The sequence below is a fragment of the Dryobates pubescens genome, chromosome 29 (genome assembly GCF_014839835.1).
Source record: "Dryobates pubescens isolate bDryPub1 chromosome 29, bDryPub1.pri, whole genome shotgun sequence".
Classification (NCBI taxonomy): domain Eukaryota; kingdom Metazoa; phylum Chordata; class Aves; order Piciformes; family Picidae; genus Dryobates; species Dryobates pubescens.
Window position 1 is genome coordinate 3,816,107 of NC_071640.1, and position 124,701 is coordinate 3,940,807.

Consider the following 124,701-nt stretch of genomic DNA (forward strand, 5'->3'; position numbering starts at 1 on the left):
GCCTGATGAGGCCCAGGGTGAGCTACTTTGTGATGAAAGTCCGATTCCTGCTACGACGCCGGGGAAGCAGCTGCCGCTGCCACCGACCGCAGGGTCGAGTTCCCGATGGTAGGGTGGGAGGCGCCGGCGGTTGCCCTCAGTCGACATGGCCGCCGCCGCTTGCCCTCATGGGGGGCGCCCGTCGTCGTCACCACGTGTGGCCGTTTGCCCACACTCAACATGGCCGCCGCAGCCTCAACTCCTGCCGCTCGGTGCGCCTGCGCCAGCGCCATGCAGCGTGCGGCGCGAGCGCTGGCCTGGGCTCTGCTCCGCGCCGCGCAGCCATGGCTGCCGCGCCGCTCCTCGCCCTTCCCGCAGCTTCGCCGCCCGGCCTGCAGCGCCGCCGCCGCGGGGCAGGTGAAAGCCACGCACTATGGCCTGGTGTACACCTGCAAGGTGGGCTGGGGCGGGCAGGGAGGGTGAGGCCGGGGCGGCGGGTGAGGGCCGGGCCGGCGCTGCGGGCTGTGGTAGACCAGGCCCCGGTCCCGGGGAGGTCTGCGCCGGATCCGCGCCGTGGAGCGCTTTGGTACAAAAGCCACAAGGAATCCTAACGCGATCATCCGCCTGTGAGAGAGGTGAGGGAGGGGCAAAGAAACATTTTAATCGGGTAGTTTTGGGGTTGTTTTTTTTCCCTCTGAAGAAGCTTCAGTCCCCGTAGTCGTAAACCCCGCTTTATTTGCCTTGTAGGTCTGCCAGACCCGATCAGCCAAAACAATCTCCAAGCTGGCCTATCATAACGGAGTGGTGATAGTGAAGTGTCCCGGCTGCGGGAATCACCACGTCATAGCCGATAACCTGGGCTGGTTCTCAGACCTGGAGGGCAAGAGGTGAGTGTGCCAGCAGCACTGGTGCTCAGGAAGGGAATTTGGGTCCTCCTGAGCTGGTAGCTTCTTTCTGTGATGCTTTTAAAATGCAGTTTGTATAATAGCGAAGTTTTTGCTGTGTACAGTTCAGTTTAGTTCAGTAAAGCACACAAAAAGGGCTTTACAATCTCCTCTAATCTGATCATCATTGCCTGATGTCTGAATAAATGGAGTGAAGGTGCTGTGATCAGACATCCCTGTTGGTGCCAGCAGGTGAATTACTGCCCCTGGGGGTTCTTCTGTCCCTCAGGTTTTACCAGATCAACCCTAGGCTCTCCTGACTAAGCATTTCAAACTTCTAGACCCATCTGCTGCTGAACATCGGTGATTTTTAGCTCCCTGACATACCTTTAAAAACCTCTTAGCCATAATTGCTAAATTACTGATCCTAATGGATGGAAGCAGCCCCAGAAGGTTGGGGTGGTTTTATCAGCTTCCTAACGTGGTGATGCTCAGTTGTGATTCACTGTGCAGAGTTAATCCTGGGAGCAAAGCATGAGGGTGAGCCTGTGCTTGACTGCACTCCAGCCTTTGCTCTGGTGTCACTGTTGGTTTCTGCATCGCTGTTAAGGAATATTGAGGAGATCCTGGCTGCCAAAGGGGAGAAGGTGAGACGTGTGGTTGGTGAGGAAGCTGTGGAACTGCTTCTGGAAAGCTCAGCAGATACCAGGTCTCAAGGTCAGTCCTCAGAGGGAGAAAGTGGGGAACTGCCCCCAGAGACTGGCAGCAAGGCACAGACCTGACGAGTGGGATTGGTGTCCTTCTGCCGGTGGCAGCAGAGACTTCTGACCTTTATTCCATGATTTCAACAGTCTGTGTTTAAAATAAACTGGGGTGTTGGTCTTTTCTCTGTTGTGTGTCTTGCTGATGTTTTGGGAGATGGAATGTGGATATTTTTTCTTCCGGTACTTGTTTTGCTGACTTTGAGTTGAGCCTCGGTGGCAGGAGCCTGCTGGTGTTCTCTGCTGAGGAAGGAGACAGTAATTCTTTGTCTGTGTGCCTGAGTCCATGGAGCTGTTGCTGGAGGCTTTAGTGATGTCTCTTGGCCTGGCCCAGGTGTGGCAGGTTCTAGAAGTGGTGGAGGTGGATCCTGTGGGGGAGCAGCTGAGCAGAAGAGGCAATTGATGCCACCTGAGATGTGCCTCAACCCTGCCTGAGTCTGCAAAGCCACGAGAGGGCCAGGCCATCAGCTCGAACTGCACTCACCTGCTGCTTTTTTGTGTTTCCTTGGCCACCTCCCAGAGTTTTGCTTCTGTGCCCCTTGTGCCAGGGCTGACAGTCCCTGTGAGAGCATCAGCCCCATGCCTGGCAATCCCACCCAGGGTGATGAGTGTGTGAGCTGCTCCCGGTGCTGGGGTTATGCAACTCCCTGTTGGTGAGGGGGAGGATGGGTGTGAAGGCAGAGTTAATGTTTGTGAAGCATGCTGGAGAGAAGTGGGGCACCTAGAAAGTTGTCTTTGAGCTGCTTGACAGATATTGAGGTGCTTATTAATGCTGCTGCTGCTGCACCTTAAGATCAGTTAAATGGAAAAACAATAATTTCAGAAATGAAATTATGCTGCAAGTAGCAGCTGGGTAGTGATGAATCAGGCAGTGAGGTGATGGAAGTGCACTTGGTTAGGGCTTGTGTGCTCTGCCTGCAAGGAAGGTTAACTCCTCTTGAGATCTGTTAGCCTGAAGTACAGGGAAGAATCTGCTTTCTTATGCTTTTAAACTTGAAATCAAAGAACCAGTCAGGCTGGAGGTTTCTAGTCCAACCCTGTTGTTCAGAGTCAGGATGCTCCCAGCCTTCAGGTTGGAGGTTCTTAGCCCAGCTTCAGTGTTCACAGTCAGGATGTTCACAGCCTTTAGGTTGGAGGTTTTTAGCCCAGCTTCAGTGTTCACAGTCAGGATGCTCACAGCCTTCAGGTTGGAGGTTTTCAGCCCAGCTTCAGTGTTCACAGTCAGGATGTTCACAGCCTTTAGGTTGGAGGTTTTTAGCCCAGCTTCAGTGTTCACAGTCAGGATGTTCACAGCCTTCAGGTTGGAGGTTTTTAGCCCAGCTTCAGTGTTCACAGTCAGGATGCTCACAGCCTTCAGGTTGGAGGTTTTCAGCCCAGCTTCAGTGTTCACAATCAGAATGCTCACAGTTGGAGGTTTCTAAGTCCATCCCCATTGGTCAGAGTCAGGATGCTCAGAGTCTTGTCTGGAGTATCTCAGGATGGAGATCCCAGCATGTCTTTGGAGTCCTGCTCTGCTATTTCACAATCCCCTGGTAAACAAACTCACCATCTAGCTGGAATTTCGTGTGTTCCAGCTTGCTCCATTCCCTTCTTCCCAAACACTGTGCACTGCTGAGGAGAGCCTGTCTCTTTTATCTACACCCTCTCATGAGGGAGCTGTAGAAAGCAGTGAAATCCCTCTTAGCCTTTGTGTCTCTGGGCTGACCCAAGGCAGTTCCTTCAGCAGAGCATGCAGTGAGAGCGTTGGATGTACTGAGTGCTAATGAGCCTCCTTGAGCTGCTCTGTCATTGTGTGGGTGTTGCATTGTCAGCATGGGTCAGGGTGAAGGGAAGGAGCCCTGTTTTCCTGTTGCTACCATAAGGTCAGGGTGATGAAACAGGGTTGAAGGGCAGGAGCTTCATCCCTCAGCCAGCCTGTGTGTGCTCAGATCCTGGTGGCACTGTGCTCCGAGGCGGAGGGATGCTGCAGCGATCCACGCGTTCATTAGGAACCGGGAATCTTGCCTCTTGCAGCCCTGCTGCACACTCACCCTGATGTGAGCTGCTGGCACACATTAGCACCCTGCTGAAGAGTGCTTACTTTGTTACCTTCCAGCCCAAACTGCTGGCACTGTGCTGCTGCCTGCGAGGGGCAGGAGCAGAGCAGCTGCCGCAGGATCCGCGCTGCCTCGGAAGCTCTTCCTGTACAACCTGACTGTTCTGCACTCTTTGCCTCACCTTTCCTACCCCTCACTCTGGCCCAGCTGCAGGAAGGTGATGCTTGGGTTTGCTGTGATTAAAAACCCTTCTGGTTGCAGATGTCCCTGCCCCGCTGCAGGGCAGTTTGCCTAAGTGACCTTTAAAGGTCCCTTCCAACCCAAAGCACTCAGTGAGGTGCTCTGGTTGGAGATGTCCCTGCTCGCTGCAGGGGGGTTGGACTAGGTGACCTTTAAAGGTCCCTTCCAACCCAGAGCATTCCATGGTTCTGTGAAAAGCTGTAGCAAAGTGTGTAATGTTGGCTGGCAGTAGATTGCAGTGTTCCTCAGCCCAGCATCCTCTGGCACTCAGGAGCAGTGCACCTGCCCTTGCAGCACCCACAGCCGAAGGTGGAGAGTGGCTTTTTGCTGCTGAAGGTTCAGGTCGACAGCAGGAACAGAACACAAAGTGACAGGGAGCAGGCAGATCTTCAGGGTGAGGCCCTGGTGTGGAGCACAGAGCTTGCTGCCCAACAGTGCCTGAGAAGGGTCTGCAGCAGGCAGGGGCTGTGGGGTGCAGCCCCCAGGGACTCATGAGCACCGAGTAGCCCAGCAGACCTTGCTTTAGCTGAAGATGAGGGAGCAGGGAGAAGCAGCCTTGCTCCTGAGCTGCAGGTGTGAGAGAGGGGGAAAAAAGGTGACCTAATGGCCTGGTGCAGCCAACCAGGGTGAGGTTTGTGGCACAGAGGAGGTGGCAAGATCAGGTGGCACAAAGCAGCATTCACAAGCTGGGCAGCAGACATAAATCCATGTGCATGTTCCTGTGGCTCTTAAGGAATGAATCCTGTTCTGAACCCTGTCCCACAGGAGCTTGTCTGCACCATGGCAAATACTTGGTCTCTGTTCTCTGCCTCTGGAGCAAATCCTCCCTTTTCAGGGCAGCCAAATGCCAGCATGAATCAGGCTGCTGAGTGCCTCTGGGTCCCCTCTGTTAGCTGCAGGGGTTCCTGCTGTTCTGCCCCATGCAGTGGTAGTTGCTTTGGGGGCTGGGAAGTGAGTGGTGATGTGGACTTGCTGAGGGAAGGCATTTCACAGACCCCAAGGAGTGAGGCTAGGGGGCAAAGGTTCATTTTTGGGGGCTATTTGCTCAGCCCCTGGCTGCTTTTTCTTACTGGTATGCATGAATGTGGGGGAGAGGTGCTGCATGGGGCTGTACCTCCCCTGCCTGACACAGAAAGGGCAGGTCTAGCCCTGCCAAGCTTGGCTATGCTGTGGAGGCCTCAGTTGGACCAAGGAGCCACCTGGGAGCCTCCCTGGAGTGGCAGCTGGAGGCTAGGTGATAAGTATGGCTCCTGCAGCATCAGTGGGGGCAGTGAGGAGGGGCACTGGGGGTGGGAAAGCAATCACTGCTTGTCTGTGCTGCTTGCAGGGGGCCTGATGGTGGTGGGTTCTGGGCCCCTAGGTCCTGCTGTAGTGTAGGCAGAGAGGCACAGCAGGGGTTTGAGCAGAGAACTCACCTTCCCCATTGTGCTTGTGCCCTGGGCTGGGCTGTTCAGGGCAGGGTTGGCCCTGCCTCACTGCAAAGCCATGCAGGAGTTAACTCAGCCAGTGACTGTGTCCTGGTCCAGCAGGGTCCCAGAGGATTGCTGTGGGGAGCTGCCAGAAGCTGTCCAACTCCAGCCTGAACCCCAGAGTTCCTGGGAGCTGTGGGCCAGCACAGCCCTTCCTGCAGGCTGAGCCTTTCCAGCCAGATGAAGCTCAGTGATGCAGGAGCAGCAGGAGGCTCCAGGGAGGGCTGAGGCAAGTGCAGAGACTCAGCCCTGACCTGACTTGGACAGGAGCCCCCCTGGGGCTGGCCATCAGCCCTGGCTCACAGGCACTTCTCAGCAGGTGTGCAGCTGGGGGGTGTGTGTGTGTGTGTGTTCAGTATCTTCTGTTTCTGTTGGGGTTTTAGTGTTCTGTGTCTTCAGACCTGCCCTGTGGGCAGCACCCTGTGCTGTAGCAGCTCCTACCTGGCAGTCCAGGAGCTGAACAGGCAGCTGGGCTGTGTTAGCTCTGTGTGGGCCTGGGCAGACTGTGGAGAGCCAGCAGCTATCCACAGGGGAGAGCTCTGCCCTGCCTGGCACTAAGCTCTGGGGGTGTGGGGGAGAGGGTTGGAGTTGGACACTGGAGCACCACTGTCTCTGCAGGGTAGAGTGAAGCAGCACCCAAGGCAAGCTGTGAGCTGCTCTGGAGATTCATTGCCTCCTGCTCACAGGGGCTCTGAAAGAGGTAACAGTTGCTGGGGAGCCTCTTCTCCCCTCCCCAGCTGCTCAGGACACAGCCAGCAGCTGAGACCTCATCACTCACAGGGATTTCTCTACTTTCTCAGCCTCTCTCCTTTGCAGAGCTGGGAGCATGGCCCTGTCCCCAGGTCACACAGAGTTCTGGTGTCCAGGCACTGAGAGGTGTGAGAATGCCTGGTGGGAATGAGCTGGTGGCTTTCATTAATCTTTGCTCAGGACTGGCAGGGGCCAGCACAGGTCAGCCAGGCATGAGAAGAGCAGCTGGGCCTTGGCTCTGTCTCCTCAGGGCTTAGGTTCCAAAATCTGCTGCTCTCTGAGCCACTCTCTAGCACAGTCTAATGGCCTGCTCATACCTGCTGTGTTGGAATGAGCCCCCACTGCTGCTTGCTGCTTCGTGACTGCCTCCACCCAGGGCTGGTGCCAGGGCTTTGTGCAGCCCTCACTGCCCTCTTCCTCTGGTAGGTGGCACCAGGGACATGATGCAGCTTCTGGGCCAGGCACTGAGAAGGCTCTGAGCCAGAGCCCCTGTCAGGGGAGGCAAAGCCATGCTCCTGCAGGAGGGCTGAAACTGGCCTTGGCTGTGCCACTGCAGGGCTGTGCCTGCCCTGGTGCCCTGATAAGTGCTGGGCTGCTGCCCTGGGCAGGGAATGCTTTGTGCTTTCTGTGTCCTCCCTGGTGCCAGCCCAGTGCTGTGCCTTTAAGGTGGGCAGAGCTGGGGGACTGCTGCCAAGAGACTGGGTGCTCCTCCTGGAAAGGGAGGGGTAGGAGGGTGCCTACCCCCTTCTGTTAAACCTAGATGATGTGCTGTCTGCCCCAGGAGACCACCCCCCCACCCCTGGCCCCATTCCCAAGGGCCAGTGTTGGCTTTGCTGCTGGCAGAGCTCCCAGGCTGGCCCAGAACTAATGGAAATGAATTGTGGCCACTGAAGCTTAGACACAAATATTTATTAAGCACAACCACCCCCCCCACCCCCCTACCCCCCCCTTCCCCTTGCTCTGTGTTCATCTCTAATATATTAATTCATTTGGCAGATTATTGTTTAGAAAACAAAAGTACCTGTGGGTGGGAAATGCCCCCAGAGAGGAACATGAGCAAATGCACATGTGAAAAATAAATAAGCTGGGCCCTTCAAGTATATGGCAAAGAATGAACACCCCCCATGCTCCCTGCTCACTCTTCCACTTCACCACCTGGCTGAGGGCTGCCCAGGCCCAAGCCTGCAGCTGCTCATCTTCATCTTCAGTGTTCTCCTCCTCTTCACAAACACAAGCTGGGTCAGCATGGAGGTGGCTGAGCAGGTCCTGTCGCTTCTCCAGAGCTCTGAGGAGGTGCAGGGCAGAGGCTGAGCCTTGGCCACGCAGTGCCAGTCCCTGCAGCAGTGTCAGAGGTGAGTGCTCCCTGGCAGCAGGTAGAACGTGGCTACCCCTCCCCACGGGCAGTGCAGGCAGGGTAAAGGCCTGATGAGCAGCATCACTGGTCTAAAAATCTTCCTGCTGGTTGGAAATGTTTCCATCAAATGCATTTCAAATAGAAAGTGCTGATTTGTTCTCTAGAGGAACACAGTCTGCTTTGGCAGAACTCAGGCTGCAGTTTCTGAAAGCCAAGATCTGGTCAAGCAAAGAAGAATTACTCCACCTCCCAAAGGCAGATTGCTGCTCTTCTCCTCCCTGGGCTTGTTCCTCCAACTGTCCCAAAGGGGGAAGGAATGGAAGTGACTGTAGGGTGGAGCTGAGTTCCCAGCCAGCACCCAGGCTGCAGGTGAGCCCCTTCTGGGGCTCCATTTATTTGAGACACATCAGGAAGAACCCAAGCACCTGGCCAAGAGCAGCAGGGGAGCAGGAGGAGCTCAGCCCAGGTTTGGGAAGGGAAGGGCTGGTACCCCTGGCTGCTGTAGACACAGGAGGGGATGTTTCTGCTTGTGCCCAAAAAACTTTGTGGGTCATTGCCAAGTGCAGGCTTCTGCCTTGGGCACACTCACCTGCACGAGGCTGCTGGCTCAGGGGCACCAGAATTGTAGCTTTGCCCACATCTGCTGAGCAGATGGGCAGAGACCTCCTCCCTCCTCTGCCAGGCTCAGGGCCCCCTCTCTTGGGCCTGCAGCTCAGGCTGTGCAGCTAGCAGCGGCCTTTCAGGCCTCATTGGAGGCTGAAGCTGTGCTGTGCTGTTCTCCTGCAGTGACAAAGCCCCCTGAAGCTCAGGGCTGTGCTGCACAGGAGGGCCTGGTACAGCTCTGGGGCTGGGGAAGCACAGGGGGTGTCACAGGGCTCCCTGCAGCCCCCAGCAAACCTAAAGTAAGCTTTAAGGTCTGTGGGACCATGACCAGAGCTGGGGGAGGTTTAAAAGCACAGGTGTAGCCTCAGAGTGGGGCTCATGTCCTCCTGGAGAAAGAGCAAAGCTGAGCAGGACATTGGAGGCAAGGAGCCAGAGCACTGTGGGTCACCTCAGGATACAGGAAAGACAGAAGGACTTCACCCTGGAAAAGGTGCTCTTCTCTTTCCCCAGTCCAATAGAAGTGTTGTAGAGATACAAGACAGCAGGGCTGGGGTTAAGTGTCCACGCTGGGCTCCTCCTCTGGCCGCCAGCAGGAGGCCCTGGCTAAGCAAAGGGCTGCCCAGCTCTGCCCTCCTGCTGTGCCCAGCGGCACCATGGCCACAGGTCCTGAAAAACCTCTCCTTTAGAAACTGTCCCCAGCCTTGAGCCTCCTTCTGCCACTGCCTCCAGCAGCCAGCTGCAGCACCAGGGAGCTGCAGCTCCTGGGCCGAGTCGGTGGCAGCGCAGGAGCTGGGGCTCGAAGCCACCCTGCCCTTGGGCTTACTCTTGAAAAAACAACAACAAAAGGAAACCAAAACCACCCCCCCGAGCCAAGCCCCAGTTCTTAGCTGGAACCAGGCCCCTGCTGCTCCTCTGCTGCTTCCTCCTGGGCTGAGGCCAAGTCTACCCTCTGCTCGTCCATGCGCTTGGCCTGGACGCGCTGGATGAGGCTGAAGAAGTCTTCGTCCGGCATGGTCGGGCCGCGGGGGATGGAGTCCGGCGGCGCGCAGCGCTGGTCATCTATCCTGGAGGACTGCAGGGGGGGAGAACAGGCTTCAGGGCTGAGAACTGACCACACAGTCCATGCTGAGGGCTGGGACCAGTAGCAGCTGCAGCACACGAGCACCCCTGGGCCCCAGCGCAGGGGCAGAACAGTGACCCAGCCCAGGGCTGCAGGCTCTGTGCAGGCAGTGGGCTCTGCAGCCACCCTCTTGCTTGTGGAGTGGTGGCAAAGCACAGCCCTCAGGACAAGGTAAAAAGGAGGACCTGGAGGCAAAAGAAGGACCTCTGGGTTCCCAGGGCTCTGTGTGGGCAGCTACTGGCCACAGCCCCTCCCAGCAGGGCAGGTGGGATGAGGGGCTGGCCCTCACTACATGAAAGAGATTGAGGTTCTGGAGTGGGTCCAGAGAAAGGCAACCAAGGCAGTGAAGGGGCCTGGAGAACAGGTCTGGGGAGGAGTGGTTGAGAGAGCTGGAGAAAGGGAGGCTGAAGGGAGAGCACCTGGCTCCCTACAGCTCCCTGAAAGGAGGTGGAGTGAGGTGGAGGTTGGTCTCGTTCCCCAGTGATGAGAGGAAATGGCCTCAAGTTGTACCAGGGGAGGCTTAAATTGGACAGCAGAAGAAACAACTTCACCGAAAGGGTTCTCGAACACTGGCAGAGGCTGCCTGGGGAGGTGGCTGAATCCCTGTCCCTGGAGGTGTTGAAAAGCCTCAGAGCTGTGGTGCTGAGTGCCATGGTTTGTCTCCAGCCCTGGCAGAGTTAGAGAATGGTTGGACCTGATGATCTTAAAGGCCTTCTCCATCCAAATCAAATCTCTAACTCCATGGCAGTAGCCTGTGGGAGAAGCAAGTGTGCCCCTGCTGCAGCTCAGAATCATAGAATCAATAAGGTTGGAAAAGCCCTCAAAGATCATCCAGTGCCACCTGTCACGCAGCACCTCATGACTAACTAAACCAAGTGTGTTGTTTAGTTAGGACTGAGCTGTTTGGGGGAGAGGAGCACACAGCAGGGTCACACAAGTGCCATGTCCAGTCCCTTTTTGAACACCTCCAGGGATGGTGACTCCACCACCTCCCTGGGCAGCACATCCCAATGGCCAATCTCTCTTGCTGGGAAGAACTTCCTCCTAACATCCAGCCTAAACCTCCCCTGGTGCAGTTTGGGACTGTGTCCTCTTGTTCTGGTGCTGGTTGCATGGGAGACCAACCCCCAGCTGGCTACAGCCTCCCTTCAGGGAGTTGTAGATGGCAAGGTGGTCTCCCCTGAGCCTCCTCTTCTGCAGGCTAAGCAACCCCAGCTCCCTCAGCCTCTGCTCCCAGGGCTGTGCTCCAGACCCCTCCCCAGCCTCCTTGCCCTTTCCTGGACACCTTCAAGTCTCTCAATGTCCTTCCTAAATCGAGGGGCCCAGAACTGGCCTCAGCAGCCGAGGTGCGGCCCGGGCAGCGCAGACGCGCCGGTGGCAGGCAGGTACCTGGCAGCGGTGCGGCCCGGCCAGCGCAGACGCGCCGGTGGCAGGCAGGTACCTGGCAGCGGCGCGGCCCGGGCAGCGCAGACGCGCCGGTGGCAGGCAGGTACCTGGCAGCGGTGCGGCCCGGGCAGCGCAGACGCGCCGGTGGCAGGCAGGTACCTGGCAGCGGCGCGGCCCGGGCAGCGCAGACGCGCCGGTGGCAGGCAGGTACCTGGCACGAGTGCGGCCCGGGCAGCGCAGACGCGCCGGTGGCAGGCAGGTACCTGGCACGAGTGCGGCCCGGGCAGCGCAGACGCGCCGGTGGCAGGCAGGTACCTGGCGCCGGCGCGGCCCGGGCAGCGCAGACGCGCCGGTGGCAGGCAGGTACCTGGCGCCGGTGCGGCCCGGGCAGCGCAGACGCGCCGGTGGCAGGCAGGTACCTGGCAGCGGCGCGGCCCGGGCAGCGCAGACGCGCCGGTGGCAGGCAGGTACCTGGCAGCGGTGCGGCCCGGGCAGCGCAGACGCGCCGGTGGCAGGCAGGTACCTGGCAGCGGCGCGGCCCGGGCAGCGCAGACGCGCCGGTGGCAGGCAGGTACCTGGCACGAGTGCGGCCCGGGCAGCGCAGACGCGCCGGTGGCAGGCAGGTACCTGGCACTTCATGAGCATGTTGAAGAAGTCGTCGCCGGGCTCCTGGGCGTCGCCCTCCACGCGCAGGTGCCCCAGGTTGTTGTGCGTGATGCGCAGGCCGGGCAGGCTGCCCACGCTGGCGCGCTGGTCGTCCAGCCGCCGGCTCTGCGAGCTGGCGATCAGGTCGAAGAACTCCTCGGTCTGCGGAGACGCCATCAGGGAGGACTGAGCTGCGCGGGGAGAGGAGCGCACGCCGCGGTCACGGCTCGGCCCTCGGCCGCAGGAGAGCCCCCGGCGGCCCAAATCCTCCTGGGCACACCGCTGGCCGCCCAGCCCGGCTGGCCTGAGCCGCTGGGGGGACTCTCGCCCTGCGGCCAGGGCGCTGCTGGCTGCTGCTGTGACCGTCCTCGCCTCCGCCCGCCCTGCAGGGGGCAGCGGAACGATCGCAGTGCTGGCAACGCGAGCGAGCAAACCCCTGCCGCCAGAGCAAGCGGTGCTCTGGGGAGCGAAGCCCCGTGCCCAAAGCAAGCCCACCCCCTCCCACAGCCCTCACTCCCTTTTCTGGAGGCTGCTGCCATGGCACAGCCCTGCTGCTGCCTCCCAAAACGCCCTCTGCACGCAGGGTGAGCAGGGCTGGCTGCAAGGAGCCTGTACGCAGCTCCTGGCCCAGCTCAGACCCTCTGCCCTGCCTTTCCCGTGGGAAGCAGAAAAGCTCTAGCTCAGGAGAGCTGCGGTTTCCATGTCCATCTGGAGCATGGCTCACCCAGGTGCTGTGCATGATGCCCCCAGCATGCTCCCTGCCAGCAAACTCCTGAAAGAAGCACACATGGGGCTGTGAAAACAGCACAGAACACTCAGTGTTCCTCCCACAAGCAGCCTGCCATGGGCACACAAACCCACCAGGGGGAAGGGGAAAGGAAGTGCCTTGAGAGGGTAAAAGCAGAACCTCACACACACCTCTGCTGCTGCTGAACCTCCCATGAAGGACTCCTGGCTATTCTCTGTGCTTTGGCCAGCTCTTGGAAGACACCAAAGATGCCACCTCAGTCCAGAAGAGCCTGTGCCCCAACATTAAGCACTGCTGGTAAGGGATCATTGTTCCTAGCACCACCAGAGACAACTTCCACCACTGCTTCCACCCAGGTTTCCACTTCAAGCTGTGTAAAGGTCAACTCAGAGCTTGCTCAGGGCCAAGCAGGCACTGGCAGTAACAGGTGAGTGCAGAGTTCCTGAGCACTCCTGCAGCTCAGTGCCAGGCACAGGGGCTTGGTGTAATTACAGGCAGGTAATTAGCAGGCCCGGCTAAACTGCTCATCTAGCAGTGGATCCTTCCCAAGCCCCCCCATAAGCCAGGCCTCTTTGGGCCAGCTCAAGCTGAGGCACAGCCCATGAGCCCTGCAGGCTGTCACAAGCTGCAGGAGCTGTCACAGCACATGTGAGGAAAACACTCATGGGGTCTGGTTCTTCTCATCGTGCAGAGCAGAACCAGCCTGGGCTCTGCCTGCTGGAAGGGGGCTGGCAGGAGCTAGTGGCAGGGGGTCCCAGTCCAAAGCCTTGGGAGGGGGTGTCCCATGCAGACACCAAACATGCCTGGTGTTTTCCAGCTGTGGTGGAGCTGTTGGGCCTAGGTGGTGCTCGTAGCCTTGGCACACCTGCTCTGGGCAGCATTGCCTTGGCACCTCCAAGGGGCTTGCACAGGGGGCAGAGCTACAATGAGACAAAGGAAGGATTTTCCAATACAGCACACAAGCAATTCCAGGATCTTGGTGAAGTGGACAAGTCAGCCCCCAGCCCTGGAAACACCTGGGCTGTGCTCTGTGGAAAGATTCTCTTAGCTCCTGGCAGCTGCTGGGCAGTAAAAGGCTCCCAAATGAGAGACACTGCACCTGGGACAGGGATAAGCAAAAGGAAACTGCAGGGAGCTCGGCCTGGCTGGTGCTACTGCCTCAGTGAGCAGCATGAGCAGAGCGAGCTCTGAGCCTCCCCACACGATCTGTTCTTTTTAGAGCCCCAGCTCGTGGAGCTGCAGGCAGGCACAAAATTCCCAGTGCTGACGCAAGGGAGAGTTCCTTCCCCTTCAGCTCACAAAGAAACCTTGAAAATAACACGTCTGAGAGGCTCAGAGACCGAAGGAGAGCTGAGCAGAACGTGTGCCTACTTGTACCTTCTTTAGAAAGCCTCATATTTTAAACTCAGTCTCCTAAATTACACAGCTGCTAGAGCCAAGCTCCCTCTCTATCAGAGCTGTGAGGCTTAACAAAGTGATCCTCATTTCCACCCTATTTTTGGAAGATAAAACTTCACCTTGCAGCCACCCTGCCTTCCTGCCACAGCCTGACCTTCCCTGCACTGCCCTGCTCTTGCTGCCACCCTTAAACCTTTCTCCTGGCACCTCCTTCTCCAAGCAGTTGCATGCTGCAGCTCTTGCTGTGCCCCAAGGTTCTCCTCCTCTCCTGTTTGCACTTCACACTCGTTTGGAATCCAGTAAACAAATCCACCGGTTCAAAGGAAGGGTTTTGATCCCTTTTTGTTGGTGGTTAAGTGTGCCACCGTGACCTGCACATTCGAGTGCTTCTCTCCAGCTTGCTCTAAACAAAGGCCTCCAACCTTGGGTCGTAAAGAGAGGCACAAAAGCCGAGTGCAAACACAGAGCCGAGCTGCCTTTGCTGTCCCATTTGTCTGGTGGCTTCCTCAATTTATCCCTGATCTTCCTCCAGCTGAGCGAGCTGTCTGCCTGCCGGGGCGCCCCGTTGTTTATCCATCCTTTGCCTTCCCTGCTCTCACACAGCTCCTATCACCACAGCATCCAAGAACTGTACAAACTCCAGAAGTTCTTCCTCCATGGCAACGCTGGGAGAAAAACCTGGCAATATTTACCCTGCCTGTGAAACCCCAGCCCGGCCCTCTGCCTGCCCCAGTCACAACCGTCGGCATCTTCACAGACCCACGGAAGAATGCCGGGTTGGAAGGGACCCCAAGGCTCCTCTGGCACAATATTCCTCCTGGAGATGCTGGCAGAGGCAGAAGCCCTTGTGCCATCGTCGCTGTTCAGACCTGCAGACCCACACTGAAAGAACCCAAGGCTGTTCTGCATTTCCCTTGCTGGTTTTCTCCCCAGAGTCTTAGTTCCCATTCCCAGGCCCTGCCCTCAGCAACCATTACCATAAGAATGTCTCTTTCTTCCTTCAGTAACGCCAGAGATTGCCAAGGAGCTGCTGGGCTCCGAGAGCTGAGGCTTGGGGTACCCATGGCAAACCCAGGGCAGAGGGGGGCACAGCCTGAGAGCAGCATCCCTCCCCCAGGCAGCCCGGGGCAGCTGGGTGCTTACGTATCTGCTCCTGCAGGGCTGGCAGCGGCGTGGCAGAGATTGCTAAGGAGCTGCTAGGCTCCAAGAGCTGAGGCTTGGGGTACCCAGGGCAGAGGGGGGCACAGCCTGAGAGCAGCATCCCTCCCCCAGGCAGCCCGGGGCAGCTGGGTGCTTACGTATCCGCTCCTCCAGGGCCGGCAGCGGCGTGGCAGCTGCCTCGGCAGCCTCGGCTGGGCACTCCTCCAGCGGGCAGCGCTGGTCGTCCATCCGGTTGCTCTGGAACTTGCTCAGCAGGTCAAAGAAGCATTCCTCATCCGAAGGGGTCCTGTTGATTTTCTGGGAAGACAGTAAAACAGAGTCAGAACACCCCAAACAACTCTGTGTCGCTCTGACTGCTGTGGCCATGCCCTCTCCCAGTGTGTTTGGAGGCTGGCTCCTGGCTCTGCCTGCAGTGTGCCAAGCCCCACAGCCTGGGGCCTGCTGGGGGTCACTCTCCCTCTGTCCTCCTGGCTTTCACATAACCCCTCCCTTTTTTTTCTTGCCCGCCTGTGGTGTGGACAATCTGACACCACCCTCCTAGAAGAGGCCACAAGAAGAGCATCATAAAGGTTCTCTCTCCCTCAAGGACCCCTGAGGGGGAGTGGGGTGAAGAGCTGCTCTGCCAGATGGGGCATCCATGGAGAGCTGTGTCCCTTTGACAGGTCACTCATGCTGTGGGTGACCCCAGAGGCTCTGTGGACTTCTGCAGCCCAAGCCAGAGCTGGGCTTTTACCCACAAGCAGATGAGCCTCACACCGAGCAGACTCCATTGCTGCAGTGTCTTGAGTGCTTGGAACAAACTGGAGGCTGACAGGGAAAGGGGAGGGAAGAGGACAGGATTCACCCTGGCACCGCTCCACAGGCAAGAGGAGCTTCAGGCTGGCAGAGGGGTGTGCCCAGAGAGGGACCATGGTCAGGAGAATTCAGACGAGGGGGGAACTGTGCAGACACCCCAGCTGAAGGGTGGTTTTGTGCCCAGCTGAAGCTGAGGCAGGCTCAGCCATCCTTTCTAAGCAGCTAAATTTACCCTCTCCAGGCCACTGCCCCTTGCACCCCCAGCGCTTCCTTCCTTCCCATGTCCTCAGCACACCACTTGCAGCGGTCACTGAGCTGCAAATGCCACCAAATTACAGCTCTTCAGGAAAACAGTTCCTGCACCAGAGCCCCAAATGAGCACCTTGCACCAGACAGGGAGGTAGTTCAGTTGTGCTGCAGGAGAGGTTACGTTCAAGGCAGCCTTTGAAAAGTGCTGTGCTGGGTCCAGTTCCAGCAGAGTGAGGCCATGTGCCCCATGCTGGGAGAGCAAACCCAGAGCCCTGCTCTGGAGCGGGCAGTGTAGGAGGAACAGCAGAGCTTCCAAAGGAGCCACTGGGAACAAGATGGCAATAAGAGACCACCTGCTAGGCTCAGGAAGGGTCCCTGGGCTGTTCCCACCAGATACTGAAGAAAGTACCACAGCAGAAAACAACCAAAACACTCCTACAGCTGGCTCTGCCTGGGCTGAGCGACTTTCCAGCATGGGGTTGGGGATGGACAGACTGGGAAGGGGCACTGGTCCCCCCTGGGAAGCAGCATTTCCTATCAGAGAGATGGAGAGCACACAGAGACACCCTTGAGTGCCAGACCTTTCAGCAGCAAGAGAGATCTCTGTGGAGCAGAGTCCCTCTCCCAGCTGGGCAGCCCAGCAGCCCTTCCTCCCCTCCCATTCGTGTTCCCATTCCCAGCAGAGTGCTTTTCACCAGGGCAGAGGCACAAGGAGCTCTTCAAGGGAGGTCTGCAATGGGGAGAGACTTGTGTTGACAGGGTTAAAGCCACAAGTTGGATTCAGTAAGTGAAGGAAAACAATTTTCCTGTATGCTAAGCAAAGCAGATGAGATGCTCTCAGCTTCTATTTAGGGCAGCGTCAAAATTAGCAGCGGGCCAGAGAGGAACGTTAGTAATGTGGGAGCTGCTCAGGGAGGGGAAAAACCCCTCTCACCCCTCTCCACTAATGAAGCAGTGGCTCAGACAGACCCTCTGAACCATCAGCAGTTGCACCTTGGAAATCAAAGCTTCCTTGGGCTGGAGCCAAGGATGAACTACATCCACCACAGCTCTGCTGTCTGGGTTTGTGTGACCCAAATTCCAGGCAAGAGGAGGAAGCCAACTCATTCACACCAACCCTCACCTAGCTTCCCCACAGCCACACTGAGTGCATCACAGCAATCAAAGGTCCACAGCAGAAGTCCTGCCTTGCAGTGAGCAGCTGGGCACAGTGCCTTGCTCAGAGCCCCCAGCTCATTGCTTCCCCCCAGCAGAGCCCAGATTCCCCCAGGGCACTCCTGCCTGGGTCCCCACAACTTTGTGCGTCAGGGTCTGTGCTCCAAACGTGCCAGGAGAGGAAGGGACGCTCCGAGGCAGCAGAAGAGCAGCTGGTGGTGCATGCAGTGTGTGGGGCAGGGCTGGATGCCTGCCTGGGCACCTCCTGGCATGGTACCGCTGGAGAAGCGGGAGGCCGGTGCCCGCGGGCCGGCACTAGCGCTGCCGGTGCTGTGCCAGCCTGGCACGGGGGGTGGCGCCAGGCTCCCCCCAGTGCTGCCCCAGTCAAACCCTGCCCCAGGCCTGCACCTCTCTAATTAAAATGCCCAAATATGACAAGGCACAGAGCGCTTGGCTCCCTCCGCTCACAGTCTGCTCCCAGCCCCGAGGAAGGAGCTGCGAGGGCAGATGGATGTGCAATCACACCCTGGGGCCCACCATCTGCTACCAAGCTGTGCTTGCCCAGGGTTTGGCACACCCAGGATACTCAGAAGGCTTCCCAAGAGCCAGGGCATCCCCTAACGTCCTGTGATAGCACAGACACACAGCAACTGCTCACCACAGACCCCACATCCCCAAAGGGTTCCTGGGCAGCAGCTTTGTTTTACATTTCATACCCCACAGCACCAGCCTGGCCTCCTCCCTTGTTCTCTGCCTCTACCACTGCAACTGCCCGAACTCTGCCATTATTTTCCCCTGGTCAGGCAGCCTCCATCATGGGCAAAGAGGCAAACCAACCCCATCAGCACTGGGCAGGGGAACCCAAGGCTTTGGCTGGCACTCGCTGGGCCTTGGCACAGGTGTGGAGACACACACACCTCTGCCCACACAGGGACGAGGACAAGCTGGAGCCTGTGCTCCTGCTCCCTGATCTCAGGCAGGACAGGACAACCACTGTCCTCTGGCCCAGGCAGACAGAGGTCCTGGGGGGGAGGCTCAAGAGTTTTGTTCCCATTTTCTGTGAGTGGTATTTGCACATGGGCACTGCTGGCTCATCAGAGAGCTGAGCAGCCTGGCTAAGGACAGCCTGGGAGCAGGACTCAGCAGCCTGGCTAAGGACAGCCTGGGAGCAGGACTCAGCAGCCTGGCTAAGGACAGCCTGGGAGCAGGACTTGCTCACCTGAAAGAGGCTGGCTTCCTTGGGAGGCATCCAGGTTCTTGTACACATGTATCTGCTGGTGGATGAGCAGCCTGCTTCACCTGCCAGGTTGGATCCAGGATGTGTACAACACAGCTGAGGTGTTGAAAAGGCAGCAGAGAACAGCAGTGATGGGGTGGCCTCTGCACTCAGCTGGGACCGATGGCTCTTCAGGAGGGGCTGGGGGAGCCTGATGCTGGGGCTGACCCAAACCTCTGCTCTGCAGAGCACAAATGCTCCAATTTCCTCTCAATAAACTCTCACCCAGGCTATATGAAACCTTTCCTAGTCTCCACCCAAGAAGGTCCTGGGCTGCCTGGCTCTACCCTTTGGGCACAAACCAGCATCTCATGAGGAAATCCTTCAGATTGGCTGCTCTGGATGGGTGAGGCTACAGCTGAAGCCACCCCAGACAAAGCAAAACAAAGTCAGAACAGAGTCCTGTGCCTAAACCCTCTTGGCCACTTCCACTTGGATTCAGGAAAGCCATTAAACAAGCATAAAAGGCCTAACTTCAAGAGCTAAAACACTCCCAATACCCAAAGCCACAGCCCACAAATGCCCTGTGGTGCTTCCACCCTTGGATGCCACTGCCCGTCAGTGCCTCTGTGGGGATGAACCCTTCCCTGGCACCCTCCCAAGCCCCATCCAGGGATCAGCAGAAGACATGTCCATCATTTTCATGCTTGGTTCACTTGGTGTTCCCATTCCCGAGGTCTCTGAGGGCCCTGCAGCACAGGACACTGCTACTGGCAGGCAGACGATGGCAGTCCTCAGTCCTGCACACACATCCCAGGACAGGACCAGTAAGTCCTTGGTCAGAACAGGGCAAAGACACTGGGACCATGGCTTGGACTTTCTGCTCCATGACACTGCTCCTGTGTAGCACCCTGTGCCCAGTACCACCTTAGTACCCAAGCAGCCCATACCCACTGCCTGCGCTGGCACCTCCTGTTAGAATACCCCCAACCAAAAGGCTCTGGTGATGGTGGCTTCTCCTACAGCCTTTCAAGTCAGCTCAGGCAGAGCTGGAGGGCTCCCTGGGAAGCAGAAGCAGCAGCTGGGGGGAGATGCAGCTCCCCTCACATTCACTACAGAGACCAAACAAAAGCCTGCCTGATGGCAGCCATGCAACAACACACTGCCAGGTTGCTCTGGGACGTGGCTCAAAGCCCCCAGGGACCACAGCAGATGATTTCTGCACTGGCAGAGCCATGGCACATCCCCCAGAGACTCCTGCCTCTGCCACATGCCAAAAGCACCCACTGTACCCCACTGTACCATGCATGGGCAAGGTGTCCCCTTTGAAGGGAGCTTCACCCACCGAATAGAACTGCAGATGCTCTCAGGAGCTACCCAAGGGGCCCAACCTTGCTCCTCAGCCAGATCAGCATCTCCTCTCACAGCTGATGTCCCTGTGGGGCACTGGCCAGCCTTTGGTTCCCCTCCTCTCCACCAGGCTCAACTTATAGATCTGCTTCGATGCAGCAAGTGGCCATCAAGGACTGCTCACTCCAGCTTCATCCAGCTCTCTGGGGAGGAAGCTGCTGCCCCACCTGTGGGCAGGACACACTGCCCTACAGCAGATGGACCCTGGTGGGTCTGGCACAGTGGATCCAGCACAGGAACTGGTCCTCCAAGGCTGTCTGGATCTGGTGTGCATGCCAAGTCAGGCATGGGGCGAGGACAGCAGCAGGTTCAGGGAGAACAGGGAGGTTTTCACTGTTACTCTCTCAGAGAGCACTGCTCTGGCATCTAAATGTGCCCACCATGCTGCTGCTTCCTCCTCACCTTATTTCAGGGAGAAGACAACCTGGAGATGAAGTGACTTGACCAAGTCCTGCAGTGACACAGTGGCAGAGCTGGGACCATCCCAGCCATCAATCCCCGGGGTCAAGCTGTCAACTGCAGACAGTCTGCCCCTTGCTCCAGCAGGTGCCTATCAGCCCAGGGCCCAGCAGATAATTCATTTCAACACATCTCCACCTGGGTGCCCTGTCTGTCTCTCCTTCCCTGAACCAGATACACCACAACTGCCCAATCCCTCTCTTTTCACAGCAGCTGACCTCAGAATCACCAGGCAGGAGCAGGGCTGGGGCAGTGCCGGTGGCTGCCAGAGCTGGGAGCACTTCATCCCGGGCTGCCCCACTGCCTGCCAGTCCCCTGCACAGGGTATGCTTTATCCCTGCATTGCCCCAACACCAGAGGAACCTGCCACGGGGGACAGCCCCTCTGGCATGGCCACAGCCCCACAGCTCCTCACTCACAGGCACACCAGGCACTGAACTAACTTCCCCACCTCACTGCTGCACTTGGGGTAAGGCAGCAGGGGGGAAGGTTTGCAGAAAGCCTCTGCAGGGGGGCTGGAAGAGAGGATTGGAAGCAAACCCCTGGCCAAAAGCCACAGCCTGTTCTACTGGCAGGTGAAATGTCTGGAACAGCATTCATGAGCTCAGGAGTGGGATTCTCCCAGTCCCCAGCCTCTGACACCTCATCCGGAATCTCCACTCCTTGATGAGATGCTCATCTTCAGAATCAGAGAAGCTGCTAAACTTGCCCAGTCTTTGCTGAGGACAGCATTTCCCTTTCAATGCCAGTCCTCAAGCGCTGCTGCCATGCTCCCAGTGAAAGGCAGGGCTGGCTGGCAGACACCCCGTCCTCCCCCAGGAACCACAGCCAGGCACAGGGAGCCACCAGCCGCACTCGGCACAGCGCTGGCAGACGCCCGAGCAGCCTGAGCCCTGCTTGCAGCTACTGCCCAGAAAGTTGCCAAACCCCCCCAAACGTTAATAATACAAAGTTCTAACTGCAGCTACCTGCAAACTTCAGAACGAGCAGCACACACAGGCACCGTCCCTGCCCTGGCTTGAGTAAATCTCTCTTCTGTATCTTCCTCTTTCTCCTCCTCCCGATCTACCCTCTCAATTCCGAGGACAGAAGGGAAACACACAACAGAACGAGTTTTACTCACTGACCTGAGCAGCCAGCTCTTCCCCAGGCTCTAGCTTTTACATATCCACAGGCAGGAAGGAGCTGACCTGGCAGGGCAGCGGCTGGCGCCGCGGAGCTGCCGCTCGGATGCCGCTCAGCCGCGGGCGGCAGGCAGCGCCGGCTCCCCCCGGCCCCGCTCCGCGCCGGGGCTGGGATCTATGCGGAGTGCGCAGCCATCAGCAGAACGTCGGCAGCACGGCTGCCCCGCTGGATGTGAGGAGCAGCTTAAAGCCACAGCCCTGCTCGCCACGCTCCTCCCGGAGTCACTCCTGTGCCCTTGCACCGGGGGGTGGGCTCCAGCCAAGCGCTCCTCACGCTCCTCTCTCCCTCACCTCGCTGCCACCATCCCAGCGTTATTAGATGATGCTCTTAAACACACAGTGGAGCTATGTGAATATTTAGCTTTCCTGCCACCTCCTCACCTCCTACCCACCACACACACTTTACCTTAAAAATAGATTGGGATCAATTCTCCCCTAAACTACATCTGCAAACACGGCTCAGCTCTACAGGCACAGGCACCACGGCAGTAAATGCACCCTGCTCACACAGACACAATATGAGTGCTGGGATTTAAAGCACCAAAATATTGAAGGGCCATTTTTAGCTTCTGATAGTCCTCCTGCTCCTTGTATTATTAGATACCTGGGGTTTTGGGGTGTGCTGTTGAAGATGCTGAGCCATAAGCATCTCTTCATTTAAATGTACCTCTGCTTAACAGAGGGAAATTCAGATTAGACATCAGGAAGAATTTCTTCCCCATGAGGGTGGTGAAGCACTGGAACAGGTTGCTCAGAGAAACTCCAAGCCTGGAAGTGTTCAAACCCAGGTTGGATGTGGCCTTGAGCAACCTGCTCTAGTGGAAGGTGTCCCTGCCCATGGCAGGGAGGTTGGAAGTTGATATCTTTAAGGTCCCTTCCAACCCAAACCAGGCTATACTTCTACGAAATTTCTAATTGCATCAAGGTTTTATAGAGGGAAAGGTGGAAAAGCTACACAACAGCCAAAATGCTCTTCTGAGCTCCTGTTGGTGAAATGTGAATTCCACTGGAGGAGGAGCAGCTAGCCAAAGGCCACCAGGCAGGGCAGTAGCAAAATGGGGAGAGGGTCCTCTGGGCACTCTCAGCTTTCTGTCCACACTCATGCTCCATTCTCAGTTTTCACTGCAGAAGTAGGAAATGTCTTTATCCTGAACAAAGGCAGCTTTGGGGACTGCCTGTGCCTTTCCATACCAGCCAACTGCATTCCAGGAGTCACACAGTGGTTAGTAACGAGGAAACTGTGGGGCTGACATCAGGGGCTCCTGGCTTGGTACCCAGCCTTGGCCCCTGCCCAGCTGCATGTGAGGCACAGTGGGTCTCAGCCCCCACACCCCTCCTAATCCCAAGAGGGGCTGTGAAGCCTCATTTGGCTTTTCAAAGTTCCTAGCCTCAAGGACAAAGCATCACAGATGCATAAAGCATCTCCAGAAGGAGAGCAGCAGGGCTGGGGCAGCTGTGGTCAGGGTCTGTGACCCCTCTGGTGCCCACAAGGCTGATGTAGCTGGGGAGGGGGGTCAGGCTGTGCTAAGGGACAAACACAGGCTCTGAAGCAACTAGAGATAAAACAGCCTGTGCTGATGAGACACAAGCAGATCCACCACGGTGGGGATGCTGCAGGCATGCAAGAGGGACCCCTCTGCCCCAGAGCACCAGTGATGCCAGCCAACATCTGTCCTGTGGGGCTGCCCCATCTGTTGCATGCCAGGAGAAGAGGCCAAGTCTCCATCATGCAGAACCCTGCTAAATCCCACTACCAGGACAGAGCAGGCAAAAGGCAATTAACTCTGCACCTACTTTGTTCTGGTCCCACAAGCTATGGAGACAGCTGGGAACTGGCCTCAAACTACAGTGTTGCCTGGGGAGCTCACTAGAATAAACTTCAATTTAGTCTGTGACTTCATTTTTAAGGATGCTGCAGCAACTAAGGAGGGGAAGAGAGGCCAAGGAAGGGCAAGGGGCAGGGGAGAACTGATGTCACACTTGGTGTGGGGGCACAGATACTGCCACAGCTTGGTGTGAGCTGAACATCCCTGCTGTGCCTGCTGCTGCACTGCTGGGGGCTGAGTTAAGGGATACTGCAGTGGGGAGGGGTAAGAGGGGAATGAATCAGAGCTGAAAATCTGTTCCTCATCTAAGGGCTGAGCTGGCTTGGGACAGCTGTGAAAAGGGCAGCTGAAGCTGGCATCAAGGGTGACAGACAAGGTACAGCACAGGAGGAGAGCCCCCACACAAGAGGTCAGTGCCTGGGACAGCCAGAGGAAACTACTTTTTGCATCTGGATTTAGGATGCAGCAAAGGAAAGAAGCGAGATGTCCATGAGCTGCAGAGACATCACCTGCACCTTCAGACTCCAGCCAGGAGCTGAGTGCATGCCCAAGTGTGCCCTGGGCATGCCTGTGCCCTCCAGCATGCTCTGCAAGCTGCACAGCCCCAGCCCCTAGTGCAACTCATGCACACACTGCTCAGACACAGGACATGAGCACTGCACTTCCCTTCCTTCCAGGATGAAATTATCACCCTGACTTGGACTGCTGTCAAAGATTCTTTTCCCCCTTTACACAACTCGCCCACTCATCCCTTTCAGCGCCGGTGCCGAAAGCTGGCTCTGCTGCTAAGATTCCAAATGACTTGGGGTTTATTGTTTCAAACAGAATCAAAATAACTCACCCACACCTCCTCTTTCCTTAACACAGAAACTGCTGACCTGTTAGGAGCAAGCCCTCCTGCCACACGTGCCTGGGGATCCATAGCAGGTGAGAGCATCGGTTCTGCTCTTGAGACGGAGTGTGGCACACTTAGGGCTGTGCCTGGCTGAAGTGTTACTGACACCTCTGCTACCTCTGCAGTGCCAGCCCAACTGCCTGACAGCCAGTGCCACTGTGCCCACATTTGGCCACTTTGAGCAACAATCCTTCTTAAATCTGGATTTACACTTTCCCCCCAGCTGCATCCCATCTGTCCTGGGCAGGCAGAAGCTGTCAGAGCTCAGACCAGCCCATCCACAGCATGGAAATGCCTTCTGGTTTCTCTTAGGAAGCAATGTATTGGTCAGTGCCTTCAAACAGCCCTCAAAGAGCAAAAGCAACACTCTGTAGTTAATGCAGCAACGATTCCACACAGGTTTTGGCAGCATTTACCATGCCAGGCTGGGGTTCCCCATCACCATCTAACAGAAACACACAAGCCCTGATTTAGCACCTAAAGCTCGAGCCAAGGAGACAAGGTAGAAGCATCATCATTCCAGCTCAGTCTCTCCACTTTATGGAAGAGGATGGGAAGCTCCAGAGGCAAATTTGGCCCATCAAAAAACCTGGAGCATTCCTTAAACCCCCAAACTGGGAGTCAACCTGAACTACTTGCTCTGGACAGCTCAGGCTTCAGGCAGATGCCAGCAAGCAGGGAATTGTTAGAGCACAAGCAGTGCCCACACAGAGAGCTGTGGTACCTGGCTCTGCATAAAGTTTTAGCTGCAACTAGTTGCAGTGATGTAGTTTGCAGCTAGAGGAGGGTGGAACTAGGACCACAGTCAGCTGCTGGGTCTCAGCTGAGCAGCAGTAATTTGCTAAAGTGAAATAACTGGGCTGCTTTAAAGGCTATAACCCATATTCTTCATTAATTAGCACAGAGCCAAGGTCAACTTACAGAGCTCAACTCCCAGTCACCTACTCTACCCACCAGACCACACCACCACCTCCCTGCTCCCAGCCTGACCAAGGTGATGGAAGAGACAGGTACCTATAAGCTTGCTCCAGTGAAGGCCATGCTCCTCTTCAGTGGTGGAAGGGATCCAGTGCTCCCCCAGCAAGCCTGCTCCCCACAAAATACTCTGCTCAGAGCATCTGGAACTGGACCCCCCTGACAACTTGCTTTGAGAACGCTTTACAAAGCAGCCTACTCGTCTCTGGATTGCCCAAATTGTGCTCCTTTCTTGAAACACACTTCTGTTTAGACACCTACTTGCTCTTAGCAGAAAGCAGCACCTTTACCAGGGGTGGGAAGTTGGTGGATCCACACACACCCATCTGCATTAGCACCAAGAACTCCCATCCAACCTGCACACAAACAGCCTCCGCTGCAGCAAACGCCCAGATCCTAATGATTATTTACTCATACCCCAGGAATGCCTCAAGGCCAAGCTGGAGATCAAGGTGGTGTTATGCAAGGCACCCCACAGAGCATGAAACCCTGGCCGTGCTGGGGGCAGGGAGGATCCTGGAGCTGGCTGCTGTGGGTTTGCCGCTCCAGCCACGGGCAGACACAGCCCTTCTCAGAAGAGCTTAAGCAGGGCAGGCAAAAGTCACACACAAACACAGGAACAGCTTCTCCTATCAGCCCAAAGCAGCTCTTGGTCTGGGGCAGGCTGTTTGAAAGGGCAAGAGGAGACCACACCCCGTTTGGGGAAGGTGAAGATGAGGAGGCTGATTTGCTCCATCTGACAGTGCCCAGAGATGACCAGGATGCAAAAGGCTTCAGAGATGGGCAAAAGCCCCCAAATCCTCCAGGGACTTTCCTGCACATCCCAGGGGAGTGGCACCTCCTGCACCCAAGCATATTCAGTGCTCTCCTCCTTTGCTGGCTCTCAAGAGAGGGCTGCACCCACCTGCAGAAGCTGGTTCCCCCTCTCCTCCAGCTGCAGGGAACTGCAGCTCTCTCTGTGGCACAGACACTGTGATCCAGGATGGAAAGGTTGGATCCACGAGATCATTTGGGGCCCTTCTCCAATTGTACATCTCCTCAAGAAGCTTCCCCAGCACTCCCTGCACATAAAGCACTCAACTGAGCTCTGCTCTCTGCCAGGTTCAGCTGCAGTCTTCTGGGGCCACACAAGGAGCAGAACAGAGCCAGGGGCTCTGAAAATAAAACATTATTTAGGCTTCTTTAGATTAATTTGTGTTAATTGTCTTGGGAGGCTCAAAAATAGCTGCTAATGGGAAATGGGGAGGCAGGCTGAAGGCGAGGGGTCAGCAGAGGCTCGTGCTTGCCACATTAACCCTGGACACAGGCTGTGCCCTGCCCAGTGGGCAGCCATCAGCTACTGCCACAAGCAGGGAGACCCTCTCCTGTCCCACTGGGATTTATCTCCCTGCACCTCCAACCCTGACATCCCCCCCAGCTGCTGCACTTACACTTGTGTAGGGTCAGATGGAGCCTTCCTGCTGCCACAACAGGTTTTCATCATGAGAGCTGCAAGAAAGGCACCTGAGCCTTCCTGACTTCAGGCTCCTTTGATTTATGGATTCACAACCTTCTCCTTACTGCTGCAAGCATGGAAGACCTCCAACCAGCTCCCAGAGAGCCTCAGTCTCCTGCACATAGCCCAAGCACAGACACAAGGACAGCCCAGAGAGAACACAGAATCTCTGCTCACCTCATGGCTACCCTAAACCCAGAGGAGAGGACTGGCATGGGATGGGACCACATAAGCAGTGGGTTGGAGGAGCTTGCTGCCCATCACCTGAGCTCTCCTGTCTCACCAGTAACAGGGCTCTGCTGGTGACCAACAAAGGCAACAGGGTGGCCTCTGGGCAAGCAGCCCAAGTGACCAGCAGGGCCAAGCTGCTCACAGCCTATGAATTTGCCTGCTGGAAGCTGGGCAATAACAGACAAAAGCCCAACCTGTCCCAAGGCTGTGTTGTCTCCTGGGAGAGCTTCCAGCACCATTGCCCTGTCCTGCAGTTGCTATCAAAGATGAGCTATGGAGAAAGCTGGTCTGAGTATCACAGAATGGCAGAGGTTAGAAGGGACCTCTGAAGATCATCAAGTCCAACACCCCTGCCAAAGCAGGACTGATCCAGGCATTATCCAGGCTCCTACACTGCTACAGGTCTGTCCTTCAGTGAAACCCAAACCCTGCATTATTGGGGTGCATGCAAATATAAACACAAGCTACTGGCACAGAAAATGTTAGCTGTGTAGACCCACCACCAAGCAATGGAAAAGCAGAGAGCACAGCTCCAGCAAGCACAGCCAGCCCATGCTCCCCTTCCTGCCTTCAATCCATGCACAGGGACCAGCTAGATCCATCAGATCCATCCACCCACCAACCATGCCTGGGAGCTCAGCCCCTGGCACAGACACAGATCACTGCTGGCACCCACACAGGCTCAGCCACTGCCTCCTGCGCTCGGCTTTGCCCGAGCAAGAAACAGTCATGCAAGAGACCCAAACAAAACCCCCAGCCACCAGAGGCCCCTGTGTCATCTGGTGTCATCCCAGCTCCAGTGGCTGAAGCAGAGTTATGCTGATTTACATCCCCAAAGAAGCTGGAGCAGGGCTTTTTCAAGCTCCTCTGGCATGTGCTGTTCATCACTGGAGAGAAGCCGGAACTGTGAAGGCACAAAGTGCCCCAGGCCCAACAGAAAGCCTCAATGCAAATGAAGAGTTCCAGGTTTTGAGAGAAGTCAAACATTTAGGGTTTTATTGCTCTGGGTCTGGCTTGGTTTCATCCCTCTTTTTAGCCTTGTTCTCTTTAAAGTGACAGCTTCTAGGAAATGGGGAGTGTTAACATCTCTTTTACTGCCTCATACCACTTAATGCCTGACAATTTGCTGGGAGAAAGGCTGTGCAAGGAGGAAAGCAGACCTCAATTATGGCTTCAAAGTGCCAATAACTGAAAACTCAGCTACAATGAGTCAGGGGAAGGAGAATGTATTTTGGGAGCTTGGTTAGTCAGCTCCAGCCTGGATCACCGGACTAGGTGGTCTGTAGATCTTCAGTAGCAACCTCCAACACAAGGCCCTGCTGGGGAGCCTTGGACAATCAGTTCAGCTTTTCCCCCCTTCCTAACATTATGGAATCATTGAGGTTGGAAAAGACCTCTAAGATCATCTAGTCCAGCCATCAGCTCAACACCACCATGCCCACCAAACCATGTCCCACAGTGGAGGTTCCTCTGCCAGAGGCTGTTTCTCAGTTTTCCAGCTCCATAGGTGGCCTCCACACTTAGCCAGGTGTGGATGGAACATGGCCTTCTCAGATGTGCTCCCAGAAGCTCCCCCTGATCCTCAGCCCTTGGAGCCCTTGGAGGTCCTTGGTGTAACTTCAGACAGCTGAGGGCTTGCACATGGGGCAGCCAGTGCCTTCCTTTTTGCCTCCTGTGGTTGATGTACAAGCACAGGCTTGTGTTAAATCCTGTCTCCTACCTCCTCTCCTCTCCACAGCTTTGATTCACAACCTAACCTCAGTCTGGGAGGAGAAGAAACAAGGGGGGCACACAGTGGGAAGAAGCAGGAAGGGGGTGTACCAGCAACAGGAACACCCCAAAGACTGGAAGATAAGGAATTCATCTTTATCTCTGGGACCTTCAGCACTGAAATATCTCACTAAGGACAAGGCCTGAGGGTGACCCAAGGCACAGAGGCAGTGATACCTCTGCCTTGCTTCTGTTTAGAGCAAAACATGGGCAGGGCATTGCAAGGGCAGCTCTGGGACCAGCCCTGAGCAAGCAGTCCTCAAGCCATCACGCCCCAGATAAAGGACACTGGTCACACTGTGACCCACACACAGATCCCACCTGCCCTGCCAACATCTCTCCTGTCCCACAGAGCACGTGGGAGATAGCTGCCTCTCAATGGTGACCAGCTCTCCTTCCTGCTTAGCTTTTGTCCTCCTTATCTTCTGCAGGACAAGGGGGAGAGAGCAGTTAACACTTGTCCTGTGCTGCACAGCACACCTCCTAGGGGTCACTTCTCCTGCTTCAGCACCCAAAAGGGTCAAATATGGACAAGGGACCCAGAGACCACAGTCTGGACCTTTTCTGGCTTAAATTCAGAAATGTCAAAACCACTCCCAGCATCAGCTGAGAGTCTCCTCAGTGCTGAAGGGACTCCCATGTAGGGCTCTGCAGGGGTGATTTTAAGGCAGCCTCCTCTGGCCACCCAGATAAGCAGAGCAAAGGGCACAAAGGAAAAGGCTTGGACTGGTGCTGTGCAGAGCACAGGAAGCCATGCACAGCTCCTTGGCAGCTGGTCTCTCACAAGCCCAAATCTCAAGTCACAGAGTTTTCAGCCATACAGCTACCATCCCCAGGGAGGAGGTGGGGTGCCCAGAGAGAGGTAAGTGCATCCTTCTGCCCAGCATCCTGAAGGATCAGGAGATCTCCTGCCTCACCTCTCCTTGCTGGAGCCCTCCCTAGGCACCTTCCCAACCACACCTCCCCAGGACCAGCTTCTCCTCCCTGGGATGCCAAGGAGCCTGGCAGGTAATTCAGGCTTTTACTCCTAGTGTGCATCTAGCCTACCTCCCAAATCCACCCCTCTGCATGAGGGGGGAAAAAAGTAACTTAATGAAGGATGAGAAACCCCAAAGCCTCACAGAGCTGCCAGTGCAGCCCCAGCCCCACAGAGCAGAGCTGCCCTGGGGAAGGGTCAGGCCTGGATTTGGTCCCTCAGGCACGACACTCACTGCAGCACAGCCTGCAAGACCCAGCTCTGCCTGCCTGCCTGCCTCTCACTCACACACCCTCATTGGATAATTACAGAGAAAGCCAAGGCAAATCCCAATTTTAGTGCCATTATAAAACAGAGAGGGGGAATTCATTACCTGGCAGCTGTTAATATTTAAGGAAGAAACTGCTAATTTACCTCTGAGGCAATGAATGCAGCAGAGGCAGTGCAAGAAAATGCTGCTGCCACCCCCCACCACCTCTGTGCAGTCACTTTGCAGAGCTTTTTTCCTCTCTACCCATTACATTCCCTGCCTCCCATGCTCACACCAAAGTCCCAGTGAGAAGCAGGGCTCTGCTCTGCACAGCTCAGAGTCTTGGCTCTGTGGTCTGTGCTGCACCCCAAGACTTGGAAGAGTATTTCTAAAGCTCTCCTGGCCCACACAGCATCTGTGCAAGCAGCCCACCTTCGCCAGAGACCAGGAGCTGAAGACAAGAAAGGCCCCAGAGCTTCACACAAAGACTCACACAGACATATGGAAAGAAAGGTCAGACGGTTGCAGGTGGCTCTAGGGAGGCAGCCAGGTCACTGCCTGCTTCTCCAAGCAGTCCAAACCCCTGGAAGGGCCTCCCAATACCTGCCAGACTCCAGCCCTCAGGAAAGTTTGCCAGCACTTCCTGCCTCCAGCTAGGAAATCTCTCAGTGCAGCCTCTCTCCCTAGTCTGCATCTGCCCAAAGCCCTACTGAAGGTCCCACAAAAGAGGAAGATACAGGATGAGCCATGGCTCAGTGTTTACCTGCTCCCTTCCAGGGCTGAGAGCAGCACAGCAGCCTCCAGGTGTCATAGGAACAGTCTTAAATTTAGCAGCAGGCTCCTTCCCTCTCCCTGCCTCTGCCTTCTCTCTTCCTCTCCATCCCCCTCTGAGATTCTTGGAGCATGTTTACTCCAGAAAGTCTGACCAATGATAATGGCATAACTACAGCCATGCAGTCAAACAAAACATCAAGGCTGTGGCATGAGGGAGGGTGTGAGTTTGCACTGCCCTTGCCTTGCAGGAGTTTACACAGCAGTGAGACAGAGAGGCTACCTCAGCTTAAAACAGAGGGGAAGTGCACAAACAGAGCAGCAGAGGCTGCTTGGTGCAGTCCCTCGTGTTTAAGCTCCTGAGAGGCTGCAAGGAAGCATCAGTTTCATCTTCTCTCAAACAATAGAAGACAACCAGAGGAAAGATGCTTTGGGGCCACAGCTCAACTGTCTGGGGGAAGCCTCCCAGGCTGTGTTTAATCCCTGTGCCCCAGCATCCCCCTGGGCAATTCCACACTCCACAGGGAATCCACAGGGGCACCTGACTGACATCTTAGCACTGCCTGGACAACACCTGATTCAGCAAAGGCATGCAGGACCTCCCTGCCCAGCTCTGCCATGGATGCCACAATGCCCTCCAGCTCTGCTCCCTGCCCAGTGACACCAGGAGCTGAGCTCTCCCCACACAGGGTCAGCCAGGAGCATCTGCTCTGTGCATGGCCCCTGCAACCTGGCAATCCCCCAGTAAATTAGGGGAGAGAAAACCATCAGAAGAGCTCTGGCAGCCTGCCTCTGGGTTTGTGGTTGCTTCACAGTGTAATCATCAAAAGGTCTCACACAAACATTTGTCCTAGGGAGTATCTGGATGCGGCGCTTGCGAATCCTTCAGTGTCTAAACGCATCAGCAGCTCAGCTCTGCAAGCCATCACTGCCACCAAACACAGCTCCCCTCTCTCTTAACTATAAATGGTCTTTGCTGAGGACAGGTCTGAAGAGGGAGGAAGTTCTCCCTCAAGCTGATGGACTCCCCTGGGAAGAGGAGAGTCCAGATGAACAGGACCATTTCCAGAGCAGGGATCACCGAATGCCAGGCTGGATCCCCAGGTCCAACCTTCCTAGGCAGCAGTGCAGTTGAAATGAGCTGGCCCAGCACTCTGGCAAGCTGAGTCTTAAAACTGCCCCATGCAGGAGGATCCCTTGGGAGAGGATTCCAATGTCCAGCTGTTCTCATGAGGAAAAGTTACTTCTGGATTCCAGTGGGAATCTCCCCAGCAGTAACTTGTCCCCATCACCCCTTGTCTTCTCCATGGGACTCCTTGTAAAAAGGGAGTCTGCCTCCTCCTGGTAGCCACCCTTTATGTCCTGGTACATGGGAATAAGGTCTCCCCTAAGCCTTATCTTCTCAAGGTTCCTCAGCCTGGTTTGCTCTTACCTCTTCCCATAGTTTTTGCTCTAGCTGTTGGACCTTGACCCAATAAAGAGCTTTGGTACTTCGGCACATGAACAGTCCCCTTGACCTCAGAGACTGCTGGACTTAAATGCAGGGCCCAGAACTGGGGCAGGACTCCAGCCCCTCCTGAGGCAGTTTCTACAGGAACATTCAGCCCCTTTCTTCCATGGAACCTCTGCTTTTTTCCCCACAGTGGTTGTGATCTCAGAGAGGGGAGTGAGGGACACACAACCTCTGCTATTTGTGAAGGGTTAGAAAAATTCCACCCCCCCAGTAACCCTCTAAAATACAGCCATCCCCAAGTCCATCAAGAGCTGAAGCATTATGACCTGCTCCACAGCAGAGGGCTTTAATTTATGAGCAAGCCTTTGATGTCTTCCAAGCTTCATGTGGTACAAACCCTTCTGCTTTGATGTTACTTTTGAGAGATAGGAAGCTCAGAGGTGTGTGGTGCCTGAGTCCCAGGAAGCACTCAGCTCTGACCACCCACAACTGCAGGCACAGGGAATGAACACTAACGTGGATACTTCTGCTCAGGGCTCTGCTACAACAGAGAGAAGATATGCCCAAACACAACTCACCCTCATCAGCTTCTCCAGACTGAGCCCACCCTTGCTCTCACAGCCCTGAGTATTCCCATGGGAGCTCCAGACCTGACCTCAGAGGTGAAGAGCACCCTGTCCTCACCCATTCCCCAGACCCAGGCAACGTTGGTCCTTCTCCTCCCAGCAACCAGCAGCCATGACTGGGAAACTCCCCCCCTTCACAGGGCCATGGGAGGGGTAAAGCAGCCCAGCTCTTTGCCCTGCCAGGACCAGGACCCTCAGGCATGAGCCCTCCATCATGTGCAACACCAGCACCTTGCACAGTGGCGGCAGGAAGGTCTAAGCCACACAGAGGGACCTGCCGTGGGCCCTGGCACGTTCTCCTACCTTATGCAGCACCTGGGCCATGGCTTCTATCCATCCCAGCATCCCCATGGCTTTGCCAACAGGCTGAGCCCTTCTCCCAGGTCCTGCCAGAGCTGCCAGCAGGGACAGGCTCCTCTCCATCCCCAAGCTCTCCATCCCCTGGCTTTTCCCTGCCTCCCCTCCCCTCTCCGCCTCCTCCCATGGGGAGTTTCCCAGCAGCTCAGTAATTAGCATCATCATCACCAAAGCTAATAACACCACCACAGCTCCTGCCATCCAAAGCTCAAACAACTTTACAGCCATCATCACGCCTCTGTAACCTCCCCAGGGTAGGCAGGGAACAGCATTACCCCATCACAGGGGTGGGGAAGAGGGAGGTAAACCAGAGGCAGGCGCTGGCAGAGATGGGCAGCAGCAAACCCAGGGGAGGTGACTCAGGCACCTCACCCCGCAGGACCTCCCTGTCCTGGGGACCTGCAGTGAGGCCCCTTTGGAAGGAGGTCAGGAGCTGTGTCGACAGCAGGACTTAGCCAGAGATGACACCACTCAGCTGGGGCCCTGGGAGTCCTGGGATGAAGTTTTTTCCCTGGGCATCCCTGCTCACAGCCTTGAGTTCCCCTCTGTGAAATGACCACAGCAGGGCAGCACATGGGACACATGGCAGTGAGTGTGCAGTCTGAGTTCCCAGCTTCTGATGGGACACAGCAGGCATTGTGGCATCCCATAAAAGCACCTTAAATCAACCAGCAGAGCTCACCTCTAATTAAGGGTTTGCTGTTTACTGATGGATTAAAGAGATTTTTTGCTCTGAGCACTCACAAAATGAGGAAGCTGGGGGGATTCTTGTCTGAACAGCCTGACCAGGGAAAGCTTCTCTTCCACCTTGGGTGGAGCTTGCTACATTTGATTGAAGAGGTCCCATATGGATGGGAGCTACAGCTTGTCGAATGTGCCCATCCACACACCAACGTGGCCCTGGTAGTGCCCTGACAGATGGGGACACAGAGCACAAGGCAAGAGGCTGCTTTGCTCCTGGCAAGCACCTGCAAGGTGACTTTGACTTTAAATGTTCTGAGGTCTGACCTGTGCTACCAAGTCAGGCTGGCCTGATGGCAGCTGGGAGCACCAACACAAACCAGAATTCACCCACAGGGACCCAGCCTTGTCCTCCAGCACACGCTGCAGAAATGTTCTGCTGGCAAAAGTGTCCTTTCTGGAGGCCATTTCCTGTGGCATGGTCTGAAGATGCCCAGCTGGTAGAAGCCACTTGCTGGCGAGGCTCTGCTGCCTGCAAGAGGGGTGATGAACCATTCATTGCTATGCCTGGACAAGCAGCATGCATGCAGCACTGCCAGGCACTGCAGGGATCAGGGCAGAATGGCAGATGTCTCCTGAGCTTCTCCAGCTTTTGGGGACCTCCTGGATTTCTGGGGGTGTTTCAGAATGTCTTAGAAGAGGAGATACAAATACAGCTACCCTCACTTTCTGGGTGCATTGGCCAGGGCACAACCTAGTTGAGAGCTGTGGCCTCCTTGGCAGAGAAGGATGGCAGGATGCAGTGCTGGGAGGCTTCGGTGTTTGCCAAGTGAACTGCCCTCTGCCATTCAGGGAGCATCTGCCTACAAAGACACCATCATGCTACAGAACTCTGTAGCTGCTGGCCTGAATAAAACCTAATAAACCACTTGTCACTGTCATTTTTATGGGCTATGGGCCATTAGACACCAAATAAGGGACATTCTTTAAACCTAAGACAGGCAGTTGCCATCCTCCTCAAGCCACAGGCACTGCTGAGTGCATCGATCCATTCTCTCTTGGGATAAACCAGGATGCGTTCAGCGTCTCCAGGGAGGAAGAGATCATTTCTTTCCCCAGACACTGCTCTGCTGAACTCACCCTCCACTGCTTCACTACCACATGCACCACTTGTGCCTGGGAACTGAACTAAACATGGATTTGGGGGGCTCAGAAATCCAGAGCAAGCAGGGAGCTAAGACACACACACGCGGAGCAAAGTGAGAGCACAGAGGGAAGAAGCCTTGGGAGAAGAGTTGGTGAAGGACTCAGACTCAGGCACCCCCCCTGCAAGGGCAAACCCTGGGCTTTGTGTCACAGAATCACAGAATGCACTGGGGTGAAAAGGACCCTTGAAGGTCATCTTGGCCAACACCTCTGGGATGTCTCCAGGAGCAGGAACATCTCCAAACAGATCAGGTTGCTCAGGGCCTCATCAAGTTTGACCTTGAAAGTCATGTCCCTGCTGCTGGGTCCCCTGTAGGGTAGGAGCAGCAGTGTGTCTTTCACCTGCTCACAAGCTTCCATCAGTCAGGAAGAGCAGGAAGCTCATGTCTGACAGCACCTCCTGTGACTGGAGAATCCATGCCCATGTCTTCACTTGTTCTTCATGGACATTAACCAAATCCCCATGTGTACTGTCACGAGGCTGCTGGTGGCTGCCAATGTCCCAGGGGGGCCCTTTCTCAGACACAGGCTGTGTGCTCAGAGCTGTGCTCCTGAGGAATGCTTTTTGCCTTGCTCTTGGTGGAGCATGACTTTGGTTTGGTTTCTGGCTGAACGTCCAAGCTAAAAATACAAAGCTATTTTTGGCAGAATTGTGCCTTTTTTCCCTCCTCCCTTTCTGGTTTTGTATTGCCTTGGATGCCCCTGTGCTGCTGTCTCTTTTCTGGCTCAGATGAGCTTTGTTTTCCTTCTCAATGATCATGCTTGCACCGGTGAGCAGTAGGAAATGCTTTTCCTGTTAGAGCATTTCCATCAGCACTGTTGGGAGTGAAGAATGAGCTCACAGAAGTCAGAAAATAACCCAGCTGGTGTAGAGATCCTGTCTCCAGTGGTCAGAGAACTGAGAATGAGGAATGTCTGGGGTCCAAAAGCGATGTGTGTGTGCACACATGCACACAGGTACAGTGGGATATGTTCCCCTCTGTGATCCACAGACCGGGAGCAAAGGACTCGGTGCTAGAAACCCTTTCAAGCAGCACTCTACAGACAGGCTTCATCACAAGCTCTGCAGCTCAAACCCTTTCTTACCCAGCATGAAAAATGTTTCATATCCCTTTTCTGGAATGACAAGTGAGAGTGGTGAAGCCCTGGAATGGGTTGTCCAGGGAGGTGGCTGAGGCCCCATCCCTGGAGGTGTTTAAGCCCAGGCTGGATGAGGCTCTGGCCAGCCTGATCTAGTGTGAGGTGTCCCTGCCCATGGCAGGGGGGCTGGAACTGGATGATCCTTGTGGTCCCTTCCAACCCTGACTGATTCTATGAAAAGCCAGGCCTATCTAGCCTGGCTTGGATTTATCCCACCTGGAATCACTGCCTGAGCACAGGACTGTGACTCTGTGCTACAGCCTCACACTTTCAAACACCCGTGTGATCATTTAGCCTTGGCTGCAGCGCTCCTCATCTCCTGGCAACAATGAGCTGAGGACTTGGGGCTTTCTCACTTGAGAGCCCTGAGTTCAAGCATCTCCAAGCCCCTTCCCATGATCCAGAAACATGCCATCCTTTGTGGGTGTGATCCCTGTCTCTCTGGGACCGAGAACAAAACCACCACAGCTGCAGGAAGCCTCCCCAGTACATTGTGCTCGCCGCGTGTCACAACAAACACGAACGCAGCCTAATAAACAGCTCAATTGTTCAGGCTAAAGACATCAAAAAGGCACCTGGAGAGCTTTCCAGGACATGGAGCTCCACCACCTTCTGGGAAGCCAAGCACAGACTGAGTCAGAGCTCTTCAACACCCAGTGTTACTTGCTGCATGCCAGTAAGCCATAAATCACTGACATCCGAGACAGCTTCTCTTGCCAGCTTCTGCTCTTTAGGAAGCCAGCTCCTGAAGACTTCCCTCCAAACAGAAGCTCCCAGACAATTATTTTCTATCATCTTTGCCTAATGACTGAACAATTCAGACACCACTCTGGAGCCTTATCAATGATCAGGAGGTGAGGAAACAGGACCAAAGGTCTCATCAGATTTGGCAAAAGCAACCAGTGTTTCTGGATGCTCACCGAGAGCCTGAGGAGGGCTCTGTTTCTTGAGGGCAAGGAGCCCACTGCTCATGAAACTGGGAGGCTGATCAATCCAGGCTCCACACAGCAAGGCCTCCAAACTGCTGTGCTCTTATGGAATTCAGGGCATCACATCCTGACAGTCCCAGCACCAGGAAAGTTCAAGTCTAGACTCCTGCCCCTCTAAGGAAGGTTCCAATTACCACCAGTAAACACCAAGCTCTCACAAGCCAGTTCACGATGGAGCTTGGTACCACAGCTCTGTTAAAGGGATGGTGATGCTGAGGCTCAGAGAGGCAAAACGATTTGCCTGCAGTTGCCTAAACACTCGACAGCAGAGCTAAGTGCAGGCTCTGTTTTCCACTGCCACCTCCACACCAGGTTAGAGATGAGGCAAGATGCAAGTTTCCTACACGCTATAAGAAACTCCCAGAACAGCACTGGAGGAACAAACAAACAAAAAATCATCTTCCTACCGACTGTGACACCTGGACTCGGACCTCACTGGTGTCCAGTGGCGATGTGCTGCACCCCTGGGACCTCCTCTCTGAACTGGATTGGTGCTCCTGGTATTTCTTCGCCCTCGCAGGCAACGACAAGAACTCCTTCCCTGAGATCTTCAGGTCTCCCACATGGTGGCTGTCCCCGTTCTGGTCCTTGGGAAAGCAGGAAAGAGTCACTGCACAAACTGCCTGCCTCGGGTTTACACAGAGATCTGTTGGCAAGCCTCCACCAAACAGGAGACACACAGGAGGAGGAAGTTAACGTGCAGTTTGGATGGTGTGAGCTGCTACTTATCATGTGTAGGGTTGAACGAGGACATCTTGTCTAACTCCACAGCGTGTGAATTTTGTCAGTGAAGAAGCAGCATCCCCCCAGCAGCACACAGCAGTTAACTTCTCCACAGTCAGGGAGAAGCAGCATCCTCACAGGAAAGCCAGGTATGGAGGTAGTGGCATGGTTGGTGTATTTCTGAGCACAGGGTATGGTGGATGAAAGGGCCAGAGGCAGGCACTGCTGCCAGTGCTTCCTGACAACTGCGCTCATACAGACCTCTTCCAATCACCATGGCGAGCTCATCTTGCCCAGGATACCAAACTCTTGGCACAAATCCTTCCACTTGCTCTATCTCCACTTCTTCCTAGTGCCTGGCTGTGGAGCAGCCCACACCAAGATCAGGGAGAGCCCAACCATGCCCCAGGGAACACAGCTATAAACCCCACAGAATTACAGAATCATTTTGGTTGGAAAAGACCTTTAAGATCATCAGGTCCAACCATTATCTAATTCTACCAACTCTGGTGCTAGATCACATCCACTAGCTCTGCATCTCTGTGCCTTTTAAACACCTCCAGGGATGTCAGATGCTCCACAGCATTTTCCACCTCTAGGATTTGAGTCCCAGCACAGATGGAGCACTGCCTCCCTCAGTGTCTCCAACCTAACAGCTTCCTACAAGCCACATCAACATAGAAGCATAGAAACATGAATGGTTGGAGCTCCATTCAGCTCCCTGGCCAGCCCTCAAGCTGCCCCAAGCACATGGGGACTGCAGGGTAAAGGGACTACAACAGATGATTATGAGGAGTCTTCTGCTCTCTCACTGCTTTCCTCTTCTGCTCCCTGAAATGCCTGTGCTCAGTGCTCCCATGGCTACACAAAACACAGGACTATCACCCCTGTGTAACACATGGGGAAGCTGAGTGACAGTGATCACACATCTCCTGAACCCTAGGCATTGTCCCTTCTCTCTGCAGCTCCTCACTTGGCTTTTCCAGAGCCTGCCCCATGCCTGGCCCCTGCATTCTCACCCCTTCCCACGAGATGCACATAACTCTAACACTTCTCCATCCAGAGAAGCATTTCTGAGCTGCAAATCATCCTTTTATCAAACATAAAGCACTGAGGAGACTCCCCAGGGTGTCCTCACTGCAGCAACTGCATGCAGGTGAAAAGATGCTTGAGCACAGCTCAGGAGGTGACCTAAGGGCCCACAAGGTTGGGATTTTAGAGCACATGCAGCAGAAAGCCAAGGACAAGGTCTGAATTCATAGCACAATTGTGTGCTGTAGCCTAAAGGACTTCTCCTTTCCTTGCAATACGAACAGGAACAGTCAGAAGAAGTAAGAAGAGATTAATTTCCCTAGGTGCTATTGATGAGACCAATCACAGCCAGGCCAGTGTCAGCTTTTGGAAAGATGTCACAAAAGTGGATTTCACAACCAGAAAGACACTGCCTTGGTTAGAGGCTTCAAACTGTTCAGGTCATGACAAAAAGAACAGATGACTCAATTATGGCATGTCAGCAGCTTCAGGCTAACAACCAGCACACCATAAAGAGATTTGCAGCTTGGTAGGGAGAGGGAAAAACAAGACCCAGTGGCTGGGAGCTACAATGAGAGATGCTCAAAACAAGGAGTAAGGAGCAGGCTCATCAGGGAAACAGCATTCCTGCTGTCTGCTGGGGTGCCCAGAGCCAACACAAGTGTGTCCTGGCAGTTCTGCTCTGCCCAGACACACAACTTGGTGCAGACAAGAGCCCCTGTCTGTGTGCTAACAGAGGTCCCCGTTGGCTTTGAAGGCTGTCTCTGGCAGAGAAGATGGGCAGAGAGGATGAAAAGATAATGAGAGGGTGCTAGAGAGATCACAGCTTGCTCCACTGATTTATTCTCTACAATCTTATCACCCTCACCATAGGAAGCTTGAAGCAAACAACCCTCTCCCTGGGCTGTAATTACCTCTCCCTAGGAGCTGCAGCAGGCAAGAGGAAGGGGAATTGCATCCAAAACACACTCTCAAGGAGAGCTGAACTCACACACCCCCCACAGGACCACGGCAGGGGGAACAGGACCCCTCATGTCTAACTCCATGGTTACAGACTACCCAGAGCTCCTGCTTACTCCAGAGCTCCCTGTGAAATCCCTGAACCCTGCCTGAACTGCTGAATGAGACTCAGCTGTTACAGCCAAGAGTAGGAACCCAACAGCATTAACCACATTAAATGGCAGTAGTAGAAAACAACCCATCAGCAAAACTCTCCCTGCCAGCGTGCTCTGGGCCATGCTGCTCCAAGGAGGACACACATGGAATGTCTCCCTGACACTGGGCACTGCCAGCAGCACCCCAGAGGTGGAGCTGCACAGGTTAGAGTGGGCAGGAGACAAAATGCCCAGTGAACAGCTGGGAGAATGAATGCAAACACAGAAGTGTGGTTAGCATGTCACTCCCAAAGGTTAATCCAGGGAAGAGCTTTTGTCTGGCCCTCCCAGTGCTTACTGGGATGTTTAGGCTCCCAGATGGTTTTGCAAGGCTGAGGTTGCTTTCCACTGACTGTCTGCACCAACCTGAAACTTGGGCAAGTTTCTTCCCTCTGTGTCTTCCCTAAGAGGGGAAATTCCCAGAGGTGCTCAGCAGAGCTGTGCCTGGAAAGCCTTGACTGAATGTCAACTGAATGTGAATTATTTGTGCCAAAGTCATTCCAAGAAAGCAGAGCACAGCTGCCTGCCTGGCCTGCTCCTCTGGGAATGGCCCTGACTGACACCCACAGCAGCACCAGTGCCTGCTGCTGGGCAGACCCAGCCATCCTGCACTGGCTTTTCAGAGCAGCTGGAATGCTCCCTGTGTGTGGACAGGCTCAGTGCCCCCCAGCTGTCTGCAGCTCTCTGCCCTGGGGAGACAGAAAACGCTGATCTGCTTGGCTCTGACATTTCCAGCAGCAAACCAGAGCAGAGGCAATTCTCAGAGCCTCCTGCAATTCACCAGCTCCTGTCCCTGACCTCCCTGCTCCTCCTCCTGCTGAATGCCACACTCCAAGTCACCAAGATCTGCCACCAGGCACTGGAGTGAGTAAACCCACTAACGATTATCCTCTCAACACAGGGCTGCGTTTCCTCAAAAGCACAGGAGTGGCTTTTTCAGCTCGGAGTGAAGTGCCTTTTGCAGCCAGACCAGCTGTTCCTCTCCTCCAGGCTCACTAGAAGCCCTCTTTGGTTAATCCCATCGACCCCGAGGATATCTGCTAATTGCACACTTCCCTGCAAATGAAGCCAGTCAAGAAGCCATTACAGATTCCTACTGATACTTAATCTTCCAGGCCAGACATCTTTGCTTACCTTTTCAGAAGGGAACTTCATGAGGTCTAAGCTGTCCATGCTGTTCCTTTGGAGTCTCTTTGGCCTGGCTCCTGCAAAAAGAACCCACTCTGGCATCAGGAGGGTGTCACTCACTGGCAGCGCTAATGTCACACAGACAAAACTCAAACCATGGCAGACCTTCCCCTCCTGTTAACTGCAAAGTCAGAAGGATGAGATGCTGCAGCTGGGCTGTCCTTGAGATCCAGGCCTGGGTTTGTCCTCTATTGTTTTGGGTCTTTTTCAAAACACTATCACAGCAGAGTCAGCAGCAGCTTGGGCTGTGTTAAGAGTTTGCTATCAAGGCAGTGTCTGGGTCACAGGGTGACCCTGATCCCAGCTTAGGTCTCTGGAATTCAGGAGTTACAAACCTCCCTCTAAACCACAGAAGTCACAGGACTGGCATTGAGAAAAATCATAACAAAAAATACAGTTGAATGCAGCTGGGGGTTTATTGCTTCGACTTCATGTTTTCAAGCTAAAGAATGCATCTGGGATGCAGCTTTGAGCTTTTCTCTACGGTCACAAGGGGCTGGAAAACTAAGAGAAGGAGCAAATACTTTTTAACTTTGCTCTAGGAGAGCAAAACCTCACCCTGAACCTGACAGAGGAATCAAAATCTGGCAGCATTCTCCATATTTATTTGAGATTGCATAAATCCACTTCAATGCAGTGTTCCAGCAATAACAGAATGGGTGAAACACAGCTCAAATGGTCCCGAGATGCCTTCAGCACTACTGGGAAAAATTCTGCCCTTTCACCCTCCTGCTCTCCTCCCCTGCTCTCTCCTGCAGGTTCAGTTTGCCTGAGCACCACATGACAATCCCACACCAGCAACAGGGGCAGAAACTAAAGCTTTGGACTCAAGGTCCCATGACAACTTCCAAGCTTCAGGGGAAATCCTGGGGGAGGGTGAATAAATGCATGTGAAATGAAACCCATCCCCATGCTGAGCCCTGAGAATGGAAACCACTGAGCTTTGTGTGGTTCCTGCAACAACAAACTCACCAAACCTAGAGATTCCTGTTTTCCACCACCTCCTAAGGACACCATTGCTTGTGTTCCAGCAGCCCCCCCAAACCCTCTTTGAACCCAGGGTGCCACTGAGATGCTCCCTGGACAAACTTAATGAGAGAGAAGGCACAAAACTCATAAACCAACTGGAGACTGAGTGTATCAGACAGGGTGATTCAATGGCAAGAGCCACCAGGTAGCAGAGATCCCTGCACTAACACACATCCAGCTCAGTCAGGGCTTTGGATGTGACCACAACTGTATCTGAACTGCCACCAACTCCACAGCCACCACTGCTTTGAAAAGTTCAATCTCACTGAGCTTCATGAGGTGCAAAGAGAAGCTCAGCCTGGCTGGGACTTCACTAAAGCCACAAAGACCTCAATCAGCAAAATATTTCTGCATGTTTCTGTCTACCTGCTCCAAAAAGCACCTTAGACCAGCTTCATTTTGAGGTGACTTCACCTGTAGGCTTTGAGTTCAGAAGGGACTGACATCAAAGTTGGTGAACAGGCACAGAGCAAACCTTGATGTGAATTCACTGAGGGCAAGGAAAAACCTGGGATGATAAGCACTTGTCGTTTCTAACCAGCTCCAACCCCTCTGCTCTACAGAGCCAGATGCTCACTTGGCAGCAGCTCAGCCACAGCAGGATTTGATCCCGGAGGTTGATGACTGCTGCTGCCACTGGCCAGGGTTCAGACACAGGGCTGTTGTCCCTTTGGAGCAGGCAGGGGAAAGGGGCTCTGCTGCCCTCAGCAAAGCAGACACAGCTCCTGGTTTTTTCCAGCTTTATCCCAGACTTTGCTTATCTTCACCGAGGTAACTTATCTTGGTATCATGTTTGCTAACATATCTCCTGTGAGCAGGATGGGAAAGGCTCCTGCTGTTGCACACCAGTGAGGTTATTTGGTAGCTGAACACATCACAGGCTGGATGTGCACTCAGCCATCAAGACTGAAGCCACCAAGCCTGAGCCCTCTCCCACCATACAATGGAGAGAGCTGCACCACTCTTGGTGGACAGCCACAACCTACCACTCTGCCAGAGAGATTATTTCTCTCCATGCTGGACCCCCCTGCTTCTGTGTCCTAACCACCCACACTCCCCCAGGACATCAGTGATGTCAGTTTTCACCTGGGGGGCCCAGAGCTCTTAAGCTGAGGTCTTGTATCAACTCAGTGGGAGATGCAAATGTCCCACACTCGGCTCCCATCTCTCCACCACACTCCCACCAGCAACCCCTGGACACTGGCAGGGAGGAGGTGGCTGAGCACTGGTAGGGTGGTCCCGAGCCTCTCCCACGCTGCCAAATGAGCCAAAGGCTTTTGGCTGCTGCCAGATTGGTCAGGCAGAAGCTCAGGGAGGGGAAGGCAGCGGTGGGTGGTGCCTGGTGGCTCCCAGTTACACACGATGACATTCTGGACATTGCTATAGCTGCTCACAACTCTCAGGTTCCCTCACAACAACCTCTAGTATTACTTGTGGAGCAGTGAGGTAGGTCTGGGATAAAAAGCACCTCCAAACACTTAATGTGATGGCAGGTTTGGGTTTCAAAGCGATGCCCAAGAGGTGAGGCCAGCAGCTGGAAGCGAGCGTGCGTCACAGCGGCTTTTAACAGCCACTTCCAGGAAAGCAAGAAAGAAGCCAAGTGTGCCTGATTAGATAAACACACAGCACTTCCAACAGCCCAAGGAGTCCTTAATTACACACCTCCATCCTCAGGTGCTGCTGTACTTTTACAATAACATTAAAACCGCTGGCCAGAAACCATTAATCCCTGCTCTGAGGAAAGCTGCCTTCCCCTCTCTTAATTTAATAGCTGCAGTCAGCTGAGACCACCCCAGCAATTAGGGCAGGTAGAACAATTTGTCTTCTTCAGTTGTTTTGCTGCTGCTCCTCTGGTACCATGTTGAGTAGGGATGATAGGATTGTTTGGGGTGGAAGAGCCCTCTAAGATCACTGAGTCCAACCATCAGCCTGGCACCACCGTTCCCGTTAAACCATGTCCCCAAGTGCCACGGTCACAGGTTGCTCGAACATCTCCAGGGATGGTGACTCCACCACCTCCCTGGGTAGTCTATTCCAATACCTGACTGCTCTTTCAGTGAATAAATTGCTCCTAACATCCAGCCTAAACCTCCACTGGCACAATTTGAGGTAATTTCTTCTCCTTCTGTTACTAGGGAGAAGAGCCCAACAGCCACCTCACTGTGACCTCCTTCCAGAGAGCTGTAGAGATGGAGGAGGTCTCCCCCAGAGCCTTCTTTTCTCCAGACTAAACCCCCCCAGTTCCCTCAGCCACTCCTCCTCAGACTTGTTCTCCAGCTGAGAAAGTTAGGAGGTACTAACTCAACTTCAGAGCCTTCCAACTCAGTTATTTTCACAGGCTCACAAATTGCATCAGGTTGGAAGGGACCCTCAAAGGTCACCTTGTCCAACCCCCTGCAGTAAGCAGGGACACCTTCAACTAGATCAGGCTGCCCAGGACCACGTTTTCTTCCAGAAGGAAACACAATCAGCACAGGTCCAAAAGCTGGTCTTGCAAAAGCTCAAAGTTCTACCATCACTACTCACTGAGAGCATGCAGAACCATTCAAACCAGCAGCTAGAAGAATTAAGAGGCTACCTGTCAGCCAGGGCTACTGGAAACTGGGCCAACACAGGCAGCAATCCCCACCACACCACGGGAGCATCTCCCTTTCACTCCACAGCAGACTCAGCAGCCAGGAGAGCAGAGGCATTTCCATACTCACAAGCACCCATGACACAAGGAGACCCATTAACTTTCTGTCTTCAATCAGGACATTCCCTTAGGTGGCTCCAAACATAACTTGCAGGCTGCTCCAAGATCTCTCCCCCAGGAACCCCTGAAGCATCACCCGACAGCGACAACAAAATTCAGCTCTGCCTCTTTCCTCCCCGCTGCCGACTGGCAGCAGCGGCAGCCAGGGATGGCAGAGCCTGACCAGCTGAAAACCTGGGTCTGTTCCCCTGGAAGGTTTTCCTCCTCTCTCTCTCTCTCTCTCCCCAGTATTTATTGGCATGTTTACCAAGCCTGCTGCAGAGCAACGGAAACCTCAGGGGCATTTCTAAATGCTCTCTCTGTCTTGAAGGTTTACTGAGGTCTCCACCAGAGCAAGCTGAAACCTTCTTGTGAACATCAGCTGAGCAGCGCTCCTGACTGCCTGTATTCATGCCCTGTTTTCCTGGAGCTCCTCAGATGTTGTTCTCTTCACTGCCCAGCTTCAGGCTTGCTGTTGATTTTTTTAAAAATATATTTTTTTCAAAATCTCTTCCTCCCCCCCTCCCCCTCCCCCCCGACCTCAACCCCCCCAAGGACCAAGGGGAGTGTTTTTCACTTTCTGCTGCTGCAGCTTGGCTCCTGAGGGGAGTTTAACGGCTTTCACGTTCTTGTGCTTGAAAACTTCCAGGAGGCAGTCAGCTCCCTCCCTGGAAGAGCGCAATGGGCTTCAGGGAGGGGGAAGTTCACTGCAACAGAGCACAGGCTGCTGCCTGTGTGCTTGCCTGCAGGCACATGAGACATCCTTGCTGCCCCCCAGCTCTCACATTCCTCAGTCTGACAAATGCTGCCTATTCTGTGTCTATGGGACACTAACTCAACACATCCACCTCATCTACCCACCCAAACCCAGAATCACAGAATCAACAAGGTTGGAAGAGATCTCAAAGGTCATCAAGTCCAACCTGTCACCACAGACCTCATGACTAAACCATGGCACCAAGTGCCATGTCCAATCCCCTCTTGAACACCTCCAGGGATGGGGACTCCACCACCTCCCTGGGTAGCACATTCCAATGGCTAACAACTCTCTCTGTGAAGAACTTTCTCCTCACCTCCAGCCTAAACTTCCCCTGGTGCAGCTTGAGACTGTGTCCTCTTGTTCTGGTGCTGGTTGCTTGAGAGAAGAGACCAACTCCCTCCTGGCTACAACCATCCTTCAGGTAGTTAGTTGTAGAGAGCAATAAGGTCTCCCCTGAGCCTCCTCTTCTCCAGGCTAAGCAACCCCAGCCCTCCTCACAGGGCTGTGCTCAAGGCCTCTCCCCAGCCTCATTGCCCTTCTCTGGACACGTTCAAGTGTCTCAATGTCCTTCTTAAACTGAGGGACCCAGAACTGGACACAGGACTCAAGGTGTGGCCTCACCAGTGCTGAGTACAGGGGCACAATGACTTCTGCAGAGATGGGGATGGCTCCTCTGCATGTCCTTGCAGGTGACAAGGTACAAGAACCTTTATCTACCATCTCCTTGGGCTTTTTAAGCTGATCAGTGCAGAATGACACTGGGCTCTGCATGTCTGATGGAGAGACTAAACGAGAGAGCTGACATGGCACACACAATGGGCACAGCACCTTCTGCCCCATTCTTCTCCTGTCCCCTTGGTATCCATCACCAGCTCCTGCCTGGAAGGGTAAGATCAGTATGGTCTCCAGAGTGAAGAACTCTGTTTCTGTGCCTCAGAGTCTTTGGTTTTCAGAGTGCAATTAGAGAGGAAATGCTCATGAAGCAAACATTCTCTAGCAGTGCCTTGCTACAGTGTGATGTCTGCACAGCAAGCACAAGGAAGTGTGCATGGTAGGATGGAAATCACCCCATGGAAATCTGCAGTAGGTCAAAGCTGGGTAGACAGTGTGGGCAGACTTCTCGCTCTAAGGGCTGCCTCCAATATCCAACTGGTGTTCCTGAGACATCAGAGTTGACAAGATGGAGCAGAGCACATGTAGCAGCGACTCAGGGAGCCCTGCCAGGAGCTCTCATCAAGTTGACATGTGCTTTGATAACTCCTAGGCTCTCCCCCCTCTCCAGCAGCTTGGAGAGCTGCCTACTCCATCCTCTTTTGAGACGAAGCAACCCCCTCCCAGCACCAGTTCTGTCTGCAGCCCAGGAGCACTCTCTGTCCCTCTGGGGTGGCTGCACCAGAGGGAGCAGAATTAAACCTGACAGTGGACTCCACAGAAGACCAACAGGGAAAGGTCATGCAGCCAGCATCAGCCCTGCTGTGCCTGCAGTGCCCAGGCAGCACACAGCTCAGCAGCAGCGCTCACCCCATGGAGTAGGAGCTCTGCACCCCAAAGAACACAACAAATCCTGACATAAGCACTGGCTGTGTTTTCATGGAAAGGTCATTTCTCTCTGTACCTCTACCAGCTGAGATCCTGACTTGTCTTCTCACAGAATCACAGAGTGGTGGGGCATGGAGGGGACTTCCAGAGATCATCCATTCCAACCCACCTGCCAGGGCATGATCACTTAGGGCAGGCCACACAGGAAAACATCCAGGTGGGTTTTGCAAGACTCCAGAGATGGAGACTCCACAACCTCTCTGGGCAGCCTGCTCCAGTGCTTCATCACCCTCACAGTAAAGAAGTTTTTCCTCATGTTGCAGTGGAACTTCCTAGATTCCAGTCTGTATCCACTATCTTTAGGGTGAATTCTTCCAGCCCAGAACAGTGCATCCCCAACATCTGTATAGACCCCAGCATCCCAGGAGCTTGATTTGGGCAGATAACTCCAAATATTGTTCAAAAAGATGAAATTAGACCAGTCAGCAAGCTGTTTGGAGTGGGAGAGGGGCCTGGGTAAACCCTACCAAGCCGAGAAGTGGCAGTGGAGATATGGTCCAACAATTCAAATGCTCGTGGAGCATCTCAAATCATGCTCTGCTGACATCTAATCAGGAAAGCTCTGTCAAGCTTCTGCTCCATTATTACTGCAAGATTGTTAAAGAGGAAAGGGGGAGGGGGAAGTGGAAAAAGGCAAGCACAGCAGCAAGAAAAGAAAGGAGAGGGAAAAAAGCAGCAGCAGCCTCTAGTAGGACAAGCATCTCATTTAAGGTTTTAATTAGTCTTCAAATACATAATGGGTTCTGGCACTATAAATCCACTTGACCTCTATTATTGCCAGCACTTGCATGATAAATGCTGGCATTTGTTTTCCCAGTTGTTACTGGGATGGAACAATTCTTTTCTCCAAATGCACTAAATAGTTTCAGTATTTATGATGACTGCTCCCTGCAAGGCTGGCACCAAGCTGTTGTGTGTTGATCCATGGGAAAGACCATCTGCCTACCCCCCAAGCCTTGAGACAGGAAAGGACCAGGGGAATCCTAGCAAACAGCTCTGGCCCCTTCTGTGTCTGAAGGTAGGGCTGGATGGGCAAAACAACAGAACAGAATAGACCAGGTTGGAAAAGACCTTCAAGATCATTGAGTCCAGCCTATCACCCAACACCATCTAATCAACTAAACCATGGCACCAAGGGCCTCATCCAGTCTCTTCTTAAAAGTTCTTGTCCCTCTCATCTATTTGAGGGCTTTGAGTCTAGAGAAAAGCCAAGAGCAGGAATGGCTTACAGCAGGCAGGGTAGTACACGTGAAGGTAACAAAGGCAGCCCACAGCTAAGGGGCAGGGAAAGCTGTGGGGAGGTTGTTTTCAGCTGGTGCCACATCAGGCTTCCTCAGGAGCACTCTGGTCCCACACAAGGCCTTCCATCCTCTGATCTCCAGTGTCAGAGCTGGAAGCCAAAAGCACAGGACTGCAACCTCTTCTGCTGGCAAGGTTGGGCTGCAGGCTGCTTCGTCTGAGTGCTGTATTCATTGGCACACAGACAGCACACAGCTGAGCAAATATCAACCTTCCAGACTGATTCTGAACGCTACAAAAACCTTCTCCAGAATAACAATTTTGCAGATTTCCCCCCACCACCACTCCATGGCAAAACTATTCCTTTAAAAAAAAAGAAAGGCCTGTACAACATGCAGGAACAGAGAGAAATTACTTCTGAATCGAGATGCTCATCTGCCTGATTTGGCAGGAGATGCTGTACGTATGTGTCATCCAAGTTTCACAGCCTCCAGAATCCAGTCTGACAGCTGAACAACTGGCTGAAAATAACAGCAGCCCTGCACATCTACCTGGCACCCAGGAGCCCCTCAGCTGCACTCAGGGCGAGCAGCTAGCACAGATGGGGAGAGGGAAGAAGGAGACGCTCTGCACCACATGCCAGGAGAGCTTGAGCGTTCGTGTGGGACAGGTAAGGCTTGAAGCAGAAGTTCTCCATGGAGATGGAGGTGGCACAAGGGAATTACTTCCCCCCAGTGGGAGCAAACCCAATGTAGCTCAGAAAAGCTGCAATCTTTGATTAACAAGCTGATCTTACAGCTTTACAAGCTGTAACTATTAGCATGGTTCCAGTTTCCCCCCTCGTGCACAACAAGCACCAGGTTTTAACTAAGCAAGGCTGGAAGAAGGCTTTTTGCAACAAGGTGTTGGGCACTCAGGGCACAGGGCACAGCATTTTCACTGAGCGGTTTGGAAGGCACCTCCAAGATCATCTAGTTCCAAGCCCCTGGACCAGGTTGCTGAAAGCCTCATCCAATCTGGTTTTGAACACTTCCAGGGATGGGGCATCCACAGACCCTCTGGGCAACCTGTCCCAGTGTCTCCCCACCCTCACTGTAAAGAATTTCTTCCTAATCTCCAGTCTCAATCTCCCCTCCTCCAGCTCAAAGCCGTTGCCCCTCATCCTATCACTACCAGCCCTTGTAAAAGGTCCCTCTCCAGCCCTCCTGTAGCTCCCTTCAAGAAGGCTGCTCTAATGTCTCCCCAGAACTTTCTTTACTCCAGGCTGAAAAAACCCCAACTCTCTCAGCCTGTCCTCACAGCAGAGGCCTCTCAGCCCTCAGACCGTTTTTGTGGCCTCCTGTGGACCTGCTCCAACAAGTTCTTATCTGTCTTATGCTGAGGACTCCAAAGCTGGACACAGCACTGCAGGCAAGGTCTCACCAGAGCAGAGCAGAGGAGGAGAATCACCTCCCTCGACCAGCTGGCAAGGATTCTTCTGATGCAACCCAGGACACGGATGTGTGTTTTGGTGTGCAGAGCACCCAATCATGCAACACCTAACAGACAATCAAACACAAGCCTTGGAGCTTGTGGGAAGCTTGGAGCCCTGTCAGAGGAGGCTTCCTTTAACCATGAAGTCCCTCAGGCAATGGTCTGCTTAACAGATTAAGAGTTGTGGGGACAGGAGGGTTTTCAGGGAGATAAACTGAAGCGGGTGGAGGCACATAACCTCAGGGCTAACTTGAGAACTGCCACAAAGGGCTTGGCAGCAATACTTGGCTTGCTTCTAAGAGCAGGATTTTCTCTGCCAGGATACAGCAGAGCCTCATGACCTCCCATCTTCCATTATCAGCTTGTGTTGAACAAGCAGAGATCAAAAAGAAACTCAATTTGAGATAGAAAGTGACACACAGTGATTAAGAAAGGCAACATCTCCAGCAGCTAGACAAGCCCAATTACAGCAGCTGTCCCCTAAACACTGACTCAGAGAGGAGAAGGGAAAGAGCAACACACGTCAGAGCCGTGCAGTGATCAAACACTGACAGTGAAACCCTCTAAAACGAGGGGCAGTGTCCTTGACCCCTCCTCCTGGATGCAGCTGTAAGTCAGACAGCAGCTTGCAGAAGTCAGGCACTTCCCAGCTACTGGGACATGGCCATAATGGACTTTGAATTGATGAGTTCTGGGTCTACCAGGTGCCAGGTCTCTTTCCTAAGCAAAGGTCTCTTGTCTGAGTGCTTGTCCCTGCCAGGCTAGGGACCAGCCTTGCTGCTGCGTGAAGGAGAAAGGTTCCTGAGGTCAGTCAAGAGATAAAGGTGACTCATGCTGAGGGTCTGGCCTTGCCTTGCTCAGTGAAGTGCCAAAGCAGACCATGGTCATCCAGCCAAAAACCTTCACAGAAGTAACTGGGAGACAGAACTCTCTCTGCTCAGTCCCTTTGCTGCTTTGTGCTGCAAGAGAGAGTAAAGCAGAGGCACCTTGTTCCTAACAGCAATACTGTCTTGCTACCCAGATCATCATGACCACAGGCATTTCCTACACCTTGGCTACCAAAGGAATCCATTGGTGGGAAGTGCTTTCAGGAGCCAGACAGCACACACCAGAGCTGGGATGGCTGCAGGAGCCTGGAACAGCAGCCAAAGGGAACTTCAGGCTTCCCAGCTCCGCTTGTGTAAGGAACTGATAGCTTCCAAAGACTTTGCCCTCCCCACAACAAGAGAGCTCTTGATTTATTGGAGGCCTTTGCCAAAAGCCACGCTGTACCTTCTCTGCCACAGGCTTCATGAACTGGCCTCTTCCTCACCCTCCTTTCCAGCACTTGCAGTCTCCTCTGGCGTGAAGACAAAACAAGCACCTGAGTTTATTAGCACAGTATCTTATCCTCCAGTCCTGGAGCATTTCTCTGCTGTGAGCCAAGAACCCTTGCAGTACTTCACACTGACACTGGGAAGGAGGCTCGTGTGCAGAGCAAGATGAAAGAACATGAAACACTTCTTAGTGCTTTGAGAGGAGTATTTTAAAACCTCATAAAGCCAACACAAGGGCAGTCTGAAGTGAGTGCTAAATGACTCGATTTAAATCCAAATGACTCAGAGGTTCCATCCCCCCATCAGTGCTGCTGAAGTGATTTAACAGCTGAGGTTACTCAGAACTAGAAAAAAAAACCCCTCATTATAAAGATAATGAGGAAGCATCCTTTAGAAGTCCTCACCCAAGAAGCATCCCCATGCAAGCAACACTCCCTCCTGCCCTGCTCCCTTACACATCACAACAAGACCCACCAAACACTCAGGTCTCCTTGGACACCTTCCCACAGGTCCCTTACTGGGAGGCACGTGGGGACATGTTTTGCTAGCAGCACTCTGAGCTCAGAAGCTAAGGCCCCACTGAGCATCTGTAAGAGCACAATAAAGCAATCAGACCACCTCTCACTCTGCCTTCCACTTGACCAAAAGCTACTCTGCTCCAGTTAACAACCTCATCCATCAAACCCCTGCATAAGCAGGTATGATTAACCAGCACAGCCCTGGGCTTTCATTTTCAGAATGCAAAAAGGCTGAGCTGCAGCCCAGCAGCTCTTGGGGAAAATCAAATCTCATTGAGAATACTTAATAGCAAGTAATTCCAATTATGTGCTTGCTCAGTCTGACTGGTAGGAAAAGGGCAGGCTCCATGCTGAAGCTGTTTGTGATGCGACTCCTGCACTCATCTGCCACGTGGAAGGCAAACGCTATCTAGGCACCAAAATGACAGCCTTGGTGAGCAGGGCTGGCCCGTTGTCACAAAGGCACTGGTCTCAGAGGGCCACATCTCTTCATCTGTAACCCTGCCCAGGCCTTCACATGAGGGTTGAGAAACCATGAAGAAGGTGCATGCCTGTCCCCGAGCAGCACCCCAGGCCAAGGCACAGGCTGGCAGCACTGCTGCCTCCCTGCTTGGAGTCAGTCAAGGGCTGGTCAATCTGGCATATTCCAGCAGCCCTAAACACTTCTTAGAGACTTCAAAGATGTTTAAAGCAAACAAACAAACAAACCAACCCAAACAGGCTAGGAAACATAAAAGCAGGGTGTTTTTTTTTCCATCTCTGCCTAATTGATCCAAAGGTTCAAAGATTCCTGTGAAGAAAGCAAGCTCAAAGCTGCACTGGGGATGCAGAGATCCACATTCAAACCCACCCAGAGCAGATCAGGAAGGAATGGGGTTTCATGCCCAGCCAGCCTCAGCTGCCCACTTCACCACTTGAGAACACAACCTGAAGCACAGCTGTCTCTGGCAGGGGGATGAGCAGTACCCAGCACGGAGGCTCTTGACACCAAACAAGCAGAGCAGCCTTGTGCCTACCCTTTCTCAGCAGAAGATGTGCAGAAAGAGAAGTCAGGCTCACAGCTGAGTCCTTTCCTGCCCTCACAGCTTGCTGAGCAGGGCTGGGCAGCAGGGTCTGTGTACTGCAAACAGCACAGAAACCATACCAGGACCCAGCTTACAACGCTCTGAAAGCTTCTACATGCCAACGCTTTCTGGAACACCTGCAGCCCTCCCCCACCTACACCCAGCTGTCAGGAGAGGTGTTGCTCAGTGTCTCCTAACACTGCCACTGCCATGAGATGATGACTGAGGCTGACGTGCTGCTGAGAACAAAAGCTGAGCAGCCCAGAGTCAGTTTTCACTTTGGAGGGCACTGGGATGGCTCAGGCTGCTCTCTGCTTTCTGTGGTGGGTGAGCAGCAGCTTGTTGGTGCCAGCCTCCAGAGAGAAGTGGCAAGGAGCAACTGAAGAGGTGAACACTGCAAGGCAGCACTTTGTTCAACATACAACAGAGACCTGAGTTACCCACCCAGGAATTGTTCAGGCTCCCCATAGAAGGGGCTCAGCTCAATGCTCTCAGTTCACTGCTGCCTGCAGAGCGCTGGGCACAGCCAGCTCCATGTTGAGCAGATGCTGACACCTCAGCCCAAACCAACCCATCTAGAAAAGGGTAGCCAGCAAGAGTGGCAGAGGCTGCCAGCGCTCCCATGCCATGTCCAGCAGTGGAGCTGAGGGCACAGCTGGCTGTCTGCACCCTGGGGCATCTCCCAGCAGAAGGCAGCTGGGACAGCTGCTTCTGTATCATCAAATTCCAACCCCCCTGCTATGGGGGCAGGGACACCTCCCACTAGCCCAGGTTGCTCAAAGCCTCATCCAGCCTGGTCAAACACTTCCAGGGATGAGGCATCCCCAACTCTGGACAACCTGTTCCAGAGTCTCACCACCCTCAAAGGCAAGAGCTTCTTCCTACTGTCTAATCTAGCCCTTGGTTGCCTTCACCCCTACAAAACAATCCCCTCACAGTCACCCCCTCACCGCTCTGCAAAGGCAAAGCCTAGCAGCACTCGGTGCACAGCCTGCAGGCTGGGGACGGGAACAAGAGCATTCTTCAGGGCCACATTTTTGGTTGTTTGGAGAAACAGACACGACCTCTGTTTGTTTGCTTTCATGTTTTAGCTACTCTGTATCTCCTCTCAGTTTGTTGCTTTAAGCTCTCTGTGTTTGCCTTTCTTGACCAGGTCGCTGCTTTCACAAGACATTTGCAGCTGCCCCACCGCCACAGCTTCATCTTCTGACTTCCAACTGCTCTGAGAATACTAATTAAAAACACAAAGAGCTCAGCAAGAGGAGCTGAAGCGGCAGAGGAAAGCATCAGACACTCCTTCCACCCCCAGGTCCCCAGTGAAGGGCAATGCCCATGACAAAGTAACCTGTGAAGGACATCTTGGTCTGATGGTTTGGCTCAGGGTTTCTCAGCCGTCACTATAGATTTCCCCAGACCTCGAGTTGGCTCTGAAACTTCACTCTCCCTCCTTGCTGAAATCCCTGTGTTTCCTACCATGCCTGCCTCTCTCAGATGATTCCAGCACCCTTACCAATGTGCAGCTATTTTATAACCATAAGCAGGGAAAAAATAACCTGAAAGGAAAAAAAAACCACCATGGAAAGCTCTCCTCACCATCAGATTTGTTGACATCAACAGGCAGGGCTGGCTCAGAAGCTAACCTGAATCTCAACTCTCTCACCTGCTCCCTGTTACCCCAACAGGTGTTCCTCTTGCTGCAAATTGCTGCTATTAATAATAGTAATAATTATGATTTTTTTCTAACCATTTAATAGGAGGGTATCAGAATTCCTGGCAGCCATTAAACACATCTCCTTTCTCCTCAAGTACTGAGGGATATGTTGGTGGCCTCTCTTACCCTCCACCTGAAGTTCAGGATAAGAGAGCTGAAGCCAGAATAAAAGCTAAGGAGGGAGCAGCAGAGCCAGGCTCCTCTCCACTGGCTGTCCTGCACACCCATCCTCTCTCCAAAGCTCTTTCACACCTGAGTTGCATGTGTCAAAGCATGAACACGTCTAAGCACTGCAACACTCCCACTCCCTTCCTCCAGCAAGATGCTGCTGCACAGCCTCAGCCTGTGAAACACAGGGGCTGCTGATTTTTACCACTCCAGCAGGTTCCCAGGACCCTGTAAGGAGCAATATCCTCCGTGTCCCACTGACTGGAGATGTCCTACTCTGCAAGGCAAGCTGTAGCAGGCCCCTCTCCTGTACTGCAAGCCCCACTGGCTGTTTTTCCTCCAGAGAACAATTTATCCTTCTGTTGATAACATCCTCAGCTTGGGAATGCGAGCAATGGCCCCACAGATTAACCAGGTCACTGCAGCCTCCAGTGAAGAGTGAACATGTCTCTGACTGCAGCTGCTTTTCCCTCCCTCCAGCAGTCACACACAGACTGGCATGGCTCTGGCTCTGTCAGATGAGAGAAAAATCACTGCTGGCTCCAGAGGTTAACACAGCATAGCCACATCTGGATCACTGGAGGGCACCAAGCAGCCCATGGGCCACACTACCTCTGCCTTGCTCTGCCTCACCTGCAGAGCTCAGCCCAGTGAGTGACCAGGCTCTGCCACATGCCTGAAGCTGAAATCCCAACCCTCCAGTGCTGCCAGCTCTCCAAGTCTGTGAGATGGGGCCAGGGGGCTGTGTCACCACCCAAGTAAGGGACACTGCTGCAACACTAGGCTCAGCTCTCCCCAGGAAGAACTCTGCTTGGACCAAGAACCTCCCTGACCCTCAAACTACACTGTCCTGCCTGCAGTGGGACATAGACCTGGCTGCATTTGAGCCCAGGTTCGATGGGAAGTGTGTGTTGTGTGAGCAGAAACCCCCTTGCTCTACTTTTGCAGTTATTTCCAGCTAAGAAAAGGCTGTGCCCTCCTGGTTATGCAATGCAGCCACTGCTGCACAGCCCTTCTCCCAGATAAATCTCTCCTGACCCCTTCCACAGAACATGCTCACACACCCAGGCAGCTGTGTCTCAGCATGCAGTGATCTCACACCCATGTGGTCCTTGCCACTGCCCTCCCCTTGTGCCACTCCATTCCAAGGGACTCCAGCTCCTTTTCCCCACACTTCTCTCTATCCCAGGAGCAGCATCATCAAGGCTGATTTCCTGTTCCCCTTTCACAACAAAGCAATGTGCTCAAGGAAGCCCATAACAAGATGCCAGGAACGAATGGAAGGCCCCAGCTGATGTTTCCCAGCAGATATAAAGGTGGAGCTGACGTGCAAAAGGAGGCTGGGGCAAGCCACTTTGGCCACACTGCCTTTGAGGAACAGCTCAGCCCCAGTGCATCTCCTGGCAGGGCACAGCAGGGCACGCTGGGTCCCTCACCCACAGCTCCACTGCTCAGGACAAGCTCAGCACTGACGTAGAGGCTACGCCTGCAAGATCAATAGAGAGAGCAAACACGCACAGCCAGCCTTTCTCCTCCCAGAACGCTGTGCCTCAACCCCACCAGCATCTTCTCTACGTCAGCTCTACCAACAGGAACGAGGACATGCAGCCTGAGAGACTCTCTCTGCACTAACAAGGTCATATTTAATCAGTTGGCACCTCCCGGGGTGCAGTTTCGCCTGTGTGAACTAAGGAGGCTGTCCACAGCCACAGAGCAGCCAGCTGGAAGTGCCCCATGCCAGGCACCCACAAGTGTCTGCAGTGGGCAGTTCCAGGACAGGCAGACGGTGCCCAGGCTGGGGACACACCAGGCTGGCAGCACGCTGCGGTGAGGACTTGGCTGTGCTCTGCTGCTCCCTGGGGAAGGGAGGCAGAACAACGCAGGGGGGTGAGCAAAGCCACTGTGCCTGCTGTGACCACATCTTGCCACATCTTTGTTTCCAAGCTGGGCATCACTGCAGGCGGTCCAGGACTGAGACAGCACCCATGCGTGCTGATGCTCACAGCCTGCCTTCAGCCCGTGCTGTGGGCTTGTTCCTTGGGTGCTAATCAGAACAAGAGCAGCCCAAATTCCCTGCCAGTCCCCTCCTGAGAGCTTGCTTTATCAGTCAAATCAGTTACAGGGCCCTGCAGAGCTTTAAAAGAGACAAAAGCTGATTTGCTGCTCGGCAAATTGGAATTTCACTCCCCATGCAGATTAATTCCATTAACTTATTCAGTGTCCTTTTGGGGGCAGATCCTTCCTTGCCCTTGCAGCTTATGGCAAGCACAGAGCAAGTACAGTGCAATCTCCTCCCTGGTAAAGGCACTCGGTAGCCTGATCTTGCTCTGTGCCTGATCTTGCTCTGGCATTCGTATCTCCTCCCACGCTGCCCAGCTGCAAACACCTTCCCCTCCCCACACACCACACCACACCTTTCACCAGGCCTCTCAGTACCAGGAACTCACCTTGTGCTTCATAGCCAGAGTAGTGATGAGCTGTGCCCATGTCCTCATCGCCAGGGCCCAAGCCAAGGGCTGACCTGAGCTGGGCCATGTTGACCTGCGCTGTCAGCTCACCGTTCCGGTCCCCGATCTACAGGGTGAGAACCAACAGTGCAGCCGGTTAAAAGGCAACAGGCTATGAGCAAACAGCCCCTAGCAAAGGGTTTGCCAGTCTCATAACACAACAAACACACACCCAGCTAAGAGAGCTCAGAGACACCCTGAGAGACCATCCAGCCCAGCTTTCAACACCAGAGCAACTCTCCAAAGCTACTCCTCGGTGGTCATTTGGGAGAGGGTCCTTGCATGGGACCTTGAACAACCTGGTCTAGGAGGAGGTGTCCCTGCCCATGGCAGGGGGCTGGAACTAGGTAATGATCTCTAAGGTCACTTCCAACCTAAACCATTCTATCATTTTATGCTGTGCTGCTGGACTTCAAATTGCCTTTCTGTGGAGTTCAGTACAAGGAACTGAGGGGGCACAGCTCCCCCACTGCTACAGAAGTGGGACAGAGGTGAATGAGCACATCTGGCTCATGCTGTAGCCATGTCTGGCTTGGCAGAGAGCCCTGAAACTCTCAGCCCCCTTCCCCAAACATCTCCATAGTTACTGAGCACCAGCCAGCCACACTACTATCAGCCATGTGGGCAGTGCCTCACAAAGCCCTTCTCTCCTGGCTCAGATCCATACAGCTTTGAGTTGTTCCTAGTGAACTACCCACAACAGACTCCAAAAAAATCTTTCAGAGTCCTAATGTTCCCAGACTCCCATCTCTCACTGAAGCTGATACTACATGTTCAGGAAGAGCTCTCTCCAGCAGCTCTTGCTACTTGAAAAGGGGAGCTGTAGGACATGCTGCTGTGCCCTCCTCAATGCTTAACCACATAAGAAAATTATTGTGCAGCACAACACCAGCAAACACAGCGAGGTCACCGAGAACAGCCTCTAATCTTCAGAGGAACAGCAGCCTCCATGGCAGAAGGAGACCTTGGCTGTTCCTTTGCAGAAGTCTGAGTCCCAATTAAATGCCTTGCAACAGCTCTTTTGTGGTCCTGTGAGATAGGCTGCAGCGTGAGCCATCCTACAGCAAAACCATAAATCCTCACAATACTGATGACAGAGCCTCAAGCACTAGCAAAGGAGGCAGATCAAACAGCTTATCATCAGGCATAAATCCCCTGCCAATTACAAGTTTTGCTGTTGACATCATCCCTAGAGAAATTGCTAGACCTGGTAAGGTCTTGCAGTCCCTGATGCTCTTTTAAATGCTTCCATGACTTCCACTCTTTAGATTATCTACAAGGGCCTGTCAACATCAGGGGAAGGTAGGACCTTCATCAGGTTCTGCCTTAACATCAGGTAGGCAGGACCTACCAGACACACCCCAGCAGAGCCCTATTTTCTGCTCTCAGCTCACCTATCTGTTTCCCAGGAGCCCCTCTGCCACATGCAGAGATGGAACAGGCATCACAGAGCAGCATCTGAGAACTGGGGCAGCTTCCAAGGATTTTAGGTACATATCTTTTATTCCAGCCATTTTCTGTAACCTCCAATCACCCTCCAGCAACTTCCTGTGTGGTCACCCTGAGCAGATTTCATTTGGATTCCAAAGTCACCATCAGATTTGTGTTGGGGGAGAAGGAAGAAAGGCTGCTGGGAAGCGAGCTGCAAACATCGGTGTGCAAAGGTTGAACTCCTCTGGGTTTCTCCTGGACAAAACACTGTTGCTTGCCCCAAGCTGCCAAGCACAAGCCACACTTGGGTCCCAAGGCTGCAATAAACCAGCAGCTTCAGAAGGGAATCACTAGCTGCTGGAAGCTAATGCAGCTCTCCTCACAAATGCACAGGCTCTGCACTGCTCCATAGTTAATGATGTGCAGGAGTTTATTAGCCATCTGCCACGAGTAACCCACTCCTAGCAGCCATCACCCCAGAATCAGAACACTGTGAATCCCCACCCCACTGGGTTTCTCCTCCAGTCCTAGAAGTCACCAGGACCACTCCTGCTCTTGTCCTCCCACCACCCTCTTCTGCACTGCACATCAGTGAGCTGCTCTAAGCAATCAGCTCCATGCTGCAACCATCCTGGCAGAATAAAGCTGGAAAGAGTTAATTCATCCTAAAATGCACATGGCCAAAGAACAGTATTTCTTCTGCTTGTCTAATAAGTATAATTAAATACATAATTGGGCTGGTATGTCAGCCCTGCCCCAAGATTTAGCCATCTTTAATAGGCAGGAGAACATACAAAACACTTACATATGGTGATTTCAATTAGTGCTTCAACAGGACAATTTCTTCATCTGGGGAAGACTAAAGAGGCCACAGCTGATTTCCTCATAACACACTGGAAAAGGCAAACAATCCAAGTCCTGCTTTCTCCCTAAAGTACTTTAAGCCACTTTAAAAATGTTCTCACACCAGGAAAGCTGCAGCTTTGCAAGCCCATTTGTGAGAAGCAGAGCAGCTGCACACATTAACCCTCAGAGAGCGAGACAGCAGTTCTGGGGGAGCTGCAGGCTGTCCAAGTCCAGTGACAGCCACTGATGGCATTAGGGCAAGGCCACAGTTGACCACCTCACATCTGGGACCTCCTGTCAGCTCACTGAGAGGCAAGAACTTGTCAAACACACCCTCTGTTGCAGTGCAAAATGCAGCTGGCTGCCCTAAACCTGCTGAACTGGCTGGTTTAGAGCACCTGGCCACTGGGTAGAAGTTTTCTCCTCATTTTCTCCAGGTACTTAACTTGCCAGCAAATTTGGTCAGACCACAGCTAGGATGGACCACAAGGTCCATCTCAATCAGGATCTCACAGCCTTGTGCTCAGGTAAAGGGGCCCTTATCAACAAACTGCACACCAAGAGGTATCTGAGGTCCCTCACACCAGCTGGGTGCACAACGGGCTGGCCGGCAGACCAGACAGCAAGTCCCCAGGTCCCTTTTCACCCCATTAAGAGCAATGTACAGCAAATGCATGAGCTGTAATTAAGAGGAAGGCTGGGAGCCTCCCATAAAAGGAGTACTTTTCAGCCAAGCTCTGCAGTTCCTACAGACACCATTGAAAGAGTGGCTGGATAAGAACTCTCCAGAGTAGGCAGAGCAAGAGGAGAGCTACATTGACTTATTGGCATAAAACAGAGTCTTCCTCTCACCAGGGAGGACTGATTCCTTCTGATCTGAACCATCTTCTCTTACCTCTTGGGAGATTTCAAGATGTTTCCTTGCAAAGTGCAAAGCTTGCTCATGGCTCCCCAGAGAGTCATAGGCATTTCCGAGACTCCAGCAGGCTCTTCCTTCTCCCACCCTGCAAAACAGGAAGCTGTCAACCACAGAAATGCTGGGCAAAACCCAGCAGCACAGCAACCCTTTCAGGGGCCTCCTTCTCCAGAGCAGCCAGACCCTCCTGGTTCTGCTTTCACCTACAGAAAGGTTCTGTGAAGGAAATGCACTGTGCTTCTTGAACCCTGCTTATGCTGATGTCAGTGAGACCAGGGGATGAGCAAGAGCCTCAGGAGCAGGTCTGCACTCTCAGTGGCAAAAAGCTAAGCAGTGTAGCAAGGGCCCAGAATGGTTTGGCATCATTGGTGATCACCAGGCTGAGAGCAGAAGGCAGAGCTCCTGTCCAGCTTCTCACACAGCAAGGATTCCTCTCCAGAGGTGCACAATGCATCCATAGGGCACCCAACATCCAGCCCTTCGTGTTTAACTCAGAGCTGCTCTAGCAAGAATGTGGCAAGGAGAGAACACTGCAGGTATGCAACCTTCTCCTATTAGATACCAGCACCAAGATGCATGCACAAACTGACATTGCATGCAATAGCCAAGCACACATTGACCTATTGCCACAAGGTCTCCAGGGATTTCCTTGTTTCTAGAAGCCAGGGAAAGGAAACCTGCCCTTGGCCCCCAGCAGCCCTGACCCCCAAGCCCGAGTGCAGCCAGCCCAGGTGTCTCTGGAGCAGGTTTCAGCACCTGTTTGCACAAGCAGGCAGAGCCCTACTGCTGATCAGAGCCTGCTCAGCTCTGTAAACGAGCAGCTGTGGGGGGTGATGGGATAAAAAAAGCACCTGGGGGTGCGGGGAGAGAATCAGCATGACTGCAACTCCCTTTTCAGAGGGTTGGGCGGGTTGATCAGCCGTTAAACATTTGTCATGTCATCCTGTTCAATACCTACTGCTCATAGGGTGTGCTCCCAGAAATGCAGGAGCCCACAGGCCTGCAACCCCCACAGCATGATTCACCCTTGGGTGGGATTATCTCTTCTCTGAGCAGATACTGCCCGGAGAGTGCCACAGAGCTCCCATTCTAGTGTCTCTGCTCCATCTAGTGGAAGACACTCGGCTCCCCGAGAGCTGTCAGCAGTTACACTGATCAAAGCGGCTGCAAAGTCACTTCAGCTGCAAGAAGGCTCCAGGACCACAGAGAGAGTATCCAGGAGAAAAGCACAAACCTCTCCTTAAAAATGTTTTTAAAATAAACAAATAACCCCGAGGCCAAGCTTCCTGAAGCAGGAGAAATGAGGCTCAGAGGAAGCAAAATGGATCATGCCCACATACTCTGTGCAACATCATTTGCTCCTGCATGGAAGTTCCCAGCATCACCTGGAGGCAACAGGACAGTGACATGGATTTGTGCCCTAACCACACAGTTTCTAAGGAAGACACAATTTCTGTGAAGTTGAGGGAGCTTCAGGGGAGCCCTTCTGAGAGAAAGCAGCAGCTTCAGGGGAGCCCTTCTGAGAGAAAGCAGCAGCTTCAGGGGAGCCCTTCTGAGAGAAAGCAGCAGCTTCAAGGGAGCCCTTCTGAGAGAAAGCAGCAGCAGCAGTGTGGCAAAGTGCTGAACTGAACACAATGAATTTTCCTGACCCACCTCCTCTTAGAAATCTCCCTCAGCCCATGCAGACACAGCATTAAGGACACAATCTCCAGGTTTAAGTGATGTGATAAAGGTGTCAATCATGTTATGTTTTTGACAGACAGCTGGACTAAGGCCTGAGTTCTGAGAGACTTTCAAGAACACATGTCACTGCTGTTTAGCCCCAGCCATAGAGAACAGTCAACAAGGAAGGGCCAGTGCTCTGAACCCACCAGAATAGAGACACCATCTCCTGAGGCAAGTCCCTTACCTGTCTCCCAGCTCCTGTGCTATCACCAGGTGTTTCAGGTGGTACTCAATGGCCCTTTCATAGTCTTGAAGCAGTGTGTATGTGTTTCCAAGACTGTAGCAAGCCTGGGCTTCTACTGCTTGGTCTTTGAGTTGTCTGGAGAGCTGGAGTGTTTTCCTGCATGGAACAGATGGGAATGAGAAGACCTTGTAACTGCAAGGCACCAGGAAAGTCACCACTTTAGCATGCACTGTGTTGAAGTGGATGCCTGTAACACCGCAGGCTGCCAGGGGCTGCTACTTGCCGCCGCCGAGCACCACACATGCAACTGGCCTCCAGCTCCCTCATCACATCCCCCTGAGCCTCTGAATTCACTGCAATCAGTCAGGATTTCCAGGGAACCTGTGCCCTGGGTCTGCCTTAGCCCCTGGCACTTACTTGTAGTACTCAGCAGAGATGTCAAACCTCCCGAGGAAGATGTGTGCATTGCCCAGGTTGCTGTACGCTCGCCGCTCGGCCGCCTTGTCCCCAAACTCCTTAGCAATAGCAAGGCGCTGCAGCAGACACAGAGCAGTGAGTAGGGGCTGGCCACTGCCAGCTTCCTGTCACACAGCAGCTTTCCTGGGAGATCAGCTTGGTTTGCAAAGCTCACACCCAGCAAGGCTGCACATGCCTATCGGTGCTGGATGCCGCGGGAAATCTCTCCCTCTCACAGTGAGGATCAGGAAGGGCCTTTGGAGAAGTGGGAGTGAAGTCACATCCTCCTCTAACTCCTGCTCCAGCCTGCTCAGTACACATCTCTCTAGCTACAGTGCAGAGGGAGTCTCACACACATGCTTCAGCAGCTGAACCAAGAGGCAAATGGAGAGCTGTAGGTGAGGCTGTGGCGGGATGTGGTTGATGAGCAGGCTGATGGTGCAGGAGCAGGGCTGTCACTCTGAGTGGTGCTGTGGCACAGAATGCACATGCATGTGTGTGCCCTCCAGCTCCAGCTGCAGATGCTCTCCAGAACCTCTGCCCCTGCCCACACTTCTCACATCCCCCTGCTCCTCCTGCTTCTCCATCTGCTTAGCCTGGAGAAGAGAAAGCTCAGGGGAGACCTTATTGCTGTCTACAACTACCTGAAGGGAGGTTGTAGCTAGGTGGGGGTTGGTCTCTTCTCCCGGGCAACCAGCACCAGAACAAGAGGACACAGTCTCAAGCTGTGCCAGGGAAGGTTTAGGCTGAATGTCAGAAATAAGTTCTTCATAGAAAGAGAGATTGACCACTGGAATGTGCTGCCCAGAGTGGTGGAGGAGTCACCATCACTGGAGGTGTTTAGGAAGAGACTGGATGGGGTGCTTGGTGCCATGGTTTAGTTGATCAGATGGTGTTGGGTGATAGGTTGGACTCGATGATCTCAAAGGTCTTTTCCAACCTGCTTAATTCTATTCTGTTCTCACCCTCCACTTTGCAGCACCTGCTCCTGCTCCCAAATACTGCACAGATTTTTCCAGCCCTTTCTCCCAAAGCTCTGCTGGCTGCTGTCTCCCAGCATGTAAGGATCAGAAGGGCTGTAACAGGATTGGCTTTCCAAGGTGCTGAGCACCTTCAACTGCAAGGAAACTGACACGTGCTCTGATAGAGAAGCTAAAGTGTGTTTGAATTAGGGCAGGGACTGTGTCACCTTGCCCCTCTGTAAAGCTTTACAGAAAGTTATTATGCTCTACAAGCACTATTTATTCCTGATCAACAGCTCCTTCAGCAACTTAATTAAATTCATGGCTTGCATTTATTAAAATCTAGAACGATACAAATTAAGAGCTGCAGGTTTGCCCTCAGATAGCTCCTTTGGTTTCCAAGCCAACAGCACCATTCACTCCAGCTGCTCATTAGGTGCTGGTGGGGATTGGAGCATGAGTTGGTGTAACAGGGCCAGATCTCCTGAAGTACACACAGGAGGGAGAAAAACAGCTGGAGGAAAACATCTCGCTGTACTTCCCGGGCTGCAGGGAGAAGAAAGGCTGCTTCCCAAGAGCCAGCCTCAGCCCCTGACCCCAGGAAGAGGGTGCAGTGGTTTCCTACCTCCTTGTGGAAGGCTATAGCTTCACTGAAGTTGCCAAGTAAGTACTGAGTGTTGCCGAGGTTGCCATAAGCACGGCCCTGTGCAGCTCGGTCCCCCAGCTCCTTCACCAGGGACAGATTCCTCCTGAAAGAAACCAGAGCAGTGCATCTGGTGAGACACAGCCACCACTCTCTGCAGGAGACAGCACCATAAAGAAATAAGAGGCAGCTCTGGAGAAGGCATTTCCCATCCCAACTGCCTGTCCTGTGCATACACAGGGCGACAGGCTGGTGGTGTGTGCTAGCTGCAGCTCTGGGAGCTCCTGCAGATCCAGTGGTGCAAGTCCCTGCTGCTCTCTCAAGCTCAGGCAATCTGCAGCTGTGTACAGGAGCTGCTCACACACTGACAACCTGAGAGGATCCCACATTAAATATGAAATGGCCACCTCACTGTACAGGGGAGAAGCATGAGCACAGGAGAAAGGAGATTACCTGCAGCAGGAGGGCCACAAACCTGGGGAGAAGGGCAAGATCCACAGTCCCATGCAAAGGGTCAGCTCACATGGAGCTTCCCAACATTATTTTACCTTGGTTTTTTTTCCCCTATTTAGACACACAGCAAACACAGGGAAGAGTAGAGCTGCCAGCTGGCACTGATTTACCCACTGGCTATTCTCTGGAACAAGGATGGTGAGCTATATATAGGCACTATCACATCCTCAGACATGAGAAGATAGAAGATCTTGTCACTCCCTTCATTTAAAACAAAGCCATTTAAAACTCTGAAGTATGAGGAGAAAAACAGCCCCAAAGTCTGGTGACAGCCTTCCTGTGTGGGACATCAGAGTGATCTCAGAAACTATTTAGGAAAGGGAAGGATGTTACAAGCAAGATAAAATACAGATCCTTTAGAAGGACAACCAGGACTTCAAATGAAAGGATGGAAGAGGATCTCTGCTCCTGCTCCCAGCAACGGAGACACAGGGTTCTGTTCACATCGAAGCCAGCAGAGAGCAGCAGGGGCTGCAGCAGCTAATAGTTTAGCTTCCAAATACAGCTCTGAGAAGGAGCAGTGAACTTAATTGCACCAGCATACTTCAAACCACAGCAAGTTCTACCAAGGCAATGCCAGGATGAATTTTAGCTCCAGTTTTATAAAAGCTTCCAGGCCCTCTATCAACTTCCTTGAGATTAATTTGCCACTGTAACTTGGCACCTCAGGGGACTGCTCCTAATTCATTACACCATGCAAAAATCTCATTCAGTGGCCTGATTTTCAGCAGCACTGAGCCCACAGTCTCAGTCTTTGCAACAGACATCTTTCAGAGCTCCCACATCCTCGGTGGCCCAGGAAACAAGCCCCTCTATGAGAAATGCTTCCAATGGGACTCAGCAGAAATGGTCACCTTGCACCCCAACTGGCTATCCTTAACTTAACAGTTACCAGAGCTCATTGAAGCAGCTGCCAGCAGAACAGGAACACCACAAAGGCAGATTATGATCTGAGCAGGAAAAGCTCCACAAAGGTGTACCTGTGTACACTTGAGCAACCACTGATGCCTGAGAGCAGCCCTGCTCCCTGCAGGAGGAAGGGTTGGCCAAGCTTTAAGTACTTACTCATAATACTCTGAAGCTTTCTGTAGCGTCTCCTTGACCTCTTGAGGCAGGTAGCCTGGGTCTTGGGCCATGTTCCAAGACAAGTGCTTTCCCTTTGCATGGTAAACATTTCCTATATTGTAAAGGGCTCTGGCTTCACCAATCTAAAGGGAGACAGAAGAGGGAGCAGCAAAGTATTACACTGCACATCCCAGTATGGACCTCGCCAGTGCTGGGCAGAGATTCATAACAGTTTAGGTTGGAAGGGACCTTAGGAGGTCCACATTTGCCTTTCCCATCCTCATTGTCTTGGCAGCTGTTACTCTCAGCAGCATGAGACCTGTGATGGCAGCCAGACAGGAGAGCTTGACACTCCTCCTCCTCCCAATGCCCACCTTCACCACATCACATTTACTGACTTGCAGACAGATGATTTTTAAAGCTGCAAAATGTTTCCTGCTGGATGCCATGGAACCAATTACCTTGTCTCCCTGCTCCTGAGAAATGTCCAAGTGCCTCTGGCAACAAACAACAGCTTCATCAAACTGCCCAAGGATTTTCAGTGTATTCCCAAGGTTGCCACTTGCCTTGGCTTCTCCAATGCGGTCCCCAATGGTTCTATAAGATGACCACAGGAAGGAAGTGAAGTGTTAAAGAGCTCACAGGCTTGTGTTCACCAACTGTTGGAGGCAGAATTCAAGCTGCATGATAGGTACACTGCATCCAGCAGTTCACAGCACACACAGCTGGCTGGAGTGCTTCCTACATGCCCTCTCAGTTTTGAAGGCAGATCCTTGTTGCCTGGTTTGCTGTCAGGTGAACTACCTGAAAGGAGGTCATAGACAGGTAGGGGTTGGTCTTTTCTCCCAGGCAACCAGTACAAGAACAAGAGGACACAGTCTCAAGCTGTGTCAGGGGAAATTTAAGCTCAAGGTGAGGAGAAAGTTCTTCACAGAAAGAGTAATTGGCCATTGGAATGTGCTGCCCAGGGAGGTGGTGGAGTCACTGTCCCTGGAGGTGCTCAGAAAAGGACTGGATGTGGCACTTGGAGCCGTGGTTTAGTCGTCAGGAGGTGTTAGGTAGTAGGTTGGACTTGATGATCTCTGAGGTCTTTTCCAACCTGGTTGATTCTGCTTTAATGAGTTCAAGTGTACTTAAAATGAGTACCTGGGGATTGGAGAACTGGACACTGCCCTGCTCTTGCTCCAAGCACTCTCCTCACATCCATATTCCTTTCCCCACCTCCCTGCTCTGAAGGTGGCTGGCCCATTCTTGTTGCCCCCCAAGTTCTCCACAGGACAGCCACCCCGTGCCTCAGGGCTAGTTTTGGATGCTTATTCCTGGGGCAGATTCCCTCAGGCTGTTAAGTTCAGAGCCCACAGAACTTGCCTTTGCTCAAGCCCTGACAGGCTGAGTCTGATTAGGATGACACACAGCTGCCATGCTTACCTGGCCAGAGTAAGGTCATGTTTATGGTACTCCAGGGCCTTGGAGTACTCCTTTAGGTAGAAATAGGCATTGCCCAACTGACTGTAGATGGCACTGAGAGTCTTCAGGTCCTCTGTCCCCACCTGCACAGCTGCTTCGAAGAAGGCTGCCCCAGCTTTGAAGTCCCCAGCCTTGCACAGGCGCTCTCCTTCCAGGGCCAGTTCCAGGCAGGATGCCTCCATTCTGCCAAAGGCAAGACATCATTTCCAGAGGAGTTAGGCTGCAGTGCACCCACCCTGCTATGCAAGGCTCCAAAAGTTTACTTTGTTGTACCCCTTTAATTGCTCACTGCACCAGAAACAAACCCTGGAGGGAACCACCCTCTCTGCAGTCAGCCCCAAGGCACCAAATCCAGGTGAAACACCCTGGGGACGGGCAGCCAGCTCACCCCAGAGATGGGGAGACCAGCTTTCAGTGGGCATGGTGGGTGCTCAGCCCCTCCAAAGCATGAGACACAGGAGTATCCAGACTTAGAGAGAGCATCTGCTAATGGCCAAAGGCAGCCTCTGGGTTCCCAGGAGGAATCTAGACAAGAAACTTGGGGCTCCTGGCTCTCAAGACACAGACTCACACCCCAGGAGCCCCATGGCATCTGTTGTTTCCTTGGGTGGTGCACAGCACAGAAGCCACGTACCCAGGCTGTTCGTGCCTGCAGCACTTTCCCTGGGGTGACAGAGAGGGTAGCCAAACTACAACACATTTTTATTGGATACCAGAGAAAACCCTGGACTGTGCAGGAGTTCTTGGCTGGGCAGCTTCCAGCGCTCAGCGTCTGCTTTTCATTAACCCTTCTGCTGTCACTCTTTCCACAGGCACCCTGCACACTGCCTCCAGGCTTGCTTTGCTCCCTTGCAGGTCTCCACACCTCTGGCAAGGGCACATGCCATGCTGTCAGTGTGAGCACCTCAGGAGCCAGCAGAGAGGAAGGAGACCAGCAACACTGCTTCATGAGAAAGGAGATGGACTCCTCTGAGTGCTCCACCAAGCCCTAAGTTACAGCTGTCTCTGTTAGCCCACATTTCCAAAGGTCTCAGAAGGGACAGAGCATGTGTTTGAACACTTACAGCTGGGAGTGTCCTGGCTGCTGCAGCCAGCCCCTTCACGAGGTGTCTGGACACAGCATGTTTCTCATCCTCTATTCAGATGCTTCTCTTTGCTCTTTTGGGCTTTTTCATTTCTGCTCAATGTATTTTTAAAAGTCAAAACTAGCTGGGTCAAAGGTGGACATCTGCTCTGAAACTCTTAGCTCACTTGGCCTGAGTCAGAAGAAGATAATGAATGTCTTAAGGTGGTTTCCATTCTGTTCTCAGGCAAAGAGCACTTGCAGGAAGTCTGACTGTGGTATCCTCACCAAGAGAACAACTTGCTCTGTGACAGCAGCAGCCCAGGTGACATCTCTTGTAGCACTTTCCTGATGGGCCCTAGAAGATGCTTCCCTCTAAGGCACCCTTACCCTGCAACCAGGGTCTCTGCAGACCAAGGCTGAGGTGTGGGGGCCAAGCCAGGGCACTCTGTGCGCTGCTTTGGCTTCTCTCCCTGAGGGCACAACCTGCCCCACACCACCACACCTCCTTGTGCAGAGCTTCTCCTACCCCAGATCTGTGCTCCAGCATCTTCTGCCCAAGTCCACACCCAGCACCTCCTGCAGCAAAGGAGCATGGCGAGATGCACGTACAAAACACCAATCCTGATGCGTTTTTCCTATAAAGAGCCAAACTGTTGTTTTCTCAGCTGCCAGGAAACAAAACCACTTCCTCTGAGCAGTGCATAAACCATCTAATATCCAGCCCTATTTGCCTGGCAATCTCCCTGCTGGGTTGGCTTCATACAGCTCCAAATACCCAACACTTGGCAGCCCAAAGCAGGAGAACCCATGAGGGCTGTTCAAACAACAAAACCCACCAAACAGGTCAAAGAGCTGGTTTCAGTCTCTTCTTCTAGACATACTTGGGACTTCTGCTGTCTCATTGGTCAATTATCCCCCAAACCACTGAGTAGCAAGGAGAACAGGATTGTGAAGCAGCTCATCTGAGCTCCCACCTCAAACTCCCACACAGATATTGGATTCCAAGCTCACTGCAGAGCCCACATTTGAGTGGCTATTTCACTCATGCACAAATCTGCTTGCAGTGCCAGTGCAGCATCAGTCCCTGTCCCAGCTTCTGTTTGGTAGGGGAAATAAAAGTAAGACCATTAATAAAAGGGGAAATAAAAGTAAGACCATTAATACTAGACATGTTGAACTTCTGTCCACTGATCCTCTAGCTACACCACATGAAAACGATTAAGACTGTCTTCTGCTAGAGCATGCTGAACTAGAGGGACCATCTTTGGGATCACACCAAACTGCCATCAGTTCCAAGGCACATTTATGGCTTGTAGATCGCTAGAGCACTTCTCTGGCATCATTGTCAGGTGTTGACAGGTCTCTGCTGAGACATCCCCAAGAGCTGAAAGAGGGCTTGGGACTGAAGGCAGACAAGGAGCAAAATTAACCAGCCTGAGCTTAACAGAGATGAATGCTGAGAGGACTTGAAATGCAGAGATGAGCCATGACAACAGGAACTGAGTTCCAGTTAGAACATGGCTGAGAGAGAAGCCAATTTCAACACAATTTCAGTTCAACATGAACAAAACTTCCCAATATCCAGGTTCTCTTTAAGAGCCTGAGTTCCACTGCCAGCAGTCTAAAAGCTGAGCTGGAGAGTGGCTTCCCTGCTTCGTGACATTGCAGTCTAGCACGGCTCAAATCTGTTGTGTGATTTGAAGAGCCTGAGGCGAGGGATCCCATCCATGCAGCACAGCAAACCCTGCAGCACCAGAGCCCAGCTACAAGCTCAAGGCTGGCTTTTCACTCAGGTCATATCTGCCAGTGGACACCTAACCAGTGGAATTTGTGCCTCAGGGCCTGCATTCCAGTACACACACACTCACACTCTCTGGGTGTTCCCATAGTAACTGTTCATGCCCTGCCAGTGACATGACCTCCAGTGCACACAGCCTTTTATTCCAATCTGTTTGTCCTTGAACATGCTGCTTGGCAGGGTATCTGACTTATCTAATTAACATCACTGCTCAGTTTGGGACCAAAGCAAACAAGGAGAAAGGAGAGGAGCCTTCTCCTCACAGCACTCTGCCGAGGCTTTGCTGCCATGCCAAGGGACAAGTGTCAAGGATGGCAATTATTAGCAGAAATCAAACCCACCTGCTCTTTCCACATCCTCCCACAGCCCCCACGTCCCACAGCCAGGGCTAGTTCTGGGAAGCAACTTTGCATGCAGTTCAGGCACTGTGGCTTAGGGGCACTCAGAAACACAATGCCAAGGGCAGAGAAACTGACTAGAAGTCTATGAAAAAACTCAAGCACATGAAAACACTCCAAGTCCAGCACCTTCCAAAGGCCACAGGTCAACTGGCCATAAGAAAAGACTGGAAGGGAGATTTAGGCAGAAGACAGAAACTGCTGTTCCAGTGAACCAACCTGAGCCACCCTGACAGACTGGCAAAGGGATAACTCAAGTTACAGCCCCAGTTTCCCCCACAACACACACCTGACCCTTCCTCTACCTCTTCTTCTGCAGGTAGCAGCTTTTCTGAGCATGAACACAGAGCTCCAAGCCCACTGGCAGAAAGAAGCAGCAGATCAGAAACAACCACTCCTTTTGGTGCATCTGCTCCAAGAGCAGAAGGGCTTCTGCTGCTGCAAACCTCTCCTTGCCAGGCAAGGAGCTCAGGGTTCCACCAAAAGAAGGTCATCTTCACAGGCTCCAAAGAGGCCTCATCCATCTGCCACCCAAGAAGCTTTGCAAGTTCCAGAAATGATCTGAGCAGTTCTCAGACCAGAAGAGAGCAAAAGGTCCCCCAGAGTGTGCCCCTGCCCACTTAAATGGGCTCCAAACCATTCCCAGCTGACAGGGCACAGCCTTCTACACCCCAGTTCCCAGGTGTGAAGTTTCTCTCCTGCTGACACATGGGCAACATGCCTGGGCCTGTACCTCCTCAGCAAGCACCTACTATTCATGTCTTAATACCAGAACAGAAGATTCAGTCCCTCCTGAGGCAGCAAATCACTGCTAATGAGCTGAAGGCACTGGGCTTGGTCATATGGTGTGGTTCAGAAGACGGACACCACAGACCATGAGCTGCTTTGCCACAGCTAAGATGCTTGGGCTGGTTAATGCAATTCTCCCACCACACTCAGCCTGTTAGCTCACAGCATGGTATGTCCCTGGCTGGGGGTTTGAACAAAGACTTGAGCAAAGGGGGAAGCTCTCTTGGAGTGGCCCCTGTTCATAAGCCTTGCACTAAATCAGTGCAAACCATGACCACTCCAGATAGACAGGACTTCCAAGTGTCCACACAAGTCACATACCAGTCTCCAGACCCACTCCAAGCAGCCCAGAAGGTCTGACAACTTTCCCAGATCAAGTCCCAAACCAAAACAAGACTGCAGCATGCACAAGAAAAGGTTTTCTTCTAAATGCATGGAGATGACAGACCACGTGAAGTCTGGGCAGAGAAGAACATTTGAAGGCAGCAGTTGTAATCTGGAAATCAGAACAGTGTGAACCTGCTCCAGGCACAGAGTTGGACTAGATGGTCCCCAGAGATCCCTTCCAACCTCACCATGCTGGGATTGTGTGAAGAACAGAGCATTTACTGCCTTTAGTAACAAGACATCCCAGGGTCATCCATCACTGTCAGGTAGCAGCTAATGACGGTCTGGATCACAGGTTGCCTCTTGGCTGCCTCGCAAGCTAGCTGAAAGGATTAAAGAGCAAAAGCGTTCCTCTACAAAAGGTGCCCTGGCAAAACACAAGGATTATTAGACATCAAATGTTTGCAAGCAACACAGCACCAGGGAGAAGGCAGCGAGGGTCCCAGGGGGGCTGGGGATGCCGAGAACACTGCAAGTAAGAAATGAGGCAAACAGCACAAGGTGTTATCAGTGCCATGTACAATGATCATCATGACTGCTGTCAAAACAGCACTATAATTAGGGCTTGGGTGATGATACAGGTCCCCAGAGAGGGAACACTGCTCACTGTGTGTTCAGGAGCTTGGAACAGGCAGATCTCCCAACACCCCACTCTCCCCCAGATCTTGTGTCTCCTTTGGCAAATACTCCAAGAAAATAACACCGCACGGCCAGCGGCGCCCCGCACGGGCAGCGGCACACTCGTCCTTCCCCTGCTCAGCTGCAAAACAGGACAGGCTGCTTCTAGCCAAGAGCTGTTCTGCAGGATCTTGGGCTACACACTGACCTGACACAGCTCAGAGCTGCTGCAGCTCCTGCATCCCAGACAATAATGGCCACAGAAGCCAGAGCAGGAGACAGCAACATCCCACCTCTCCCAGGAGATGTGGTCACAGAAGCCAGAACTGGACACTGCAACCCCCACATCTCCTAAGAGATATGGTCACAGAAGCCTCAGCAGGACACAGTGACATTCCACCTCTCATATCTGCAACTCACTCCTGTGTCTGCTCCAGACACACAGAAGAAGAGGAAAGTGTGCATTGTCCAGCAGTTACAACTTGCCTTACTCCAACCCTCCCTTTCACACGTTCAGGGCTGCCTTGCTTGCAGCACTCACCCTGCTGACAACACATCCATCAAGCTATGCAGAAAATAATCACATCGCTAGAAGAGAACCAGGAGACACTTGTCTGCTGCCTTCAATATGGTAAAGCTCACAAAGCAAGACAATCTCTTCCTGCCTGCAAGATGAAACAGCCTTTAAAACAAGGTATTTATATTAGTGAGGGCAATTGCCACACTCATTCCCAACCAGAGCTGCTGTAGTTGTAAGGTCAGGAACAAAATCCAAGATTTTAGATGGGGAGTAAAGCAGAAAAAAAACCCCAACATCAGAACCACCCTATGAGGGGAGGCTGAGGGAGCTGGGGTTGGTCAGCCTGGAGAAGAGGAGGCTCAGAGGAGACCTTCTTGTTCTCTACAGCTACCTGGAGGGAGGTTGTAGCCAGGTGGGGGTTGGTCTCTTGTCCCAGGCAACCAGCACAAGAGGACACAGTTTCAAGCTGCACCAGGGGAGGTTTAGGCTGGAGGTGAGGAAGAAGCTCTTCATAGAAAGAGAGATTGGCCATTGGAATGTGCTGCCCAGGGAGGTGGTGGAGTCACCATCACTGAAGGTGTTTAGGAAGAGACTTGATGAGGTGCTTGGAGCCATGGTTCAGTTGATTAGATGGTGTTGGGTGATAGGTTGGACTGGATGATCTCAAAGGTCTCTTCCAACCTGGTTAATTCTATTCTATGCTATTCTAGTAGTAAAAAAACTCCCCACCTTATTACATCTAGTGACATGAATTAATGAAGCAAGAGATTTTAGCATCTTACTTGCAATATGATTGAATTTTATACAAAAATAAATGTAATTTCAGAGCACTGATGATTGGGGTAATTAACTTTTTTTTTCCCCCCAGTCAAAAAGGGATTCAGTTTTCCAGGTGTTCAGTGTAAATGTACATTCACTGCCTTAACTAACTAAATATGCATTTAAATAACCAACTGGCAGCACATCCTTGAAGAAATAATCAGGCTGGGAATTATTCCCCCTTCCCAGCTCTCACACAGCCCCTGTAGCTGAAAAGCAGCTGATGACTGAACAAGCAGGTAACAGCCAGGCAGGGGCTGCCCCAGCTCCCCAGAGGCAGCTCCCCTTTACTGAAGTGGGAGATGCAGAGAGCTCACATCCCAAATGACCCAGCTCATGCTCCTCCTGTGCCAAAACCCATGACTGATGAAGGGTCTGCTTATCCTCATGCCTTTCCCTGCATGAGGAAAACAATCTCAGATTCTCCCAATGCACAACTCAGATGTGTTAATGGTGAGTTTATAGCTGTTTAGCCCTGTGCCAGCACTGCAAGCCAGACCAGATTGCCCCAGGCAGAGAAGAACACTTTCACAACACATTTTGGGCAGTTTCTCTCTGGCTACTCTGCCCCAAGCAGGGTCCTCACTCTCCATCAAGCAACACTTCCCTCAGACAGGCTGGGGGATCACATCCATATCACCAGCACACACACACAGCTGCTGTTCCCTCTCCCTTGCTCCCAAAAGATGAACCCCCATCTCTAAGAAGAAAATCTTACTATCAGCTCCTGAGTACACGTGCTGGCAATTTCACACTGTTAAATACCATCTCACTGCCATGACACCAGCCCTAGCAATCACTCAGCTCTTCCTGTTCAGTACTCATCCTCCCCTGCACTGCTCACCCCTCTGCATCACCAACACACCCATCAGCAACCTGCTCAGTTTAGCAGGTAGGGACTGATGAAAATCCTTAATTAACTTGCTCCCAAGACCAGTTCTTGTCTGAAGCTGCCAGTGATGCCTCTCCACCCTGCTGACAGCTCTCCTTGCATGGCTCCTCACCTCCCACCCACAGCACAGCCCAAGCACTAATCCCCCTCCTGACAAGCAGCTTCCCCACAAGACACCATATCAAACACTGGCTGGCAAGGAAGGGTGACAAACAAATCAAGAAACAGTTGACATTAGCCTGACTCAGACTACTTTTGGTGGTTTGAAATCAGCACATGGAAGTTGGTTTCCCTCCAGCCAGTGGAGGATCGACCCCCTGAGGCACTTTGACCTACAGTCCACCTTCGTAGTGAGGAAGAAAACAAACCCTCTTGTTGTTTGGAGAGGAAAGGACAAAGGTGGAGCCATGAACAGTGCACCCAGCCTTTCCCAGCTCCTGAATTAGTTCCAAGAGTCTGGGCCAGGTGCCTTCCCATCTCCTGAAGCACCTGAGGTGCTGCACCAGCTCACCAGCACATCTGGAGGGCAGAAGGTTTCCACTCCACAGACTTTCACTGGTAGTTGCATTGCAGTCAGTTCTTTCAGTGCTCCCCCAAATTGAAAACCATAATAATGATATGTGTGTATATATACATTAAAAAAAAAGTATACACACTTAACTGCTGCTTGAGAAGTGTTTGATCAAGCCAGAGCTCCAGGCAGTGCCAGCACGGAGCAGTTTGCTCTGCAGTCCTCGGTTAAGGGTATGAAACAGGGACCCCAGAGGGGAAAAAAGACTACAGGGAGTTCTGGAAGCTGCTGGGTCTGCATGCTGGCTCCAGATTTCTTCTTCTCCTCGCTGACAGTAGCATCAGCACTCAACAGTAGTCATTTCAGTTAATTGCTATCTACCATTAGCTGCAGAGTACTTACAAGGGATTCAATTCCACTGCATATTTGCTAATAAATACCAAATGACAGCGAGGAAGACAGCTGTATTTAGTTGCATTTACTCTCTTATTAACAGAGCTGAATAAGACCCCATTTCAGCTCATAATGGCTCCAACAAGCTGCATCACTGTCAGAAATTCCAAGTCAAAGTCCCCAGTGCCTGCCTGAAAGCAGAAATCATTCAGCACTCCCTGGCTCACACAGCTCCCCTGTGGCTGCACACAACTCTCCTTGTGCCCAAGGGCCACACAGGACCATGATCTCTGTGGCTCTGAATCACAGAATGGTTTGAGTTGCAAGGGACCATAAAGACCACCTATTTCCAACCCATCTCCCACTAGATCAGGTTGCTTAAGGCCTTATCCAACCTGGCATCCATAACCTCCCCAAGCAACTGGTTTCAGTGTCTGTTCAAGTGAACCACGTGAGGGCTTTCAGTCAGGACTTTCACCATGCCACCAGCTCACGATGCCAAACAAGTCACTGAAGATCTAACCCAATGAGATGCCCTCAACTCCAGGAGCTTCAGACACTCATGACCTCCAGAAACTTGCTCTACACCTGGAAGCATTTGGCTCAGGATAAATTATCCAGTGGTAATAATTATCTTAAATCCTTCTCCCAAACAGAGCTTAACTGACAGCAAGAACAGAGAAGGCAATGCAATTTTCCTGTGTCATCTGAGGAGTGCAACCTCTAACAGGCAATGAACACAACTTTAAGCCTTTGTGCTCCAAAATTGCTCAAATATCAAAGGATCACAATGGGATGTAATTAACTTGCAGCAGTTGAGAAAGCTCAGAGGGGATTAAGGTGCAGATGTGAATTTCATCTCATCCTGCCTAACAGTTTCACTTGCTGCCCAGTTTCAAAGCAATTAACGTTATAAGATACAAATACTTTCCAGGGTCTAAGGAAATGATGGTGAAGGAGATGTCAGTTTGAAAATCAATTCATTAAGACATGCTCTGAGTTCCAAATGAAATTAACATTAAACACAGGAAAAAAATTGACCAAACGTGAACTGATCAAGAGGGCTCTGAAGAGGGCCTGTGCAGAGCACCCTTTCCAGGGGGGTGAGAATGAAACCTTCTGGATCTTAATCTCTGTGAGTGGCTCAGCAGCAGGGTATTAACCCAACCACCACCTGCCACTTGAGCTACAGGAAAAGAAAGGCTAGAAGCCAGCAGCACCAGCTCACCAAATGCTAGTGGAGTAACCATGCTCTCTCCTTCCCAGGAGGCACAAGGGAGGATGCTCAATCTGTGCTGTCAGCAGTTTGTCTCCCCCCTGTCCCTGCAGACCACAGGTCACAGCTCCAACATCCAAAACCTGCCATGCAGAGCACGGAGGCAGCCAGCTCCTACAACAGGGTTGGGGTTTAGGTATTTGACTCTGAGAGGGCTTAAAATGAACTCAGCACAGTGAAGGGAAACTTCTGGAGGCTTCCAAGAGCATTTTACTATCTTGTACAGTGGTAGTGCCTCCAATGCAATCAGTCTGTGGCACTGCAATAGAACAACCCTCCTGGGATGATTTCAGCAGGAGTGAAGTGCTATTTCCTTCAGTCACTTCCAGAAACCAGGGGGCAGGGGAGGACATGCAGTCTGAAAGGCTTTTCATTACAACATTACACTGGCAATTAGATCAACACATCCTCTTACTAAAATATATGCCTCTGCTCTACAACCAACCTACACCTGCCTCCCACAGGCACATGGTGGCAGCTCAGCTTCCATAGGGCCAGCCTGGACTCCAACCCAGCTGCTCTCCTGCAATGGGTGAGGGAACTGCCTGGCCCCTCCTGTTCTCTTCATCAGAGCCAGGGATGAGTCCTCATGGAGCATAGTGGGGCTACAACAAACTCAGCTTAGATGAACTGAATGTGTACTCAAGCTATGGGACAGCTCTGACTGCAGGACATCACAGCCTCCCCCTAATTTCAGCCTCAGGATCCTGCCACCCCCCCACCAGCTGCCAGCAAGGTCAAGTTCAGCTCCACAAATGCCACAATTGTTCCAGTTGTGCTGTGCAATTGCACAGGCTGAGGGGCCCTCTGAGAGTCCCTTTCCTGCACACCCAGATTGCTTCTCTGAAAGCAAGTCTTGTCTTCCCAGAAATGCAGAGGCCACAGGCCCAAGACTTTTCTCAGTTCAAGTTGCCTGGAAACCCCTCCAACTGCAGCCCCCCTTCTCCTTCCTCTCTCAACCTGCCAATTGATCCTACCTTGTAGCACAGACTTGCAGCAGGAAAACAACTGCAGATTGAAGAGATGCTGCCAAGTCCCAGCATCACTAAGGCCTGTCAGACAGTTAAGCCTGGCCAAAAGAAGCAAGCTCTGCCTGTCCCAACCACCCAGCCCCTTACCCATGGCCCCTCATCCCACATTTCCCCTGCATCTGCAGGGCCCCAGCAATCACACACACCCTGCACAGTGCCCCTGCCCTACCCCTACAAATCCCTGCTCTGTGCTCACAGCACAGCACACAGACTGCCACGGGATGCAGGGCAGAAGGCAACGATGACAAAGTTCACACCACAGATTTTCCACTGATTACACAGCAACCAACAGCCAATTTGGTTCTGTTCCCTTCCTGCCTCATCCACTTCCCTTCAGCCCCAGGCCAAGTATTCAAAGGCAGAGAGAGGCTTTGGGGATCTGTCTGAAAACACACCCACCCCCCCAGATCTCATGCTCCTGGGCTACCCAGGCTCTGAGCCAAGGAGATGATGAGCAATCAGAGCTCACCAAGAAACTGCTCAGGATGCTCTCCACCAGCACTCACACTTGAAAGGGATTTGGATGTGATCCTAGTGACAGAAACTTTACTTCCTGCAGACCTCATTGAAAAATAATTACCAGGAATCAAGTGATAGAGTCCAGCAAATACCAAACAAGCAGCAGCAACTTGTCTAAACCTCTACTTGGTGAAGCCAGAGAAGAGGCTGACATGAAGCCAGAGCACAGCAGCAAGAGCCCATGATAGATCCCCAACTCAGTGATCCCTGTCCTGTGCCTGAAGCAGAGAAAGCCACAAAGGAAAACAGACGTGGTGCTTCTCCCAGGGCACAGGGAACAGAGCTTGAGTCCAGACTGGCAGCAATGCCAGATGTGAGGGCAGCCTTTGGTTGGCAAAGCTATAGCAGAGCAGATTGTACCAGTTCCACACTGTTTTTCTGCAGCTGTCTCGTGCTCTGAGGGTTGTTAAAAGCATTGTTCTGTCCTCTCTGGAAATTCCAGGGGTGCTAAACATCAGAAATTAGCCCAGAAACAACTCATGCATTTCAAAGGCTGCTTTGGCAAGCAGCTCAGGTGCAGGGCACCGCTGTCCTCCCTGGCTCTTGCACAGCCACAGGGCACCTCCTTGGCCTTTGTAAAGACAACATTCCACAGGAAACAGAGGCTGTCCCAAGAGCTCAGCTATCAGCCAGGGCTCCTCTGAAGCCCGAGCCAGCATCTCTAGACACAGCCTCTACGGTTCCTCTGTGCAAAGCCAGACTTAAAACAGCAGCAAAAGCGTTTTTGGGTTCTTCATGGCATTATGGAGAAAAAAAAAAACAAGAATCTATGTGTGCCATCAGATTAATCTGCAAGCCTATGAATCAGAGCATGGCAGGATTCCCAGAAGGCCAGGCCACTGCCTCTCAGCAAGGCAGCCTGCATGCAGGGCGAGAACTGCACTTTGCTGATCCAAGGAGAGCAGAGCCCCTGTCTAGCCCCGCGTGGCACAGTCTGGGGTGAGCGTCTGCTGCCTCTGTGGGGACCTCCGGAGCTCCAGCAGCCTGCAAGTCGGTCTCACTCCTTCCAGAGAATGGTTGAGGCTTAGCACATCACCACATTTTCCCCAATTTTTAGCACTTGTGTCCTAGTATAGCTCCACAGACAACATCCAGCCTGGGAACGCTTGGCACCGCTGCCTGGAGCGTCGGTAGGAATCACAGGCACCGAGGCAAGTCCCTGCTCCTCCCCACGCTGCACCAGGCTGGGTTCGCTCCAGCACTCTGGTCTCAGTGTAATTCGATTCCACACATGAAGAGAGAGAAGTAGACATCACTGCATGAATCTGCTGCCCAGATGAAGGCATGGTGCATCTTTGCAGCTGTGAAATAGACTCTGGTCCTGGTTTTGCATAGAAGAAAGCTGTATAAACCATCAGGTTTCTCGGGAAGTGTTCCTGGGTACAGCAAAACTGCTAACACTCACCTTATTGACCTTCTCATTGTTGTTACAATGATTTGCTTTTGGAGTGAATTTCAAAACTTATTATAAAACAAAACAAACCAAACAACAAAATCAAATTCTTTTATCTGTTTCTTGGAATTGAGCCTTTGCTGAGGGGACTCAAAGAATGAGGCACCCGATTTCCGAGCTTTTCTATGCCCCAAAGCCTCCTCTTCTCCCCACAAAGTAGGGTAAAGGCCTGCAAAATACCCAGCTTCAGCAAAACAGCCCAGATTCCTGCCAAACCTCATCCCTGCTCTCCACAGCCTGACACAACAGCAGACACTCTCCCATCCCCAGGGCACCAGTCCAGCAGGGAGCAGGAGCAGATCCCCAGCTGACCAGGATGTTCTGCCTGCACTGCACGCTGCCAGAATTCACTGCTGCCCTCCTCCCTCTTACAGTGGTGGAAGAAGGGAGGAGACAGCGTCAGGGCTACACACGTGCCCAAATCAAGGCCGTTCATTTATCATGACTCCTGAATAATGCATGTTTTCAGAGGAAAAAAAACCCCTCTGCTCCTGCATAGAGTTATCATCCCCTAGCAGTGAAAGAAAGGCATGGCACAACAGGCTGCAGAGGTACGAGCTTCATGGAGAGCAAGCAGCAGCCACAAGGACAAGACAGGTGAGAAGACAGCTCCTTACCTTAAGCTGTAAGGGTGGGGGGCTCTGGAAGCTGCTGACATGCAGGAATGACACTGCTTCCACATGGATTTCATGTGCTGGAGAAACCTCCCTGTTTTTATCCAGGGCATCACGGAGTGGCTGCATTCGTGCTGTACAAACAGCCTGTACAAGCCTTTCAGGAGCACTTTCATCCTCCAACACACATGGCTTTAATTGGGAATTCTTTATTTGAATTCCAGTCACATGTTTGGAGCTGCTACTTTTCTCTGCTCTCTGTGTGTATATAGATAGATATATTTTTATGTCTCCTGTCTGGGTGCCATGCTAGCCTCAGGCAACCAGCTCTGAGAGAGAACCGCCAGCCCTAACAAGTGACTCAGTTCTCTTGTGGAGCCAGATCTGTGAAGCATCTCCTTCCTCAGGCTGCTGTTAGCACAGCCACCCTGAGCAGGTGAGCTCAGAGCACTGAACACAGCTGGATTCTGCCCCTGCTTCGGCAAAGCCAAAAGGACCCCCTGAAATCACACTGATCAAACCCTCACTCAAGGTCCTTCAGAAAAAGACATTTCCTCCACAGGACAACATCATTTGTTCAGTGTGAGGGAGCCCAGGGAGAAAGTCACAGCACAGCTTTCTCTGTTCACAACTCATCTTTGTGTCACTCTGTGTTTGGCTTTAAAATGGGACCAGGGAGAGTCCTGGATACTGTGGCCAGAACTGGTCCCATCTCAGAATCACAGACCACATAATGGAGGACATCATCCCACTGGTGCTCATCAGTCACACAGCAGGACAGAGCTGCAGCTCACAGCCCTGGCACTCCTTGGCCATGGTGGTGTTGGGCTGATGGTTGGACTTGATGATCTTAGAGGTCTTTTCCAACCTTAATCACTCTAAGATTCTACAATTCCCTCCTGCAGATGTATGGCACAGCAGGACACCGCTGCTGGAGGGCAGTGTCTGACACCCAGGCAGCTTCCACAGGCTGCCTTCTTCCACTCCTGATCTCCCACAACTCTGTAAAATGCTTGCTCAATGGCATGACCAGTGACAACTTTCTGCCCAAGAATGGCTTCATTGAAGGAAGTGCAGTTTGCAGATGAAGTTTTCATTTGCTTCCAGAACAGCACAGGGAAACTGTGAATATTTTTAGCCATTTCACTGTTGACTCCTTAGACACCTGAACATGTCAAAGCTCCCTGTTGAACAGGATCTCCTCCCACAGCCTGTGGTATTTGCCAGTACACATTTGCTGTTTGCATTCCCAAAGGTGCATGGCAAAGGGATGAACACAGGCAACGTGACAACCTCCCTTTCTCCAGTGCCTTTACCCAGGAAAGCACCAAACCACAGACTCCAATCACCCACCCAGTTCATGCTTGCAGTGTCCTGGATTACAGCCCTGAGGGAAGCAATAGCTACAAGAGCTGGCCAAGGGCTGTGACCTTAAAATTCTGGGCACATCACAGTGAACTCATATGTTTTATTAGTTAGACCAGAGCAGGAGTACAGACACCTGGCTGAACTCAGAGGCCAGGAAATGCCTTGAGAGGCACACGTGGAGATCATGATTCCAGGCCATCCATCTGCCTTTGTGTATATACCTCCCTGTGCACTCACCATGAGATGTTGGCCCCTGGGTGTCCCAAGCAAGCCATTCCTTACTGAAACCAGAAGGGTGTATTTGTGAGAAAGCAAAGAGCAACACACATGGCTTATGATGCTACTCTCACTGGTGGTTCATATCCTGCCTTCATGCTGCAGAAAGCTTGGCAGTAAAGTCAGCTCTGACAGCCTCTCTGCTTTGCAGCAAGGCACAACCCCCAAAGCCACCTCCTTGGTACAAGCAGTTGCTGCATGAGGGACTGTTTTCTGATGTGGTGTCAGCTGGGATCTGGTAACAAGAGCATCGCTGGGGTACAGCAACAACAGGACCCTCCACAAAGCACTGGCATTTGCTGCCCATCCCAGAATCTTCCTGTCCAGCTGTAAGAATTGAGATCTGTGTTCTCATCTCTTCATCTTACACCAAACTCCAAAGACAGGCATCCCTGCAGGCAGGGCCCCCAGGAACTCTGCTCACTTCTTACATGCATTAACTTGCAAGCAATTTTCTGACCAGGGAACGTTTTTTACTTTGTCCCTCTCCCCCTTTTAAATTAACTGCTCTCTTCTCAAAGCCCTCATGAGAGACACAAAACTCTGCAGAGTCACAAGTGCCTGAGCACTCTAACAACCCAGGGCTGTTCTTTCTTCAAGGCAATTACCTGGATTTGGGTTCTGTGGTGACCAGACCCCATGGCCACCCAGGCTGCTCCTTCTCCTCTCTGCAACCTGTGGTTTGCAGTGTTCCCACCACACAAGGCACACCTTGCAAATGGGCAGAGCCTGGTATTTAACTCACCAGCTGCTAACTTCCTTCTAAACAGCCTTCTGCTCCCTCCCATATTAAGCTGAACACCAGAACCATTGTGCAGTGCAAAAGCTGCACTGCCCTGCACGGTTCAGTAAGAGACAAAGCCAAGGTCTCCAATTCACAATTAACTTCCCTGTGACGTGGGTGAGGAAGTGCTGAAGGGAAGGAGTGGGAGTCAGGACATTTAGCTCCCAGCTCTGCCACCTATATTCTATTTCACCCTGAAGATTACACAATTTCATACCCTTAAAAGCAGCAACAATATTTCCCAGAAAGGCTGCAATCAAATACTGGTGTTTACCAAGCACTCTGAAATCCTGGAATGGATATAACCCACCTGGGATCCACTCAGCCTGGCACAGCAGCTCAGGACACCGTAATACAAACCATGCACATCAGTAATTAACAAATGGCCCCAGAGAGATTAATATTAATCAGCACTTTCCAGCTCTTCTCAGGCATAAATGGATACTCCAGAGATGAAGTGCACAAAGAACAACCTCAGCTCTGCACTAGGGGGTCACAGGAGAAATTTGCCCCACAGCCAGTTTGCTTTCAAGTTGCTCCAAGCCAGAGCACAGGAAATTGGAGCAGTTTGCACCAAAGCACAGAGGGAGGCCCCACCAGCCAGCCCTGTGTGCTGTGCTGGGGGAATGTTTAGGAAAGACACCTGCTGGGATAGCCACCGAAGAGCAAACACAGCCCAGAGGTCTGGGGGGAAAAAGTCATGGAAAACATGTAACCTGGCAAAGCCATCTGGAACAGCAGCCTCCTTCATTCTGCCTGTAAACACCAAGGCATGGAGAAACTCCACCACTTACACACAGACACTTGCCTGTCCCAGCATCATACTGCAGCCTTCCCTTGGGAACTCAACACAACTGCTCATTATTTACAACCATAGAAGCTTTTTGGTTGGAAAAGACCTTTCAGATCATCAAGTCCAACCATTATCTAACTCCACCAAGGCTGGTGCTAAACCATATCCCTCATCATCACATCTCTGTCTCTTTTAAACATCTCCAGAGATGAGGATTCTCTGGGGAGCCTGTTTGTGCTGCCACAACACTTGCAAGCCCCATAGCAAAGTGGGTCTCACAGTGCTGAGCCTGCTGCAATCCCATTGCAGAATTTACTTCCCCAGAGGCTAGGGAGGGCAGGCAAGCACCTGAGAGGCTGAAAATCAAACAACCTGCCTCAGGCCTCACCTGGAGCAGCAGATGGACCCATGTCCAGAGCAAGCTCTGCACACCCCCAGCAGAGGGGCTCAGAGGGGGGATGCTTCACTTTCCCAGCAGCCACAGCAGTCTGCTCCCTGGCAGCCAGAGCATGGGAGGGAAACTGAGCTGGATCCCCAGGGCAGGCAGGGAGCCCTGTGGCAGGTTGCACGCTCAAAGCTGCTTCCCAGGAGCATCACACAGCTCAGAGAGCAAACTGCAGACACCAACTGACAGCACCAAGTTCTATCCATGCATTTTTTAGGAGTGGCTTCCAAGACAAACATCTGCTCTCAGGTGAAGCCAGAGCTCGATGTGAAATGGCTTCTACACAGTTATACTAACAACATAAGGGGTAATAGGGTGGTTTGCCCATTTTAAATCCATTCTCTTAGTCTTTCTCCTGCAGCATCTGGAGGAAAGATGCATTAATCCCAAAACTCCCAGAGAAAAGCCCTGCTGTCTGCTCCAGAGGGTGTAATTGAAAAGGGTGACAGAAAAGCATGAGGGGAGACGAGACAATCCAATATTCTTCATTCAAAATTCCTTCAGGTTTAGTAGCTGCACAGAGTTAATGACTCACAGCAGAAGAGAAGCTTCTTTAGAGAGATCATTTCTAATCTCAGTGTCAGAAAGGAAAGGGCTGTGGTTCCACTGCCTGTCATCCTTGGGCAAAATCCTCTTGCTGAAAGAAGACTTGGAACAGAAGATTTTCAAGCTATTTATTTCTACCCTGAAGGTAGTGATCAGATAGTGGCACTGCCTACCAAGTAGTTCATTCAGGGTTTGTGTTGCAGCTCCAAGGTCTAAGGCTTTGCACGGGGATATTTATATTGCTCTCACTGAAGCAAGGAAGAGCAACTAGATATCCATGAGATCCTTCAGCACGTGCTTGCTCTCCCTTTCCCACATTTCCATGGGGCAGGGACTTGCAGGATGAGGCCATTACACCACTCTGGGATTTGGCTGCCCTCTTCATTGAAAAGTCTCAGGCCAATGCCTCAGAGTCAGCTCTAAAAAGGGCCTGCATTTGCTCCGCTCCTGGTGGGAGCAGAGGCCAAAGCTGCTGCCCTTACCAGCCCTGTCATTTCATCCCAGCAGAAGTTAGCAAAGCCAGTTAAGTACAGGGCTGTGCTGCTGCAAATTGCTCATTCAATATTGCCCTTGAAAGTGCACTGCAATGATAAATTTTCACTTCCTTCCCTAAGTAGTTGCATAACATTGCTGGGCATTGTCTAGAGAGCTGCTGCTGCTGCTCTCCAAGCCAGTGGCAGCTGGTGTCCCTTTCCCCTTCTCCTCACCAAGCACTGGCAGGGCTGTTACCTTGCTGGTTTGGTGGGGGTTTTTTGATGCTCTACCAACTTGCTACCCTAAACAACAGCTAGACATGACTCTAAATGCAAGCAGCCTTCCAACAAGGTTATTCCTACTTGTCTCAGCTTTCAGTGAAGGAAAAAATAATGTATGCTATTCATACCAGTCCCATCTAAGCCAGTTAGAAAGTCCAATCTGTCAAAGTGACATTTAATTAGAAGTAATTAAATGGCTGCCCCTGGCCTGAGGCAGAACGTGGCCTATTTGCCTCATCCTCTCCTTACTCAAAGGCCAGGAGCATGAACCCTGCTGGGACCCATGAGGGTGCCATGCCATGTTGAGGCCCCTCTGCCCCCTCAAGGTGCAATAGCTGGGCAACAGCCACTGCCCACCATGCTAGGTAAGCTCCCCAGCCTAGAGCCCTTGCAGACCAGGGGTTTAGCAGACCCCACAGGCGGTGGCACCCTTTGTGGGGCTGTTATCAAACCTCACTGCTGCCTCAGGATGTCCTCCTGCTCCTTCATGAGAATGACAGTGGGAGGTGGCAGCCTGCAGGTCTGCACAGAGGAGGCCAGATAAGGCTGATCCTCCAGCAGAGTTCACTGTGCTAAGGCAGGCTAGGGTCCAGGCAGGGCATGGCCACAGGTCCTTAAGCCCTAAGGGAGTCAAGCAAGAGTTTTGCCCTTACAGAGAGATCCATCTGCTTCATACCTATTACTTCACTGTAAGCCTTACAGAGAACTGGAATAGGCTGCCCAGAGAGGTTGTGGAGTCTCCTTCTCTGGATGTGTTCCTGTGTGACTTGTCCTAGGTGATCCTGCTTTAGCAGGGAGGCTGGACTCAATCTCCAGAGGTCCCTTCCAACCCCTACCATCATTCTATGATCTTCAGGGAGGGAGCAGCTCAGTCAATAGAAAGCTTTCCCACTGACAGTATAAATAGCCCAGGCCCAGAATTTGACAGCACCACTTTGTGGTTGGGTTGTGCTGCCTGCATGCCCAGATGTAGGAGGAGTTTTACTTTCATGGCTTTGGTTGGCATGTTTGGGGTTTTGGGTTTGTTTTTTTTTTTATAACAGGGAAGTGGCTTTGAATTCTGGAAGCTGGGCTGACTGATCAAAGCAATACACAGAGCAGGACTGGAAGAGGAGAGAGACAAGGTAATACCTGAGCAGCAGCTTGGAGAGAAAATTGATCTTAAAGTGGAACAGCATCAAGAGTTATATCAGATGCAGCTCCCCAAGAAACCTGCAGCTGATGGCTTCTTGCAGCATAAGATCTGACAGAGTTCAAGCCTGTTCTTCAAGGAAGGCTGAATGCAAAGGTGGTGTTTATGGACGTTAGGTGATGTCCAAGACAGGGGGGAAAGCATTGAAACAAATACAGTTTATAATCTCTGGTGACAGAAGGTCTGATCTGTTGGAGAGGAGGCAAGACAGTAAAGGGTAGAAAGTAGGGCTGGATCATGGCTGTATGGGGAGATGAAGCTGGAGGCTCTCCAGCATTTGCTCTGGAGAAGAGCACAAACTGCACGTGGTTATGCTGCTGTAACAAAGTTGTGCCCTGGGGACACATTACAATAGTGTGGATGCAGGAAGCCATAGGACAAGCTGGGAGTCCAATTAGCTGTGCAGGGGAGCCAGGACACAAGCCAGGGACATCCCAAATCCACATCAGGGCATGATGAGAACTGTGCAGGTGGCAGCACAGGGGTCCTGCAGAGTTGCTAGGGCAGGTCTGCCCTGCCCCAGGACTGCAGCTCCCCACTGCCTTTTGTCTGTTCTCACTCAAGCTCCAAGCACACCTCCAGCTGACAGCACCAGCAACACCCCAAGCAGAGCAGCCAGTTCAGTGCAGGGAGCCAAGAGTGGGACTGTCACTCCTCAGGGCAGTCCAGCCTTCAGGGCTGGAGCCCCCTTGCTCTAACAGGCACATGCTCACACTCTACTGGTTTGACTCCAGCCAGGATTTTCCACCCCAATGAGCCTTGTTTAAAAAGCAAAGTCATTCTATTAGCCCCAGTCCATCAAAAAAAATCCCTTCCTATCCGTGCAGCTACTGCAGATGTTTCCCTTCATGCCTGCAGGCCACAGTCTGTGGGGAAAGAAACTGAGTCCCCATCCTGTTATCAACACATCCAATCTGAAGCCTTCCCTCTGCTTCCATGATTTTGCTTGTCCTCAAGGCACACACCAAGGCAGGGCTTTCCCTTGTGGTTACGTAAGGTATCAGGAATAAACCCAATGTCTGGAACACTCTCATCACTGAGCTGGAGGAGATGAAAGCCAGCTGAGCTGCACAGCCCATTCCTGTCTGCTTCACCCAGGTGTTTCTAGTCTCCCATCACCCCCCAAGTCTCTGCTGTCATCACCAGAGTGGCCATGGTTCAGCTGCACTGGGCTGAAGAGAGGAAGGGCCACAAAGGAATTTTGAAATCACTCTTCTCTGACAAATCAATTTCTCAGCCTTCATAAAGTGTTTGCAGCCCTTGGTGTAAAAGGCTCTGTTCCCTTAACTTACTCTGAGAATAAAAGGCAGCAGATCCCTAATTAGTTACATCCACCAGGAAAACAGAAATGAACTCCACACAAGATTTTCACGTGGTGTAAGCAAGTCAGGCTGCAGCCAAAGCACAAAACCTGGAGCCAGGAAGAGATCCACCACCCATGGAGGCAACTAAATTGCAACACCTGGCTACCACAATCCAACTGTGACCTTGTGGTAAGAGCTCCTTGTTACTACCACAAACCCCAGGGACTTTCTCTGACCTTCAGACTGTCCCAGCCAGCCCCCCACCAATCTCCTGGTTACAGCAACCCTTGCCAGGCACTGTCCTTTCTCACTAGCCTTGAGCTCTTGCAAATACTTTCCAAAAGGGATGCAGCTGATGACCAATGGAACAGCCAGCAAAAGGCACCTCAGCAGCTACTCAGGCAGCACAGCTCACTCCTGCTTCACAGACAACATCTCAGCTGGGAAGGGTCAAAGGCTGCCTCACTTGCAGACTCAGTTCTCCACTTGGTTAGACACTGAGGTGACCAAACAGAGCATTAACATCCATCTCATAGGGAACTGGATTCCAGGGCTGCCTTCAAGCCACACACAGGAGTCACAGAACCTTATTTGACCTTCAGCTGACCCATATCAACTCACAAGCACATGGCCAACACACAAAGTTCTCTTTTGAGTCTGCTTGGCACAAATACTTTGTACAACATGAAGTATTTTGGGATAAAGAATCCATAGGGAAGGTCTCATGCCAGGAGCACAAGGCAGAACAAGCAGGAGGTCTGGAATCACTCGAGGCAGTGAAATGCGAGTGAGCACAGGGACAAAGCAAGGTATCTTCTCAACCTGACAAGTCAAATTAACGCCATGAAGACAATTGTCTGGATTGCAGCAGCACCTAGAGGTCAGAAGGAAGATGAAGGCACTGTGCAGGTACGAGGCACATCCCCTGACATTTAACACCAGAGACCACAGGGAGAAGGGCAAGTGAGCTTCTCTCCCCCCATCCCACAAAGTGAAGTACAGAAGAATCAAAAAGAAAGCCCAAGGTCCTGGGGAAACCTACAGCAAAGCCAGACACTGACTCCCAGTCCAGGGTCTGAGCAGCAAGAGTCCCTCTCCCTGCTGTGGTGAAGGCTACATGCCCTGCTTGGCTCTGCACCAGCATGACCACGCTGCTCACAAATGCTGAAGCAACAAGCAAGCTGTTCAAAATGTCCCAAAACAGATGTCAACAAAACCAATGCTCCATGCTAAGCTAGCATCTAATTTTTGCTCAGGCCACCTATTACACAGCACAGCTATTTTAGAACTGCTTCTCCTGGTTTTCACATCCTTCTCCCTAATGGAGATTGACTGCACAGGCTTACAGAAGAAAAATGGTGATCTTTTAGAAACCAGCATTCTCAAATGGAATGGTCAAGCCATTTCAAACTTGATCCATGGAGTAGAGAGAGATCAAAACAGGTCATTCCCAGCTTTTGGGCAGTGCACATTTGGGCACACCACACTTTCACTGTCATGCCAACTAACCCCAGCTTTGCAAACCTCTAGGACAGACCATCTTCAATCACAGCACTCAGAGATTCAGAGTGGTAGGTGCTGGAAGAGACCTCTAGAGATCTGTTAGTTTGACCCCTCTACTAAAGCATGCTCAAGAGGACAGCTGTGACAATTTAGAACACCAGAACAGAGAGACAGGGGGAATCTTCCAGAAAGCCACACACAAACAGCAGGTCAAAGCCTGTGAGCTCCAACATGCTAAAATCACATCAAGTTGGTATTTTCTACCTAAGTCCTGCTCACATGACAGATGCCATCTGCACCAGCTCCAAGTTTTTCTGTGAGGCAGAGATGCACAGGTAGCTACTTCCAATCCATCCACCAAGAGCTACCCTGGGGTATCAGCCCCTCAGGCAGTCCTGTGACCTCCTTGCTCAGGTGTAGTGTGCTCCCTCTTCCAAAGTCTGTCACCACCTCAGCTCTTTCCAGCGCCTGCAAGAGCTCCTGCTGCAGTAGCTCAGAAGTGCCTTTAGCAAGTTCAGAGGGATCCCTTCACTGAGCTCCTTCCCAGTCCCACAGAACAAGCTAATCACACTCTTTCTCTGGCATCCTCCTGCAAGCTAACAACTCTCCAGCCCTCAGGCTCAAATGATTTGTAGCCAGGCACAAAGCTTTGTCATCAGACTGCTGCTCAAATACAGCCTAAGGTAATAGACAGCCAGTAGCTGTCACCAGAAGGTTTATTCACTTCAGCATTGCCTGAAATTCACAATGAACACGGACATTAGCGGTGCTGGGGTGATGTTATTTTCACCTCTGAGGCAGACACAATATTTGCCTTCTTTCCAAGGGGTGGGATTAAATTGTATCTTCAAAGAAAGCAATACATAACATCTTCTTTGCTTTGGAGTGAACAAAAGGCAACACTGCTTTTGGCACTACATCAAGTCTAAACTTAGAAAGTTTTGCAAAACAGTCAGAGTATTTCACGGTGCTGTGATCCCCTGGAGAGGTTCGAAATGAACAGAAGCCATTCCACAGGGAGGTCTGCCCCACTGGTGGACTTCCATCCCAATTTGCTTTGCAATCAGCAGTCTGTTCTGCCTAAACCCCTGTCCTGAGTTATGCCCTCTCCTGCTGCCTTCCATTCCTCCATCTCCATTTTCCCATCAGAACAGGAGAAAGTTGCCTCCTCTAGGAAGATCCCTGGCGCTGAGAGCACTCTAATTGCCCGCTGCTCATTCAGGTCAGGTAGCAGCATTAATGAGGGAGATGGAGACTGTTTATGACACAATCAAGGGAAGTTAGTAAACATTACCACAGCCAACAGCTCCATTGAAAATCTCCAGCGCTGCAAGAGAACACAGAGAAAGGGAAGGGAAAGGGAGGCCCGGGAGGGAGGAACAAGAAGTGCTTCTAGCTGAGCTCTCATGTTCTAGCTGAGTTTTTCAGTCTGACTGCTGCATTATCTAATGTTCTTTCTGTATGGGATCAATAAGGTCTCCATGATGTCAATGCAGTACAGTGATGGTTTCCCTAGAACATGCTCATACCTCACTCTCAGACTTGGAGATCTCCAGAATGGCCTTTTAGAAGCAAAGGGCCAAATCCTGTGGAGCTCCCTGCACACCAGCAGAGCTGCCCTCAGTGTGAGCTCAACAAGTGCTCAGGAACCATGGACCAAGGAAATAATCTGTCAGGCTTGGTGCTTCCTACACATTCAAGGCCAGGAGTAAGGATAAGGGTCTGACATTCTCTCCTGGCACAGGTATCTTCTGCACCTCTTACACTCAGGTTACTGCTCCCATTAAAAAAAGAAAAAAAGAAAGAAAGAATCCCCAAAATAAAACCAACAAAACAAACCCAAACCAAAACACAGTGACAAAGCCTTTGATACCAGTCCTTATGGCTTTACCACTGCCACAGTCTCCTGAGATGACACCTATGCCCTCAGATGTGACTGCTGGATAGAGTTTAGAGTCATTTACTTCGAGCTAGACGTTTCTACACTGTGACACAAAGTTAAGGATGAAACTCTAAGTTACAACTCCAGCTCACAGCGCAGTAAGAGCACAGAGAATCCACCAGCACATAGGGTCACGGCCTGAAGAGGAACACAGGGAACTTTACCACCACACACCTGCCAGAGCCACCCAGACCTCAGAGATGAGGTGTTTCCCATTTCTGCTCTGTTCTCTCCTCACTGAACAGCTGGCAGCAGTGTTCCCTGTGCTGCACAGGCACAGTGGTGGTACACAGCCTCTCGACAGGATTTCCTTCACAAAAATGACCAAAAGCTATTTCCCAAAGTTTTCAAGAACAGCAAAAGAGAAAGCAAGAAACAGATCCAGCCTGAAGAAAAGCTGTCATGTCTCTCCAGCTCCAGCACAGCAGGAAGGCCAATGGGTTCTCTTCTCATTTTCCCAGGAGCTGCTGTACAGTACAATAAAGCCAAGCAGCACCTCCTGTTCTAATAACCAATATTCATAAAACCAGACCACCAAAGCATGCACAGAGAGCTGATGAAGAGCCACCACATCACATGTACTTCAAGAGTTCTTTTTCTCTCTCCTTTAGTCCACATGCTGCATTACCTCCACTTCTGACTGCTAGAGAAGAAATAAAACACACTGAGCATGAACAGCAACAAACAGCAGCACTCCAACAATGCTGTAAGGCCACAAACTGACTCCAGTTTAACCTTTGGGGGGGGCTAATCTAAATGAAAGGGCAAGGCATGGTATTTTCCCGAATGCCACACAGCCTTGATGCTATTTCCCCCCCCCCCAAGCTTGCATGAATTTCCGTAGCACCCAATTTCAAAGCTGAGACTTAAAGTCTCTGCAGTGCGACCAAGAGCCTCCCATGCAAACGCCCAGCACAGACCAGGTTTCGGCATCAGCCTCCTTGACAGAGGGAGGTGATCAGTGCAGGCTGGTGGCAGGGACAACCTCAGCCTCCTTCTCAGCACCCACCAGCCTATACACGAGGTACCCATGCAGGAAACCCCACGGTCCTTCCCCGCCTACTCTCTCTCACTCTATTCCAGCCGGGTCCCTGGGCGTGCAACAGCTTCTCGCTTCCCATGGATGAGCGCTCCCTCCCCGGAAAACCCGCAGCCGCCCGCCGCCCCCCGCCAGCCCCGCTCCGGTCCCTCCCGCCCGGGGGCTCTGCGGGGCGCAGCTTCGGGGCCGCCCGGGGAGGTCCGGGGCCGGGCTGTCCCTACGGCCCCGCTCACCTCGAGTAGAGCCGGCGGGCAGCGGAGCCCGGGCTGTCCCCGGCGGGCAGACACGCCATGGGCACAGGCAGCGGGCCCGCCAAGCCGCCCGCCGCGGCTGCAGCCCGGCACCGGGCAGCGGAGTATGGCAGCGGCGGGAAGTGATGCACCGAGCAAAGAAACTCGCGGGCAGGCTCCTCCTCCGGCTGATGTCAGCCCGCGGCGGGCAGCGGCCCTGCCTCTGCCTCCTCCTCCGCCCGGCCCGGGGAGAGCGGAGCTGAGCTCCCGGTAGGGGCATCCCAGCGCCCGGGCTGCCCTTGCAAGCGCCCCGCCGCTCCCGTGCGGGGTAGCATGTCCCTGCCCTTGTCCCTGTATTTAACATCCCATCGCAGCGCCTCAACACCTCCCTTCAGAGCCACCGCTGCAGGGATGGAGAGCCAAAGCAGAGCCCCCGCCCCAGCAAGGTGCAGCCACCATGCCCACGCCACAGGAGGCATTCCTGTCCCCAGTCACTTAACCGCATGATAAGAAGTCTCTGTTTTTGCTTAGCTTCAACCCTTTTTGTCCTCCTGCGCCGGGGGGGAACTTGGGATGAGCAGCGCAGAGCGGGACCTGGCACCTGTGTAGCTACACAGGTGTACACCACAGAGGCCATGCCCTCCCAGTGAGACTGCACAAGCAGACATAGACACACGGTGAAGTCTGCTTTGGCTACTACCTGCGGCAGTGAGGAATCCACCAGGAAAAGGGATGTTTTCCTACAGCAGCTTGCTTTCTGTGTTAACTGTGTCCTGTTGAACCCTGGAACCTTTATTGCCCACCAAATACCTCAAGATGGATGCAATTTGTCTTCAGACTCTGCACTCAGCTCCCTCTGTTTGCCACGGCTGGAGATGTTCCTGTCAGGGAGCTGGTCACTCAGCTGAGGCTCATCTGTTCATTAGTGTCACTTACCCAGCAACACCAAATTAAACCTCGTTATTGTCGCAGCCACCTCAAAGGAGTGCAGGTGTAAATCATGGCTTTCATCAGGTTCTAAGAGCTTGATCTGCAGATACAAGACACCTGTGGTCTGAGGTAATCCAGAGCCATGTCCAACATACTGGACTGTTTCACCCTGCAGACCTGCACAAAAGCCCCTCTCAAGAGCAAGCAGAGATCCTGCTCAGGAAAAACCATCATCAATAACATTCCTCTAGCAAACCACAAAAGCCTCTCTCCCAAGAGCTAATTGATTGGGCATTTAGATTCAAAACAAAACCCCGTAAACAAACCTGGGTCTGTGTCTCAGCTTCTGAATAAGTTCAGTTCTGTGGATAAACCACAGCAGAGAAAGGTGAAACCACCCTGCTGAGAGCTGCCTCCCTGTTTAGTTCTTCATAGAAAGAGAGATTGGCCATTGGAATGTGCTGCCCAGGAAGGTGGTAGAGTCACCATCACTGGAGGTGTTTAGGAAGAGGCTGGATGGGGTGCTTGGTGCCATGGTTTAGTTGATTAGATGGAGTTGGGTGATAGGTTGGACTCAATGATCTCAAAGGTCTTTTCCAACCTGGCTAATTCTATTCTATTCCAGGGAGGTGAGATGGTGTCCTGGGTATTTGCTATGCCATCCCAAAAGAGGAACCCCTCTGCACCCTCAAGCAACCAGCTTCAGAAGTCCCACTGGAGGGGCTGCAGGTGAACCCAGTGACCAAGCTGGGTTACTGTGCCTCATGCCAGCCAGTTTTAACCCAGGTTTGTGGGCTCACTAACAGCAGCAAACATCCCAGCTCAAGCAGCTGTTCACAAGCACATGGAAAAAAGAAACTCTTCAGCCCTAAGCAATTTTGGTATTCCTAGGGGGGGTGTTTGTCTGTCCTTCATCACTTCCTAGCCCCTCTTCAAGTCAAGATCATAGTGCAAAGGATGAAAAACAGCTGCTGCTGGCTATAGCCCTTCCTCAACCACAGGAGACAGAGGGTACTTTGCTGGGTCAGCACATAATGAGTGTGGGCAGAGAGAGGAACTGCCCTTTGGAGAAACAATGCTGGAAAGGGGAGCAAGAGAAAGGAGGGTGGAGGCCAGCTTCCAGTTTGGGCTCCAGCCAGATATATGGTATTCCACAGAGCTCTGGGCAAGTGGGTCACCCCCACATTAATGACACAGGAATCACTGGGTCAGATTCCAGGGCCTGAGTTATGCAGGAGGTCGGACTAAGATGAGCATAATGGTCCCCTTTGGCCTTCAAAGTCATGAATTTGCAATGGATAATTTATCATCTGACAAACTCAGCTCCCTTTTCTTCTTGTGGAAGCAGCAAACAGGTCACAATAGATTTGCATTAATTAGATAAAATAATTCAATTACTTTGCTGTGGGTTGAGTTTGGTTAACCCCAAGTATTTGTGCCAAGAGGCTGCCTTCAGGCACATGGGCCTAAGCCACAGCTCAGCCCCATTGCCCAGCTGCAGTGAGACAGGCAAATTACAAGAGCACAGACAGAAAGAAACCCCAGCACTTCAAAAATGCCACCAATTCATCTGGGGAACACTGTCCACATTATGCCACATATTGGGAAAGACATGGAGCAATTAGAGAGACTCCAGATGAATGTGACAAGTGTGACCTATAACAAGAAAGTAAGAGAAGTCAGTTTGTTCAGATAAGAGGAAGGGAAGGAATAATCTTCAATCATGCAAAGGGCTGCCGTAAAGGGTGGCAAGAAGTAGGAATGGATCATGAAAAGGAAGATGGGATAGCAACTATCTGGGCTGGAATCCCCCAAAGGCAATGTGAGTTACTAGTTAGGCACTACATACCTCTGCTTCTACAACAGCTTTGTTTCTGCAGGAACATCCTGTTCCTCCTGGCTACTGAACATCTCCACGTCTTCATTCACAAACCCTGGCAGAATCACAATGATAACCAACAGGATTGCAGGATTCTTAAACCTTCTTGAGCAGTTTTTAGCATTTCTTTTCAAAATTGGTATCCACAACACAGTATGAAAGAGCTCTGACTAGTATCACATCTCCCACCACTTGGGAAGGGCAACCACAAAACCAACAAGGCACAGAAAGCTGAAGGGAAGACTGAGAGGCAGTAACACAAAGCTGTGATTTTGCTGATCGTTTAAGGACTTCTAAGACACAGGAACATTCCTCCACTGCCCCGATGTCTTCATCATGCAGACACGCCAAGGATTCAGACGCTAGCCTCCAGAACACAAAGCTCTGTCTTAATTAGCAGAGAAGCTCCCCTGCAGCTCCTGAAATGGCTTGCTGGTGGCCTCTGCTGGGGTTTATGTGCAGTTCAGATTCCCAACAGACCTCAGCTGCAGCCACTGCTGAACTGGCTCTGTAATTGTCAGCTCTTACTGGCAGCTGTTGTAATTAAACACCATTAAACACCTCACGCTGTATTTACTTTTCAAGCTGGCAGGTTCTGAAAGCACCTCACCCTGGTCCAGCCGACTGTAAAAGGTTTGCCATTTATACTACATTCTTTTCAAAGCAGCCTGCGAGGAGGAGCAGGATGTGGCCTTTGTGTCTGGGGATATACAACTGAATTATTTGTTCATGTGCTCTTTTTGGTGTGAAAGGAGGCACAGGTGATACTTGTCTATGTGCAGGTGTTTCCAATTTCTGCCCTTTTACCACTGAGCATCATTTAACTCCTGACTCTTGCACCAGGTTTGGCAGGAAGGTAAGGGGTTGGAAGAGAGGAGGTTCTTGGAAATGTTAGGGTGAAGAGACCTGTTGCTGTCCTGGCCAAGAGAAGGGAGCAGTGATGATTTCAGTACTGTTATGTGCCTGAAGATGTTAACAGGCAAGTAGCAGACCAGGGCTTCTTTTAGAGTTCCTACTCAACTGAGAGTCCCATGATGAGGAAAATCCCCAGGACTCAGCAGCAGCACTTCCAGAAAGGTTATGGAATTATTAACAAGGCTGAAAGCTGGCCACTTTCAGAGTGGAGAAGGACAGAGAGGCTGTAAGTGATGCATCAGTCAGGCACAGCAGACAAACCAGAAGAGTGAGGGGGTGGCAACAATTTCCCTACCTCCTTCCTTCCCATTTCAGGCAGGTTGATCTTAATCTGCAGAGAGAATAGTACTGCTTTAAACCAGCCTAAAAAGAATCACTCAGTGGAACTCAGGAAACTTTATCTTTTTTTTTATATCAGATAGTTTTATGGCTGTGAATTTAGGTGCAGATAAGCATATCTTGGAGGAAGTTTGCACCTTTTTCATTTCAAAGTACCCCAGTGGATGAAGCTTCCTTTTGTGTGCAGGCTTCAGAATGCTAGCTCGAGTAGCAGGAAATGCAGAGAGGGGAGAGATACAAATTTGTAGTTAGCAGAATTCCTTTAAAGCCAACAATAGTAGTTTACAGCGAGTCAAGGAGAATAAGCAAGCACGCAGCAATGCTGTTAAAAACAGTACTAGGGTAAAGGTGAAAAGTGGAGAGACGAAAACCTGTAGGGACAGGATAAATCAGGCTGGTGCACGTGCTCTTTCTTTCCAGGCAAACTCTGCTGTGCACATGCTGTGGGGTAGTTTATAATGTTTTTTGTAATATAGACTACAAGATCCACAGATGTCAAAGGAACTTGACACGATGAACAAGCAAGTTTCCTTGTGCCAAATGCAGATTGTGTCTACGCCACCTCTGCTCTTCTTGGTCACTGAGCAAGGCTGTGCCACCAGGCAGGTCAGTTAACCTTTCAAACTTTGTTTGGATCAGTAAAGAACTAAGCCAGCAAAGCTTCCTCCATTTCTGCATGCCCACTCCTGTGGTTGCTGAGCACTGGTCCACCAAAAGTCTTCTTGTAGCCACACACTGAATTGATTCGGAGAACTATTCCAAGTGAAAGTCATGCAGCAAATGCTCTGCAGATGCAACCCCAGTGGGCATTTTCCAGCTAGATCCATTTCTTCCCCAGTTTGTTGGGCAAATGTCTGTCCAGATGTGGGCACCAGACAAAGAACACAGGACGGGAAAGGAGGGCACGATGGGCAGCACAGCCTTGGTCTGGGCTGCTTTCTTGTGAAACATCACTGTTGGTGCCACCATGTGCTAGTTTCTAAAGTGGAGGTAACAAAACGACTTCTACCTCCCCCTCCTGGGGAAGGAATAAGAACTAATGTCTGAAGATCTTCAATGTGTTATTGAGCTGTGAGAAAGGTACTCTGAATAAGTGTGATGATGGGGTAGAGAGGAGTTAGCCTTGTTAAAGAGAAAGGGAGTAATAGGAATGCCCCTGGAGGGCGCGAAAGCTGGCGTGCAGACCAGGGCCACACGCAGGCTGTCTGAGACAGGAAGGTTTGCGTTGGGGTTTTCATAAAACATAATTACATGAGTTGCAACAAGTCTCCTCAGAACAGCCCAGAGCCATGCAGCAAACTGGTGAGGGGACAGGGATGAGTTTCAGCAGGAGCACTTAGCCATTCCTGTTATTTAAAACAACATATTAAGAACAAGGTTGGATATCTTTCTTCAGGGAACAGAACCCTGCGTGGATCTGGAAGATTTAGCAGCTCCAAGTAAAACTGCTGTGCTGCACAGCTTTTTTTTCCCCCCTTTTTCAGGACCTGGAAAGGAATTACAGTTTTTTGAGAGCTTTTGCAATTCTTCTTTCCACTGAATTTGGTCCTAAGGCAACAAACCTCCTCTGTTCAGAAGGTGGGACTCAATGAGGAACCATTATTTCATCTCCAAAGCAGAAGCTCAAAAGGTTGTTACAATCTCCAGGTAACCTGTAATAGAGGCTCACAGCCAGGAGTATTATTCATACCTGAAAGAAAGAGGATCATCTGAGAGTGAGGAGTTGCTTTGCTGACTGTGGTTGTTTTTTAAAACCTCTTGGAGCACAGAGACCTGGGAAAACCTCCGAGTAACGAGCTTCTCTGAATAATTTAGCTGTGTGCATGCATGCCTGAAACAGCCATAACTGCTGATCAGAGGAACCCTCCCTGGGGCTCACATTCACCCCCAGAGCTACACTGCCCTCTCTTCTGGTACTGCATGAAAACACACATCAAGACCTTGACCATTTCTGAAGTTACATTCCTTTATGTTTGGGTGTTGAGGATTTGGCCTTTCCAGCTCTGTGCATATTGATACATCCTGTGTCTCTGATGTCCCTGAATTTCCTTTTCGTTAACACTCCCCTCGGTGTCGGAAGAGGCAAACAAAGAGGCAGAACTCATCCACTTCCTTTACCTTTCAAGCTGGACTGAAAATGCTTCATTAAATAGATAGCAGGAGACCCTTTAATCTCCCTTGCCCTCGGCCTCCTAGCTTGTTTGATGCAATGAAACCCTGTAGCCAGCCACTGGCCTGCTTGGAGATAGGGATTCTTTAGGCAAGGCCAGGGAGGACTACCTGAACTTCTTTGTGCTAATGTCATGCAGACCTTGTATCCAAACATCCAACACCTCTTCAGCCAAAATCTTACTCTGAACAGAATGCCTCTTTGTGTAGGGTACCTGGGAAGGCTTTGTTACTCAGCAGGTTTCAAGCCCCAGCAAATGCTGTGTGTTGTAACGGTGTTCTCCCTCATGCCAATCTTCTCTGCCCTGGCATCACTCCCTCTGGATGCAGCTTGCTATGGGGCTGGCCCAGCCTGCCTTGGCACTGCAGCCCCACTGCTGTCCTGACCCCAGCACAATGTGCTCAGAGTCTTTGCAGACACTGACTCTTCCTCCTTGCCTGGACTCAAACCTGGCTGCTGATGTTGTCTGTGTTCCAGCTTGGTTTTGCCCTTTCCATGAATTCCCTGAGACTCGGTCTGATTAACAGGCCTGGAGGCGAAGCTGGAGCTGACTGCAATATGCAAGATGAATGATGTTTGATAACCAGCTGGGGGGATGTGGACAGCCTTGGCATCATTAATTGCCTTTCATGCATGCCCCCAGGCATCTCAGTGATGTTTGCAGCAAGCTGGACATGCTTGAGCAGCACATGGATATCTGTTGCCTTTTCATCTCTTGGTAAATTCCCATTGCTCCTCACTGCTCTCTGTTGCTGCAGGAGAATTTAACAGCCAGCTTCAAGAGGTCTTCTTAGGACTTCATCCAAAACCCCAAGAGGGTGATGGCAGTCTCTCTTGTGGTTCATCAGAAATATGCTGGCTTTTTGATGGGCTTGGAAGTCTTGAATGGCAGTAACAGAGAGCTTTTCTTGGAGGCACTTTCTGAAAGCTTTATTGCTCTGGCAAATACCCCAGGGCTCTGCATCAGGATCAGCTCATATTTACAGTGATGGCAATGGGTTTGTTTAGCCAATTTCAGTTTCCAGTGGTCAACAGACAAAAGCTCAGTTTCTCCTGCTGGAAGTCTGGGAAAGCCTCCTGATAGCATTAAGTGCAACCAGAAGTAAACTTCCGTTATACTTGAAAGCCCAGGGGGGACAAACACATTTTCACCTTTGAAGGGGGCTTTATTTCCTTTTGAAATGGTAACTGTTGATAATGACATTAATTACAAGTGTGTTTGGGTTTGTTTTGAAACAGAGTGCCAATATTTGCACTTTAATTGCATTGTTTAGTCAAGCTTCTGTAAGTGCTTTCTAAACACTCGAGCTGCAACTGACAGGGTTTATTTCTGTGGAACCAACCAACAGCTCAGAGGCAGAAGGAGCAGAAGGAGCTGGCAAGGGGACTCTGTCACCAGACACACCACAAGTTTGCAGAGGCTCCTGCAGCAGGCTGCCTTGCCCCTCGCCCTCCCCAAGCCAGCTCTCTGTGACAGGAAGCACATTCTGGTTAGAGCCAAGGCTGCAGTCTAACCACACAGGCTCAGGTCTAAACCCATCAATTTCTTCATCAGCTATGAAAGCCAATGCAAAAATAGCACCATTTACAGCTCAGCTAAGTGGCAGGATGCACCATTTTGTTTCTTTCACTCAAAGAGAAGTCTGTTCTTAGCTTTCTAATAGGATATTAGGACAACATTATAGCAACATTAAGCAGCATTTTCTAAAAGTAATAACTCTCATTTTAGGGCTGATAACTGGCACACAGCATGCTCTCTGCACCATTAATGCTGATTTTTGAGCAGATAACAGAACATGAGGAAAATTTCAAGGGCCTGAAGAGAGACTAATAGTGAAATGAAATCTCTTAGCAAAGTAACTGGGATGACCCCAGTAACTACAACTTTGTTAGTCCAAAATGATGCCATGTTAATATAGGACAGAGTCAAAAGGGCTCCTCAGTTCAAAAGAGGCAGGGAACTAGGGGAGAGAGTCCAGCAGAGGCTATGAAGATGCTGAAGAGCCTGGAGCATCTCTGTGAGAAGGAAAGGCTGAGAACCCTGGGGTTGGTTATCCTGGAGAAAAGCAGCCTGAGAAAGGATCTTCTCAATGCTGATCAATATCTAAAGAATGAGGGGCAAGAGGATGGGGCCAGACTCTTGTCAGTGGTGCCCAGTGACAGGAAGAGGGGAATGAGCACAAACTGGAACCCAGGAGGTTCCACCTAAACATTAGAAAAAACTTCTTTGCTGTGAGGGTGCTGGAGCCCTGGAGCAGGCTGCCCACAGAGGCTGTGGAGTCTCCTTCTCCGGAGAGACTCCAAACCTGCCTGGCCGTTGTGATCCTGGGCAAGCTGCTGTGGGTGCCCTGCTTTAGCAGGGGGGTTGGACTGGATGATCTCTAGAGGATCCTTCCAACCCCCAACCATGCTGGGTTTCATGGATTCTGTGAATGTCAATCTGTTGCTCCAGAGAACTGCTCATCAAAGAGGCAATCCTTCTTTAGAGGAGATTATGAATTCAGTTAATAAAGGTAATTCTGCTGACATAATAGACTTAGCCTTCTGCAGAGCAGTTGACTTAATCTTGCATGACATTCTGTTAAAAAAGGGTACTCCACAAAATCAATGTAGCTTATATTAAATGGGTGGAAAATTTATCAACATGCATCTAAAAGTAATTATCTGATGGAGGAATTTCTAGTGTGTCCAAAAGGATTTAGTCTCAGTACAGTGCTATCCAATCCTTTTATCAATGGTCTAGAGAATAAGTGTAAAGGAATTACCACTAGCAGCGTTAGAAAATGAAATTCAGAAGGACAGGAGGGATTAGTCATAGAATCATAGAATTGTTTCAATTGGAAATGACCTCTGAGATCATCAAGTCTTCAACCTAACACCGCCATGGCCATTAAGCCAAAGTGCCATGGCCACACATTTCTAGAACACCTCCAGGGATGGTGACTCCATCACCTCCCTGGGCAGCCTGTTCCAATCCCTGACCACTGTTTTCCTAATCTCCAACCTAAACCTCCCCTGGCACAATTTCAGGCCATTTCCTCTCATTTTATCACCTGACACTAGGGAGAAGAGACCAACCCTCACCTCACTCCAACCTTCCTCCAGGGAGTTGTAGAGAGCAATGAGGTCTCTCCTTAGCTTCCTCTTCTCCACACTAAACAGTCCCAGTTCTCTCAGCTGCTCCTCATGAGACATTTTCTCCAGACCCTTCAGTAGCTTTGTTGTCCTTAATGGGAGAGGTGGGATTGGTTTATTTGGTTGGGTGGGACACTTTGGAGCAGGCATTCTGGCACAGCCAGACATCATTGCATTTACAAGGTGAAAATGCACATGCTGCAGTGAAGGAGCTCTTAAAAGGCTGTTGGGGTACTGGAGCTGACAAACCACATGTGAGACCACACGGCGATGCTGCAGCAAAGACTGTAAACATCAACTACAGGAGTGATGCAAAATTATCAGCTCAATTGATCTGGCTTGCCAAAGAGAATTTTAAGGTGTGATTTAATCTTTGGTGACAGTTTGCTTCAGAGACAAGACAGTTTCTGGACACGGAAAGCTTTTCAGTCTACTCAAAAGTGGCACAGCCAGAATGTGCAGCTGGGCAAATTCAGACTGGAAATGTTGTAGTGATAGGATGAGAGGGAATGAACTGAATCTTGAAGAGGGTAGATTTAGTCAGGGTATTAGAAAGAGATTCTTTACAGTGAGGGTGGTGAGACACTGGAACAGGTTGCCCAGGGAGGTTGTGGATGCCACCCCCACCCAGGGGGTGTTCAAGGCCAGGTTGGATGAGGTCTTGAGCAACCTGGTCTTAGTGGAAGGCGTCCCTGCCCGTGGCAGGAGGGTTGGAAGTGAATGATCTTTAAGGTCCCTTCCAACCCAAACAATTCTATGAATCTATGAAATAAGATGTGGTGTTTAAAAGCAGATAATGAAACAGTGGAGCAATGAACTGCTCGGGAGAGGAGTGCTCCCTCCAGCAGCTGAGAGTTGGCAGCCTGGTGTTCCAATGTGCCACAGCTCAAAGACCAGGTGTGGGTGTGGGGCAGCATTTGCTGAGTGACATCACTTACCCTGCGTTATGTCAGAACTCTCATTAGACAATCTGCTCCCTTCTCTGTAAAACCTCTCTTCCTGTTTTACCTATTGATCAGTTTTGTCTGCTGATACTCGATATGGGTCCGGGGCTGGCACATCTCAGCGACAGGGCTGACAGGACAGTGGTGTTCCCAGTGTATCACGTCGGGCAGTATCGATCACCCTGGGTGATTAACAGCCTGCATTGCCTAAGGGACAAAACGAGCATTAACGTTTGCTCAAGTTGTCTATGGAGATCAGGCATTGGTGTCCTTTGTTGATTGCAGCCTGAAGGCTGTGCTGGCCTCCTGGAAATGAAGAGAGTCCTGATTCTGAGTGAAAGGTTTGGGAGGGGTAAAGCACAACCTTAGTCTGTGTTTATGATCCCATCCCCTCACTTTTCCTCAGAAAATAAAAGGAGTGAAGGCTGTGGCTTTGCTCCTTAAAATGCTCTGCCTGCCTCCTGGCTTGCTGCTTTTTGACTTTGACTTGAGAGCTGCTAAATGATGTTGTCATAGAAACACTAAAGGGGCATCTGGGAACCCTTCCAGTCCAGGCTGTGCACAGGACAGCACATTTCACTTGCATCTGTCTAGGTCTCTACCAACTCACTGCCTTTCTACCAGGCTAACCAAGTGCAGGTTTTCCTACCAAATTCTTGTGTTGTGGTGAGACTCCTTGCAGACAGTAGCCCAGCCCCTACCTAACCATCTTTTCCAGGTGTCTAGGATCTGCTCTTTCTCTCAGTGAAGTAACACACCCACCAACTTTACTGCAAGCAAACAGAAATTTCTCAGGGTCAGCTTCTCTTCTTACATAAACTGGAGTAGCTCTGTTTGCTGGCACAGGGCTGCACCGTTTTACATCAGCAGAAAAATTTAGCCTCTGAACATATGCTCTGTTTATTTTCAATTGGGGATGGGTATGCAGCTGTTATCTGTTTTCCTTTGCACTTAGCTCCTTATAGATTAATTTTGTCAATAATAAGGCAATGTTTTTGCTGCTTTACATTGTTATCCAAAGAGGCAGAAAGCAAACAAAACAAAACAAAACAAAAAAAAGCCTAAGAAAACAAATTCCAGTCACAGCCATAAATGATCTTGGGTTAAATGACTGTGCTGTCTAACATCCCAGGGGATAGCAGCAATGGAACTCTGGCAAATCTGAGGACAAGCTGACTTGACAGAGCATAACAAGGCAGAAGACAGCCTGTTGTGTTAGCTTACCCTGCTGCTTCTCCATTGATAATGTTTTGGATGGGCATTCAGTAGTAAACCAAATAAAACCAAGGGGAAATTGGGTGAATTTATGAGCAGAGGGTCAGTGGCCCCGGGGGCTGCTCTTAGTAAGTGGGAGATGTAAAGCTCTTCCCTCTGATGACCTCCTCTAGTCACCCCTCCTGGTGTCTCAACCAAGACTGAGCAGATCAGCTCTGATGCAAGGCAGATGTTGTGCATCAGAAATGAGCTGTCACAGGGCATCTGCACACTCCACAATGCACCAACCTGCTGGAGGGTTTCTACCTAGGAAATTGGGTAAGCTTCTCACTGTGTCATTTACAAATGATGCAGGTCTGAGATTAATGGCCTGCAAATTGCTGAGTGGAGATAAAGAACTGGAAGGTGGCAGGAGGGGTTTTGAAAGCCACTGAGGGTCCAAGGAAAGCACTACAGAGAGGAAAACCTGCCCAGGGGAGGTGAAACTGCCTGGCAGCATCTGCTGTGTGGGCAAGACTTGATGGCAAAGAAACAGGCAGCAGCGGAGGAAGGACAAGGAGGACCCAGTTCTGAGATTTTGATTGGACTGTGTGGATTTCTTGAGGGAAAGGGCTGCAATCTTGCAGTTCTTGATAGCTGTTTGACACTGCTGAAAGGTTGAAGCAGAACAAAGTAATGTGTTAAGAAGACAAAGCTGCAAAACACACTTACAGGGTGTACAGAGCTTAGAGTCTTTGATGCCAAGGACTCTGTATTCTCCAGCTCAAAAAGAATTTTCCTTCTTGTGTGGAACAGCACAAACACACCCAGGTGTGTACTAAGCCTCATGTTTCAATCCAGCCACACTGAGCCCAGCTCACACATGTGGTAAGTCAGGAGGTTTTAAGCTTTGTTACTAGAGATGACAACAGGCAAGTTACCTAGGCACAAGCAGCTCTGCTGGAGTTCATGACCACACTGGCCTCATGGTGGTTCCATGTAAGTGGAACTGATTCAGGTCAGGGTGATGAATGGTGATGAAGGCAGCACTGCAAAAAGAATGTTGTTGCTGTCTCAAATCACTCCATGTATCACTGTGCTTGAATGTCAATAAATGGGAGAATCTGAGAACAGTAAATCATTCCCCACTCGCCCAATCCTGTGTTTCAGAAGCAGTTTGTGGCTTGGAGCACACTCTGGCTCACCTACAGGTGTAACAAGATGGCTTGGGGGTCTTCTAGCAGATGGACTTCCCCAGTTCCAAACCAAACCCACAAACTATGCAAATTCCTGCGCTGCAGGATCTACCACAAGCAGGACTGTGCAAGCTGGGAACAGACTCTGCTCCTCCTTACAGGTATGGCACATCCTGGTGCCTACTGCTCTCTTTTGGTGCACAGGGAACACACACCTGCTTCCTGCATGCCTGGTCCAGCCCCTGCCAAAAGCCTCAAGAATCTTTGCATCATCTTCTGCAGATGTTAGGTCAGGCTTTAAGATATGCCATAACTCTGTGCTCCTGTAATTCTCCCCACCCTTCCTTTCCCATTTTACAGTGCAGGGAGACAATGTGCAAGGCAATGTGCCATTTTACCTGTGGATTGTTGATTGAAATTGCCTAGTCTCAGCCTGGTGCTATAAATCCTCTGATGCAGCTGGAGAGCCCCGTTTACTATAGCAGGTTTCCATGGCAATCCTGTGCTCTCCCATGTTCAGCTGCACAGTGCAGGCAGCCCCCCCCCCCACCTCTTCCTCACTTCAGATTCCATTCACATAGTCTCCTATTGATAGGGGGTTGAAAAAAAACCCACCAAAATGGGCTATTTCCTATCTTAACACACTTTGCCCCAATAACTGGATGATATATATGTATTTTAGGACATAATGTGAGCACTTGCCATTTCTAGACATCATTTGGCATGCTGCACAATATCCAGCTATTCTGAAGGTCTGGCTCTTCCCTGACACACATTACTCCTGTTATTTCAGGGCACCAATAGGAAAACACAAGCTTAACCTTTCCTTCTGTTTCTGACTGGAGCACTGCAGCAAATCCCTGCCAGGCTTGGGGCACCCCTCATCCCCCCTTCTCCCCCCGCCCTGCATTTCAGCAGTTATCTGTACAGCACTCGGTGCAACTCCATAACTAATTCTCCAGATGCTTCTGCAGAGCATGGGAGAAGTATCTGCTTATTCTTAATGAGCTGGGAAACAGCATGAGCTGCTAGGACTAAAATAACCCAACAGAATAAGATCAGTGGTACCAGCAAAAATTCTGCAGCCAGGGTCAGACTCCTCCCTTGTATCTCTGAGTGGTTTACATGAAGAGTGCTGGTTTACAGCATTATCTGTGGAGGAAGGAATTTGTGCCTTATCTCAGGAGCTGTGACATGGCATCATTACTGGGACAGCCCATTTATCTCAGCCTTGTTTTACTGCTGATTTGAGAGATGATAAGTACCCTGAAGAATGACTTCAATATGTAGTGGTCAACCCCACACTCTTTGTAGGTCCAAATCAAATCCCAATGTATCAAGTGCTCTTACCTCTACCCTTTTTAGTTTCAGCTCATGTTTTGTCACAGATTCCAGGCCCTTGGCTCTCAGACCAGAGCAGTATACTTGGTTTTAATCCTCTACCTCTTCCCACCATATGCCTACTATAAAATTCATGTCACGTCCAGCTTGCAATGGCAGTCTAGATTTGTGCTTTGTTTGCTAACTGAGCATTGCTGTGAGAAATGGCTTACAATGAAATTGCTTACTCAGGCCCTGTAAAAACACAACTAACAAGTACCATTTCCATTCCTTTTAGGTGGACATACCCCCAGAAGTGAGGGCACTCACCACATAGGCACAGAGAGCCAACTGGCAAGAGAAGTAAAGGAGTGTGTCTGCCAGAGCTGCAAATCATTGCTTACAGACCCATGGAGTATATCTGGTGGTACAAAAGTAGAGCTGCACAACATGAAGGGACTTAGGAGACATTTCTGGTTTGGCTTCACACACAAATGCACTTCCTGCATCTTGCTAGCCCTTGTGGGTTATCGGTTCAAATATTTCCTAAACAGTGACAGTGCACAACAGCAGAAACTGCAGCCTCTGGGAGGTGAACCTGCAGCCTCTGGGAGGTGAACCTGCAGCCTCTGGGAGGTGAACCTGCAGCCTGAACCGTGTCAGACAAACCTCCAGACTCCAGGCAGCCTCATCTGGGGGCAAGCAATTACCCAGCCCACTTGCCTTTGCCTTGAGAAACAACTGAAACCCACGGTGAAGCTCAGAGTGCCACAGCATGGCCACAGCAAGTTGGGTGATTCTTGTCCCACTTTGTGGTTGTGCATGCAAGGTAACAGCAGAGGAAACTGCTGGTTGGGAAAAAGCAGGGACTCATGTCTAGACAGTGCTCTCTGTGAGATAATCCCATGTGATGGCTTAGCAGCATTTCTCTTGGAGATTCTTAGCTGCAAGAAACTTTAAAAGATCCTTTCCAGGCAAAGGCTGAAATGGCTTTTGTAAAACCTGTGCTGGGCCTGTGATAGCCTGTGGTCTGCTAAAACTGGAGCAGGCTGCCCAGGGAAGTAGCTGAAGCACCATCCCTGGAGGGATTTAAAAGGCATCTAGATATGGTGCTCAAGGATATGGGGTAGTAGTGGCCCTGGCAGAGCTGGATAATGGATGGCCTTGACGATCTTACAGGTATTTTCCAGCCATAGTGATTCTCCCCTCTGAAGGGGAAGTTCAGAGTTTGAGGGCTAATGCATCATCAGTGCCATATGAATGTAAACACAGGGCTTAATTCTGTCTAAGTTCCATGTGACAGGAGCTGTGGGGTCAGCAGGAGAGAGCCATACAAGACTGGCACGTTCTGCTCATACAGATCTAAAGCACACATCCAAATGGATTTGCTCCTCTCTGCCTCAGCTCACATTTGGCTCCCTGACTTGGGAGTTTCACACACTGCAGAAGTGGGACTTGGCCCAGTGACAGCTTTCACTTCATCTCTCAGCAGATTTGTGGTTTAACACTCCAAGATGTGCAGCATAAGATGCTGGCAATCTGTCACTCCCCTGGCTCTTGTCAGCTCCAACAGCTTGCTGAGAACAAACGGTGCCAAAATAGATGCCAGTCCGAGCTGAGGGACTTGAGAAGCATCATCTGTGCAGAGCCCAAAGCTCTGCCTGTCACAACACGTGCAGTCCTGCTCCACTTGGCTCCTCCATCAACCCAGCAGGCTGGGACCAGCCCTGGGCTTTCCTGGTTGCCATAGCAGTTTCCCATCTTACTAAATCTTGACTGAAAGTTGCCCTCCCTCTGCTGGGGTTTCATGTTCCTGCTCTCTCCTCTCTCTTCAGTGGACCAGTTCACTTGGCACAGGGGCTAGCCTATGAACCCTGAGACTGCAATCAGGGCTCTTATCACTTGTGCACCCTGGATAGCTGTGGCTCCCCTCTTGGACAAGCTCTGCATTCCTAGCACTGAAACCTCTCATCAGGACAAACCATTGGCTTGGAACTGCTTGAAGCAGGCAGTTTGTGACTCCAGCCTGCAGCTCAGGAATTCCTTGTTTGGTTAAGCTCGAGGAGATGAAATGCTGGGGATCTCTGAGCACAGGCTGCAGTGATAGTTATTGGATTAGCCATCTGAGCCTATTTCTTCAAGAGAACTCTGGAGACCACAGGGATCCATGCACATGAAAGGATGTGGTGTTGGGATCTTGCCTCACCATCAGAGTGCTTTCCAGAAGTAATGAACGCTCACAGTACTGACATTGCTGCTTAGAGCAGATCTGTAGAATTACAAAGCATGAAGAAATGGTTGAGGACATAAACCAGAAAAAAAACAGGGTGGGGGAGAGGGGGAGGAAGGAGGGGACAGGAGGAGGGAGAAAGAGCCTTCAACATAAACCAAAATGCTGATGAAACACTACCTCAGTCTCCTCTACTCTGTGGTGAGGTGGGACCTAGAAGAGGATGCAGAGCTTCTTGGAGCACTTACTGAAATTCAGCCTATGACAGCACAAAGTGAAGGCTTTTGCTGCTGAGTAACAAGAAATGCCTTTTATCCCTATTTATTTGTCTTTCTCATATCCATATATGTTCCAGAAATATCTGAGCCAGCAGCAAGGGTAGTCTGGGAATGCACAACTTCAGCATATGAGAGGAGATTTGTGGGAAGCAAATTTACAATTCAGAAATGGAAAAATTTCAGAGGAATGTCTAAGGACCATCCAAGCGAGGCAGAGAAGCAGCAGTGAATGATCAGCCCACTCTTGGCCATTATGGATCAGCTGCAGTAGTGTTGGTTGGAACCACAGATCCAGGAATTAGCTGTGAGAAGCTCCGGGGCAAAGAGCTCCAGAAACAAATTCTCCTGAAGCACTGCATGAGCAGCATGCAAACAGAAGGCAAATCCACCAGCTGAGGTGTGCTCTAATAGATGCTTAATTATCTGCAGGTATAACCTGGGGAGGGTTCAAGAACTGCGTTGGCAAGCTTCAGTCCAGGATGTCACTGCCCACTGAAGCCCATCATGAAAGACGCTCTGTGAAAAGCATGAAGATCCATTCTCCTGGGTTTTCCTGCCAGAAACTGGGGTCCAGAGCCTCCCCGCACCGCGAGTGCTTCATCTCCGGTCTGTGAGCTGAGCTTGCCCTCTGCTGTTTGCTGGACAAATTGTTCCCTCTGGTTAATCCAAAACGGGAAGGCGAGAACACCAAGACCCGAAGAACCAGAAAGCTTATCCCCAGATTTGGAATACCTAAAACCCCTGACACGTAAAAAAAGTGACACCCACAAAAGGGGAAAAGCCATAGCTGAGGCTTTAGCAGATGCTTGCTTTATATTCTCAGCCTTTTCTTTATAATCACAGAGACCAGAAGCCCTTCTCTTTGTTTTCCCCTAAATAAAAGCCAGTCTTCAGAAGTCAGCCCCCTGCTTCCTTGAGACCAGGGATTCCGGTGTGACAGTGCTGCTGAGAGCAGGATCACAGGCTGGATGAGCCCACAGAGGAAGGTGTGAGGAGAGGTGCCCTGGGATGGCAAGAGGTGCTCTGCAATGAGGAGAGGACTCAGGCAGGTCTGGTTTCTCTCTCTGCTCTGGCACCATATTCTCTCTCTATCCCACAAGTGCAGAGTTGCTTCCACCTGGGCCCCAAGCTGGTCACCCTGCTCCTCCACTGCCCTGCCCTCTTCTCTGCAGCTATCCAGCACTGGAAGCAGTCATTGCCAGGATGCCAGACGCCCTGGAAGGGACACAAGGACTTCTCAAGAAAGCTGCTGGCATCTTGCCACATGTTTGCAAGCTGAGATCAGCCTTCAGGCTCCTCTTGTTGCTGTTTACTTCTCCTCTGTTCCTTGCAGCCTCTCCCTATGCTGTTGCTGCTGTCGCCCTAGACAGAGTGGCTCAAACAAAGGTGTGGCAGTGGTTGATGGCTGCCTGGGCTGGTGGGACTTTTCTGGACGTCCTCCTGCACCTCCCATTGCTCATGGGCAAGGCAGGGAGTGTCCTGCTTCTTGTGTCAGAAGAATTGCATTCCCAGTTGGTGCCAGAGAGCTGGTACCTGCAGATGGCTCAGCCTAAGGAAGGAGCAGCAAATGGGATGTTCAGTGCTGAGATCTTTCTCACACCTCCCTTGGAAGTGCCTTCTGGGATTAGCCACTACAAAAAGACTGCATAGATCATTTCTAAAGTGCTTCTCTGGCTCCTAAGTAGAGACACTATTCCATGGATGAGGCTCCAAAAGGTAAGTGTTAACCAGACAGTAGCAGGAAGCCATGGGAGAGAGCTGACTTTCTTGACCCTCTGATAGCACAGTCACTGACTCAAATGAGCACATTAGACTCCTGAGCTCTTAGGGCAGCTCTTCAGGCTGTATTGACCCAGAGCAGGACACTTACCAGCTGTGTCATATCCCTGTCTCTCCCTGAGACTCCCTCAAGGCTGAGAAAATTAATGACAACAGGTTTGCAAACACCACAGAAACGTAAATGCTGAGGATCTTTATGGGCAGTCAGCAACTATAGATGAGGAAAAATAGCACATAGGCATAAAAAAGCCTGGGGCTGTTCTCAAAGGGCAGCAATGACAGATCCTTGTGGTTCTTTCAGACAGAGATACACAGTAAGCAGAACTCTAGCACAGCTGGAAGATGGATCACAGTTTGGCACCTGGAGAATCAGATCCTCTAGCTGGTACGTGGGTAATGAGCTTCCATTTTCCTCTGTACAGGTACAGCAGAGAGTTGGATGACTTTGTTTCAAACCAAGGATTTATCACTTATTGAAAGCCTTTAGTGTTTAACTGAGTCTGGATTGCATGGGTCAAATAGTTTGGAGAGTGCTGGACAGTTTTCTAACTGGGCTTATAGCTCTCAGAGTAATACCAAAACTCCCCATTTCATGCTGCTTTCTAACAGAAAGCTGCTCTGTGAATCTTCCTCAGCCTGCTGTCATCAAGACTTAATTACTGTTAAATGTATTCAAGAAGTTCACTCTAGGAGCTTCCCTCTTTCTGATGTGTTGCTTTGTTTCTTCTCTAAAACGACATGTGGCACATTCTTACTCTCACAAGTAAACCTCTGATTACTTGGGGCTTTCTGGAAGTAACTGCTAGCAAACAGGACTGCATTGGGAAATTCAGCTCAGCCTTTTATTAAAGATGTGCATAATTGCCAGCTAACATCAGTGAGGATTTTGCTGAATAAGCACCAACACAGCTCAAACAGCATCACAGATTCACAGATTGCACTGGGTTGGAAGGGACCCTCAAAGGTCATCTTGTCCAACCCCCCCTGCAGTCAGCAGGGACATCTCCAGCTAGATCAGGCTGCCCAGGGTCACATCAAGTCTGATCTTGTGTATCTCCAGGGATGAGGCCTCAACCACATCCCTGGGCAACCTGTTCCAGTATTTTATCACTCTCATGGTAAAGAACTTCTTCCTTATGTCCAAACTAAATCTATCCTGCTCCGGTTTCTAACTATTGTGCCTCGTCCTATCACTACCACCTCTTCTAAACAGTCCTTCCCCAGCCTTCCTGTAGGTCCTTTGGGTATTGAAATGCAGCTGCAAGCCTTCTCCCTCAAGCCTTCTCTTCTTCAGGATGGACAGCCCAAATTCTTTCAGCCTGTCTTCACAGGACAGCTCCCCCAGACTTCTGGTTGTCTTTGTGTCCCTCCTCTGGACCAGCTCCAGCAGGTCCATGTTGTCAGAGAATCAGCTCTGACAGAATGAAGCACACACTGAAAACAAGCTGCACATAAAAGCAGTCCAGACACAATTTTTCAGGAGCAGCTTGTGTTTCAGCCATCAGCTTTACAATCTGTTCAGGCTTGGGTGGGTGGGGAAGTTGTCCATAGTGAAGGCATGTGTGAAGAGATGCTAAAGCATGTCTTTTATCTCTTGCTTCCACAGATGTGGCCTTGGCTTGGAAGAGTCTTCGGAAAGCCCAAGCACTGGTAAGTGTGGATCAGGGAACACTTGCTGGCACTTGCTGGCTTTCTGTCAGCTGCCTGTGCATTGCCTCCAGTTTTCTTTCATGGAAATAGTGTCATTAAAAGTGCTGTGAACATCCCATTTTGTTTGTCCTTTTCCAATGCAAGCAAACATTTGAAATCACTTCCTTAATGACAAAAAGAGGATCAGGTAAGAAGAGAGGAAATTCATCAAATTCCACAGCACTCTTCAGAATTAGTGACAAAAAGAGATAAAGCTGCCTTGCTTGTGGTGGGAAGCCTGGGAAGAGTCATAGCTGACACTCACTGAGCTGGGATGTCCTCTGAATTCTCCCTGTCTGATGATCCTCTTAGTAGGAAACATAATAATAATGCTCATATCGGGCACAGCAGTGAAACTGCTTGGCTGAATGCATAACACCACCCAAACACACACAGTGCTGCTGGTGCAGTCAAGGCTTCACACTGCTACCACACTGGAGAAGTAGCTGTTGGCTGGGGTACTGCCAGCTTAACACTGGTTTCAAAACAGCAGAGCAGCTCTAGTGAAAACCTGATGCAAAGTGTCAATGACAGAGAGAGGTGATTTCAGCTCTTATCTTCCCTGTGAGCTGCATTCTTTCCAACTGTAGGAAGTACCACATGGAACATGCTCAGGCATGCCAGTGTTTACAGAGTAACTAGGAGCTGCAAAATTAATCAGAGAAACAGAGTATGCCAGCAAAGGCTACCACAGCAAAAGAAAAAACATATGTCTCCTTTCCAAAGAAAAATCTGTCTTTTCACAGCTACAAAGGATTGAAAACAAATTTTATCATCAAACGAGGAGCTGTGCCAAATCACAGGCAGCCAGGAGAAAGCTTTGGCATGAAAAAAGCTTTGGTGAGTTCTGAGTTAACTGGGAAACTGCTGAGGCAGGGGGTGCTGCTTTGGTGCTGGATGAGAAGGAAGGAAGGTAGTGAAAGGTCCTCTTTAGTGGGGGAAGTGTCTGTTTTCATCAGCTTTCTCTTAATGTTCCCAGAAGGATAGCAAGAGGAGTCACACTTTGCTGAAGAGCTCAGGCAAAAGATGCCAGCAGTGTGCCCAGGTGGCCAAGAAGGCCAACAGCATCCTGGCCTGTATCAGCAATAGCGTGGCCAACAAGAATTGTCCCCCTGTACTTGGCACTGCACCTCAAATACTGGCTTCAGTTGTGGGCCCCTCACTGCAAGAAGAGTATGTCTGGAGTGTGTCCAGAGAAGTGCAGTGTAGCTGGTGAAGGGTCAGGAGAACAGGTCTTGTGAGGAATGCCTGAGGGATCTGGGATTGTTCAACCTGCAGAAAAGGGGCTGAGGGGAGACCTTCTCACTCCCAACAACTTCCTGAAAGGAGACTGGAGTGATGTGGAGGTTGGTATCTTCTCCCAAGTAACAAGTGATAGGACAAGAGGAAACAGCCTCAGATTGTGCCAGGGGAGGTTTAGGTTGGACAGAGGGAAAATTTTCTTCAATGACTGGGATGTCCCAGGGAAGAAACAGGCTGCCCAGGGCAGTGGTGGAGTCCCCATCCCTGGAGGCATTTAAAAGCCATGTACGATGTGGCGCTGAGGGACATGGCTTAGCAGCAGAGTTGGTAGTGCTGGCTTAGAGGCTGGACTTGATGACCTGAAAGGTCTTTTCCAGCCTGAACAAGCCTATGATTCCATGCAGCATTAACACCCACCAGCTGCTGCAAAGTAAAAGCTACTTGTGCTTACCCTCTGAGGCTGTTTCTCAGAGGTAATTGTAGTGATGTAAATGCAGCATTATTTTTTTTACTTACTTTTGCAGGAAATGCAAAGTGTGGTTAAAATCATCACTGAAGGACAGAGTGGGATAAGAAAAAAAGCAGGAAATTTAACCAAATTCCAGAAGACTCTCAAAAACTAATGACAAGATCAGACCTCACTTGTTATTATTTTTGCATCTGCAAAGTATTTGTTCTTGAGATGGTTTGCTGGCTGGGAACAATTTAAGCTGCCAGCCTTTAATATTTATTTCCTCCCTAAGCAGCAGGGCTTTGTACCATGCTCATGGCAACAGCTCATTGCCTGGACCCTGGCCTTGCTAATGAGGATAACAGGAGATGTGTGTTTAGCTGAGCTGCTAGAGGCTTTGCTGGAGCTTGTGGGTTTGCATGCTGATCTTCTTTCTTGCTTCCAAGCCATGTGAACAAGGGAAGGAAAGATGAGACAAACGTTTGTCACTGGATTTGAATGAGAGGGGCACGATGTCAGCTGGTGGAGCACACTTCAACACCACACACTCTGGTGGTGCTCAAGTAGCTGGGGCACAGGGTACTGAAGGTACTAAAGATACTGCTAAATGTAGCATGGGTTTCAGTGCAAGCTAGTAACCAAACTCTCAGCCTGCTCTGCAAACCTGGGTGAGACAGTGAACACAGAGAGCTATACACCACAAAACAAACTCTCACATGCTGGCAGGCTTGTTACCAGGTATGGACAAAACTGTACCCAGATGTCAAAAGGGCCACATTTGGTCAGGGAATAGCCCTCAGTAAAAGGAACCTGATGGTTAAGGAACCTTTGTGACCTTGACATTGACACAAATTTACTATGCTGTAGATGGTGAGAAGAACAGAGATGCAGCAACTTTGGACAAGATACAGAACAATGAGAACCCTCCAGCCTTCAGGTAAAGGAATAACCTTCACGTACAGCATTTGGTGGATGAAGAGGTGGAGGCACACATGAGGGGATTTGAAATTCTGGGATGCACAGAAAAAGTTGATCACCTTGCTATTAGAAAAAAAGAAAAAGTCACCAAACAATTTCCCCCTCAGAAATACTGCCCAAGAAGCCCATGGAACTGCCAGGGAGTGCCCTGACATCAGCCCTCTGTGTTATAGTCAGGCTGCCCATGCTTGTCAGACAGGCAGCTAGTGCTTATCAGACCATAGTGCTTATCAGACCATGGTTTGCTTGGCAGTTTCCCAATATTATCTTAATTTGCCCAAATGCTGGTAACTGGCTAGATACTGATCCTGTGGAGACACTGAGATCACCATCAGAGCGTGCTGCAGAAACTCAGCTGCCATTCAGCCTCTTGACCAATTAACAACACACCCTGAATGTTCAATCTTGTTTATCTTTTTCAAGACAAGGAAACTGTGCTGCTCCCTCCTCTGCTTGGTCACAGCCCTGTTTCCTCAGAAGCCCTGCTGTGAGCTTTGGCCTATCCGGAATGACCCCTCTGCCCCTGAGGGTGGCTATGAATGGTGAAGGCACAGCTGGGACTTGGTCACCTGCAAAGAGCCTATACAGACCACAAAGGGACAGTCTTGGTGAGCAGACAGACCCAGGAGGTTACACAATACAAAAAGAAACATCTCCCTTCTCTCTGCATCACCCACCTCCCAGTCCCTTATCAGCTGTCCTACAAGGCAGCTGGAGCAATGTTCCCGTGCCCACAGCAGTCCTGCTTCCTACATACCACCTTCCATCAGCCAGCAAGCCTGATGATCAGAAATTGCAAGTGTTGTGGAAAAAACCACCCCGGAATAAGTTAGAGCAACTCAAGAAGAGAATCCAGGAGCAGAAGCGAAAGCAGCGAGCAGCATCTCAGCAGGAGAAGTGCCTGAATTCTGCCTGTGCTAAAGAGGTGCTGCAGAAAAGACCCCTGAAGAGAAAGGTGTGCAAAATGGTGTCTGCTCCTCCTGCTCCAGCTTACAGAGGTCAGTAGCAGTCTGGCATCTCTGGAGAAAGGCTGAAGCCATGTAGCAGTACTTTGGCACAGCCGAGTGACTAACCACACCGCTTCCACCCCACACTTGGGTTTATGCTGGGCAGCAACCACGTTCATGTGATAAATTCCTTTTCTGCTTAAGCCCTGGGGGGAGCTGTAAACCTCCCTGAGCTCTCTGTATCAACCTGCTGGCAGAGTTTGCTGGATTTACACCCCAGACTGCACAAATTTATACACTTCTCTCCACAAAATAGTAAACTATTTGCTGCAAATACATTATTTTCTCCCCTCACCCCCCCCCCCCCCCCCCCATTCTTCCTTTTGCCACATATAAAGCACAAAGTGGGGGACAGCAGCACAGAGTGCAGAGAGGCATCACAGGTATTTAAAACAGGAGCTGTGTAGTTCAGAGGCATTACAAGGGATTTAACAGTTCATTCAGTGGAACTAGTGTGGATCTGAAAACAAATATTATTAGACTTCCTTATCCTGCTTTGCTGCTAAATTTGGGCCTGAAGAACCATCCATCTACAGCTGTCACTTCAGTTTAGTGTGAGTGAAGATCTCAGATTGCTGTAAGTGATGCACAGACTGGAGAGGGAGGACTGCTTGCAGCCAGCTCAGCCAGCCTGCCCGCTCAGCAAGCTCTTCAGCCAGGGGGGGATTACTGAGGGTATATCAGACTAGAGAAGAGGAGCTGAAAAGCTGTACATAATAAATCTTATTGCTGTAATAGCATTAGTGTTAATTCATCAAGCACTGTGATCACTGTCACACAGCACTGGCTTCCATGGGCACTTCCCTTAGATTTGCTCCAACTCGCCTTTTCTAGTGGCGTATGGAAGAATTTCATGGAGCACACCTTGTGGGAGCAGTGCTGCTGTCTCCCCACCTCAGCTGGATCAGGCAGCATGTTTGGTCATCACCATGCAGCCTTACCCCTCCTAATACTCAGAAGACAAAGCCACAATCCCTGCTGAGCCTCTTTGAACATTCTCAGGGGGAAGGCTAGTTCAGTTTGGGTTTAACCCAGATCATTTTACATAACTGAGGTAAAGAACTAGCAGACAAACAGATCAACTCGCAGAACAGAGGCAGCCTCTGAGGCTGAAGATTAGCAGCTCCAGGCACTCTGTTCAGATGCAGCTTCCTTAATTTGTCTGACTGTACTTCACTACTGAGAAAAGTGTCACAGCTGCTTTGCCAGATAGTCCTTCTGCCAGGTACCTGCAGTCCCATCAAGGAAACCTGCTCCAGCTTTTCCCATGTACAAGAGCTCAGTGCTATCAGGCACCAACAGCTGCAATGCTCCTTGCAGTCTAACAGGTTTCACCTGTCTGTTTGTCCAAGTTTTAATGCTGTGAACTTGAGCTCTGTTCTCCCCTTGTCTGATGAAGAGCACAAAACTCCAGGCAGAGAAGAATTTGCTATCCCTGGACAAGGGAAGGGTTATAAAAAGTTTTCCAAGCTCTCAGGGTTAGCAAGGCTGTATCACAACAGTTTGTTACAGGCCAATGAAAGGAACTGGATTTGGGTTGCTGGTGACAGCAGTCATGTGTCCACTTTGATTTTAACTGCACACTAATTCTTCTTTGTGGATTTTTTTTCTCTTGATTAAAGACCAAAGAGAGAGAAGCTCAGCATGGAGAATTCAAAGGGAAAGCCAGAGGCAGCCTTCACCCATGTTCTCTGCTCTGGAGAGAGCAGCAACAGGTAAAGGTAAGGATGACAGAAATTGATGGATGAAGCTACTGGAGGTCAGTGGCAGCTGGGCACTCACCTGCCAAAATCTTCACCTGGTTATTAAAATAATAAGAAAAATCCTAGGATCGACAGTCAAGGATCAGAGTCTGGTAGTACCGAGCAGGTAGCAAACAAAACTACTGAGGGAACAGCTCAAAATCTGCTTCTGTTCAAGGCAGCAGAAGATGACCACTGTCAGCACAAGCACATGACATAATCTTTGGTTTAGCTGCTGGTGAACCACGCTGAGGCCACCAGGGTGTGGTTATCAGACTGGCCACCTGATACCAATTTATGTCATTGAATTTTGGGTTAAAGTTTGGCAAGCCATGTCCACATGCCCTCCCTCAGGCCCTCCATGTGCGAAGGATTTGCTGGATGCTTCCTGCCTGTGCCCACAGGCATTACTCAAGAACCAACCTCTGTTACCTCTGACAATTTGTCATGCCTTTGCCTGCAGCAGTTGAATTCCACACCTGTCAGGATTAAAAATCATCAGAAATGAAAAATAAGCCATACATCCTAGGTGGGAAGAGCTGTCTGTCACCTATTCAGTTCTGTGTTCCCTGATGAATTAAGAGTGCCACTGAAAAGCAGGGATTTTTCTGACCTACATAATAGGAACCGAATCAAAGCAGTGAAGCATTGGGTGAATTATCCACAACCTTACTACAAAGTCAACCTCACTACAAAGTCAACCTCTAGTCTCAGCTCTCAGTTTCCTTTGACCAGTATGTCTATGTGCAGAATCCATAGAATCATAGAATCTTTTTGGTCAGAAAAGACCTTTAGATCATCCAGTCCAACTACTGCCGAACTCTACCAAGGCTGGTGCTAAACCAAGTCCCTCAGCATCACATCTATGCATCTTTCAAACACCTCCAGGGATGGGGATTCAACCACCTTCCGGGGCAGCCTGTTCCAGTCTTTGAGAACCCTTTCAGTGAAGAAGTTTCTTCCCATGTCCAAACTAAACTTCCGCTGGTGAAACTTGAGGCTCTTTCCTCTCATCCTGTCACTTGTTACTAGGGAGAAGAGACCAACACCCACCTCACTCCAACCTCCTTTTAGAGAGTTGCAGAGAGCAAGAAGGTCTCTCTTAACCTCCTTTTCTTCAGGCTGAGCAACCTGTTCCCTCAGCTGCTCCTCACATAACTTGTTCTCCAGACCCTTCACCAAACATGGGGTCCCAATACTGAACAATCAAGGTGTGGCTTCACCAGTGCTGAGTGCAGAGGGAGTAATGTGACTTAAGGACATTGAGACTCTTGAACATGTCCAGAGAAGGGCAACGAGGCCTTGAGCACAAGCCCTACAAGAAGCTGAAGGAGCTGGGATTGTTTAACCTGGAGAAGAGGAGGCTCAGGGGAGACCTTCTTGCTCTCTACAACTACCTAAGGGGTGGTTGTAGCCAGGAGGGGATTGGTCTCTTCTCCTAGGCAACCAGCACCAGAACAAGAGGACACAGTCTCAAGCTGCACCAGGGGAAGGTGAGGAGAAAGTTCTTCACAGAGAGAGTTGTTAGCCCTTGGAATGTTCTGCCCAGGGAGGTGGTGGAGTCACTGTCCCTGGAGGTGTTCAAGAGGGAATTGGACAGTTAGTTTAGTCATGAGGTCTGTGGTGACAGGTTGGCCTTGATGATCCTTGAGGCCTTTTCCAACCTTATTGCTTCTATGATTACTGGAGTAATTTTACCCATTCAGTGCTATAACTTTGCACTGAAAACAATCCCACTCAAACTTTGTGAGGAACAAGACAAAGAGCAGAAGTGCTGTGGATGCTGCTCACTCGAAGCAGCTGCATGTTCCACTGGCCCAGGTACTAGGTGTGTAAGTTGTGCTAAACAGAGAGAAAAAGCCAAGCTGTTTAATACCGTGCAGATGAGATCACGAGTACAGCAGCATCACGTGCTCTGCTACCTAAGTACTAGTTAAAATGCATGAAATATGTAATAATTTCTTTCTCCCTCCTTTTTTTTTCTCCCTCTTCTTCTTTTTTTTTTTTGTTTTAATGGATTGTTTGAAAAATGGCTTGATCTTCCTCTGAGAGTGGGTCATAATAAGACCACGCCACATGAAGCATTCATCATTGTAACTGCCAGTGTCACGGTGTCTTTATTGGCTATTAGTTTCTGTCAGTGAAAGAGCCAAGGCAGGGCTACAAAGAGATGAATGAGGGGCAGGGGGTCAGAGCCAGAGTACTTGGGAATTTGATGAATTATAAATTTGCTGTAGTTAACAAAAAATTAAGTCACAACAGCTATAAAATATTCATCTGTTCATGGGTTGGGGGGAAAAAAAAACCCCACACCACAACAGGAGAATATTTAAATCAAAAGATTTCCTCCTAGCAAGTGTTCTCAGCAGAAAGGCTGGCTGCTCTTGAACTCAGGCATAATAGTTTCTGTAGTTGATAAATGCTGTGTAGATAAAAGGGAAAGATTTAATTGCAATTGGACAAGAGAAGATTGTTAGGTCTACATATTCATTTGTCAGCTCTGTTCAGAGCAACTAAGTGTAAAAAGAAATGCATCCTGCATTTTTAATGCTGCTAAACTACAAACCAAAGTGATCCATGAAGGTGTTTCACTACAAACACTCAGCCATCCCAAACTCATCAGATTTTGGCAATTCCATTCATGGTTCATGGAGTCAGAGACTGAACTAGACCATTTAAATCCAGTGAATAAATTCACTGAAGGCTACCCAAGCAAGCCCACATGATTATAGGAACTGACTTCAGACCCACAGCCAGGGAAGCTCTTCCTTGTCTGAAAAACATCATTTATCTTGTGACAACCTGTACTATATGATGAAGAAGAGCATCCAGAGCATCTCGAATTCAGCTGATGTAGGTGGCACTGACTCCACCAGTGCCCATGGTACAGAGCCTGGGGCTGGTAGGTGAGAAGATATTGCCTTACAGCTGTTCACAAAGCGAAGGCAGTCAGTCTGTGTAAGTGCTTCACATCCCACAGGTGGTTCTCAGAGGTGCTGCACACATTCAGCTCAGCCCACAGACAAGTCAGCTGAACAGAGCTAGAAAAGCCTAACTCTGTCAACTGACTGAGTACTGAAGCACAACTTTGAACTGAGGCTGACAGCTAATGAAGAGTAAAGTGAAAAGATTGAATTGAATCCTCAAACATTTTCATGGGAGGAGACCCTGGTGGGGAGGATTTCCATGCAAAAGCCAAATAAGTACTACACAAGTCAACTGCTGCTGGAGAAGTGTTTGCAGTAAACACATAATTATGGCAGTGAAAGTATTGGCACCCTGTGAATGCCATCAGAAATTATGAAGTAAACCAGTGATAAATGTTGTCTATTAGGTGACACCATCTCTTAAGCAAGAATAATTTGTTTGTGCTGCATGCTTCATCATTTATTTTTGCATTACACATTGTCCCTCATCCTGTGTCCTCCATTGATTCCTCCACCCTGCATCCTGCTGATTCTCACCAGTTTAAAACTTAATCAGTTTACTTGAGTGAGTTTGAAGTGATCACAAGGAAAGTCGTATTCTTGTTATCCCACTCACTCCAGTTCTCAAATCTGCTGGTACCCAGTAAATACCAGCTGGCTGCAGCTGCCATCATGGGAGGAGGCTCTCAGGCATTCTCAGGCCAGCATTCTGACCTCCTCTTGGTGTTCTTGAAGGCTCTGGCAGTCAGTGGTTTCTCAGTAGAAATTGTAAGAATGGTGTGAACATGCTACAAGCATTGAACTGTGTAAATGCCAATGGTAAAGCCTTAGCAAAGCACTGAGCCTTCACGTGTCACACTTGTCTGGTTCATCAACTGCCTAAGTCAGTGAACAGATCCTAGTGACAGCCTCCAAAGTCTGAGAGCTCTGAAAACTTTTTTGCTTATCAGAGCAGCATCAATTTTTCTGCTCTGGCTGAAACTTTTTAGATCTCCCCACACCTTGAGTGTGATTCCTGGAAATCACCAGTGAAGAGATTTACAGCAGAGTTACCATTTTCATTCATTCAAAGAACATGTGAGGGTTTAACAATTAAATACAAATTCTCTGTTTCAAGGTGTGAAGCTACCTGGTGCTTCTGCATGGAGAGAAGGTCAGAAGTTAGCTAGAAAATTGCTTGGTCCATCTCCTCCACTTCCAAATCTGCAGAGCACAGCTGAAGAGCACAGCACAGCAAAGACCTTTGGTACAGTTGCCCTTCCACTACACTTGCTTTGGTACAAACACAAAAGTGGTTTATTAAACTAGTTGAAACAAAAGGTTTCAAGGCCCTTCTGAGCCTTGATGACTCTTTGATGACATCTTTGATGACTCTTACAGTAACTCACTTGTCAGGGTAGCAAACACCCAGAAAAAAGTACTAGAGCTGTTGTCCATGGCCAGCTGGCACATTGATTCCATTGTGGTTTTAAAGAGACAATGTCAATGCACTGTGTCCTTAAAATAAGACTCACCTGGATCATGACAGAGGTTCTGTCTCCCCAGCAGAGATACAGCAGCAACTCCATGTCCTGCACATACTATCATTCTCTGGTTTTCAGCTGGGTTGGTTTGCCAGGCACAGCTGCAGAGCTCCCCTGTGTCTTCCAATAGCTGAGGGTGGCCACTGAGTTCTCATTGTGCTATATGGACAAGCATAGGAAGTTTGGCAGATAAAAAGTTTCACTGCCCATGTACATTAAATTCTATCTACACTGAAGAGCCACAAACTGCACATCATTTATACAACTGACCACTGCAACTTCAGATTTCACACCTAGAGATTTATCCTCTGCCTAGAACATCACAGAACAGACATACAAGCCTGAGCTGCACATGCAACTAGTCTTTAGATCTATAGAAGGAAGTAGGTCTTGAGATACACACAGGGGGGCTGAAAATTGCCCCCAACCTTAAATTGCCAGACCAGCTCAGTTGGAAGCAAATGAAGCTGTATTTACAAGCCAAACTACAATCTACAATGAAATGCAATGGATATGTACAAAATATAGAGTATTTACAATACTTAGATTGATAAACAGCACAAGAACCCCCCTGGCCAAAAACCAGGGGAGCTAATAGCTTCCCCTTCCTTCTACCCTCCTGAAGTAATAACACCACTGTTGTTTCCAAATGTTTTCCACAGAACCTGGTAGAGGATTTGTAGCAACATCTATGATGGAAAACAGCTCCAGAGAAAAGGGAAATGAACCTGTGGGGAAAAGGCCTGAATTCAAAAGCTGTTTGGTTCCCTCCACTAAAGCTGTTGAAAGAGGCTGCAATGCATCAACCAAGGATATAAAAGAGATACTCAGAAGCTTACACTTGCAAAGCCAATATGATGGTGAATACAGACATAGCAGTCTCCCTGAAGATACTGTGAAAGGAAAAGCAGAAGTTCTGCAGCTATACCAAGGGATCCTTTCTCCTTCATCTGGACCTCGGGGCAGAATTCCTTCTGCTTCCAGTGGGGAAAAGATACAATCATCGTTAAGGAAAGACGGAACCATGGCTAGCAGCTCAGGAAAGTGCAGCAGAGGGAAAAGCACATCTCCTCAGAGACAGAAAGGCTCAAGCAGCCCTGCACAGACAGGGGCTGAGAAAGAAAACCTTAAGCACCCTTCAAAGAGGAGGGTAAACATTACAAAACCTCACCCCTACAGCCCTGAAGCTGTGCAGGAATTTATGTCTTGGAAAAGTGAAGAAAGAAAGAAGAAACGCCTGGAAGAGAAAAAGTCTTTGGTGCAGGCCATGGAGATAAGAAATAAGAGACTGCAAGAAGTATACAGGAAACAGAAAGAAGCTGTAAGAAAGAAAGCTCGCTCTGACCAGAAGCACAAGCTCATCATGGAAACAGATTCCACACAAGAAAGTCCTCAGTGCAAACCTGAGCAAGTAAGTCAGAAAGGAGTGGCAGATTGAAACCCCTCCAATCTTGATCAGTAGAGCACCATGTAGGAGATGAAACAGATCATGCAAATGCTTTGAAGTATCAGGGAGAAAAAAGTTTTTATCTGGAAGAATCAAGCAATTAACTTCTAATTATGGCAAGAGCTGCTGGGCTCATTAGTAAGGCTGGAACCCATGGCTTCAGGGCCAAAAACATGGAAATATTTATTGCTTGAGTTAAAAGAACAGGTTTGTGGTTTGGTGCATGGTGTTTTCCAATTACATGAATTAATAATTAAGTGGAACAGAGGGCAAGTATTACCCTTACATTGCCAAGCTATTTAGTGCTTACACTAACAGTCATTTCTGTTTCAGAAGCAAACCAGTGGTGGAATCCCAGAGAGGAGTTTCCTGGCCTGGGTGGATAAAACATCTCATACTCTATTAAGTACAGATCACAGAGGCAGGTACAGACACTAAAAGCGTCCTAGAAAGCCTCTTTCTCAGCACAGGCTGCAGACTCTTCATAGTGTTCTGTTATGAACTATAAAAAATAGAGCAATGGGCTAAGGCACTGTTATATCTGACCTTAAAATCAGCCTCACTGCACCCTAGTCCAGAGCAGTGACAGGATGCAGGATCACCTTTTAATCCTGGAAGGAGGCTGATGCTCTGGCTTTCCAGGCTGAGGCAAATTTTCAGCCTACTTTCATGCTTTGTATTTGTAAATAACTATTCCTTGCCAGCCCCGGGCTTGATTCTTCTCTGTGTGTCAGCAGTTCATGCTCCATCCTGAATCCATCATTTGACAGATCTGTCTATAGACAGAGAAATTTGTTTCTTTTTCTTTTGCAAAGCACTTTAGCTGAGGATACTGTTCTGTGCAGAAAGCTATTGTTACTTTGCTTTTGTAACCTGACATTTCTCCTTTTTGTTTAAACAGGAATCACCTTATAGAAACAGTTCAATCACCTAAGAAAAGAGAAGAATTAACTTCTCCAGCAGCACTGGAATCTGAATGCTGGTTTCTGAGTCCTCTGAAATGTGAAGACTTGAGGAGTTGCTCTCCCCCACCCCTGCACACACCTCCCCATAGCTTTT

The 124,701-nt window shown here is 51.1% G+C and overlaps 2 protein-coding genes across 4 annotated transcripts; one reads left to right on the top strand and one right to left on the bottom strand.

Annotated features, from left to right (window-relative positions):
• The first annotated feature begins 261 nt into the window (after positions 1–261).
• Positions 262–1,747, top strand: DNLZ (DNL-type zinc finger). 2 transcript variants are annotated; one of them, XM_054174402.1, is made up of 3 exons: positions 262–435; positions 727–866; positions 1,474–1,747. In XM_054174402.1, exons 1-3 carry the CDS (start codon positions 271–273, stop codon positions 1,643–1,645), a joined length of 477 nt encoding a protein of 158 aa, XP_054030377.1. In that variant the 5' UTR covers positions 262–270; the 3' UTR covers positions 1,646–1,747. The 2 variants fall into 2 exon arrangements, with proteins under 2 accessions (XP_054030377.1, XP_054030378.1); XM_054174403.1 differs by having other exon boundaries at positions 1,377–1,592.
• Positions 1,748–7,076: 5,329 nt separating this feature from the next.
• GPSM1 (G protein signaling modulator 1) lies at positions 7,077–92,469 on the bottom strand. Of its 2 annotated transcripts, XM_054174352.1 has the most exons (13): positions 92,331–92,469; positions 67,028–67,249; positions 66,061–66,196; positions 65,600–65,742; positions 64,004–64,127; positions 62,378–62,493; positions 61,961–62,116; positions 60,031–60,139; positions 56,799–56,925; positions 40,687–40,757; positions 14,672–14,831; positions 11,210–11,418; positions 7,077–9,148 (listed from the first exon to the last, which is right to left on the bottom strand). In XM_054174352.1, exons 1-13 carry the CDS (start codon positions 92,387–92,389, stop codon positions 8,960–8,962), a joined length of 1,821 nt encoding a protein of 606 aa, XP_054030327.1. In that variant the 5' UTR covers positions 92,390–92,469; the 3' UTR covers positions 7,077–8,959. The 2 variants fall into 2 exon arrangements, with proteins under 2 accessions (XP_054030327.1, XP_054030326.1); XM_054174351.1 differs by lacking the exons at positions 40,687–40,757; positions 56,799–56,925; positions 60,031–60,139; ... (5 more) ...; positions 67,028–67,249; positions 92,331–92,469 and adding an exon at positions 20,946–21,401.
• Between the last annotated feature and the right edge of the window lie 32,232 nt (positions 92,470–124,701).

What these genes read in the sequence shown, in the direction of transcription:
- DNLZ (XM_054174402.1), top strand. Translation starts at nt 271, where the DNA reads ATGCAGCGTGCGGCGCGAGCGCTGGCCTGGGCTCTGCTCCGCGCCGCG. An exon ending in GCCTGGTGTACACCTGCAAG is followed by an intron (nt 436 to 726) that starts GTGGGCTGGGGC and finishes TTTGCCTTGTAG; the next exon opens with GTCTGCCAGACCCGATCAGC. An exon ending in TCAGACCTGGAGGGCAAGAG is followed by an intron (nt 867 to 1,473) that starts GTGAGTGTGCCA and finishes ATCGCTGTTAAG; the next exon opens with GAATATTGAGGAGATCCTGG.
- GPSM1 (XM_054174352.1), bottom strand. Translation starts at nt 92,389, where the DNA reads ATGGCGTGTCTGCCCGCCGGGGACAGCCCGGGCTCCGCTGCCCGCCGG. An exon ending in ATCTCTGCTGAGTACTACAA is followed by an intron (nt 62,117 to 62,377) that starts GTAAGTGCCAGG and finishes TGTTCCATGCAG; the next exon opens with GAAAACACTCCAGCTCTCCA. An exon ending in TGAAGTTCCCTTCTGAAAAG is followed by an intron (nt 14,832 to 40,686) that starts GTAAGCAAAGAT and finishes CTGTCTTCCCAG; the next exon opens with AAAATCAACAGGACCCCTTC.